The 142,458-nt window shown below is 53.3% G+C and overlaps 2 protein-coding genes across 2 annotated transcripts; both read right to left on the reverse strand.

Moving 5' to 3' along the window:
- Nucleotides 1–1,923: 1,923 nt before the first annotated feature.
- LOC107533854 (beta-crystallin B2) lies at nucleotides 1,924–9,814 on the reverse strand. Its single transcript, XM_016208710.2, has 6 exons — nucleotides 9,787–9,814; nucleotides 8,994–9,068; nucleotides 6,185–6,303; nucleotides 4,874–5,006; nucleotides 3,774–3,916; nucleotides 1,924–2,092 (listed from the first exon to the last, which is right to left on the reverse strand). Exons 2-6 carry the CDS (start codon nucleotides 9,045–9,047, stop codon nucleotides 1,924–1,926), a joined length of 618 nt encoding a protein of 205 aa, XP_016064196.1. The 5' UTR covers nucleotides 9,048–9,068; nucleotides 9,787–9,814.
- A 5,454-nt stretch (nucleotides 9,815–15,268) lies between these two features.
- On the reverse strand, nucleotides 15,269–102,200 carry KIAA1671 (KIAA1671 ortholog). Its single transcript, XM_016208706.2, has 11 exons — nucleotides 100,563–102,200; nucleotides 98,595–98,682; nucleotides 94,538–97,087; nucleotides 88,778–88,912; nucleotides 28,336–28,454; nucleotides 26,546–26,801; nucleotides 25,207–25,381; nucleotides 23,357–23,475; nucleotides 23,025–23,158; nucleotides 21,500–21,582; nucleotides 15,269–20,262 (listed from the first exon to the last, which is right to left on the reverse strand). The coding sequence occupies exons 1-10, from the start codon at nucleotides 102,149–102,151 to the stop codon at nucleotides 21,504–21,506; spliced, it is 5,244 nt and encodes a 1,747-aa protein (XP_016064192.2). The 5' UTR covers nucleotides 102,152–102,200; the 3' UTR covers nucleotides 15,269–20,262; nucleotides 21,500–21,503.
- Nucleotides 102,201–142,458: the final 40,258 nt, after the last annotated feature.

The raw sequence follows: 142,458 nt of genomic DNA on the forward strand, positions 1-142,458 counted from the left end.
GACCCTCCCACCCAGGCTCCCGACCGGGCCGCCTCGCCTCCTCCCATCCCGCAGACTCCCCGCGCTCCCCTCGCCTGCGACAGGTTCCTCACCTCACCCTCGGCCTCGCAGCTTGGGGGTGACGCTGACATCTAGTGGTCAGAGGCCGGGTGCTGCTCAGATTCTCGGCACTGCCTTAGAGCCAAGGTGGCTGCTAGATGCTTTTTATTTTATTTTTTTAACATGCTCTAGACCGAGGCGGCTGGAAGAGAGGAGGGAGCACCGCAGGTCGAAAAGAGAGGAGTTGCGTTTGTCCCGCGGCAGCCAGGCGCCTGGCTCTGGACCCCGCACTTCGCCTCCAGGTGGGCTCCTGCTCCACGCCCGGGTGCCCGGCGCTCCGAGAGCACCGCGGGCAGCTGGTGAAGGCGCCCCCCGGGAAGAGTTGGGGTTTCTGTCTCACCCTAAGGCGGGGTCCCGAGCCCGCCCCGGAGGGGCCCCACGGGGATGGCCACCTCCTCAAGGAGGCGGCACTTCTGCCAGGGCTGAGCCATGGGTGGACCTCAGAAGATGGAGAGGTCAGCACAGGATCACGGCCACGGCCACGAGGGCAGGTTGGGCTCAGCAGACGTCTCCTTCCCGAGCCAGGGGCTCCTGGGGCCTCGAGGACCACCTCGGAGGTGGAGGGGTTGGGGGGGACAGCTTCTGGGGGGGAAGGGCGGTGACTCGAGCATGCACACAGCTCGGGATGGCCTCGGGAAACAGGAACGGGAACTGGGTGGTGACTCGAGCAGACCCCAGCCCCGTCCTCGTGAAGTTTGTTGGGAAGGAGGGCGGACAGATTGTGACCTGTTACAATACATGTGCAAGGAAGGTGAGGGGTCCATGGGGGGCCTGATGGGGAGACGAACTCTACGAAGATGGACCGAGTCGATGGCAATAATGATGAATATAAAGTGGCTACTCATGGTCTAAAAGAAAAACACTGCTGGATGAGTGAAAACAGTTAAAGTAATTACTATGCGGGGCTCCCCCACGCGCCCCTGGGAGCAGCCGCGTGAGAGGGAGCCCGGGTGGTCAGCCAAACCAGCCACTCGGGGGAAAGGGGTTGTAATTCAGGCAAGAAACAGACTCAGAGAGGTTGGGCCGTCTGCCCAAGGTCACACAGCTAAGTAGCTGCAGAGCCCTTAACATTCAGTGAGGCCTCAGTTGTCCTACCCGTTGCCCATATCTTCTGGTTCTCTCTGTCTCTGTCTCTCTGTCTCTGTCTCTCTGTCTCTCTGTCTCTGTCTCTCTGTCTCTGTCTCTCTGTCTCTCTGTCTCTCTGTCTCTCTGTCTCTGTCTCTCTGTCTCTCTGTCTCTGTCTCTCTGTCTCTCTGTCTCTGTCTCTCTGTCTCTCTGTCTCTGTCTCTCTGTCTCTCTGTCTCTCTGTCTCTGTCTCTCTGTCTCTCTGTCTCTCTGTCTCTCTGTCTCTCTGTCTCTCTGTCTCTGTCTCTCTGTCTCTGTCTCTCTGTCTCTCTGTCTCTCTGTCTCTGTCTCTCTGTCTCTCTCTCTGTCTCTCTGTCTCTCTGTCTCTCTGTCTCTGTCTCTCTGTCTCTCTGTCTCTGTCTCTCTGTCTCTCTGTCTCTGTCTCTGTCTCTCTGTCTCTCTGTCTCTCTGTCTCTCTGTCTCTGTCTCTCTGTCTCTCTGTCTCTCTGTCTCTGTCTCTCTGTCTCTGTCTCTCTGTCTCTCTGTCTCTCTGTCTCTTTGTCTCTCTGTCTCTGTCTCTCTGTCTCTGTCTCTGTCTCTCTGTCTGTCTCTCTCACACACACAGGCAACACCCCAGCTCCCACTGGGGATAAAAGTTACTGCAGCGGACCAGTTGCAAGTCACACTTTATTCACTCGCCAAGAGGTCTGGGGGGAGCCTGGGCAGCAGACCAGGCCCCTAGGGAGGAAACGGGGGGCATTAGTTGGAGGGGTGGAAGGCGCCCCGTTGGTGCCACTGCATGTCACGGATGCGGCGCACAGACTGCACCTGGGGGTGGGGAGCCCCAAAGTCACTGCTTTCCTTATAATCTCCCTTCTCCAACAGGTACTGCAGCCCGCGGTAGCCAGGGTACTGGTAGCCGACCCACCTGCAGGGCCAGAGGGGGGGGCATGGGGAGACAGAAGGGGAAACAGATGAAAAGGGGGACAGAGGGAGAGAGGGGGAGAGAGAGAATATCCTTAAGCCACTAGGAAGGGTGGAGCCTCCCAGTCCTCACCCTTTAGAAACTAGCCTTTGCTTTCTTCCTTCTCCTGACGGGAAGCTCACTACCTCATGAAGCAACTTTTGACTGAAGGCCTCATACTGGGATCAGAGGAAGGGGTGATCTCAAGTTCACTTAATCTTAGAACAAGACAGGCCTCTTATCCCAATCCCAAGCCCAGCTGCAAGGCTGAGAGAGAACTAGATAGGTCTGGAAAGGTCCCAGGAGCCTTCTGTACTCCCTTTGCCCGCCACCTGAAGCTGTCACTGTTAAGGGGTCACTCACTCTCTTCAGTACCTGATGAAAGTCAGTCTTCTCCCCAGAAAATGCCACACAGCCCTGGCCCGCATGGACCTGCCTTGCTGGCCTCTGAGCTCTGCTGCTCAGCCTCAGGTCCCCACAAGCCTGCCCTCTTGCTGCTCTGGCCTCTGCAGAGCCCCTCGCACTCACCAGGGGTCCCTCTTGACCCCCACAATTCCTGTTCTTGTTTGAGGTTCTCAGCTCGAGTCCCTTCCTCAGGGAAGAAGTCTAGATGGGTGTGATTCTTAAACGATTTACAGTTGTCCCCAAGTAGACTGTCAGCTACACAAGGAGAAGCCAGGCCTCTAACACAGTAGGACGCTCGGCACATTGAATCAGTGAATGGATCCATGAGTGAGTGAAGGGGACCATGAACACAGAACTTTGCATGCTCTGTGTTGGTAAACTACCCCTCTTGGAGGAACAAAGTCTTGATTTGTAGCATTTTCCAATTTCCCTGGTGTAAATTCTCCCACAATGGCTGATTACAAGTACCAATGACTCAACCACCTGCTTATGAAAATTCTGAAAAGTTAAGAGTCAGCTCTTGCCAGCTGGCGCAAGCTGGCCACAGCACGCCACTGCCAGAAGCCCATCTGGGGACCCCCATGAAATCCAAACTTGTCACTGTGGAAAAACTCCCAAATGCTGATGACGAAGGTTTATGTGCCAAAGAAGTTTAACTTGGTGGGAAATGACATGTTTTACCCAACTCAGGAATTCATGCATTAAAAGGCCAGCACAGTCTGCCCTGGCCAGGTAGCTCAGTTGGTTAGAGCGTTGTCCCAATACACCAAGGTTGCAGGTTCAATCCCCAGTCTGGGCACATCTAAGAATCAACCAATGAATGCATAAATATGTGGAACGACAAATCGATGCCCCTCTCCCTCTCTAAAATAAGTTTTAAAAGGCCATCAAGGGCTGGACTTCCTGCCTCTCACAGCTTTGTAAGACCACTCAACTCACCCCAGCTCTTCTGCTCCCCCCGTCTCTGCCTCACCTGCCTCCCCACCAACAGGAACCTTGGGGCTGAGGTTAAGGCCAAGGCCTGTCCCTCCAAAGGTAGGTTACTGCCCCAAAGGCGGGTCTGGATGGAACTTCAGGGCCGGCAGCCACCACGCGTGGGCGGATGGCATCCACACCCAGTTCCCCGCGTGAAGACTGAGGTTGGGAGTTTGCGGGGCACCAGCGTTCAGGGCGGAGCGGGGCTTAGGACCCCAGGTCCAGGCTCCTGGGGCGGGCGAGCCAGGTACGGGTCTGTACTCACGTGCCACTCTGCACCCGCACGGAGGACACCTTTTCGTGGTAGCCGTGGGCGTGGAAGCTGGGTACATCGTCATCTATAACCTCCATCTTCCTCCCCGTGAAGTTGGGGTTCTCGTAGAGGGTGATCTTGTGCTCCTGGCTGTCCTGTTGGTGGGGAGTGGGGGCAATCAGTGCAGGAGGGGGGAACCAGGGTGAGCCCTCCCACCCATCCTCACACCTGGAGTTGGCATCAGCTGCTACGACCACAGGCCTCTGCCCGGTACCCCCCCACGTGAGTGTCTATGACAACTGCCATTGAACAGTAGCTGTTTGTTGAGATCCTATTGGGGCTAATAGCATGTAACGGACTCTGCAAATTCTCCACTTTGGGGAATATTTGATTCTGAAATGTCATTTTCCCTCCCACAGCCTCGACTTTCTTTTAAAAATAAATGACAGCCACAATCTACATACACACACGCAGCTTTATGGTGCTTCTAGGAGACATTGACATATTTTGCCTTTCCTTCATCTCCACGCCTCTCCCCAACCTTCTGTTTCCGGACATTTTTCTTAGTTATCCCCTTTAATCCTTTAAACCACTCTTATGCCATTTGGCCGATGAGGAAACTGAGGCTCAGAGAGGTAAAGTGACTTGCCCGAGGTCACACAGCGGGGAGTGCCAGAGCCAACATAGGAGCCCAGGTCTGTAGAAGGCGAAGGCCCCTCTCCACCACAACCCATCCCAGAAGTCCTTTTAATAGTTACAGTGGCCACAATGGATTGAGCAATTGCTCTGTGGCAAGAGCTGTACCACCCTGGAAATACTGTCCACACAGAATAGAACGTGAACAGCACCGCCCCGCCCAGACCATTTTGAAATCTTGTGAATGGAGCCCGGTGGGGTTGTGCAATGTGGCAGCTCTCAGGCCAAGCGTGGTGGGATCTCAGGACAGCAGATATCCATATTCCCATTTTACAGAGGAGAATGCTGAGGCCCAGGGAGGGAAGTCCCCTGCCAATCAGAAGGGGCACACTGCTGGAGGTGAAGGTTTCTTTCTGTTCCCCAGGCCCCCTAACTCCAAGGTGACAGAGAGGAAGGATGAGGGACCAGGGGCTCACCACTTTGACGGGCCTCAGGGAGCTGAGGGAGTCGGTCCTCCGGCTGCTGGTCCATGAGTCCCAGCGGGGGTACTCGCCCTTCTCGAACACAAACTGTTCACCCTTGCAGTTGGCTTGCTCATAGCCCACCCAGCTGCAGCGGAGACAGGGCGAGAGAGAAGCTCACGCTTGCTCAGCTCATCAAGAACAGCAGCCCCGCCTAAACCCAAGTAGAGCAAATCCAAGAGCAGGAACGTTCCTGCCGGGCAGAAATATCTAGACGTCTATCAAAATCTTAACAATGGTTACTTCTGAGTTGTAAGATTAGACTCATATGAGGTTTTTTTCCCCTAAGCCATTTCTTCTTAATTTTAAACAATAAACAAGAATTAATTTAAAAAAATTAAAAACTATGCTTTTAAAAAGAAAGCAGAGAAGCATAAAATCCCTTTGAGAAATTCTTCCATCCAAGTACCGAAAACATACAACTGCAGGTCATCGGATGCAGCACTTAAACGGCCAGGAGGCCGGCTCTCAGGCTCCCTAGACACCCTGAGCATGGCAGGGCCGCTTCTTGGCTGTGTCGTCCCCATCAGCAGACTCTGATTACAGTAGGGACGTTGGACCCTGCAAAAGTCCCTGAGAACCTGGAGGTGTGGGCAGGTCGCCCCAGACCTACCTCCAGCCACACAGACTCACTGATCTGTGGGGTGGGGGTCACAGGTGGCCCCTGAGGCTCTTTCAGAGAAAGAGTGGCCAGGGGACCACGAAGAGAGGCCCGGCAGGCTGGGCTCAGCTATATGACATGACAGAGCAGCCACATCCTACTAATCCCCCAGGCCTGCTGACCCCCGAATGTATCAGCAACTCTGCTAAGACCCAGTACGGCCAGGATTCGGGAAGGGGGTGGGTACAGAGCGGGAACAGCCAGCTTTAAGCCTCCCAGGAGAGAGGACATTCCTGGAGCCAGAGGTTGGCAGTTCTGAAAAGGCCCATGAGAGTCACCGTGACCATCTCCCTGCCTCCAGGAAGTGGCTGACCTCAGGGCCAGGCTTTCCCCACAAGCTGTCCCTTCATCCTCAGGAGGACATGGTTGTCCTGATCCTACAGAGAAGGAAACTGGGGCTCAGAGAGGGAAGCCACCCAGCCCAGAAGTGGTGGAGGTAGGATTCGAACCCAGCTCTAACTGGCTCCAAAGAACACATTCTCCCAGCAGGCTGCCGGGCCCTGAATCCTGGTCCCCCGATTGCACAGCCTAGGAGCACGGTGAGGGCAGATCCTTCCAGCTTCCCAGCCCGGCCCCCCACCAGGCAAGGCCTCCCCGGTACCTACGGTCCAGCCTGCACCAGGACGGAGCCGGTTTTCTCCACGCCCGCCTCCTTCAGGTTGGGGCAGGGCCCACTGAGCTCATGCGAGTGGCCTTGGAAGTTCTCCTGCTCGAAGATGATGATCTGTAAGAGCAGGAGAAAGTCAGGCCCCGTCAGGATGGGGAGGAGGGAGGGCCGGGCAGTGGGGAGGGCACTCAGGGAAACTTAAAGGACGCTGAGGGTTCCACCTGGGGAGTCACAAACCAAATATCAGGTCAGATAGTCCTGGCTTAGCCAGTTACCAGCTGTGAGACCTTCAGTCTCAGTTTTCCCATCTGTAGAATGGGAAGTAAAGACAGATGGAAGGATTCAGAGAAGTGTAATGTCGGCAATGCTGGCGGGGGGAGGGGGGCCTAATGACGTTAATTAAGGCACCGGAGTAGGTAAGTAGCAGAGCCGAACTTGGAGCCTGAGCCTGTCTGACACTGCGTCCACCAGAGCAGCACTTGGGGAGCTCTAACGCGTACAGAGAGCCCCTGGGATCTCGGTCAGAGGCAGTTTCCAAGTCAGCAGGCCTGGGATGCGGCCCCAGAGTCGCCTTTGCAGCGAGCTCCCAGGGGAGGCCGGGCCCGCCGGTCTGCAGCGCGCAGGAGGAACAGCGAGACGCCCGGCCACACTGCCAGGGTGTGTCCTCCCGCTGGAGCTGGCCCAGTGCCACCGCCAGGCACCCCCTTCACCCCCCATCACCGGTAAAACCACACATACCCGCGCCCTTTCTGTAAGCCTCAGAGCCGCGCAGGTCTCCCTCGGGCCTCCCCCGGGGGTGCTGCTTCAGGGGCCTGCGCTTCCCTGGCCTCACCTGGTCCTCATCAGCCCCAGGCCTCAAAGCCAAGCGCTAACAGCAGGCCAGCTGCCACCTTTATCATTCCAGAAGGCACGCGGGAGGGAGGGGCTGCCTCGGGGTGCAGCGGGCTCAGGGCCGCGGGCTCCCGGGAGGGCAGCCCTGCAATCCGCATGGTCAGCCGGCTGTGTAAACACGCCCCTCTCTCCCAGGCCAGGGGTTAGCCACATAAAGCCAGGAAGGGAGGCCCATCAGGGCTCAGAGACAAATTCCAGGGGCTCAGTTCAGCCTTTACGGTCACTGACTCGACAACAGATGGTCAGGAGACACGGGCACTGACGTCGCCTCTGCTGCATCCAGCTGTGCCACCCTAGGAAGCAGCTTGGCTCTCTGAGCCTCGGCTTTCCCATCTGTGAAATGGGGGATCTCACCTGTTCTGCAGGGTTACCAGGAAGAACCAAGAGCATGGAAGCGAGAGGCCGGTTTATTATCCCCTGGCCTGGGAGGCGAGGGCTTGCGGGGCCGAGGAGAGCGGGGGATGCCGGCCTTTCCTCTCACCTGAAAGTCCTCAGAGAGCCCGGGAGCTTGGTATTATTAGTATTGTGCTTGTTTATTGACAAATGGATGCAACATTTTACACGTTTCCAACCCTTTAAACCTGCTGTCCATTAGCTACATAGTCTATCGAACAGGGGCAACTAGTCTGAATTAAGATGTGTTATCAGTATAAAATACACATGAGTTTGAAGACTTAATAGGAATAAAATAATGTAATATAGCTCCCTAATAATTTTTCTATTGATCACACATCAGGACATATTGGGTTTAATAAAATATGGTATGAAAATTCCCCGCATCTGTTTCTTTGTACTTTCTGCAGGTGGCTGCTAGGAAATGTTCGATGATATATACGGGGCCCCAGTTTTATGGCCATTGGACAGAGCTGCTCTAAATCATATCACACTGGCCTTCTCCCGGTGCCTCAGTCACCCCGCTCCTTCCCACCCCTGCGCCTCTGCATTTGCTGTGCCCTCTGCCTGGAATGCTCCCCTGCCCCTGCTCCCTGATTTCTACATGGCTGCCCCTGACTTGACCCGGGCCTCTGCTCCAATGCCACCTCCTCAGGGAGGCCCTCCCTAATTCCTTTAGCTAACACACCATTCGCATCCACCCCAACTCTCAGGAACCCTCACTCTGTTTCTTTGCAACACTTCTCACTCCTTGAAGTCATATATTTATTGGCTTGTTTCTTGCCTGCCTTTCCTCCAGGAAGCAAGCCTCTCAAGGGACAAGTTGGGGTGACAAAGGGCAGTTCCAGGATGGACGCCCTGCCCAGGGCCCCAGATGCAGAGGAGCAGAGGGCAGCCTGGGGGTAGAGGTTTGGGGCAGATTGGGTGTGACGAGCTTACACTGGGATACGATCCCACCACCCTGGGGAGGGCGGGGAGGCAAAGGGGCACCATTAGTAGCTGGCATGGGGTGGACATGCCACAGCCAGGCGTCGGGCTGAGTCTGTGTTCTTTGCCTCTTCGCAATCACCCTATGTCATGAATTCGATTTTCTTCGTTTCATGAATGAGGGAACTGAGGCTCAGAGAGGTCAAGTGGCTGGCCCGGGTCACACAGCACTGTGGAGCCAGGACTCACACCCCATCTCCCCTGCACAGGGCCTTTCTTAGCCAGGACTGGGGATCCACCTCAGCCCTGGGGGAGCCCATGGACAATAGGATATGGGGAGAGGGGTGGTAAGGCCAAGAAACTTGTCTCCAAAGCCGGAAGCTGGTGCTGGGAATCCTGGCCTGCCAGTCGTGGGTCAGGGAGGAGCCTTGGAATCAGCCCCCAGGGTGCAAGTGGGGGACACTGAGGCCCAGGGTGGGGCAGGAGCAGAGAGAGGGGACCTAGAAAGGCGATGCCAACCCCACTCTACGGAAGGGAAACTGAGTCTGGTAGAGGAGCTCTGCTGCCCCCCTGCACCCCTCCGTCATGGTACCCACCTTGGGGTTGAGGGGCTGTGGCTTGCCCGCTTGGGTCTGGTGGTCCGAGGCCATGGTGTCCCCTGCAAGAATGACCTGGAAGACATGGGGAAGCGGCAGTGAGGGCCCTCTGGGCCCTGGGCTTTCTCATCGGGGGACCTCGGGGCCGCACCCCTGTAGGCCCACCCCCTGCCTCTGTCTCCCTGGCTGCAGGTGGCCCTAGAGCTGCGGGGTCAGCAGGCAGCTGCTTCATCCTCAGCTTCACTTTTTGCATCCAGACCAGCTCCAGGGGGAAAAACAAAATCTTCTAAAAATAACGTGGCAAGTTAGAGCTGAAGCGGGGTCTCCAGGGGGTCCCTGTCACTCAGCTCCGAACAGCTGATGCCACGCAGATTGCAGACGCATCGACACGATGCAGGGATTTCTGGACTAAAGGAGAGCAGCGTGGGGCAAAGCTGAACCTTCACTGGTTTGTCTTTGCTCCTGCAAACTCAGATTCCCTTCCCCGGCCGCTGGCAAACCGCGATGCTGATGGGTGTTTAATGTTAGCAAAGAGCGTTCCCCAAGCTCCCCCCCGAGCCAGGCAGTGCCGGACCATCCCCCTACCTTATCCAAGCCCGGCAACAAAGGGCGTCTAGGACCCCTCTCCCCATTTAACAGAAGAGAAAACCGAGGCTTAGAGAGTCCAAGGCTTTGCCCAAGGTCACCTTGTCAGAAAGTAGTGGCACCTGGATTCGAACCCAGGTCTCCCACACTTTCCCTCAGGGGTGAGCCTGAGAGAAAAAGGCAAGGTGAGCGAGAGAAGCATTCTTACCAGTGACACTGGCCCCCGAGAGTGCCTGTGAGGCCCGGCCGGCGGGAGGTGGCCTTTATACCTTCCCCAGGAGCGCCGTTGCCAAGACGGGTGACCGCTGCGGCCCCGGGGAAAGCAGGGCGAGAATGGAGGATTAAGCCCGCACCAAAGCCCAGGTCAGCAAATGTCCGCAGGCATTGTGTCCCCACACAATAATGTCATTAGCTTTCAGATTTGGCCGCGCCGGGGGGTCAGGCGGCCGGGCAAGGGGATGCTCGCGTTTGCATGCATCAGCCGTCCGGCTGCCAGGGCAGGGGGCAGGCTGGGTTCACCGGATGGTCAGTCGAGCCCTGGGGGTAGACAGACAGGGGCTAAACCCAGTGGCCCTGGTAAAAAAAGCAAGTAAAAGAGGGTGATCTGGCAGGATCCAGCATCACTCATCCATCCACCCAGTCAACAAATATTTACCAGACACCTACTTGGTGCCAAGCTCTGTCCTAGGGGGTGGTGTCAGGGAGGGGACCTGCCCCAGCCTGGACCATCCAGGACAGCTCACGGGAAGAGATGAAGTCCTCAGGGATCGGGAGAAATTAGCCTGGGAAACCAGGTTGGGACGACAGTTCCAACGAGGGCAGGGCCCGGGCCAGGCGGCCAAGGTGGGCAGGGGCAGGGCCTATAGGGTGAGGACAGTGAGCTGCATTCTGCAGGCCCCTGGGCTGTCGCAGCGCCTGCTCTTCTTAAGGGGGATGCTCTCAGGACCCCAGGGCCCTGAGGTTGGGAGAAACCTCTGGGATCCCTGCTGCCAGGCCCACCACGGCCCGGTGGGCGCTTGGCCTTAACTCATGTTCCCTCGTGGCGGCAGCCTGCGTCTGGTCTGCCCAAAGATCAGGCAGGAGAGGGGACGGTGCCAGGCTTCGGAAAACCGCTCGAAGGCTCTTTCTCTCTACACCGCTTCCCAGCACCTGACATTACATTTCTCATTTATTAGCTGGATTTCCAATTAGAAGGGCTCATGGCTGAATACCTGCCTAAACAAAATGTGCTCTATCCATACAATGAAATATTATTCAGCCTGAAAATGAAAGGAGGTCCTGACACGTGAAACTTGAAGACGTGATGCTAAATGAAATAAACCAGATACAAGAAGCCAAAGGCCATGTAATTCCCCTTACAGGAGGTTCCCAGAGTAGTTAGATTTACAGAGACAGAAAGTGGAACGGAGGGTGCCAGGGGCCGGGGGGAGGGAGGAGAGGGGAGCTAGTGTTGAATGGGTGCCGAGTTTCAGTTTTGCAAAATGAAAAAGGCCTGGAGATGGAGGGTCATGATGGTTGAACAATGCGCATGTGCTTAACGCCACCCGGCTGTACACTTAAAATGATTTAAATGGTCACTTGTATGTTATGAATATTTTACCACAGTGAAAATAGTGTCAGCTCCCACCCCCTGAAGTGTATGGTCTCCCTGCTCTGGAGGCTGGGCGTCTGGCATCAGGGTGCTGGCCGAGCCACACGCTGTCCCCGCAGCTCCAGGGGAACCTTCCTCGCCTCCTCTACCCCCTGGAGTTGCCTGCACCCCTCGGTTTGTAGAGTCTTTGCTTAGTCACCGGGCCGCCTTCTCCCTGCATCTTCTCCCTGCGTCTTCACATTGTCTTTCCTCCGCGCATGTCTGCTCTGTGTCCAAATTTCCCTGTTTTAAAATGCCCTCATTTTAACTTAAGTACCTCTGTAAAGACCCTATGTCCAAATACGGTCACATTCCAAGCACTGGGGGTTAGAGCTTCGACATAACGTTTTTGGTACCCAATTCACCTCCTAACAGATGCCAATTAATATTTGCCGAATAAATGGATGGATTCAGACCTGGCTGTGCCTCAATAAATAAGAAAGAATTGCTAACACTGAGATCTTATCATAAGACAGATGCTGTTCATACTTAGCTCTTTCAGTCCTACAAATCCAAGAGGTAAGTGTTGCATTTATCAGTCATTCCATTTTATAGAAGAGGAAGTCGAGGCTCAGAGAGGTTAAGCAACTTGCCCAAGGTTGCAGTCAGAGTAGCAGAGTTGGCCTTTGTGGATTGAGCTCTACTAAGCTTGCTGGAGGACCCTCTGTCTGCTGTCTCATTAAATAAATTCAATCCTCACGACCGTTTTTGAAATAGATATTATTTCTCTCTCCTATTACAGATAGGAAGCTGAGGCGTAGAGAGGTTGAGCAACCTGTCCAAGCTCACACAGCTCCTTGAGTCAAGTCTCGGTCACGTTTGCATTCCCACTGCCTTCTTGGGACCAGCACATTGTAGATGCTCAGAAAATGTTTGTTGACCGTCTAAATTAATGAATGGATACAAGAGGAAGAGATGAGTGAAGGGGTCTTGGTTTGGGCTTCCCCAGAAGCAGATTCTGTGATAAAAGCGTTCAGGTTCAGGGAGTTTGTTGGGAAGTGATCCCAGGAAGTTCTGCAGGGAGAGAGGCAGGGAGGCAAGAAGGGAAGGCAGCCGACAGGTGTATCAGCGAGCAGGTTACCGCTGGGTCTTCTTGATATGAAGGGGGGTCATGTGATTCCTCCTGGCCTGTGGGTTCTGAGCAGACTTGACAGATATAATTTCCAGGCCTAATCGTTTTATTGCAGGTGCCAGACTTCCCAGGGCTCTCTCTTCCATTGCCCTTCCATTGCAGTGCTGCAAGTGGCAGAGCCTCCGTCGGCCTGGTTCTGTGACTGACGATACGGACAAGAGCCCCCGCTGGCCAGCACTGGGCAAGTGCCTCGTTGGGACGCCCAGAGCCCCTGCGCACGGTGAATTGTAAAGCCATTTCCTTGTCCGTCTCCCTCAGACTGAAGGCAGAGGCTGTGTCATTCTTGTTATCCCCACAGAGTAGATGCTCAGTAAAAAGTGTTAAATTATTATCAGGGAGAGGTGGCACCTTTCAAGGCTCATCCCCCGGATGACAAGCCCACAAGTGAGCTACAGTCACCAACAAAAGGAAGGTGAACCTAAGATTGCATTAACAGAGATATAGAGCCTAGAAGGAGGGAGGTGATGAGCTGCTCCCCAAGTATTACTCAGGCCACACCTAGAGAACCACTATGTCACCTCTTCCCCAGGCAAGGACAGGATTGTGTGGAGGGGAAAAAGTCTGAGCATCAGTCCAAGGGCTTAGGGATGTTCAGAAAAGGAGTGATGGGGGCAGTAGGGGAAACAGACTTCACTTGGTGTTTTAAAAAGATAACACTGTCTATGAGTTAAGACTTCCTGGAAATCCAGTGGCCCGAGAGTGCAAGCAACTGGACACCCGCAGCATGAGGGCTGGAGCGAAGGGCCTCCAGACGGGGGAGCAGGAAACGTCGCTGCCCTGGAAACAGGGGACAGGGATCCGCCGGGGCCAGAGGCGCGACTGGTCTGAGGACAGGTGGGGCAGGGCGAGAGTGGGGCTGGTCCCTTACGTCCCGCTGATGGCCCGGACGCTGGCCACCCGGTCCTGGAAGCCGTGAGCCCAGAGGCTCGGCAAGTCGTCGCCCACTATCATCTCCATCCTGCGGCCACCGAAAGCCGGGCTCTCAAACAGGTGGAGCATGTGATCCGGCCCGTCTGGGGACAAGGCCGTGGCGTGAGCCGCTGCTCCCGGCCCGGGACAGGGGTCGGCAGGCCCCGGGGATGGGAGAGTGAAGTGCCGCCGATGGTGCCCGCCCCACGCCCCTGCCTGAGGGGGGTGCCGGGCATGCCTTCACCCCCGAACCCGCTGCCAGAGCCTGGACTTTCAATCCGAGGCGAGAACCTGCTTGCCGTGTGGACATGGACCTGCCGCTTAACCCCTGCGGCCTCAGTTTCTCCACCTGTCCAGTGGGGTTAGCATGGCACCAATCTCCTAGGGCAGTTGTAAGGATTCGGCGATAGAATGCATGTTAAATTTTAGGTGGTGTAATTATTATTGAAATTATACTGATTAAATCCCACCGCTCGGGCACTGCGCTGGGTGCTGGGCCGCGTCCTGCGTTCTCTTTCCACTGCACCCTGCTGTTTACCGCAGGGATGGAGGCCTAGAGGGTTCTAAGGGGGTCACAGGTCCACTCCCCCGCTTTACAGATGGGAAAACTGAGGCCAGGGAGCGGAAGGGAGTTGCCTGAGGCCGCACAGCGGGTCTAGAACTAGAACTCGAACCCCAGAAGGCCCAGGGCTGTGAGGAGGGGCTGGGGGTCCAGGTACTCACGGCCCCGACTCCACCTGGATGGAGCCCACCTTCTCCAGCAGGCGTCGGTCAGGTCGGGGCACTGGGCCCAGAGCTCGCACCGCTTGCCCTGGAAGTTCTCCATTTCGTACACGGTCACCTGGAAAGGGCAGCATCCCGAGCGTCACACGGGGGGGGGGGGGGTCCCGGGCCCAGCCCCTGTCCCGTGCTGTCCTCTATGGGGCCAGGGAGGGAGGTCCTGTCCTCAGCTCCAGCAGCTCTGCCTCCTACCAGCCTGGACCAGCACCGCGCGGGCTTGCGCTGCCCCCTGGCGGCCACGGAGGGCACCGCCCGCAGAAACCTCAGTTAAACCCGGACGGCTGCTCTGCAGGAGCCGCTGGGAGACCCGCCTGCTGGCAGGAAGCGCAGGGAAGCGAAGCCGCCGGCAGCCAGGAGGGAAGGTGGGCCGCGTCCTACCCTGCTCAGCTGGGGCCAGAAATCTGTATGTCCCTTCACGGGAAATATCCCCACTTTTAAAAGCCTGTGCAGGACAGACGCGTCGGCAGTTTGCGACCTTGGGTTGACCTTCGCCTGCCTGGGTCCAGAGAGGAGGGAGCTGTAAAGGCAAAGGAAGGTGCGGCCGCCTCCCCGCCGCCAGCCTAGAGGCACAAACCGTCTCTACAGGAGGTCCTTGGGGAACATCTGCTCTGGCTTTTTCACAGATATCTATACATGGAAAGCAGAGTTGGTTTCTACCCCTGAACTTGGGATGCAGTCACCATCTGCTAGGGATGTAAGGGGCAGACAGAGGTGGGGACATGACCCCCTCCCATCAGATCCTTCAGGATCCTGAGGACCTACTACGCGCCTGGAACTGTCACCTGCCACATTTCCTTAGCCTGGAGTTCTCAGCCTCAGCACTATTGACATTTGGGGCGGCATCATTCTTTGCGGGGGGGCTGTCCTGTGCACCGCAGCACACTGAGCAGCACCCCTGGCCTCCACCCACTAGGTGCCGGTAGCTTTCCCTCCCCTCCTTCTGATAACCAGAAATGTCTCCGTCAATGCTAGGTGTCGTCTGGCACCATGCCCCCCAGGAGAACCACTGCCTTAAACTCCGGCCCACTGATGTTGCCAACACCACCCCCAGTTTAGAGAGCCGAGGCTCAGGGTTGTCGCACAGCCAGGAGGTGGGAGGAAGATCAGCTCCGGGCTGAATGGAAAGCCCACTTTGTGTCCACAGGCCCCCTCTCCAGGACCCAGCCACCCCTCCCGCTCCTGGCCCCCAGCTCGGCAGTGCAAGGGAGAGGCCATTCATTCGCGCACCGACACACCAACTTCTCCAGTGCAACTTGCATCAAAGCTTTATTTGCTGTTTTCATAGTCTGAACGCAACATCTCTGTACATGCAAAGGTCATCCAGTTTTAGGGCAGTTGGCTAGATTCCCAACTGCTCCTGATGTGCGTAGGAAACCTCTTTACAGTTACAAAATATAAAAGCATTTGTCAACATCCAATACTCGGTGAGGTCCAGGGAGGCCCGCGGTTTCGACATTAAAAATATAGGCTTTTTTCTAGGTGAATTCTCAGTCACATGATCCGAGGTTCTCTCTGGGCTTGGGTAAAGTGCCTCTCGTCCGCCTTCGTGCAGAACTCCCAGGGCTTGTGAATTCTAAGGCAATTGCAAGAATGCCAGCAGGCAGGAGGCTTAACTTCCCTACACACCGGACCCAGGTTCCTTCTCTGTTGTGACTCAGCTCTCTGACGAAGGGACCCGGAAGAAAGGCTAGGAAAATATATAGTCTATGTATATATGTTTCCACTCCCCCATCTTACAAAGCATTTTGAGGGTCAACATCATGTGGGAAGTACGTGACCTCTAGAGGATTGGTAGGATTTAGGAAACAGCACAGTACAAAATATCTCCCGTAACACAATATATTACTTTTGTGAGCCCCTATTTACAGGATCCATAAGGCTATGTGGAATGAGATTGTTAAAAAGCTCCAATTCTTCTTTAGACAATGGCGTAATATTTCTGAGCGGGCGTGATGCCAGCAGAGATTGTCAGAAAAGTGCCCATCGGATTTGAGGAAGATGTTAGCGGCACCAGCTACAAGGGTAGCTATTTAAGGAGATTCTGGGAGGGCAGGGGACAGAGGTTCAGGGGTGACCTTGCCAGACACCTCAGGCTGACCTTCTGGACCTGGCTTTCTGCCCCACTCCCTGCAGGGACCAACCCAGGCAAAAGAAAGATATTTCTAGAGGGGTGATGGGGGCAAACGGAGATACAGACTGGCTAAGACTGGGCACACTCATCCCCACTGGCTCTCCATGTCCGGAGCCTCGGCCTGCCCACAGTTCCAACAAGCAGACTCCGAGCGGCTTCCCAACACGGAGCCTGAATGCATCACTCCCTGAGGGGATGGAGCCCAAGGTGGATCTTCTTCCCGGTGTCCAGCGAGCGGGTCCTGCCTGCTTCAAGTGGCTCCCTCTGCCTAGTTACTGATCGAGGTGCCCTGGGACTTCTGCTTTCTCATTTGAACACGTGGTGGGAGAGGAAAGGCACAGAGGGAGAGAGGTTCTCCATCACCAAAGCAACTGGCCACTGCGTCAATGTGGGGGGATGGTATTTCCCATTGGAGAGCTTTCCTCCTGCCTCCCCATCTCCCCTCAGGCTCACCCCAAAATGCTAGTTGACAGAAAGGCAACAGTCATCTAGCTTCCTGCATTAAGGGACAGGGCTTCGTGGGAGGGGCCACAGGGACTGAGGGGAAGACACAGACACTGGTGAGGGAGAGGCAGGCCTGAGCCCTCTCCTCGGGTGGACACCGTCTTCCACAGGGGCCCGAGTCGCTTTAGGAAAACGTTTAGTTCGGCAGGAGATCTGACCGCACACCTGTGGGGTTTAGCTTTGCAGTTAGGCCCAGCTCCGGGGGCAACCTGGGCGCCCTGGTGGAAAATGTAAAATCGCAAATGGGCCAGGCAGCTGTCAGCACCGGGTGGGCGCCGCTGGGGTCTCCTTTAGGAAACCACGCTGAGGCTTTTTCTAAATCCCTCGCACAGCCTCTAAGGTTTAGGATCTCAGGCCCGTGCCTATTTCGGTTCCCGCTTCTTCGAGATACCCGGAGTTGGCCTCAATTCCCGGGGTGCACAAAAGGAAACACATCTGTCCGAGAGCATATGACTTGGTTTGTTCCCTGGAAAACATCCCCATCTGACTGTCCTTTCCTCAAATCCTAGACAACCGGAGGCTGTCAGTGTCAGGTCAGCATGACTCAAAATTCCCAGCTTCGCAAACACCGAGGTCTCCCCCGCACCAGGATTTCTCTGGCGGCACCGAGTCATTTCTCCACAATGCTGACGTCTGAGGCTGCGCTGGGAAGTTCACAGGCCAGAGGCCTCTGCTTCCTTAGGCAAGAGACCGTGAGGCAGGGGCTCCACTGGAGGGGAAGCTACAGACTCATCAAGAGATCATGTCAAAACGCTGACGTGCACAGGGCGTGTGTGGAGAGAGGGAGGGAGGAAGGGGGGGACAGGAGGAGGGGGAAGGAGGGAGGGAAAAACATGGGGGGGATTGTGGATCCATTGCAATTTGCTTTCTGTGCGAGACTCATTTAAGGAGAGCCGAGGGCCAGGGGAGGAAGGTGAGAGGAGAGTAGGTGACTTGATTGCATACAGATGGTTAAGGCATATTCCGTTGGTCTAAAAGGAGACAGATTTCCAGAGAAACTCGCTCACTCGAGAAACTAGCATACAAACCCCTGCTTTCCCCCAAGGAGCAACCCTGGTTTAGAAAGAGCACATAACCCACAGGCCCAGCCACCTGCACAGGCTGAGCCCCAGTCTCTCTCCCCTCCCTGCACTGACCTCAGCAGGACCCAGGCTGGGGGCGGGAGGGGGAGCCTGCTCTGCGGGGGTCGCTCCTGACCGGCTGTGACTGTCTGCTCTGCGGTGGAGAGATGGGGCCGCAGGAAATAAAAGGCCAAGCAGGATGTGATGTGCGGGGCTTCCTCCAGGCCGTTTAAAGGGGTGGGCTTTGTATGTCTCAGTCACCAAGGAATTAACAGGACTTTTCTTTCCAATCGAGGTGGGGGAGGCGGGTTAGGTAAAAGGTCTCCAGGTCAATCTTGTTTTCAAGTGCTTTTCTCCCCTGTTGGGTAAACTTGGGCTAAGCCGGGACTAATTCAGAGCCGAGAGTTGTGCGTGGTGAGTCCCGATACACTCCCTCAACAGAATGGGTCATGTCCTACTGCCCGAGATGGTACCCAGGGGCCTTCCCACCTTCAGAAAGACAGAGAAAGCAGCAACCAAGAAAGGAAGTCGGGGCCCGAACACACAAGAAAGCCCCTACATCAACGTGGCTATGAAACGTGAGCAACAGAAGTCAACCGAAGCAGCTCCTGGAGGAATTAAATCTCCAAATGGGCCACTGAGAACTGATCAACCACTTTGCAGCTGTTATCAAGCAGAGCCCAACCTCCGGACGCAGTGCAGGAGGCTCCCAGAAGCGCAGGGGGGTGGGCCAAGGATCCTACAACCGCCCAGCAGTGGGCAGCCAACGCTCAGCCAGCGGGGCGCCAGGAGGGGGGCCCCAGTCACTGTCCAGGCTGCTGAAGGGAACCACTCCCCACCCCCGAGAGAGGGGGGCGGAGGGAAAAGGGAGACGATGGAAAAAGCATGACAGGTGGGCAAACAGAGACTCCTGGAGAGGTGGCCGGGCAGAAGGGAGGTATGTTTGACACCATTTGCAAGCAATGGATTTGTGAAGAAAGATTTTTCGCCTTTTGGGAAGTTGCTGAGGGGTGGGGCATGCAAGTGCCCCCCACTTCCGATCTGGCCAGCGCTGCGCATGGATCCACGAGGAAACTGAGCCCCTCGGCAACCACGGGTGCCCCATGAGCTTCCCACGCATCTCCCTCACCAAAGGGCATCTCCAGGTAAGGTTGGCACAAAGTTTATGGCAACTCCAGGCGTGGCAGGTGGCCAGCCAGGCATTTCTGGGGCCTTGGGCTTCACGGGGGGAGGAGGCTGGTGTTGAGAATCTCCAAAGAGAAGAAAAGAGTAGAAATGGCAAGAAAAAGGGAGGCAAGGGAAACCTACGCTCTGCCACCCGGCACCTCTGTCCAGAATCCCTGGCCCGGGGGGCTCCCCTCCAGAGCAGCGATTTCAGCAAGGCCCTCCTTCCCTTCATGTGGACCTGAAAAGAGCACTTGGTCGGATGGAGTTCAGGGGGAGGGTGGAAAGAAGAAACACAAGAGCCCCTCGGTCCTGCGTTTGTTCGGAGGCCAGTGGGCCCGGCTCCTCCCTGCCTGCAGCTCAGGCCGTGTTAGGAAACGACTCAGGAGAAAAAGATTCCCGGGGGGGTCTGATGTCTGGGTGGGAAAGGCACTGCCATGGGGGCTGCAGTTTGTGAACCCTGGAGGCCAAGGGACAAAGGTCACTCCGCAGAAATCAGAGCTCAGAATGAGAAGAGGCCAGGAAAATATATACAAGGGCGGCAATCAGAATTTTTAAAAAGCTCGGGTAGGGGTGAGATAACCTGAGATGATCAGATACTTCGGGCAACACAGTCACACCCCCCCCTCGGGGTCCTCAGTGGAGAAACATAGGTACGTGTCAAATTTCAGGGAAAAATTGGCTGAATTATTGCTTTATCACCTTCTAAAGCAAACAAAAATGACTCCCAAGAAGAGAGGTCAGCGATGCACACAGCCCCGCCGAAACGATAAATACCAGGACAGGGGCACTTAAGAATCGGAACTGCTGATCCTTCGAGAGGGAGACAGAACTGGCCGAATAGAGAATCCAGATCCCCAGCCCCGTGGTGCTGCCTGGGACGCGAAGAGAGCGGGACACAAACGGTTTCTTCCTCCCTGGAAATGTCCTCGTGAAGGAGGCCTGCCTGGGGTGGGCGGAGGAGGGACTTCCACAGCCCAGGCGTTTTCTAGAACCGGGGGAGGCAATCCAGCCTGGCCCCGTGTTCCCGGAGCTGCGGCTGAAGTGGGCAGAAATGCGCATTTTTACATTAAACAACAACAACAACAACAAAAAAACCACAACCAAACCGCCAGCATGGACATTTCTGGGCAGCCTGGCTTCTTTCCCAGCCTGAGCTGCTGTCGGGGGAGACGTGCAGGTGCTCGAGGAGGGGGCCCCTCTGCCCGATCCGATCCAGGGAGCGCCTGCGGGCGGGGCCGCGGGGAGCGCTCTGCACCGACCGGAGGGGCCCAGGCAGGTGCCGCTGTGCAGGAGGGACGGCAGCAGAGTGGCCTCGTCGTGGGGGTTCTGACAGTTAAGGCTTCTGATCATTGGACGTGGCAGTGTCCCGTCTGGAAAGGAAGGAGAGTCCTGTCAGCCGGGGAGCAGTGGCCTGATTTCTCTCCGCCATCCGGCCCTAGAACTCTTCCTGGCTTTCCCCCCCCCCCCCCCCCCGACGGCTCCGCGAGCCACAGGCCTGGAGAGATGAAGTGGCTGTTTCGTTGTTGTTGTTTGTTTGTTTTTAAGGGGTGGGATGGGGAAGGAGGAGGAAGGCCAGATACAGTGGGATGAATGTGACACCGAGAGTCAGGTCAGGGTTCCAGCCTCGGCAACCTCACCTGATCTCTGGAGGCTTAGCTACGGTATCACCTGGGCACCACTAACACAGGCTCAGTCCCTGATCCCGAACCCCGGAGCGCAGGCTTACTGCAGAATTTAGATTTTGGGGGGCAGTTTATGATTCACAAATATACACACATACATGCATATGGGCACATATATGAACATTATGTGACATATCGTGCAACACCCCATAACCAGGCACACAGTATGCCTGCAGTGTCCTGTCTGCATGTCCCTAGGAGGTGGGGACACGGAGCCTAACAGCACTAAATCCATGCAGGGCAGGTTTGTCTCTGGGGGAGCGACGGGACGCCTTGCTGTCCGAGCATCCTGGGTTTCAGTCTGTGGACAGGAGCAGGTTCCCGTGCTGCTCACATGGGAGCTGACTTTTACAGGACGTGGACCGTGCTCCCATCCCTGGGACATACGGGAAGCACTTGGGTGCATCCACAGCGAGCCCTTGGGACCACTCAGCCACGTGGATGCTGTCACCCCGTTTTACGGATGGGGAAACTGAAGTCCAAGATGTTTGGCTGCTTGGGACCTACACCAGGGAATTTCGAATCGTTTGGTTTTTTTTTAATCTCTTCTTTTTAATCAATTTTTAATTATACAGGGAGTATATAAATGTAAAGGTTGATAACTTTTCCAATTAAGCTGATCTTGACGTCCTGCCCTCTCATTTTATAAAATGGGACTGAGACGCAGGGAGAAGAGAGGCCAGAGCCCCTGTCATCTGACTCCCTGCCCCACCACCCCAGCTGGTCCAGCTGTGACTTTATCCCCAAGAGGAGACAGATGATTCCACGCCCTTTACAGGAACCCAGAACACCCACACCCACGGTGTTCCTTCTCTTTCTTAGGGTGCAACATCCCAAATCTCGGAACCTTTGCCTTCCCACCCAAGTTCCCTGACCCCTGGATTGCAGGCTCCGCCCAGGTCTCCCCACCAGAGCCCCTCCATACCTGGTCAAGCTTGGTTCTCATACAGGCTTTGCCTCTTCTTAGATTTTAGCTCCTTTAGCCACTGGGGTGAGGGCTCTTCTGATCTGAAACCACAGAGCCAGTGAGAGTCAAACACACGTACACGTAAGACCTGGCTGCAGCTGACAGAGAAAGCCCCTGACCCTGTGGATCCTGGAGGGCTCAGGGAAGCTGCTGACCTGGCTGGGAGTGGGGAGGGGGTCTGCAGGGAAGAAGAGGCTCCCTGCACAGATAGGGGAGCACCCCAAGCAAGCCTTGCCTGATGGTGGCGGCACAAGACCAGGTACCAACCAGGTCTCCAGTGGTACCTCGGAGCCCTGGTCTCCTCCAGCCGGGATGCTGATTCTGGAGCCAGGCCTGCAATTCTGGCGTCCCCAGAGCTAGAAGGGACTATCTCAGCGTGGTCTTGTCCCTCTCAGCCTCTGGTCCTTCTGTTTCCCACAGCCCACTCTGTGCTCTGTTAATACCCACTCCTTGCAGCTCCTGGCAATATCGGGTCTCCGGGCCTTTGCACATGCTGTGATTTCAACCTGGGACCCCTCACGCTGACCCTCTGTGTGCACCATGACTCAGCTCAGGGGTCTCCTCTTGGAAACCCTTTTCCACACCCTTTACGAATCCTCCCTCTATGACAGGAGTCAAAGAGCCAGACTGGAAGTCTCCTTGGAGGGTCATAAGGTGTCTGTTACAACCAGTCAGCTCTGCCAGTTGTATCAGGAAAGCAGCCGCAGACAACCCATAAATGAATGGGTGTGGCTGTGTGACAGTAAAACTTTATCTAAAAAAAAGATAATGGGCTGAATTTGGCCTGTGGGCCATAGTTTGACAACCGTTACTCTACCACGGCACTTATTATATGACAAGGCCAACATCATGAATAATCCCTAACTTTTACATGTTAACAGGACTCATAAGAATTCCACATTTTTAAAAAAAGAATTCTACTATCCTTTATTGAGTGTGTCTACAAGCCAGTGCAGAGGGCTTCACCTATTCTTTCTCTTTTCATCCTCATGACCACCCTGGAAGGCGGGGTGATTAGTCAACCCATTTTACAGATGAGGGAAGTGAGGCCCAGGGAGCAGAGTGACTTTTCCCAGGGGATGCAGCTCCTAAGCAACACAGCTGGGAGGAAGTCCTGACGGTGTCACTTAAACTGTGCTCTGCACCTCCACCCCCAGCTGCTGCAGTGCCCGACCTGGGAGCCCCAGGGGCAGGCGCTGTGCCAGGCCCACGTCTGTGGGGAGCAGGCCTGGCCCAGGAATGGGACAGTTGCTCCACGAAGGGCGGCTGAATGGAATTAAGTTTGTTTCATTCAACATGGCTGTGCCCTTTGCTCCATTTTCCCAGGTCTCCCCTATTCTGCTGAGACAAAGGCGCATCCTTGGAGGGCAAATGCCTCAGTTTCCCCATTAGTCTGAAGAGGTCTGGACCCCATCGGCAGTTTTGCAACCATGGGGCCCTGGATGTCCGTGCAGGATGTCACCTCATCCCCAAGACCCCTCACCTCTCGTCCTTCTCAATGCTCGTGGGCAGCACACGACTGCCCAGCTGGAAGGGGGACTTGGGGGTCTTGGGCTGGGGGGTCCAGCCAGCGGTCTCGCTGGGACTGTCCGCCTCTGGCCTCTTGTGCAGCTGAGCCTGGGGAGAGAGGAGCCAAGTCTGTAACCACCTGTGGTCTGGGGAAGGGTCCCATCCCAAGGCACTGTCATTGCACAGTGAGGACAGGGCCTCCACAAGCGGAAATGCGGGGGGGGGGGGGGGAGGAATCATGGGGCCTGTTCTTTCTGGGTCTTCTGCTGCCAGGTCAAGAGTGGCTCTGGACGTGAGGTTTGGTACCTTTAGCACAGCCGGGTCTACGCCTGGAAACACAGGCATCCTCTGGGGATGGCCAACGGGGGTCCTCTCGGTCCTCTTCTCCTCCTCATCTGACTCCTCTCTCCTGGGCGATTTCTCATCTGTTGCAAAGAAAAGGGAGCTGACGTCATCGGCAGCCCCCATGTACCGAGGCCTGTGCTCCAGAATCTTTGCGCATAGACCCTCATGCCATCTTCACACCAACCCTGACAGAAGGCGTTACTGGCCCATTTTACAGATGAGGACAGACTCAGGGGCTTGCTTTCATGATCTTTCTTCTCTACAACTCTTGCCAAAGGATGTTGACAGTAAGGCAGGACGGGTCTCCTCCTGGGACTGGGCATAGACAGGCTGGCTCCTGGCTCATTTCTAGTCGGGGAAATAGAAGGAACCCTTGGGCGGAGGCAGGAGAGGAGCCAGAAGTGCTTTCAGCTCATGATACACTGGGGTCATGCTCTCAGAAGAGAGGGGGAGAGACTCCTGTGTCTGTGGAAGGGCTGCCTGGAGCTGGACCAAGAAGCCACCCTCCTTTACCCCAAGCCCCCCTTTCTGGGACTTAATCCCATAATCGAGCTCCAGCCTCGTAGGTGGGACTTCTGGGAGATAGACTGCTTGTCCCCACTCTTCCAGGTGTGAGGGTCAGGAGTTTCAAACAGGGAGGAGTAGGGGCAGGAGGCAAGGCCTGGTCCTCTGTGGCCCTGGGCCAAGCAGGAAACTGGGGCATGTTCAGAAATTGTACTCCCAGGCCTTCCCCAACCCCTGGCTGGCTCCTCAAGGCTGCTAGGAATCAGGAGGCTGCTGCAGTGTTCCAACAGGGTGGGGGGGGGTGGAGGGATGGAGGGGGTAATTATGTGCTTTTAGGGGTAATTGCGTGCTTTTTGTCACCACTTTAGTCTTTACTTGCTCCAAACAGCTCTGTAAAATTTGGCTCAGAAAACCAGGAAAGTGTGCAGAGAGGAGTCTTATTCAAGGCACTTAAACATTTCTTTGAATAAAAGACATGAGATGGGAGAGGGAGAGAGAGCCCTCCAAGCACTTAAGGTATCCAGTCAGAAGCTGTGCCCCTCACTCAGCTCTGAGCCTGGCCTGCATCCTACTGTTTGCCTTGAGCAAGTCCAAAGTGAACAAAAGTGCCTACAGCATCTTCAGGGGGACTAAGACTGTTTATGTGTAGAGTAAGAGGGGTCACCTACTATGGTTTCCAAAACAAGAAAAGATTTTGCTTCTTAAAACTCTTCCATGTCTCTCTATCTACAGATAAAGCTTAACTCCTTGGCAAGGAATCAAGACTTTCCAAGACTTGACCCCTGCCTACTTTTCCAGTGTAATTCCTGCTACCCCCGGCTTGAACCACTTAGACCCTGCCACACATGCAGGATGTTCTTTCCACACCTCTGTTCCTTTGATCCTGTTAATATTCTGTCTGGAATATCCTTCCCTGGCTAATTCCTACCTGCCCTTTAAAATTTGGCTCAGGATTTGATATAAAATGCAGCCAAAGAAATTCTCAGAGGAAAATGCATAGCCTTAAAATAACTCATTAGAAACCAAATAAGACTGATAATAAACTGAAGAACCTAGAAAAAAGACCAGCAAACAAACCTGAAGAGAGTATACAATGAAGAGAGTCCCAATTAATATATCATCCTTCAAAAAGAATTTTTTTTTTAACTTAGTTTCTAATAAACTGTGAAGAATTTTTTTAAAAATCACAGTTTCCTATGTAATTATGTTCTAATATCCTACAGCCTTCAGTCAGGAAGTTCTTTCTAGTGTTTAACCTCCATCCTTCCTGCTGTTCAGTGAGGTATCTGTGGAGGCGAGGGGTGTACCCGTTGAGTCCTTGAACATCCATGTGCTGTCGTCTTCCTCCTCCAGGGGAGACCTGCTCTCTGACTCGCTGAGTCGACTGCGTCGGAGGGAGTGGGAGATGGGAGCCCGGCGGCGGCTTCTCTTGCTAAGCTGCACCCGGGTCTTGAGGGCACTTGAGTCGAGGACTGAGGTTTGCTTTGGGAGCAGCAGGGAAGAAAAGGGGGAAAAACAAAGGAACCATTCATTGAGGGCATCACCCAAGAGAGGTGTGTGTGTAATTTCACTGATGCACAAGATCCTATTTAGGTGGCAGCAATTCTATATTTTAATAATACCTTAACACCCGAAGTCAAAATTTCTCCATGAAACATACCACATACATTGATTATAAGAATCAAATGATGCTTGATTGCCCTGGCATTGTGCCTGGCACATAGTGGGCACACAATGGAAATGCCTTTCCCCTCCTGGTGACATCACATGAGCACACAAACTAGAGCAATGCTCAATACATAGCAGGAGCTGGACAAAGGTTTGTTGAATGAATGACTGAACACATCACCTAATTAAGTCCTTATAATCCACACCGTGTCCATGTTTATATAGTGGGTGCCCCCGTGGAAACTGAGCTTGTGTCTTTCCCTGTCTTTATCCAGAGGTGCCAGCTGACCATACTTAAGGAGGGGAATCCCCTTGGAGGCCCTAGAGGAAGCCCCGCTCCCAAAGCAGTGGTGCTCTTTTTCTGGGGGCAATCTGGGCAGCGTCCTGGAAGGGGCGGGAGCAGGAGGCAGTTGGACCTGGGCAGCCGGCATCCTGGAGGGCAACTCTGCTTGGCACCTGGAAAAGCTGAGTTCTCGGGGCTGCCCCTGGGGACCCATACAAGGGCTACCCATGCCTCAGGGGGTCTTACCTTCTTGGAACCACTACCACCCATTTACAGAGAGATTTGGATCCCCTGGTACTAGGGACACATCCCACTAAAGCAAGACCTTGGTGAGAACACCCGGCAGGGCTGTGAGGTCAGAGCTCACCTAACAGGTGTGGGCTGGGATCAGTGTTAATTTGAACACATGTAATTATATCTAAGGCTGCAGAGTCCATTACGCTGGTTACAAGTGGTAAGGAACCCGAGGCTCAGGGATGGGAAGGCATTTGCCCCAAGACACACAGCTGGTGGATGGCAGGTCCAAGCCACAGGCAGACATCAGTCCCATCTTAGATTGTGCCCGCTGCACCCACCAGAGGGGTGCCCGGCACACAGATTCTACCTCAGAAAGGGGCAACGTGCCAGGAGATGCTAGAGCGTCCCTTTACGAGGACATGACTGTTTCGGGCACACGCTCCCGGTTACCGACTTACATCGATGAAGGAGAAGTCGTCCACTTTCTTCGTAGAGCCAGTGTCCGGTGGGGGCAGCCCCTCCGTCCCATCGGTGGACTCTAGGTCGGTGCTGGAGCGGTCCACGCTGGTGCTCCGCTGGTCCCTGGAGCAGTCATGCTGGTCCCCGGCCGAGGTGGCCTCCGTTGGGGATGACAGCGAGGACAGACGACTGCTGGAGGGCTGTTTCCGGGCCGACGCCGCACTGCTGTCTGGGGAGGGGGACTCGGGGGCCAAGCTACGAGAAAGGAAGGAAGGGAGACACATCACGCAGGCCACTTCTGAGAACTGAACATCAAATAAAGGAGGCGGCAGAAAGTGGGGTGCGGGGGTGCTCCCTACACCAGGAACAGCAGACAGACGTCCCAGGAGGAGAGCCACTTTGGGCACACGGCCAGGTGCTGCTCCTGGTGCCGCTAGAACACCTGGACCGGTGCGGATGGGGGGGCTAACCTCATGAAATTAAATATCAGCCTCGCTAAGGGGAGGAAACTGAGGCACAGGGATGGGAGGTAGCTGCCCAAAGGGGCAGAACTGACTCCAGAATCCACGTCCTTGACTCTCTTCTACTTCTGGGATTTCTTCGCATGACAATATATTCAAGTACCACCTGGATCACAGGAATCGCATACAATAGACAATTTATAAATAAGTCAAGTCGTTACACTAAAAAGGCTCTCCCTGCCCATAAAAAAGACACCAAGGTCAAGAGCACAGGGAAGCCTCACCCCAAGGAAGGGTGTGGGCAGGCCAGGCCCCAGCGCCCTGACAGGGGGTCTATCCTGAAAGACAACCCCTCCCGGCTGCATCCTTACGCAAACCCTTCAACCCTGGGCGCACAGCCATGCTTTTTGTCAGCTCTGGGATGACTTTTTGCTTGAAATAGGCAGGACTTCGGGGTGTGGGGTGGGCTTGAGCCAAATCCACAAAAAATAAGGAGAAATAGCATCGAGGTGGCAGCAGAGGGCGCTGTTACCTAGGGCTGGGAGCACAGCTGCCCCTGGGGCCCTCCGGGAGGGGGCGCTGCAGTGCCTCCTGGAGACAGAAGGGGCTGCCCACCCACTGGAGACCCAGGGAGAGAACAGCCAGCTAGGGCGGAGCTGGGGTGCAGGCCTGCCGGCCCCCTGAATCCTGGCTGCACTGGATAACCTTCAGGCTTCTGCCGCAGTCCTAGTCTCCCCCCAGCCAGGCTGGCATCTGAGAGTCTTACAAGCCGTTAACAGTGGTCATATTAAATGCAGGCAGTTTATAAAGCAATATGTACAATATGTAAACACACACACAGATATACTGAAAAAAGTCTAGAAAGGAAAAAAACATTAATGAAGGTGATATCTATGTGCTGAGATTACTGTTGGTTTTCATTTTCTTTATAATTTTTTTTAATTGTGGTAAAATACAAATAACGTAAAATTTACCACTAGTGGGGTACAGTGCCTTTACAATGTGCAACCATCACCGCCACGTAGTTCTAGAACATTTTCCTCACCCCAAAAGGAAACTGGTGCCGGTTCAGCTGTCATTCCCCACTGCCCTCCCTTCCGGCCCCTGGCAACCACGAATCTGCTTTCTATCTCTACGGATTTGCCTATTCTGGACATTTTACATTTCATTTATTATTACCTCTTAATACTTTCTAAATTTTTATTTTACAAGAAGGGTTTACTCTTATCATTACAGACAAAGCATGTTCCAATAATACAGAGCGCTGATCCCCGCCCCGGAGTCCCACCCCGCAGCCAGGAGCCCGCACCCCCGCACGCCCCGCCTACCTCTCCCCGCTCTGGTGCTGGTCCGTCCAGGTCCCATACTGGCTGTCGGCTTCCTGTACGAGGGTGTCGGTGTCCTTGGCCTCGGGCGGCCGCCTGGAAAAACACTGTTTCAGCTGATCCTACAAAGGAAGGCCAGACAAGCGGTTACTATCCGGGAAAAATGCTCAGAACACGGTCCCAGGCGGCACGAATCGCCCCAGCTCCCTACTGCTCGCAGAGGTGGGCCCCGATGTCTCGGCCGGGCGCCAGCGTGGCCCACCGTCCGGGTTTGCCCAGGACACGGCCGGACGCAGGGCTGTTGGTGCTAAAGCCGGCAGACGTGCTGGGCCCTGCTGGGCCCTGCTGGGCACCCCCGACCCTCCTCAGTGCCATCTCCGCCGGCACTGCAGCCGGGCCAAACCTCTCTCCACCTTCAATGCTCCCAGGACGTATCAGTCTGGTTAGGGCACCCCCTCAGGGGCACCCCACCCCGTGTTCCCATGGCTGCCATGTTTCCCCCCACTTGGGCCCCGAGCTGGACTTTTTTGACATGCACTTCCGACGGCTATCAACCATCCCCAACCTATACGCCAGTTGTCACTGTCAAATGAGGGTCATCAAACCTTATCAGTTCGATCTACAAGGACCCTGGAGCCCTCCCTTTTCAGATGAGAAACTGAGGCACAGACAGCAAGTGCTGTGAGGCTTGGTTCTCGCAGTGAGTGAGACGGGGAGGAGGGGCTGGAACCCAGGTTTCTGGGCTCCTATCCCAGTGCTGCTCCCCGACTCCCAGCACCCACCTGCCCCCACCTTATTCAGGAAGCTGCAGGAGGCTCTGATGGGGAAATGCACATTAAAATGCTCTGCAGGGCCCCAAGAACTTGGCAGGTTTAAAACCCACTTGCTGGGACGTGCTCCCCAGACCGCACACGGGTGGAGGCAACTCTGGGCCCTCGTCTCGCAGGCAGACGCAGCCTCAGCCCGGGGCCCATAAGGGACAGTTTTGCAACACTCAGCTGGGAGCCAGGGGGACAGATGCCTTCAGGGGCTGAGTCCGAACAAGCCACGGCACATCCGAAATTTAAAACGCGCATCCCCTCGACTCAGCAATTTTACTTCCAGAAACTTATCTCAAGAAAATCAATAGACACCCTTGCCGAGATCCACGGACGTGGACACTCCCTCCAGGGTTGGTGATCACTGCAAAATACTGGCCGTGACCTCAATGTCCAGTAAGGCGGGAACTGGTGAGATGCAAGGTGGTGAACCCACGCGGTGGATCCACCACGGCCCAGCGAGGTGGCGTTCAGAAAGAATATTTACTGTCCCAGGAGGATGCCTGCCTTATACTAGCAAACGTCAAAAAAAAAAAAAAGGTACTAAAACATGTGTGCTATGTTATTCAATTTTGTAAAAATAAACACATATACGTACGTGAGTGTAAGCAAAGGAAAACCTCTGGAAGGCTCCACAACACACTGTTCCCATGGCGCTGCCTGGGGTGAGATAACAGGCTGTCTTTTGATTACTGACTCTGGTTTTATTTAGTATCCACCCCTGTAATTTTACATCTCAATATAACCTGACGATAAAATTAAATGAAATTAATGGCATCATACCTCCGATGCTGCTACACTGTACACGTTGTGAATTGAGAACAAACCAGAAGGGGCTCTTTATTTGCTCCTCTGTATCAGAGCCCAGTAAGCTTTTTCTGTAAAGGGCCAGACAGTAAGTACGTGGGGCTCTGTGGGCCGCCCGGTCTCCGTCCCAGCTGCTACACTCTGCCACTGTTACCGAGAAAGCAGCCCAGACAATATGTGTGTGTGGTTGTTCCAATAAAACTTTATTGACAAATAGGTGGCTGGCTGCATTTGGCCCATGGGCAGTTTGCTGATCCCTGACCTATAGCCTGTAGACCGTCGGCTGGCTCCTCCAGGGCTGCGTCCCCGCACCTAGAACCACGCCTGGCCCGGAGCAATTGCTGCATAAGTATTTGTTGGAAGAATATGTTTCTGAAAATAACTTTTTTTGTATGAGTAGGTGTGAGATTCTTAACCAGAAAAGAGAATGCAGTCAGCGAGGGGGCAGGGAAAGGAGAGAATATTATGTCTGCATGTATTTTGGGGTATCTGACACATCCGACTAAGAAAGTGCCCTGAGTCAGGGCCGAGCTTGGTGACCCGCAGCTGACAGCGCAATTCCGAGCAATTCAAGACGTGTGTCCCCTCCCCCTATGCAACTTTACACCCCCAGCTGGGCAGGGAGCTCTGCAGTTGTGGGGCCCAGGCTGGTGTGGTGGCCCAGCTCTGTCTCAGTGCCTCTGAGGCCCCGTTGCACCCTCCTGTCCTGTGTCCAGGTCAGACCCATTCGAGGACTGAGCGGTAATAGTAACGATAACATTGAAGGCTAACTAGTGGGCACTGATGATGTGCCATTCACTTTGCCATCTAATATTCTCAACAGCCCTATGCAGCAGAACTGTCATGGACCCATTTTACAGGGGAGGAGACTGAGGCCCCGTGAGGCAACCTGACATGCCCAAGGTTACACAGTTAGAAAGTGGGGGACCTGGGATTTGAACCCGGTTTGCCTGATGTCCAGGTCTGAGCTCCCCAAAGCCACTGCATTCTCCTGGCTCGGGCTTGACATGAAGAGCTTTGTTGGGTCCTCAATGGCCATTTTACAGACAGAAAATCAGAGGGCCAGGCAGGGGAACGGGTGCCTGCCCAGGCATAGAATCCAGGTGTCCTGACTCCTTGGCCTGTGCCACAGTCCATCCCTAGATGCGCCCACTGATGGGGTCTCAGACCCAGGAAGGGAAGAAGGGGAGGGGGGCAGGCCAAGGATGGGCTGACTCCCCCAGCTTATTACACCCACCCTAGACCTCTCAACCCAGGCTCTTATCTTCAGATAAGATACTGCAGCCTGCAGGGCCCCAGGTCCACACCCGCTCTCCGCCTGGCCAAGTGCCGCATCCTTCAGAGCCCACAGTGAGTGCAGCCCCTCCAAGGGGCTTCTCTACCCGAGTCTAGGCCAGAGTCCTGTTCCCAAGAGCCTTGACCTCAGGTGGTGGTTCTAAGTCACTTGTATGACTCATTGGGTGCCTGTCCCTCCCAGGACATATCAAGGTCCAAGAGGGGCGAGCTGAGCTCTGTCGCCACTGGATTCTCAGTGTGTACAGTACCTGGTGCTTAGTGAGTGCTTAGTAAATGGGAGGGAAGGGAAGGAAGAGGGGAGGGAGGGAAGGAATGAAAGAGGGGAGGGGAGGGAGGGAAGGAATGAAAGAGGGGAGGGGAGGGGGGGAAGGTGCCAGACCAGAAGGAAATGGACTTAGAGGGGAAGGGGACTGGGCAGAGCTCTCAGAACCCTCTCCCCAAGCTGCAGCAAACACTCCCCTAGGAGCCTTTCCTGGGAACTTGGGTCCCAGCTAGTAGCAGTCAGGGCTGTCGATGGACTTCTGGGTAGCCCATGATGTCCCCTCAGGCCATAGCACAAGCCAGGCCTTGCCCTGTCCTTGCCCAATGGCGGGGAGGAGGGGTTCCCAGGGAAAGTCCACGGGACAGCAGTTGCTGATCCCTCTTAACGGGATCTAAGAACAACAGTGCAGGAACAGTCAGATGTGGCCCAGGTGTGGCCCAGGTGTGGCCAGGTGTGGCTGGCTGTGGCTGGGTGTGCTGGCTTGGATGGGGAATAGCTCAGGGTCTAGGCTGGTCACCTGCCCATGGACTCAGGACACATCATGGGCATCAGTCAGTGGGGAAGGAAGGTCTTGGGGTCACCTCTGAGCTTGGTGGCAAACTTGGAGTGGAAGGAGGAGAGTAGAAAAGTGAAGGAGAGACAGAGGCAAATGGAGGCGGAGAGAAGCGGCAAGGAGAGAGCAAGACAGAAACTGAGAGAACACGACCACGACTGAGGAACACACAGCGAGAGCACAGAGAGACACACGGGCGACAGCGACGGAGAGGTGGGCCAGGAGGGACGCCTGGGCTCCAGGAGGGGCTGGACGGGACGGGACAGGACGGGCCCACCTGGACTGTGGCTCTGTCCACAGGAACACACCTGCTCCTGGACTCCATCCCCTGACCCACCTTGGCAAATCCAGCTCTACTTTTTGCTAACTGTGACCGAACCCTGCTAAACCTCAATTTCCCCATCTGTGAAACGGGGTGAGCAGGATGCAGACAGGTGGTGGAGGAATCTGTAAAGTGTCTGGTGAGAGCTGCAATGCAAGGCACCTGGTAAGTGCCCAGTAGATGCCCACTGACCTGACGATGATCATGTCTACTGTTTAGTTCCCAAAACACACGATTTTAACAAAACTCTAAACAATGCACTAACAGACCTGAATGAGCCTAACAGTCGCGCCTTTCAGCTGAGAACAAAGGGGCAACCTAACCTGATCCCCGAGTCTCTCCCTCAACCTGGACATTTGTCAGCTGCTCCCTCCAAAGGACACGCACGGGAAGGTCATGTCACAAAATGAACTGGACCCCAGCTCTGCCCCACAGTCCTGTCACCCTCCAGGGCGGAGCCATTGCCGGCACATACAGGCTGCAAAAGGACGGCTCTGGCAGTGACTCACTGTCTCCATGGGACAAGTGTGCCACCTAAAGTGACAGGGGCACTCGCTTGCAGCTGGCCCTGAGGAGGCATGTTTGGTTTTGGTTGGGAGTGCACGACAAGGCTTCAGAGCAAGGGTTTCCTTGCTATCCCGACAGCCTTGAGGCTATAAACAGAAATGACAGCTGGGCCAGGGGGGCCCGGCTCCCGCCAGCCTCCGACGCAGAGTCCCCCAGCCTCCAGAGCCCAGCAGCGGGCAGCCTGGGGCCTGAGCTCTGGATGTCAGAGGTGAGCGAGGAGGTGGCAAGAATAGCAAAAGCCCTGAACACTTAAGCAGCACAGACTGTGCCTGGCGCCACATCAAATTCCTTATGCGGACCATCTAGTTTAATTCCCATAGTAGATACTATTAATGTCCCCATTTCACAGATGAGGTAGCTGAGGCTCTGAGAAATGAAACAGCACCAACAACAGACACTCACATGCGCTTACTGTGTGCCAAGTTGCAGAGTATAGTCCACCCAGCAACCCTAAGTAGAGGCTACTGTTATTACCCATTTCCCAGATAAGAAGACTGAGACACAGAGGTGAAGGGACTTGCCAAGGACCTCACGAGCGAGTGAAAGAGCCCGATTCAAACCCAGGCACCTGGCGCTGGGTCTACAGCCTGTCACCACCCCCCCCCCCACTCTACCAACTCCCGTTAGCAATTTCACCCAGGAAATGCCCCTCTGGGAGACTTCCCGGTACAGTCTGTCAGCCACCGGCCAATGCTGGCCTCAGATCTGCTTGAAACGTGTCCCTAAAACACAGCTCAGGCATCCCCTAAATATCAGAACCTTCTTGCAGGGGAAGGAATGGGGTAAAGAACCTTCTAGAAGTACTGAGAGACTCTCGCATGAAAAGAGACAAATTCAATTTCCCTTTTAAGTCCAAAGTCCTATTAACTAAAGGCCTACAGTTCTAAGGTTAGGATGAGCCAAGGGAAGAGAGGATTGGGGGTTTTAAAAAATGCACCTAACCTAAATGACAGGACAGCCATAGTGTGGAATACTACTTACTCGTTAAAAAGAGCTGATAAAGGGATGCGCAGACGGGAGTGTACTGAGGAGGGCCTCCCAGATACACTGTCAAGTGTGTAAGGCAAGAGAAACCACAGGCGGCCTGTGCGGCCACGTGTCCGGGAGGAAGCAAAGCACGTAAACATCTGAAAAAGTACAGACCGTCAGAGGCCACGGCACACTGTGAGACACTTGTCTCTGGGAGGGGGACTGAGTGACGGCGGAAGGGAAAGAGGCAGACGCAGTCTTTATCCTACCTCTCTTTGTATTTTGTAATACGGTTGGTAATTTTTAAAAAATGTTAAAAGGTACAATTCTGCATAAACATATAATTCTTTTGTTTCCCAGCTTCTCCCGTTCATGGAATCGGCTCCCACCCAGCCTGACTTGGCTCCTCCTGGAGAGATTCTTAAAACAGCCTAAGCCAAATTTGGCTGCCTTTTTTAAAAACATCGCACGTCAAAACATCTCTCATGCTTATTTCAAGCAAGGGCTCAACTTATCAGGAGACAGAACTGCAGCCTCGAGCTGGGCGTCCCTCACTGCCTGAGGACCCCAACCCTCCAGGGTCTCCCCCCGGGGCAGGACGAAGCCGCCACCTCCACAGTGATCAGCGGCAGCGATCACACTCCAGTGTCACAACACTGCTCCTCCAGCCCCGCTTCTGGTGACTCATCTACCAGAGATAGGCACCCAAACACAGATGCACACACGCAAATACACACATGCAAACATATACACAAAAATACACAAACGCATGCACGCATACACACAATACGCACCAATACACATACACAAATGTATACAAAAATATAAAACACACAGACGTAGGCATAAATACAAACAAATAGCACCGGTTTGGGGTAACAGAGGCCCTGTTGTATGAACCCTGGTTTATCCCTTCGAGGGAACACGGCGCTGTTAGAAACAATGCAGGGGAGCTTCAGGCGCCGATATGGGGGGATGTCAAAGGCATTACAGAGAAGTTCACAAAAACTCTGCCTTAGAACTATCCCCCTGGCCGTCCTGGGCCCCGGGAGGAACAGAGGTTTCCAATCCCAGGTACCTCAGGTACTCCTGGGCCTCAGAGAGGGAGGGGCGCCGGCACAGGGGACGAGCGGTAGGTGACAGGCAGCTTCGTGAAGGGCATGTGGCACGTCCCAGGCCCTGGTAAGTGGGTCAGATCGGGACAGGTGTGGGAGAACAGAGGCGGCAAGGCAGTGCGGGTGAGTGGGAGGCTGGGAGGAGGCGGGCGGGGGAGGGGAAACGCTGTCTTTCTTGAGACCCTGCTATGTGGTGGGCTGGACAGCCCCGGTCCCATCCCCCTGAGAAGCAGCCCTGCAGGGCCCCGCCTTACAGATAAGGGGCTGGTGTGCAGAGCCGGGGCCTCCAGGCTGCCGGGCTGGGGGAGGAGAGGAGAGCCCAGAGCCCGCAGCATAAGTGGGGCATCTCTGCCCTTGGAGTGGGGGCCAGGCAGAGGCAGGGGCCGAGCCTGGGCGCTCGCTTCCCTCCACGGGCATGGTGGCAGCTTGGTAAGGAACACCCAGCCCCAGTGGAGGGACAGAACCAGTTGGGCTGACATTCCATCACCCGGGACAGAGCCAAGGGCTCCCTTTCATTCTGGTACCCAGCCCAGATTGTGGCTTTGTTCAAAGACCCTGCCCAGGGCCCAGGGCGCCGCCTGTTGTAACTCACAACCCAGCCCTCGGCAAGCCGGAGGCCCTGGAAAATGCCGCGTGGAGGCCATCTCTTTGGCGAACTTCCTGGTGCCCACGTTGGGGCAGAACTGTGCCTTACAGGGGTTCTGCCCGCTCATCACGGGGCCCATCGGGTCCCAGGTTGGTGAGAACGCTCTGGGAGCCTAGGCCGTGGGTCCAGGGCGCAGGGCCAGGGCTCCAGCACCATGCAGAGCCAGCTTATCAGCGCGCTGCAAAGTCTGGCACACAGGCAGAGCCCGGGACCTGTTCGGGCAGACACTGCGCTTTGGTGAAGCCCACAAACAAAGCAACAATGGCCCCATCTGGAAGGAGCTGGGGCCCGCGCAGGCTTCCAGGCAGCTGCAGAGGCCCGGGCATCCTGGGGGCCAGCACTCGCTTGGAAGGACTTGGAAGTCAGACCTAGTGAGTGTGACAGGCTCTCAAAGGCGGCTGCCGAAATGTGCAGCGAGATGTCAGCTACCCAAGGAAACGTTTCTCAGTTTGGGGACACCATCCAGGCACCGGGGGCATTTTGGTTTATCTTGGGTGAGCGCGCACCCTGGCCGGGTACCCAGCAACACGCTTGACTGTGCCAGCCCCCAAAGGGCCCTCTCAACAATCCGTGAAGTGGGTTCCAGTGTCACAGCTCCGCTAGTCCCAATCCCAGACCCAGGCGCAAGGTGCATGTTCAACTTGGGAACTTTCGGGTTTTGGAAGGCAGCGAGCAGGCACACTGTGGATTGGGAGATGCCCCCAGTGGGGTCTAGGCAGGGTCTCCCAACCTCGGCACAATGGCACCTGGTGGGGCTGTTCTGCAAAACGTAGGATGTTTAGCAGCATCCCCGTCTGTACCCACCAATGCCAGTAGCAACACCGTCCCCCAGTCCTGACAAAGAAAATGTCTCTATACATAGCGACCTGTCCCCTGGCGGGCAAAGTCCACTGTGGAGTGATACAGTCCCCAAGGGAGTAAAAATTGGCTCCTGGGAGGGGCTGAAAAATCTTATTTATTTTTCAATCCTCACCCAAGGATATGTTTTTATTGATTTTAGAGAGAGAGGAAGGGAAAGAGAGAGAGAGAGAAACATCAATCAGTTGCCTCCCGTACAAGCCCCAACCTGGGATGGAGCCCTGACCGGGGATCAAACCCGCAACTGTTTTGTGCACAGGAAAACACTCCAACCAACTGAGCCACCCAGGCAGGGAGAAAAAAAATCTAATTTTTAAAGCATACAGTTCATATACAGATATACAATGTAGCCATGATATTAAAACTTCATGGAAAGGCAATTAAGAAAAAAATATTTAAAAAGGCCCTTTAGGGGGCAATAATTTATAAAAACCCACAAAAAAGTGGGTAAGTATGGGCGTAGGGCAACATCCCACAGGCAGTCGTGTTAATATTTCTGTAGGAACATGTATGAACCGTCACACCATGTGGGATAAATAAATACTATTAATTACTTCACATTAGCGCAATTGGTACGGGGCAGTTTTGCCTCAAATGAGAGCTGAGTGGATTTTGGAATGGTGGATAAGGGATTGCAAAATGGTGTTCCATTTCATACAGAGAAAACAGACACTCAGAGGAATTATGCAACTTGCCCGTGTTTGCGTCTGTGTGTGCATGCACGTGTGTGTGCATGTGTGCGCACGCCGAGGTCTGCCTGACAGCAGGAGGGATTTAAGCACCGCACGCAGGGCCTCCAAGGTGCTGGGGGACGCAAGATGCTAAGGAAGGGCCCGGGCAGGGACAGGGTGAGAAGGGGAGTTTGGGAAGGAGGGGCAACAGGATTTTAGGCAGAGACGGTGACCAGCACCCCAGAAAATCAATGTGCAACTTGCTTCCTCCCTGATGCCTGTCTGCACCTCCAGGGAATTCCTAAGGGAGTGAAAAGGCAGAGGGTTTGGTGCCTCACCTCTAGGGGCTGGGATATTAGCCGCAGACCGTGCAGGTCACAGGGATTGAAGGAAAAGAGATGTCAGGTTGGCAAGCGCCTTGGGGTCAAAAGGACCCCAGCTCCAATCCTGGCTCCCTGTCACGTAGAAGCTGTGTGGCCTTGGGTAAGTCACTCCACCTCTCTGAGCCTCAGTGAGAACAGAGAACCACTCCGACCCCAGGGCTGATGCCAACACTGCACAGGCTGAGCGTGGTGCCTGGCACATCAGGGAATGAATGCCACAGCCGTGATACTCAGAAGTCAGAATGACCTCACTGCAGTGCCACCACCCTAGGCAACACTCCCTCGGAGGGTCTGGCAGCGCTTACAGGGACCGTAGGGACGCCTGCAGCAGTGACTGCCCTTGGCTTCCGAGTTTGAGACCGGGAGCGGCCGGCAGGCCCCGTGCAATGTCCAGGCGAGGGAGGCGTGAGAGCGCCTTGAATTTCACCCGCCTGGTTAAAGGGAGCCCAGATGGGTCGACAGCAACAATATCCCGCTCGCCTCGGCCCAAAACACCGTCTCAAAGCCAGGCCCACGGGCCAAGGTGGCAGCTGGTGCCGGGGTCAGTGGGGACAGGGCTGAAAATTCATGGGGATCACGCGCTCCCTGCGGTGAAAGAACCAGTTTCTCGACTCTTCCGCGGCCTCTAAAATCTCTCCGGTGGCGTGAGAAGGCTCTGGGAAGGGATCGGATTCTGCAGCTTGTGGACAGGCTTGTGCACACGGCTGATTTTTTTTCCTTCTCGGGTAACTGGATATCGGCACCATCTCGGCGGGTAAAACACGGTGACAAATTAGAATATCTACCTGGATGGGTTTCCCGTCGCTAGGCAACCAGAGGCTGCGGCTACGGAGCACATCCCGCCCCGGCCCCTTCCCGGGCCCGGGACTGCAATTAGGGGCACTGCAGACGTTAAAGGTCCCCCGCAGAAACGCTGATGACAATGACGTGCGGCTCATTAACTCCTAATCCTGAACAAAGGGCCATTTTTGTGGTGGTTCATAGATTGTGAGGTGCCTCCAAGGGATTCGCCCCGTTGCGTTTTCCTTCCATCCGTCCCTGTGAAGCAAGGGCTATGGTTGTCCCCACTTAAAGCCAGGGGGACTGAGGCTAGGAGATGGAGGAGGGGGCTTGTCCAAGGTCACAGAGCTCATACACAGCAGGGCCAGGGTTCAAATTCAAGCTCCCATCTGCAGACCTCCAGACTCTGGAAGATGCCAGGCACACCCACGAGCTCACGGTGTAAATCAAAGCCACGGGAGCTCAGCTTCAGAAGTTGAGAAATGCAAATCCACCTGGACGGGCCATCTTTTTAAATAAAATAAATATGGGGAGATGCGTGAACCCGATTGGCTGTACCCCTGTACAGAGCATGGTGGGGTGCGGGTGGGGTAAAAAAGGGATATGCCAACCCCGAAGCCCTGATGGTCAGTTTTTTCTGATTATAAAAGTTACACATTTTCCCTGTAAAATATAAATACAGACCTAGACATTAACATATATATTAACAATAAAATGTTATAAGAAAATAAAAACCATCCATAATCCCACCATTGAAGAGAATCACTGTTAAATGTGGGTAAATTTACTCCCTGTCAGATTTCTGATGAGTATTTTATTTTATTTATTGATTTTTAGAGAGAGCAAGGAAGAGGGGGAGAGAGAGAGAGAGAGACATCGATTTGTTGTTCCGCTTAGTTATGAATCCATTGGTTGATTCTTGTATGTGCCCTGACCGGGGATCGAAGCCAGCGTATCGGAGATGATGCTTTAATCGACTGACCTACCCGCCCAGAGCGTTCTGATCGTTATTTTATAAAGCTGGGATCAGGTTTTAGGGGCAATTTGCCAGTGTGATGATCTGTTTAACGTCTGATTTTCCTGGGTAAGCTGAGGAGCTACTACAACATTTTTGACAACTGGATAGTGTTCATGTCGTTTTTTAAGGAGAAGAGGAAACTAAGGCTCAGAGAGGCAATGTGACTGGCTCAAGATCACACAGCAAGGAGGTGGCAGTGTCAGGATCCAAGACCAAGTCTGTCAGGCCCCATCTATACACCAAACAGCTTCTCCTCCCATCTCTCATCTCCCAGCGCCTCCCTGTAAGCAGGGAGGCCTGCTTCTGTCAGGCTCCTCCTCACAGGAGCAGGGCTGGAGGCCACAGCCCGCCAAGCCTATAGCGTCCCACGGCCCTCCCAGGCGAGCCATCTCAAGGGGGCTTTGGTTCCCCCCCCTCTTACTATGTAATTGCCTCTCTGAGCATCCCAGGCAATAAGTGTTTCTTTTATAATTGTTTTCAGAGCAGCAACCCTAGAATTTCCAAACAAGAAGAGATGAGCACAAATGCTCAGGAGGCCCCTTAAGACTATGCCTAGACCCCTTATTAATTGTTCCTCCACTGCTTCTGTCAGGAACTGGTGCAGGGGTTGGGGAGGGGTGGCTGGCGCTTCTCTCTGCTCTAGTGCTGAAGCCGGGTTTTCCTTTCCCTCAGAGGGAAAACCGGGCAGGGGGTGGAATTCCCAAACCGCCGAGGGCAGAACATCCTCCCTGAGCTCTCTGGGACCCTCCTGGGGTGGCCTGTGACCACAGGCCATCCTGATCCTGGCACATAAGCATCTGGTTTGCAGCAGGTGCTTGACAAATGTGGCCCGCCTGGAGTAGCTCAGGCTCTGAGGTCCGCTCAGCAGCGCTTCAGTGGGCTGGAGAGACAGAGGCCTGCATTTCTCTAGGGAACTCTAAATTCCTTTGAAGAACTCTGCTATTTAAAGGTTTTGTTTCACCAATGCAGGTTGGCAGTCCACCTTGAGGATGAACCAACAGATGAATTAATAAATGGAAATGTCAGAATCAGAAATTGTGCTGTACTTCATAATGGGTATATGCTCAACTTGGGCTCTTTGATAAATCCAAGAACCAAGAACAGAGCTACTCCAAAGGTGGCTCATGCTATAGGGGATGTGCAAACTCATTTCTACAAATGAATCCACGAAGTTCATGCTGAGACTATGGCAGGCAGACTGTATTATGAGGCTTACGTATTTACTGCCTCTCCCTCTTAAATGCAGGTGGGGTCATGGGACTCACCCTAGTCAATGAAACGTGAGTGGAAGTGACATCATTTCTTTCCAGGCAAAAACTTTAAGAGCCAATGTAGGGCTGCCCACGTTCACTTTCTCTCAGCCACCTCACTGGCCATGCCCCAGGCAAGTTGCTCCATCTACCTGGGCCCCGGACTAACCATGACATGAAATAAGACATAGCTAATGTCAGTGGAGCGGTAGAGCACTCAAGAAAGAAACCTATTTTTCTGTTTTTAACCACTGAAGTTTGGGGGGTTGTTTGTTACTGCAGCATAGCTTAGTTTACCCTGACAGATACAAAGGCAAACGATCTTTGAGACAAGTAAAGAAAAATGAGCCGTTACGTATTGAAGATCTACTGCAGGACGGCCATTCACTTGACATAGTTAAGAACAGGAGCTTTGGGGGCAGACAGGCCCAGCTCTCTGCTTTTTGTCTGTGTGGCCTCAGGCATCAGTGGCTTAACCTCTCTGGGTCTCAGTATCCCCAACTGTAAACCTGCTGGAAACTTTCCCTGATATGTGCAGGTCCTGGCAGAAGGATGAACTCTCCCAGGAAGGGATAAGTGGCTTTTATTTTGCTTTGAAAGAACGTCTCTGATGAGACGATGATGCCTAGTAACTGTCAATGCACAGAAAGAGAAACATAGCCTTAGACAAGTTGGTAAACTACACCCATCTTGCTTTCTCCAGCACATGTCCAATTCACCTATTAATAAGCAGTAAGCTCTGAAACTTAGATAATACCATGGTGCCCCAGAAAAAAACAGAAGAGATTAATCTCAAATGTTCTTGTTTGTTACCTGCTTCTGTTAACCTCAATTACTGGCTGTTGCCAAATTCTGCCAGACTGCAGACAACCAAGGTGATTGACGACCAGTCCACAACCCCATAACACTTTCCCAAGTCCTGTGGCTTTTACAGACAGGCCGTGCGGGCCTGGTAATATTGGACAGAGAACTGCGGGTGTGGGAGTTGGTGGCTGCTGCTACTATGGCTGCTGACATCCAAGCCATCCTGTGCCCAGATTTTAAAAAGTACACTAATAATTTCACATTGGAAACACAATGCATTACTCTTTAGAAAACAGCAAAATGTAGAAAGTAACAACACTCCGTTGCTTGCCCATGGCAGACATCAATAATCAATCACAGAACTGAGCCCAACAACCCCAGGCAGCCACTGCCAGTCATTTAGAGTTAGCAGGTGGCTGGATCTATTTAGTGCCCTGCTGTTGGCTCACCAGCTGGTATCCCTTATCAGAATCATGGGATTATGGAGCTGAGAGGTATCTGAGAGGCCATTCTAGCTCTGCCTCGCATCCAGAGCATCCGGCCTCTGCTTGCTCTCCACCGGAGACAAGATGCTCCCCACTTCACATTCCCTAATGTCTGCAGGCCTTGGCCTATTTCCCTGATGCCAAGCTCCAGATTCACATCATCCCTCTCTTCTGTGGGGACAGGACCAGAAATGCCACCATCTGGCTCAGTGTGGAAAAAAAAACATGAGCTCAGAATCATCTAGACCTGGGTGTGAATTCTGATGTTTACTGGCCACACAACAGTAATGCTGTGTGTGATCGGGATAAGTTCCTTGATGTCTCTGAGGCTTGATTTCTTCACCCCAAAATTGAGGATCATAATGCTAATGGGGTGTGTGTGTGAGAGACAGAGAGAGAGGGAGAGAGAAAAAGAGAGGAGGGAGTATATACAAAAAGTGAAATGGGAGCTACATGTAAAGGGCTCATACCATCTGGCACATAAAGCCCAGAGTAGCTACAAAAGGAATACCAGCTCCGTCCCCCCTTCCTCCTCTAAATAGGGCCAGGGCAGTTTCCAACTCAGAGCGCCAGTTAGCGGCAGCGTTTGCAGCTCGGGGTGGCATTATGGTTGTGCTCACAGGCTCAAGTCCAAAGCCGTGTGTCAAATGCCAGCTCTGTAGCCTCCCGGGCACGTGACCTTGAGCAGGTCACTCCCCCTCCCTGAGCCCCAGTTCCCAAAACTGTAAAGGGAGATAATAATACCTCCCTCACAAGTTGTTCGCAAGGATTAAAGTCATCAAAGCATGAGAAGCACTTGGAGCGGCCAGGCATGCAGCAAGCACTCGATACATGTCCGTCGTCACCGTTACTGCTGTGTGGCCGCTGGGTAGCCCTCCCCAGGGACCTGGAAGATGTAGGTAGGACCCAAGGGGACAGCTAAGAAGAAAATGGTCTCACTGTCCATTTCCGGAGCTGACACCCACCAGACAGCCACGGAAGCACCTTCTTTTGGTGGCTGCCTCTTTAATGGCATCTAAAAGGTCCTATTTCCCCACTTAAGAGGTGTTAATTAGTCACACGTCTGGCTTCGATTCTTGAGACTTCGGGAGTGGGAAGGAAATTGCAAAAGTGTGAATGCAGAGGGAGAACCCAGCAGCCGCTGCTACTGGAAGCTGCACACAGACCCCATGCAACGAGAGGCAAGCGGATGAACAGCCCAAAGGGCCCAGGGTCCCCCGAGTCTGGGTCAGTATGAAGGAAACAGTGGGGGCCGGGGGATGGCCATAGACAAAGGTCTAACTGGAATGTTACGGCAACCCTTGGGCAAGTCGGCGAATGGCTTCCTGACGCAGTGTCACACCTATAGAATGGAATGTATATTATAATGATTACAACCGTTGCTAACACGCACAGGGAGTTTGCTATGAGACGTTCTGCTACGTGCTCCACCTGCATTAGCTCTTTGTAGATACAATGATGATCCCCGTCTTCCCTAAGAAGGAAATGAGGTTCAGCGGTGACAGGCGTTTGCCCAGGACACACAGCTGGCGAGCACCAGAGGTGGGATTTGAACCTGGGTCTGCCTGCCTCTGAGCCTCGGAACCACTACGCGGTCCTGCCTGGCAGAGCTGCGAAGCGCTCGCCTCGGCTCAGCCGCCTCCTTTCTCAGGGTGCAGCTCACCGAGGTGACCTCGGCTTTTCTGTGGCCTCAGGGCCCCAGCCTGGCTGACCGCTGCATGACGGACGGGACGACAGCACTTCCACTTAGGTCTGCCTGTGTCAGGGACACTTCCTTTCAACAAATTGATAAGGAATTCGAAAAACAAAACGCTAGCACTTTTCAAAATAATTAAGAAAGTCTCATGCAGCCGCAGGGCTGTAAAGGGGGTGGGGGAGATTCCAGGCTCTCTCTCTCTCTCTCTCACACACACACACACACACACACACACACCCCAGGAGGGCGGGGGGGGGGGAGATGGGCACCACCCTCCCCGCAGTTCCTGAACTGCATGCCAGCCAAGCCTGTGGTAAACACGGGAATCCAGCTGCCAAGCCCTCTGGGGCATTCATTAATTAAACTCTATGGATCTGCTCTGTTCCCGGAAACCTCCACTCATTTCAGTAATAACTGGAGGCCAACCAGGCTCAGGCTGTGAAAACAGCTTGCAAGCTACTCAGCCAAGGTGGACAACAGCAAAAAACCCAGGGCTGGGGCGAGGCTTGGATTCCAGGCCTGCCCCAAAGGGGGCTGCATGACCTCGGCCCAGCCTCTTCTATCTCTGAGCCTCAGCCCCCTCCTCTGAACAGGAGGGGGGCGCCTAGGCCCCATGGAGAGCTCCTCTTCTGGAATCTCGGGGCCCCGCGAGGCCCGGCCCGTCAGTGCCCGATGGGGAGATTTACACAGCTATGCAGGTACCTTCCTCTCCGCCCAATACAAATAGAGGAGGGAATAAACTAATGTTGACTTCATAAGGCAGCTTGGAGAACGGAGTCTTTTTCTGGAAGCCGATGTATATAATTAATTCTAAAGGGGAAAACATGACTGGGCCCATTTAAGAGTGTGTTATGCAGATACCAATTCTGTAGTCAATGACTGCTACTGAATTCCTCCCTTGGGAGGCACAGGTCCCACCCCCCGATTTAGCATCTGGCAGGTGCTTCGCTGCAATGAGACACCCCCATTCACATCCCCATTCAGGCCAGCGAATCTCCAGCACTTCTCTGGATTGAGATCTCAGACATCCAAGATGCCAAGGACCCTCTCTGGATGTTCCTAATGTATACTTGCATAACAAAAGGCTCTGAAAAGTCCTGCATTAAAAACATTGTTTAACCAAGTGATTTTTCACTGTATTGTCTGGTACTCTTTATTCAAGGAACACCTATCCACATATCGAGTGTAGCAAAAAAGAATTCGGGGGAACTCCCAGGCTAGAAAAGTGAGGGGGGAAAGCTGTAATCGGGATCCTCAGTGGATGCTGGGGAAGGCTGGCCGAACAAGTGTCTTAAGGTCCCTGCCCCACCCTGGTGTCCAGGGAGTACATCTGTGACACGTCCACCATCTAACTCATCAACTCATTCACGTCCCTCAGGTCCCTCCCAGGAGCCTCTTGAAACGCCTTACAGATGAGGAAACCGAGGGTCTGAGAGGTGGAGGACACTGCCCGGTCTGAGATCTGACCCTGGGTCTGCCTTACTCAAGCCGAGTTCTTTCTGTTCTGCCGCCTGACCCAGCGGTGCCCAGCCCCGGCGGCACCTTGGAGTCATCTGGGGAGCAGTGAAAACTCCAGTTTTCTGGACTACAGCCCAGACCAATGATGTCAGTGACTTGAGAAGTGGGGCCCAGGCACCTGCATTTTTTAGAAGCTCTGCTCCCTAACAATGGTTTGCAAAGGGAAAGGCTGAGAGCTTTGCCAGAGCGAAGGTTTTGGGCATGACCCAAGTCCTGCTTACAGATTCTGAGTCTGGTTAAATCGCATTGATTTAAAAACACATGGGGATCTGGGAGGGAGCAAGTGTGTTGTTCTGTGTGTTTTTTCCTAAGCTCGACAAATTCTGGGAATAATGCAGAAAAAAAATTAATAATGATAACAGTCACCATAATCACAACAGTGGCCACGGGCATTCCTGAGGGCAGTCGCTGCACCCAGCAGTTTTACCAGCATCACCTCAGTCCCCCTTAAACAACACTAGGGGGTGATGTCCTGTCGCCCCTTTTTGGAAAGGAAGAACCTGAGGCACAGAGGGGCACAGTGACCTGCCCACAGCCACCCAGCGCAGAGGTGGCAGAGGTGGGAACTGAACCCAGAGCCAGTCTGCCCCGCACCTGAGGTCCCTCAGTGAGAAAAGGGATGGTGTCACCATCACCCCGTTCTCAGAAGTCAGAGAGAAGACCTTGTCCCCGCAAACCTTGAGGCCCTCCCTTGAGCCCGCCCCACATAACAAAGGAAACAGGACACAGGCGACAGGCGGGCAGGCGGCCAGGGCTGAAGGAGGCCCCCACAGCCAAATGGTTTCCCGGGATGACATCAGCCTGAGCCAGTGCAAATGGCCCCTTCACCTGACCAGCCGCATGCCCAGTGGCCTGGAGGGTGACTTCACCAGCACCTCCAAGAGGGAACAGGCGCTCCCAGCGGCCTGCCAGGGCCTGGAAGGAAAGGAGCTGAGCCAAAGACCCAAACCACAGCAGGTCCCCTGAGAAGCAGCAGGGACCTGCTCAGGCCCAGGGATCGGGCACCACCTGTGGGCTGACAGGGTACCAGGTACATGCCAGGCACCCTGTGCATCTGAGGTCCCGAAATGGGCATCCCATGGTCTGAGCTGCAGGAAGGTCCCCTGGATTCACTCTCCAGGGCTGGATAACACTGGCTGGGACCCCAAAAAGACTCCAAACCAGTATCCAAGGTGCCCACCAAAGTTTGAGTTCAATCCTCAAGCTTTAAGCCCCCTTTTGTACCCAAGGACACAACAGCTCAAAGCAGTCAAGACCCTTGGCCGAGGTCCCAGACACAGGAAGGAGCAGTGCTGGAATTCAAACCCAGGACCCCCGGACTCTACAACTCCTGCTGTCCCCCCCACCACCTGGGAGATCAGAAAACACCGAAGTGGCATGACGCTTCCCCACAGCTCAGCTGGGACGCCTGGACGGGTGCCATCCCACCCACGGCACCGAGTTGTTGAAAATCCACAGGGCTCCACATTCTATGAGGCGATTAGGAAGCTCATTAGGCAGAGCCATGACAGCCTCCGTTCTTTTTTTATCCCTGCCCCCAAAGCGCCTGTATTCATGCACGAGAGCAGAAAACAAGCATCCAAGGCGGGCCACGGGCAACCTCCGCTGCTGTGGCCTCGGCGTGATCAGAACGCCCCTTCTTTACCTCTGCCTGCCCTCTGCCTCCCTCCTAATTAGCCGGGGTTGTTAATGACCCCAATATGTTTTCACATCAAGCGGCCACTGGGAGCAGGAGGGAGGAGAGAGGGCTCGGGGTGTCCTGCAAGGAGGGTGGGGAAGCCCGGTGGAGGCCCGGAGGCTGGGAGCCGCTGGCTCTGTCATGTAGGCCAGGCCCTAGGACAACTGACATACGTGCAGGTGGGGGTCATTCTGGCGACAAAACAGCACAGTGATAAGGAGAGGCGTAACCTTCCTAAAACTCTGAGGGGGCCTGTGTCCCTGTCCCATCGTTCCAGACGGCAGGAGCGGCGCATGCAAAGGCGGTGAGAACGGGCTGTCACCCCAGAGCTGCGAGCGGCCCGGCGGTGGGCAGGGAAGGCCACGCAGAGCGAAGCCGTCGTGATCATTAACTGCAGCTACGGCGCGCTCGGCACACGCCAGGCACTCCCCGTTACCATGCGGGGTTCTCGCCACCGTCAGTATCAGGATTCCCTATTTAAAGACGGGGAAACTGAGGCTTAAAGTCTTGCCGAAAGTCACACAGCTAACAGACAGGGGAGCAGGGATTTGAACGCAGGCTGGTTCCATTGGGAAGACCCTAAAAGGTCACACCAGAGCCTCCATCTACAGAGAGGGAAACTGAGGCCCACAGCCCGTGCTATAGAGAAGAGGGTGGCCCAAGGCTGCACAGCTGGGGTCATTTTTCTGAAAACTTCCCAAAGGAGGGAGCTCATCTCATTATTTTCAATGCCTCACACAGCTGACTGCAGAGGTTTGCAAACAGTAGGAGCTCAATGAATGTCTGACCTCCACCTCTCACCCTGACCCGGAGCAGAAGGCAAGGACCAAGAACTAGAGAAGAGACTCCCAGCTACTAGCTGAGGACTTACAGATGCTCAGTTACGGTGTGCCCGAGCAAGGGCCGTTTCTAGAAATCAAGGTGGCGGGTGACAGGAAGGTAGGCTGCCGGGCCATTTCTGGCTTATTTGGATGCAGAACCTGACACCACAGGATTTGGAATTTGAGGGAACATGCCCTGCCCCTCCCACCTGACAGATCACAACTAGAATGACCATCAAGCACTGCCCATGGGCTGCGCCAGGGCACCTCATGGGCATCATGTCACGCTCATAACTCAGGGGACATTATTTGCTCCATTTTATAGCTGAAAAAAAAATGCTTTATCAGAGTGGAAAGACTGGCCTAAAATGACACCAGGAATCACAGGTCATTTTATCTGAATGCTAGGGGCTCCCAAAGCCCTATGCTAATGTTCTGACTTCACTCTGGGTCTGCCAGCTAAGGCCACATGGTTTCCCAGGGCCGGGCAGGGCCTCAACTCACACCTCTTGGCTCCCTCGTCAGACTCTTGCCATCCACATCAGTGGTTCTCAATCGAGGGCAATTTTGCCTTGGGGGCATTTGGCAAATTCTGGAAACAATAGGAGCAAGGGGATGCTGCTGAACATCTTACAATGCACAGGACAGTCCCCACAACAAATAATAATGTGCCCCCAGTGACAATGTTGCCGTGGTGTGACACCCTCCTTTACACCGTGGTGCCTCTCAGGAAAGGCACACCAGGTCCCTTGGTCTATTGCCCTGATTGGAAGGGACGAGAAATGAGGCATCAGCAGACCTGGGCTGGAGTCCAGGTTATGAAGGAGGTGACACTGAGCAAGTCACAGCTTTTATCATTTGTAAACCAGGGGTGACAAAAATAATATTTATATCCCATGGGGTCCCTGCAAGGATGAAATGAGATGATGTATTTGGCTCAGTGGCTGGCACATGGCGAGTGCTCAAAACTTGTTACTCTTTAAGTCTTAGTGTCCCCACCTGTGAAATGGGACACTAGCCTCTGCCTTGGTGTGCCCTTCGAGCTTTCTCCCTCTGACACTGCTGTGCAGGAGCCACGTTCTCCCAGATGGTCTCGCTGGAAGGTGCAAACAGCCTGGAGAAGCAGAGGCTGCAGGCCACTGGGCTAGCGGCGGGCTTTTCGTGGGTGAGAAATAAAGTTTGGGGGGTGGAGGGTGGGGGCAATGGGCAAAGGCGGTGAAAAGGTACAAACTTCCAGTTATAAGGTAAATCCTGGGGATTTAATGTACTGCATGGTGACTATAGTTAACAATGCTGTATTGTATATTTGAAAGTTGCTAAGAGAGGAGATCCTAAAAGTTTTCATCTCAAGAAAAAAAAAGTGTGTAACTATGTGAGATGATAGATGTTAACTAGACTTACTGTGGTGGTCATTTCCCAGTTTATACATAAGTCAAATCATCATGTTGTATACTTTAAACTAATACAAGGTTATATGTAACTCATAGCTTAATAACACTGCAGAGGGGGCAATACTTCAAAAAATACAGATTGGAAAGAAAAAAATAGTTTGTGTTAAGCAGCTGAGAGCGGGCAATGCGCTACGGCAACCCAACATCCCCTAATCTGGCTAATAGATAAAGGTTACAGGGGAACCACTAGCAGCTAACATTTACTGCTATCTATGGCCCAGCCCTTACGATGAATGTTTGATGAGTTAAATGGGGTGATGAGTACTTAGGATCCAAGAAATGGATTCCAGCCCATGCCAGGAGATTCATGCCAACTCCTAAAAGGCTGAGTTGCTCAAAAACCCCCTGGGACCCTGAACCCAGGCTGGCCGAGCAGCCTCGTTTATGAGTAAGAACCCCCGAGACAGAAAAGCACCCACTGGGAGCACCAAGGGTTCCCACATTAGACACCTTGGGCAGGTCACCTGGGTTTGTCTCACCTCAATTTACTCACTTGTGAAATGCGGGACTAAGTAACACTCCCTGGCCATCCTGACTGTTGTGATAGGTAGAAACGAGAAGGGACTTGTATCAGTTATCTACTGCTGCATAACAAACAGCCCCCAAGCTCAGTGGCCCGAAACAACAAACATTATTTCTCATAGCGTCTGGAAGTCAGGGATCCAGGAGGGGCTTGGCTACGTGGTTCAGGCTCGCTTAATGGTTGTTGGCAGGTTTCACTTTCTGGCTGGCAACGGACTGGAGACTTCAGTTCCTCGCCATGTGGGCCTCTCTACAGGGCTGCCCAAGTGTCCTCAAGACATGGCAGCTGGTTTCCCCCATAGTAAGTGCTCCAAAAAAGGGAGTGGCCAGGAGGGAAGTCACAGTATCTTCTGTAACCTGATCTCATCACTCCTGCTGTATTCTATTGGTCAAACAGACCAACCTGGTACAGGAGAGGATTTCATAATGTTGTATCAAAAAGTGAGAATCCTTGGGTGCCAACCTGGAGGCTGCCTACCAGTGTTTGAATGCGCCTTGCCAATGATTAAGCGCTAAACAAATAATGATGATGATGATGATAGACACCATTTATTGAGATCCTACTATACGCCAAGCACCATGTGAAGTGTACCATGTGCATTACCTCAACATTATCTCCATCACAGCCATGGAGCAGTGTAATATGAATGGCTCCATTACAGAAGAAATGGACACATAAAGAGACCAAGTAGCCTACTCACAGTCACATAGCAAGTGAGAGGCGGAACCAGGACTCAAACCCACAGCTCTTGGACTTCACAACTCGCTTTCTCAAGCAACACTGGTGCGCCAGAGCGGGCCGGTCCTGGCTCCCCAGAGGCAATGGTAGAATTTTCAGGAACCAGTTGTGAGCTACTTGTTAGAAGCCATTACTAAAATTTAAACTGAAATAAATCATATTAAAAGCAAAGGTAAAAAAATATCCAGTGTACCACTTCCTAATTACATCTCACTATTATCTACGGCCTTGAGGTCATCTACGTATACTGAACCCGTATGGTGCAAATACTGTATAATAGTGACATAGCTCCGTGTGCTAATTGGTAGCTTAAAACTGGGGGGAGTATTTACACCACAGGAATAGACAAACACTATAAATCAGGGCATTTTGTTCCCCAAAACCCCGTTGTTAAGCATTTACCAGCAGACCACAGTAACTGACCCAGTCTATCATTTTCTCTAATAAGGAATTATCTTGATGACTCCTTGCTAAAGAGCTCATTCTTCATGAAATCCAAAAATATAGCATTCCCCGTGATATTGATCAATCCAGATTTCCTTCCTGAAGTTTTTGACTTCCTGGTGAGGAAGCAAGAGGCATTTGTCTGAACAAAACATCTGAGGTTTGAAAACACTGGAGGGAGGGAAAGTGAGAGTAACAGAGGGGCCTTGGGGCCTCAAAGACTGAAAGGAGTTTGTTTAAACCTCATGGACCTCTCAGAAACCCCGACAAAGGAGTGCACACCGAGCCCCCCCACCCACCGCCACAGGCATTCCTGAAAGCCCAAAATGGGACCAACCCCAACCCCAGCATCCAGCCAGAGGGGTTAATAAATGATGGGGCACGCACGTAGCACCATGTTGCATGGGCAATAAAAATGATCTTTACCCAAGACCTATAAAACTCACTTTTTTTTTTTAAAGGATGGAAAAAGACAGAAGGTTGGCGATTTTGTTCGAAAGAGGGAGGAAAAAAGACAGGAAGGAAATGAGTTGAATGCCAAGACTGGTTTTCACGGATGTCAGAATAATGGGTGGACTTTGTTTTTGTTCAGTTCTTCTATACTTTCCAAATATGAAATGAGCACACCCCATGTTTTTAGTCGGAGGGAGGGGAGAGTGATCTACGTTAGTTAATTTAGACAAGCAGAGCCCCGTGGGGCGGCCAAGCCCTTTGTCCTGCCCTGCCCCTCACTCCAGGTCTCTCCCAGAGGCACCAAGTCTGGGCCCAGTCTTTGGCCCTGGCTGGATTCATGAAGGGACCATTGTTTTAAGGGTGACATCATCCTGTTGCCTGGAGGGTGAAAAGGAGACCTGAAATTGGGTGCGGCAGCCCAAAAGAAAGCAGCCCATCCTGCCTGCCTGTCCACACCATAGTGTGGGCGCTGTCACCTCACACTGTCCTTGGGGACTGCAACCAGTTAAGTCCAGCACCCAGCTCCACACTCTAAGGGGCAGCCTGAGGCCAGAGCACCTGGCGGGGCTCTGGACGTACAGTGGCGGGGAGCTTTGGGCACAGAGAGCAAGAGATGAGGGAGGGGGTCACGGTGGCTGAACACTCCCGAAGCCCAGGTCTCCGGGAAAAGTATGACAACCCGTGCCTGGCACACAGAAGTGCTCAGTAAGTGGTAGCTGCAGTTGTTAATTCCACCCTTGATACCACTCCCGTGCTCAAAACCTTACAGCACTAAAAGCCCCAGGCCCTATACACCCTTGACCCCATTGGCCTCCCCAAACTCACCTTCTTCCCTCTCCCACTTGACTCACTTTGCTGCAGCCACCCTGGCCTCCCTGCTGTTCCTCAGACGTGCGGAGCAAAGTCTGCCTCAGGGCCTTTGCACTTGCTTTCCCGCTGCCAGGATGTTCTTCCTCCAAACCTCAAGGTTCATTCCCTCGTGTCATTCAGGTCTCTCCTGAGAAGACTTCCCTGCTGACTCTGGCTAAAGTGCACTCCCACCAGACCCTGTGCCGTGACATTTTCCTTCAGAGCCCTAACAATTCTCCAAGAATACCCTGTTCATTCATTCACTGTATTGGTCTACTGCGTCTCCCTCAGCTGTCAGGCAGCCTCTCTGTGCAGCTGGAGAGAGAGAGAACATTCCAGGCAGAGGTTCCGACCCTCTTTCCTAAGGCACAGACCCATCTGTCTGGCCATCCAGGCAGGTGGGACTCATCCACAGGGCCTGCACCCCATCCCCCCAACCCTGAAAGGGGTGCGAAAAGCATACTCATTAAGCACTTCCTGTATGTCAAGTGCTAAGCAGGTGCCAGGGCTGTGCTGGTTCTTACTCCAACCCACTGGACCCCCCACTGAAGTCCCAGGAGCATCCCCATTTCACAGATGAGGACACTGAGGCTGAAATGGGTGGTTTAACTTGCCCAGGGTCACTCGGCCAGCACACGGTGGAGCTGAAACCCAAGCCCAAGTCTGTCTGATTCCAAAGCCCTCTTTGTAGAACACCCCTCAGCCCTGGAAACCCCCCCTTCCCACTTTTATTCCAGCCACGGCCTCCGTGGCATTCCCATTGTTCCAGGGTTCTGGAATGTTCTGTCTGGCCTCTGCGTGGAGTCCACCTAGTCTGCTGGGCTTCGCAAAACGTGCCTCTTCCTGCCTTTGCAGCTCCGAGACAATGAGCTTGATTTCCTTTAACCCCCTTTTCTTTCTCTGCGGCAGAGGCAGGCCATTAGTAGATTATTTCAAGGCCGGCTTTGGAAAACATTTCAGGACACGCCTTTGAGGGTTACCTACCCTGATACGCCTGCCATAGATTCTTCTACACTGCTCGGAGTAAATACCAGCCTCCGGCAGGATTGGAACTGAACTGATTATTTAGATAAATCATGTACAAGTCGTCAAGAGTGAAACCCTGCCCCCCTCTTAACACCACCTGCGGATATTGCCGCTGTCCCTAAACTCTTAAGTAATTGTCTGTGGCTTTAAACATTTCCTCCCATAAAACAAATATTTAAGTGAAATCCCCAGGTAAAAAGGATGTGTATGGATTTTCCAGTTCACTGGGGATCTTTGAAAAAATGGTCTGGGAGAAAAGGTTTGGTTGTCGCAATAGCTGACTTTTAAGGCACACGTACCTATGTGGCATCCCACGGTTCCAGGCACAACACTGCCCCAAAATGATAACAACAGGAAATGTGAGCATGAAATGATGACAATCCCCATTTCACAGATAAGGAGGCTGAGGCACAGGAGGAGAGGAGTCCACCCAAGGTCACATAGCTGGGAAGTGGCAGAGCCGGGACTTGAACCTGGGCCTCTGCAACAGAGCATGTGGTTCCCGTCCAACTCTGCCCTCATGCTGCTGAGCCTGAACGTCGCGGCACCCAACACAGAAGGCATTTACGTGCGAGCTATGTGCTCAGCCTCGTGACGGGTGCTCATCTCAACCTCACAATGACCCTTAGTTCTCCCATTTGACAGAGGGAGAAACTGAGGCTTGAGAACAGATCAAGTTCCCTCAGCATGGATGCGGCGGAGTCTGTTTCAAGCTGCTCTCAACCCAGTGCCAGCTGGAGCCCACCACTCAGTAGATGCCAAACGCTAAACGGGCAGGACCCCGGAGCCCAGATTTATTTAGCATGTATCCACTTTGTTGGAGGCACTGTAAGAACAGTGAACAGAGGAGGCAGCGGCCTGCATGGCCTAACGCCATTCATTCCTATAGCAGTAGCCACATGTTAGGCCAGGCAAGAGACTCGGGGTCACACAGCTCCCAGGGTGGGAGAGCTGAACGTTACCAACCCGCACCCCCTTAACCGCATCGCCAAAGAGGAACCAAGAGTGAAAGAGAGAGACAGAGACCTGCACATAGAGACAGAAAAGAGACAAGAGACAGAGGGCAGAAAGAATGACCAAGAGGTCTTCTCTGCTTTCCAGAGGTTGGGTTGGGGGATGTGTCTCATAAATTGAGGCCCCACTGATTTGTCCAGGGCCACAAAGCAGCACAGACCCACTACAGATGTCATATTCATGAGACACCTGTTTGTACCTGACTGCTCTGGTTGCTGTGTGGCCCCCAAAAAGTCGCTGCACCTCTCTGGACCAGCCAAGGGAATGACGGGTCAGTCCCTGCACATTGGGGGCAGGTGTGAGTGTTTGCGACCTCAATTGTGCAGATGGCTGGCTTGACACCTGGTGCACCCCAGTGCTCTGTCCCTAAATGTTGGGTCCCATAATGACCATCAGGACTCATTGCAAGGCAGGACCCAGGGAAGGAGATGACTTAGCCCTTTGCCCGTCTTCAGCCTCCTGCGAACCGGGTCAAAACAGTCAGGTGTGAAAATGCCAGGCCTTTGAGTTCAGTCCTGGTCACTGAAGTGGGCTGCCCTGAAGTTTTCAGGAAGTCCTGGAGAAATCCTTATGCCAGAAGCTTGGCTAGAGAGAGCCCCAAGTTGGGGGTCAGAGTCTGGGGTTCGAGCTCTAGCTCTGCCATTCACTCACGTGCTACCCCAGGCAGGTGTCTTTCCCTCTCTGGGCCCACCTCTCCAAATCATCAGTAAGGTCCTTGAGACTGATTCTGCACCATTCCCTAGCAGGCCAAGTTTTTAATCATTAGCTGACATTCCAGCCTGTCTTCCAAGCCCCATCAAGCTTGTCTGAGTGAGACATGGTGGAGCCCCGGGACCCAGCCTGGCCCACTGGCACCAAGCCCCAAGTTCCCGGGCCTGTGGGCAAACCCACGCACCCACCCCCTGGGGTCTCCTTAGGTAATCACAGGCCATCTCCAGACTTGGCTTCATGACAAGACATAAAAGCCACAACTCAACATGCACAGGACATGGACACTCAGTCTTCCTGGGAGGGTGAGAGGAGACAGAGCAGGTGCCAACTAATCCTCCCTAAAAATAGGGGAGGCCGAGCATTTGTGTCAGGGGCTGGAGTGTGGGCACTTACAAGATAAATCAACTGGAAAGCTAGCCCGGCTCCCGAGCTGGCCGGGCCACACACAGGCTGGATCCAGGATAAATTCCCCACCACTTCGGGGCGGGGAGCAGCTCCACAATCAGGGGGATCACCGCCACCTGCGTCCCCCAGGCGGGGGGACAGGAAGCGGTGGGGCCTCAGGGACAATTATTCTGGAAGAGGCAGCTTCCCTGGTTGGATCTATGGGACCCCCCCCCCCCACCACCACGGGGGGGGGGGGGTGCGTGGGAGGGGAGGAGTTTTGACTGCTATTTTAATATATATTTTTAAAAAACAACATAATCAGCTTACAAAATCTGGCGGCTCCGAATCCGGGTGCCTTTTTCTCAGGGAGGAAAACCTCTGCTGGCTGCGCGCGGAGAAGCGGCGGAACGATTCCCGGCTGCGGGAGGCGAGGTGGCGGAAGGACGAGGTGCGCTTGAAGGGGGGCCGGCCGGCGGGCTCCGCGCCCGCGCGCTCGTGGCTCACCGTGGTGGTCACCAAGTTGAGGGCATCCTGGAAGGACCTCCTCACGGTGCCCATCCACTGGGTCATGTGGGTCTGCGCCACGCTGAGCTTGTCTCCCAGGTAATCCATGGGGCCGGGAGACAGCGATCAGAGCGCCAGGGTCGTCTCCCCAGTTCCTGCTCCTGGAAGTTCGGGGCTCGCTCGGAGACAAACGCCGGCGGCCCGGCTCAGGCGCACCAAGGGCGCAGCGGCATCGCCGAGCCCGCAGCCGGCTGCGCCCGCGGGTCTCGCTCGGGAACAGGAGAGGGTTCAGGGTCGGGCAGGGAGTCCACCCACTGGCCACGGAAAGTCAACACGCTGGGAGGTCCTACAGCAGCCCGTCCCTGGCGAGCGCCCCGCTGAGCTGGCTGCGCCCCGGCGCGCCAAGGAACCCGCGGCGGCACTGGCTCCGGGCGTGACAGTCCCTCGAGGTGGGGGAGGACGGAGGCAGTGGCCCTGGGCACCGTCGTCCTCACTTTCCCCCAGGTAGGCGGCCCCTCCCCGGAACACGCGGGAAGGACGCGGCGCGCAGGCTGCCGCCGGCCACTGCCCCCTGCCCAGCTGCCCACAACTGGGCCCCGCTCACCTGACCCATGCAGGTTGTCTGTCCTCCGGCCAGAGGCTGCAAACCTGTCTGCCGGCAGGCGGCTAGCTCGCTTCCGGGGAGGCGGCCACCAGGGCCCCCGGGTCCCCTGGCACAGCAGCCCGGGATGACATCAGTCCCTGTCTTAGCGAGGGGCTTCGCTGCCCAGGAATGCAGGAGGGGCCTCAGGGAGGCAGACGCCCAGGGAGCTGACGTCCGCCCCCATTTTTTTTTTTATTTTTTTTTTTCCCCAAGTCTCAACTCGCTCCCGGTCCGGCGGGGTGGCCGGGGACTTGGCGCGCCCGGCTGCCTGCGGGCCCCCAGCCCTCGCCGCAGGCGCAGCGGGAGATGCAGCTGCGGGCGCCGCGCGCGGCCAGTGCGCTCCTAGGTGGGAGGCCTGGCAGCCCCCCAAGGCTGGAACAGTTGAGAAACTGCCTCTAGGGTGACAGGCCGGCTTCTCCGGAACTCTGGCCGGCTGTCTGTCTCCCTCTGGCGGTCTGTTTCTCTATCAGGTCTCTCTCCTCCCTCTCCCTGAGTCTCAATTTCCATATCTATCTATCTATCCAACTATCTATCTACCCATCTATCTATCTGCATCATCTACCAGTCATCTATCGCTTTCCAGCCCTCTCACCCCCGCCTCCCTAGAAGGTGTGAAACAGCCCCGGAGGTCCCCGAGGAAGGAACTGGGCTGGGCTGTATTTCAGTCCAGGCAGGGTTGCCATGGCAACCCGGGGGCACAGCATCTGCCCCATCCTGGGGGGCAGGCTCTCAGCACCCGGAGCACCGGGAATGATTCACAGTTTACACTGGGTCACATGAGCTCCTGGGTTTTAACCCTTGTGGAGCTGGAGGAGTTGGAATGGGGTGCGGGGGACAGGCCAGCAGCATCTGAGAGCGGAGAGGGTTGTCGGGAGGGTCGGCAGCAGCTGGAGCCCAGAGGGCAGGCACACCTGTTGCTTTCTCCGGATGCCCCATGTTACAGGGGAGGAAATGCAGACTCAGACATAGATTCGCATGCCCAAGGGCACACAGCAAGGGTACCACCAGGGCATGGACAGAGGCTGTTCCCTCCCCGCCGTTTTCCAGGTTCAGAGGGCGCCTGGGCCAGAGCTGCAGCTCAGTAAATATTGTTCGAACAACAAGTCCAACACTGATACTTTGACCAGGCTGGCTGCATCTGGGTGCTTCCTCCCACCTGAGTCACCTCGGTTTTAAACAAATGTTTGCTCCCTAGACACTGATCAAAGGGCCTCGCTGGAGAGAGTTTTTCACGGTGGCATCAGATGACAGAGTTCTTCCCTCTCTAGACTCTGTGTCCTTATGGCTGTTCATTCAATCATTCACTCTTACACTCACCCACCTAAACACCCAGAGTGCCTACTCAGGGCCAAGTACTGGTACAGAAACTAAGAATGGTCCCTGCCACCAAGGGCTTGCAGTCCAGCAGGACACTACAGTGGTGGCAAATATTTATGGGGGTGTAACTCCCCGATGCCATTCCAAGTGCTCCCAGGAATTAATTCATGAATCGTCGCATGAACCCACTTGACAGAGGAAGACACTGAGACCCCAAGAGCTGAAGTCATCTGCCAAGGTCACACAAGGCAGCAGGCAGCCTCCGAGACGCACCCCCACCCGCAGTGACCGTTGCCCCGTATCCGCACCCCAGGGTGGTCCCCTGCAACAACAGGGTTAGTCTGTGTGCCCAAAAGAAGGCAGAGTGACAGTGTGTGGCGTCCATAGCTAAGTCATAAAAGGCATCAGAGTTTCCACCTGGCTCTCTGAGATCACACTGGGGGCAGCCAGTCACCATGTTGTGAGGATGCTCAACGGCCTTATAGACAGACCCACATGGAGAGAATCGGAGGTCCCCAGCGAACACACAGCACTAACGGGCCGGCCAGGTGAGTGAACCACTCCAAAAGTAAACCCTGCACCCCAGCTCAAACTCTCAGGTGACTGTTGCCCTGGCAGACACCTTGCCTGCAACTTCATGAGAGACCCTGAGCCAAAGCCACCCAGCCAAGCTGCTCCCAAATTCCTGACCCACAGGAGACACAAATGCCCAGAAGCAAGACAGTGCCTGGCCCATCAGAAAACCAAGGGCTGGAGCAGGATGGGGAGAAACGGGAGGGAGGGAGGGCGACAAGGGGCTCTGCCATCAGCCAGCAGGTCTTTTATGCTGGGACATCACCCATCAGCAGATGAGGAAACATGCACAGGGTCCCGCCCACCACCTCTAGAGCCTCCAGGCCCCAGGCCTCCTGGGCTCCAAGGTTTGTTCATTTTGCTCACAGAGTGTGCACAGCCAGCCTCCTGCAGCAGGCAGGCAGCTTCATGGCCCTGCTCCCTCACCCCGTGGGCAGGAACTTCCAGATAGAGGCAGACATGAGAAAGAGCTGATCCTTCCCACACCAGAAACAACTAAAGGGCTGGATAGGATCGTAGCTTTTGAACAGATAGTCTCGACACACAGGTGGGTAATCTACTGGGAACCTTCAGAATTCGGAAAAACATTAAATCAAAGCAGTAAGTAAAATACCTTTAAAATGATAATACTCAGTGTTGGCCAGGCTGTGGGAGAGACCCATATGTCCACAGCAGATGGAAAATCAGTATATACTCCTGAAGGGAATTTAACACCCCATATCAAAAGTCTTAAAAATAATGGCCTGCCAGTTAATGACATACAGGCTGAAGTGTAGGGCTGAAGTGTACTAATGATGTCTGTAACTTCTTTAGAAATGCAGGAAAAAAAGACATACTAAGGAATGGATGGATGGCTAGATTTCTATAAAGCAAATATAGCAAATGTTGGCAATTACAGAATCTAGCTGGTGGGTGTATGTATGTTCCCTGTACAATTTTTCTGTATTTTGAAAATTTTCATAATAAAAGGCAGGAGGTGGGGGGATGTGCCTGCCTATCAACCCTGAAGTTCAAGATCCAGTTCCACATCCCGTAATCTGCCTTTGGAAATGAAAATGATCTATTCAAACATTTCGCTACAAGGATATTTATCTTACTCATATGTATAAAAATGTTTGTGGAAAATTAGTCAGAACCTAATTGTCCAAGAAAGAGAGACTTGCTCAGCACAGCACTGAGCCATAATGACATCAGAGTCAAAAGGAAACCAATCAGTAATACTGATCCTGTTGTTATAATGTTGATAGTTTGTTCATCATGGAGTTTTGCATTAATTTTGATTTTTTGAAATGCTGCATTATAATATTATTTACCTTCATTATTAACTTTTTGGGGGTACCCCTTTAAATTCTGCATCCTAGGTGAATGCCTCGGTCACCTCATTTTAGTCCCAGCCCTGGGTTTGCTAAATCAATACAGTATCATGATCCAGGGGCTGGAGGCCTGCCTCTTTCTCTTAGTAACTATGTGACCCTGAGTGAGTTACTTAACCTCTCTGATTTTCAGAGATGAAATCATCCAACTCATCACTGTCCTGGATGCTGTCAGTAGCACTTACTGTCTGCCAGGCATTGTTATTACATCAACATTATACCATCTGCTCATCTCAACAATGAAATGAAGTTTGTGCTGTGATTATTACCCCCATTTTATAGATGGAAAAACTGATGCAAAGGGGAGTTCAGTGACCAGTCCAAGGCACGCAGCAATTATGTGGCAGAGTTTGCTACCCCCAGCCTCACACCTTGGACAAGACAGAGCATGTCCTGGCCCTTGCCAGATCAGTGTGGATGGAAGGTGAGTGTGGGGAAAAGCAGGAGGAGACCACGTGTTGGGCAGGATCACACAGCTCCGCCTCCTTCCACAAGCAGGGAGAGGGTGCAGAAGGGAGCTGAAAAGCCAGCTTGCCTGTTTGTTCCCTCCAGCCTCCCTTTAGGTACAATGTGCTCTGGGAGTGTGACTATAAAAAGTATCCCTCTGAAAACTGGGGCAGTGCAAGCACTTTCTCCTCCAGGGGACTTTTTCTGCAGACTCTTCTGTTCTCTCCAGGAAACTCTTAGGATGTTGCTGGGCACCAAAAAGGAAAGAAAGCCATCTCCTTACATAATTAATCCAAAAAATGCTGGAGGGGCTGCTGAGATCCAGGAAACAAATGGGAATTTGATCCACAATGTGAGGCGGGGCCCAGACAACACCATTTCCAGACAAGCATTCGCAATTACAAAAATCAGAACATTGGTCACTCATTCATTCAACAAACATTCCCAGTGCATTACTTTGTGTGCTAGCCCTGAGGGGATCTGTAGTCCCTGAAGAGCTCAGAGAGGCTCTCTGATCCTCAGTCATTAAGTAGGAAGGGTGTCCCAATGGACCACTTCGGACCCAAGGTTACCACTTTCTCCAAAAAATCCGATAAAAACATGCACACTCTAGAGAATTCCTGGTCAAATGGAGGAAAAAGCCAGAAGAGAATGAACAACTGTAATGCATGTGCGAAGGGCTATGATGGACAAGTGAATAACATGCTATGAGGATATATGGGAGGTGAAACCCAACCAAGAAAGTGGGAAGTTGAGGAAAGAAGAACAAAGGGAAGATAATCATTTATTGAAGATATGCAATTGGAAGAGAAGTATCTGGATGGCGTTTTGAAGGATGATTAGGAGTACTCCAAGAAGGATGAACAAGAATAGCATGTGCAAAGGCCAGGGGGCATGGCCAAGTTCAGTCTTGCCTTTTGGCTTCTGCACATAATCTATCCCTACCTGAGGCTGCCTTTCCCTATTTTCCCATCTCTCCTGGACCTCCCATCACCCCAAGACTACCTTCAGCAACTTTCCTAAATCTCTCCCATGAGGTCTCACTTATATGACCCTCTTCACATCCTTCTTCCCCAAATATTCGACATTCCAGGAGTGTGCATCCTGGGCCTAGAAATATACTAATATTACATTATAAGGAAGGTGCTGCCATAAAAATAATATCAACCATTAACTGAAGATTTACTGTGTGCCAGGAACTGGTTACCCACACATCTCTCCTCATTTAACCCTCTCCACAACCCTATAGGGCGAGTCCTATTAACAATCATCCCCATTATACACAGAAGAGAAGTGAGGTTTAAAGAGCTGAAGGGACTTGTTCAAGGTCACCGAGCTAGCAAGTGGGGCTCCAGGACTTGAACCCAGGCCTATCTGATTCCAAGCCCTCCCCTTTCCAGGGCAGAACCCAGACTCTACCCACACCTTTAAGACCCCTTAGAATGGCCAATTCTGCCCCACACCCCCTGCATAGGGGGTGACTATTCTACAAACTCCTCTGGGTGGTCCCCAGAGCTCCTGGGGTCGGGAAATGCCTGCAGAAGGACTTGTCTGGATGTAAACCAGTTTCCTTTCTTGCCAGCTGGCCTGAAGACTAATTCCTGGGACCCTGTGTGGGAAGGGCTGACTCGTGGACTCAGCTTAAACCTGTTCTCTCTCCCCCTTGCATGGAGAGCAACGCTTTCAGAGGGCCGGTTGATGGCTCAGGGTGTCCCTGCAAGGCCAGCATCCTTTAGACCCTGAGTCATGGTTTTCTTATCATAAATAGGAGATCAGAAAGCCCACCCACTTCAAAAGGTGTGGTAAAGAAATAACTAAGATCATCCTTTCCCAGAAGGCAGTAAACGCTCAATAAATGGCAGCCACAAGGGATGATAATTATTCTGTTCTAACTCATATCATCTCATTGTTCAAATCTTAGGATCCTACATCGTCCGAACTGGAAGAGCCAGCGGAGAGGCTTGGCCACCCTTGTCATTTCACTGAGGAAACAGGGCCAGGTGGATGACTGGCTGGGGGCCGGTGGAAAATCTGTGGCAGGCACCCTCTGATTTCCCACAGGAGTCACTCATGATCTGGACTTTGTAGGGTCCCTGACATCATGTCTCACCTATTCCGTCATCTTCTCTCCACCCCAGCCAAACTGGACAAATTGCCACCCTGAGATACACCAGGGTGCCTCTTGTTCAGCCCTTTGTACACGCTGTTCCCTCTGGCCAGGACACAGTTCCACCCTTCCTTACCTGGTTGTTATCTATTGTCCTTCATAGCTCAGCTTGGGTACACCCTCCTCCAAGAAGCCCACCCTGATTCTTAATGCCCATGGAGGGTCGCCTCTGGGCTCCCACCCTGCCATGTTACCCCCACAGCATCATTAGCACACCGGGCTAAAACGTGATTTACCCATCAGTCTCCCCACTGGACTCTGGGCCCCTGGGTGGCAGGAACGTGACTTGTTCCCCCTTCAGTCTCAGACGCAGCGTTCACCAGGCGCCCGCCATGCCTACTGGGTAAAATGAAGGAACCACTGAGGCTTGAACCTGAGTCACGCAACTCCCAACATTCCTCTCGCTAGGCTTGTTTCCAAGACAACAGAGAAAAGAATTCTGATATGGAAAAGTATATACATATAAAAAACAGAAATGGCTTGATCTTACAAATCAATCCCAGATTATTCATAAACCAAGCCCAAGACTATTTCCTTGTACTCACTTATCACATTCTCATTCAAATGGTCATTTTAATGGCCCAAGGTGCCCTTAATTAACCTTGGGAGGGGAGGAAAAAAATCATCTGGAAAAGAAATCTTTCTAGAAACAGCCAGGAACTCATCTCTCTTCTTCATCAGGCCCCACCCTGAGTTCAAGTGGAAAGTGACATTTTCCACGCCGGGGAGAGCAGGCTGGTGACCCCGCTTGGCATGGCGAGGCCAGTCTGTAATTACAGCCCCTCTCCACAGAGCTGGGTACCCAACAAAGCTGGGCACCCGAGGCTGGGCTGACAGCACTGCCTAATTCATCCCACTCGGCTGTCCACCGGCCCTGGGGACAGTGAGCCAAGGGACGCTGCCACCCTCTGCTCGAGCATCCAGGGAAGGAAAGGGGGACCACTGGGATCTCTGTTATTTGGGTTTTGCAATAATTCTCACTTGCCTGCCCTCCAGGTCAAGTGTAAGTGGTGTGCACACAGCAGGCCCCTGGTAAAGGTAGGTGAGATGGTGTCAGATTCTGACAGGCGATACCCAGGTGTGGAGTGCTCACATTTTGAAAACGAATGTACGAAGAAAAAGTGCCTTCCCAAAGGCGAAATCGACATCTAATCAAATGCAGCTAGGACAGGGTTAATATTTCCTAAGCACCGATGATGTCCCAGGTCCTACACTGTCTCACGTAGGGAAAAACACAGTTAAGGGCAAGGCTCTCAAGACTGATTCCTCGCTGTGTGACCCTGGGCAAGTGGCTTGCCTTCTCTGAGCCTCTCCTTCCTGGGGTCTTCAAAATGGAATGAAAATGGAACCCTCCTTCCCAGGTGCTCCTGAAGGTTACACCATGTATGTTCTGACCATCTCATAAGGGCAGAGCAACTATCGCCATTATACAGGTGAGGAAACTGAGGCAGGGCGAGTAAAGACTGAAGGATGCACAGTGACTCAATGGCAAAGTCTGGCTTGGAGGCCTGTGTTCCCGGCAGCTCTCTCAGCAGCTACGGCTCAGCAGGCAAGGGGACAGTGGGCACTTGGGAGCCAGTGCCTCTGGCCTCCCACACCCGCCCTGTCATTCCCATCCCTCATCTCATCAGCCCTCAGACATCCTCTCATCTCAAAGCTGCTGTGAGCAAAAGTCCCCTCGCCAATGCCTCCACGCAGGAGCGCTTTCTCCCGACCCCACTGGAGGTCTATTGTCTTGAGCCTCGCTTCTCGGCGCGCAGAGAGCCCTCCTCTGTGCCACCCACGCTGTGTGGGCTCCATGCTGCGCTGGGCAGGGAGGGCAGGGAGGCGGGCAGCCAGGCAGCCTTGGCACAAAAGTGCGTCTCTGCACAGGTCCCCCAAAAGCTCAGCTTGTGGGCACCTCGGGGTCCTGGGGCCTGCGCTGGCCTGGACTCGAAGGCATCCAGAGGCCCATCCTCACTTTTCACCTCCCACCTCTGTGCTTAAGGCAGGAGGGCAGGGCTGGCCCGGCTCCACCACCAACCTGTGGCCTTGGGCATGCCCAGGTCGTGCTGGCCTCTGGCCTCCCAGCCCAGGGGATGCCAATGCCAACCTGTAAGAGCCCTCAGGTCAAAAAACCCCGCATTTACGCCATAAAACCATCCTCGGGGTCTGCCAGCCCACACCTTCGTTTCAGCGGTGGACACTTCTGGTCCATTTATAACCAGCTCCATCTGTCACCCCCCGGGGGCAACATAAACCATCCATTCATGTGTTTTGACAGAACCACTCCTTTCTCGAGAAGGTCTGAGCTGACAGTTTGCTTTCCTCAAAAATGGGACGGAGGTTATACAAGGAAGCGGCCACCACGCTCCACTGTAAAAGCCCACTTGGGTCCTCGGGGTGGCCCAAAGTGAAGACTACTGGGGGGGACGAGGCAGGGGCCAGTGAGGTGCCTGCAGGCCAGCGTCCCTGCGGAAGCAGAAAGGGGCGGCGACAGCGGGAGTGTGCGTGGGTGTGTGGGGAGGTGAGAGTGTCAGGAAAGATCCCCGAGCCTCTCCCTTCTTACCCAAACAAGTCATTTGCAGAGTATAAATATAACTACGCAACTGCCTCCCCTCCCCCGCCAAGCGCTCCCATTTCCAATGGACTTAATGAGCTCCCTCGGAGGGAGAACTTCCCGAAGCAATTGAAGACTGTGCAGTAATGAGATGCCACAGCAAGTGTCACTCAGGGAAACCAAGTGAGGAGCGGAAACAGGTCAGGGGAGGAGACGGCTGTCACTCAGGCGCCCACCGCGGGCTGAGCGCGTCAGATACACCTCAGGTGCCACCGTACCTTTTGTGTCACTGATGTTCCACCAAAGAAACCCCACCCGCACCCCGAGGTCCCATCTCTGGAAAGCTGAGCAATCTGGGCCCCGAATCTGCTTCCTCCACTCTCTTCTCTGTTCCAGTAAAAGTACCACCACCCGCCCCGCCGTCCTGGCCAGCAGCCTGGACCCTCCCTCAGCTCCTTGTCTCCCCTCACCCCCCGCAACACTACAGCCTAAACCACATAGTCTCTTCCCTCATTTTAAAAAAATGTTAGTCTAATTCTGAGAATGGGAACCACATCATAAATCATCACAAATACTATTAGAAGCAAACGAAGTTTTGTTTGTGACGGAAGGGACCAGTCCTTTTACCTTCACTGCTTCACTGAGCACCACTCAGCACCAGATCCAAGCCCCCATCACCTCTGGCCTCCCCACTTTACCTCCTGGCCCTCTGGTCCACCCCCTACTCCCCACCCCCGCACAGCAGCAGAGATGAGCTTTATGATCCCCCCTCCCACCCTGTTAGCCTCCACCAAAAGTGCTCTCCCCACTCTCTACTGCAACCAAAATAAACCCCAAATGCTTTGCCCTGGTGCTCAAGGCCCTCGCCTTCTACCCCTGCCTTGCTCACTATTGGGCCAATCATATTGGCTTTACCCCCTCCAAGCTGGTTCCCACCTCAGGGCCTTTGCACATGCGGTTCCCATTGCTTGAAACATTCTTCCCCCAGATCCCCACAGGGTGGGCTCTTTTTCAGATCTCTGCTCAAATGCCACATCCTCTCAGAGGCCTTTCAGGTCACACCCCCTCCAGGTCTCTCTCTGCCACACCATTCTGTTTCAGTGCCGTCAGTCATGCATTTATCAGTATGTATTGCTCATATATATTATGTCTCTCCCACTGGAATGCCCACTCTGCCAGGGCAGAGACTGTACTTTTCTAATTCTGCATGAATGCCCAGTGCCTAGGACAGTGTCTGGCATAGAGAAGGGGCTCAGTAAATACTTGTTGAGTAGGTAAACAAAGAAATAAATGAGTGAACAAATAAAAAAGAGTGAAATGAATACACAAATGCACAACTCAAACTCAACGGGGCTTAGTTTGCTCATCTCTAAAATGGGGGTGACGGGATGGTGATGGAGGTGAACCCTGATGGACCTGGGCCCAGGAGATGCTTAACAAATATTTGCTGCTTAAAGCACCTCAGCCAGCAGAGATGGAAGAAGGAATCTCTTCTCAACCCTTCACTGCATAAAACACTCAGAAGCAAAAACTCTGTAACTGAGCCACGCGCAGCAGTTGAAGTAGAGTGGAGACCATATGTAAGGACATGATTCCGTATTACCCAGTAGCCATGGCAACTGAAATTTTCAAGCACAGTTTCGTCTCGCTTTCACTTCTGACGCAGAGATTTCTAAAGAAAATGTTCAGATTTCTTTCTCCGGTAATATTCTACAGAATGAATATCTTCGTTTGCTTCCCAGAGGGGGGAAAAAGGCAAAACGTCAGATTCCTATGAGATAAACTGGTTTGCAAATGAGTTTCACTTTTAGAAATGTGAGTCTAATTCTGCGTAGAAACCAAATCATCGTAACAATAAATACTATTAAAAGCAAACACAAGTTTTGTTTGTAATGAAAGGAACCATTGCTTTAACCTTCACTAGTTCACTTAGTCATTCAACAAACATTCACTGAATGCCTACTGTGTGCCAGGCCATCTTCTGAGTAAGTGCTAGAGGAACAAATGACACCTTTAACACCCATATATCTACTTCCATCTTCTTAAGAGCATTCCATTTTTACCAAGTTACTATTTATTAACCGCCGATGCTCCATGCCAGACAGTTTACACCCTGGCTGACCATAGTAGAGGCTACTGGTGCCCTGCCCAGGTCCCCTGCCCTGGCTGGGGCACCCTCCCCTGGGTTCTGGGGTGCTGGTTGCTATGGCTCACAGCCCCTTCATCTCCAATAACAGACCCTGGCCAGTGGAGGGAAAGCTGCCCAGGGGCTCCACGGTGGATTTATTTTGTGGTTTACCCTCCGAACTTTTCCAGGATCCGGCTGATTCAAGTTCTCTGTCACTAACTCAGGTGCATATGTCTCAGGCTCTGCGTCTAGGGGCTCTGGCTCGGGACACTGCCTCTCAAATTAACTGGTGCGTACATCTCTGTAAACAAAGTGGCTGAGACTCTCCTGAAATCACACCTCTGAGAGTGGGCGGCGCGAGCAGGGGCGTTTGCAAAAGTAACAGACGTGCAGCCAAGATTGGGAAATAGGATCCAGGAAAAAAAAAAAAAAAAGGTTTGTTATACCCATTTTACAGGTGAGAGACATTGAGGCTCCACTTAAAGTCATCCAGGGAGATTTGAACCCTGCTCTCTCCGACCCCAAAGCCTTGACTCTGCTCTGGGCCTGCCGTTCAGCTGTTAGGGGGTTAGCAGGCCTGGCCGGTCTCAGAGCAGGTGACTTCAGGAGCTGGCTTTGAGTAGAGCGTTCACCCAGGCTTCCCCCGCAGGCCGCTCAGCCCATTCTAAAATAGAACCGCTAACATGGTCAGGAAGAGGGGTCCCTGGGGGGTACCGCTCCATGGCCGGACAGCGCTGGGGCTCGGTGTGGCGCCTTGATCCCACTCAAGGCCAGCCCAGCATGAAAGAAACATGGGAAGCAGCTCTGGGCAGTTCTTTGGGGGTTTCCTGTCCACCTGTGCAGACTGAACAACAGGAAAAGTCTGCAGTGGGGCCCAGCAGGCAGGGAGCAAATCAAGATGGGCGAGGCCCTCCCAGCCCGGCTTCCCCCCTCAGTCCATTCTCAGGCAGTGCAAGAAGCAAGTGCTAAGTACCAGCTGTATGCCTGGCCCTGTATTAGAACCCGAGTAAAGAAATAAGCAAGATACAGGCCCTACCTTTGAAAAGTTTCATTCGTTCATTCATTCATGTATTCAGTTCAATATACATTTATTGAGCACCTACTATACGCCAAGCCCTGTTCGAGGAAATGTGGACACAAATAAGACATGTATCTACCCTCAAAAAATTTCACCTTTCATTCACTCATTCATTCATTCAATGTAACATTTAATGAGCACTTAATGTGCGCAAGACTTTCTCCGAGGAACTGGAGAGACGGGTGAACAGAGCAAGGTCCCTGATGGTGAGGAGTTTCATTTACTCAGTCGTTCTTTCCATTCACTCTCTCATTCAGTTCTATGGACAATTATTGAGCGCTTGCTGTGTGCCGGGGCCTCTGCTAAGCACTGTGGGCCCAGACGCGAAGTAAGATGCAGCTGGTCGGGAGCTGATTTTAGTGGCTCCTCCACTCATTCAGCATGACATCCACTGATGGAACAAATGGGTGTCAGGCACCGTGTTATGTGACAAAGATGCAAATATATGGCACAGTTGCTGCTCTCAGTCTCACCCATCCATTCGTTTGGTACAATGAACACTTATTGAGTACCTACTGTATGTCAAGGACACAGATGTGCATAAGAGAGAATCTCTGCCCTTGAATAGCCAGCCTTCCTTCATCATTTATGGGCTCAGCTCACCAAACATATATGAGGCACCTACTGTATGGCAGCCTCTGGGGAAACAGAGGAGTAAACCCCAAACCTGGCCCTGGAGGAACAGAAAACCCAGCACACCCAGGGGTGAGTGATGGCTCGGTTCCTCTGGCAGGACCGTGAGGCCCGACCGATGGTGTCTCAAAAGCTGGGAGAGAGGCAGGCGGTTGGGAAATTTGCAACGGGCCCTTCCCAGGAAACTGCAGCATTGTGAGGGTGGGGAGGACCCCCGCCGCACAGGGAGAGAGACTGCTCAGCATAAACACCGAGGGAAGAACCGGGGGTGAGGAGGAGAGGAATCGGGCATCCAAGTGAGAGTGTTCAAGATCTCAAGGAACAGTCTAAGTTTAGCAGAGGAAGGGGGAAAAAAATCAGCCCACAACTTCCGACTATGGCACGTTCAACACCAAACTACCAGCAGCCTAGTGGATTTTGCTAGGTTCCTCCAGTCTTTTGGGCCAAAATGCTTGTCAGAAAAAAAACAGGCTTTGAATCCATCATCTCATGGGGCTGTGGGGAGGGTTGCATAGGTTCATCCACGTGAAGCCCTTGGCACAGTGCCTGGCACATAGTAGGTACTCAATAAATGGTACCTAGTATCATTTTCTTTTACTTCTGGCTGTAGTGGTTTTCAAATACGGTTGCATATTTTTTGACACTATTTCCACTGAGAGATGGGACCCCATGTCCCCTCCCCTTGAATCTGGGTGGCTTGTGGCTGCATCGATCAACAGACGACAGCGGAAGTGACACTGTGACTTCCAAGGCCGCGTCCATCATAAAGGGAGACGCAGCGTCTGCCATCTCCAGCACAACACTTGCTCTGGGAGCCCTGAGCCACCATGATGTGGGGAAGCCCAAGCGACAGAGTGGCCACAGGTAAGTGCAAGGTCAACAGTCCCAGAGAAGCCTGGCCCCCGAGTCATTACAGGCGCCCGACAGGTGAGTAAAGAAGCCTCCAGATAATTCCAGCCCCCAGTCATTCAGGGCTCCCAGCTGACACCCCAAATACCAGGGAGCAGCGTCCCCACTGAGCCCTGCCTGATTTCCTGACCCACTGAATATTATAGCGTAATAAAAGTGGTTGGGCCCGGCTGGTATGGGTCAGTGGTTGAGCTCTGAGCCATGAACCAGGAGATCACGGTTTGATTCCTGGTCAGGGCACATGCCCGGGTTGTGGGCTCCATCCCCGGTAGAGGCCGTGCAGGAGGCAGCAAATCAATGACCCTCTCATCACTGATGTTTCTATCTCTCCCTCTCCCTTCCTCACATTCAATTAAAAAAATCAATTAAAAAAAAAAAAAAAAGAAAAGTGATTGGTTTACACCCATATGTTTTGGAGTGGTTCCTTGTGACAACTGACACCTGCCTCCCTGCGTCCTTGGCCTACATACCCTGTAAAATCTGGGAGGATCTGCTCAACTGGAAAGCATGGGACAATTTTATAAACTGTAAAGTCTGTGCACACAGGAGCCCCAGGCATCATCACGCAGGACACAGGATCCCACCTAACTCTGCAGTCCTGTAACCAAGGCCGTCCCCCTCCCTCCTTAGCCTGGGAGACTGCCAGATCCTGGGGCTGACCTGGACTCACGTGGCAGGTCGCCCCTTTGTTCCCAAGACAGGACTTAGGTCATCCCTCTGGAGAATGGACTGCAGGACAAAGGCTGCTTTCACTGGGCTGCTCTGGGCAAACACTGGCAGGCGGTCTGGGGCAGAGCCGGCAGCAGGCGGCCCCCAGCACTACCCTCCCCCAGAAGGTGGCCAACAGGCAGGGTGGGGCCAGGCAGGCTGGGCGGCACTGAGGTCTAGCAAGGGCCTTCCCTCTCCGCTCCACGCCTTTTCCAGTCACACCTAAAGCAAGGACAGGGCAGAGTCCAGGGAGGAAATGGGGAAATAATCAATTCGATCGAACGTGAAAGGTTTAAAAAAAGGCATCCCCAGGATTAAAGTCAAATGGTAAACGTAAGTCAGCACAGAGTGGGCTCCAAGGCGAGACAGCATGGGAGCAAACCCCAGCTCCACCGCTGACCAGCTAGCTGTGTGATCTTCCGCAAGCAAGTCAACCTCTCTGAGCCTCAGTTTCACCATCTGTAAAATGGGGGTAATGACAGCACCTCTCCCCTAGGACCTCGGTAAGGATAAAATGAAGCAATAGAGGCGCTTGGCCCAGGGCCTGGCTGCTGTGGGACGAACTGTGTTTCCCCAAAATATGCATCTTGAAGCCCTACCCCGGGCACCGCAGAATGAGACTGTATTTGGAGAGAGGCCCTTTAAAGAGACGGTGAAGGTAAAATGAGGCCATTAGGGTGGGCCCTTATCCAGTCTGCCTGGTGTCCTTACACGAAGAGGAAATTTGGGCACGGAGACACTGGGTGCGCGCGCAGAGGCGTGGCCGTGTGAGGACGCAGCGAGAAGGCGGCCTCTGCAAGCCAAGGAGAGGCTCAGGAGAAACCAAGCCCGCCGACACCTTGATCTTGGACCTCAAGCTTCCAGAACTGCAAGCAAACGACTTTCTGCTGTTTAAACCACTCCATCTGTGGTATTTTGCTATGGCAGCCCTAGCAAATGCGTACACTAGCACGTAGGGAGAGGCAAATAAATAGCGTATTACTAGACTACCCTTCACATTTATAACCGTGAAATAATATTATGCTAACATGAATGTGCTTATATTTTATTAATATACATATGTTGAATACGAAATATCAATATAGCACTAAACAGAATACACCTACTAGCAATTGTCCCTCTTTACCTAGGAATTTCTACATAAAACATCACCTGTTCTTAAAAAGAAAGTAAAGAGGGTTTTTTTCAATTTTTTAAAATTTACTTTTCAATTACAGTTGACACGGTAAAGAGTTTTCTTAAACAATTCAGCTCAAATTCCTTGACAACTTTCTCATCCGTGTATTACTTCACATTCATGGAGGAAATATTTATACTGTGCCTTTGGGGTCCAAACAAAGACACTCTCAATTCTCCCACCTCCTGCAGAACTGCCAGGCCTCTGCCCATGTTGGTCCTGCCACCTGAATGCCCGCCTCCCCTGCCCTGGCTCAGCCCCAGCCCCAGCCCCAGCCCAGAGCAGGCACTCAATATACATGCACAGCAAGCCAACTCTGGGACAAGCCAACGGGTGCATTTCAAAACTGAAGATGCTGGGCCCACAGAGGGGCAGTCACAGGCCCAAGGTCACACAGCCAAGACCAGACGCCGGTATCCTGGCTCCCAATTCAGTAACACTCTCCTGCTATCCCAGGGGGCCTCCCTGCTCATCAGTTCTGCCTCAAACATGAAAACCATGTGTTCAATCAGCTTGAAACTCCCAAATCCAAGTCCCTGTTCAGCTCTGGAAAATCCCTTTGGCCACCAGTAACAAAACTAAGTGGCAGAACAGGCATTGGCCTACATCAAACTTTTCATTCATCCTTTGAGAATGGTCTGAAGCCAGATTTGCTGCCAAAAAAAAAAAGGGGGGGGGGTGCAGCTTCTCTCCAAGCACAAACATCCTAGGATTTAGCAAAACTCCCTCCCCATCATTTACCCCCACGACATACCCCTTCTGATTTTGGATTTCCAGCAGAAATAACCAGAGGCCAGAAGCGGGCCTGGCTTTGCCCACCAAGACTAATCTTGGTGGCGACACAGCCTTCACTGGCCTTTACAGGCGGCAGGAAACCTGGGTGACAGGGAGACCATGGGCTCCAGCATAAAAGCTCCGCCCCACAGACCCAGTTCTGATACCTCCCGGCTGTGCGACCTTGGGCAAGTCAGGTTTCCCTCAGTGTTCCCATCTGTAAAATAGGGGTAACCAGAGCGCCTGCCTCGAGGGAGAGGGTTACACACACAAGCTCAAGTGTGTAAGGGGTGTAGCCTTGCTCCTGCTTTGAAAAGGGAGCCTCTGATCAAGTCCATTTGTTAGGACAGGAGCGCCCTCTAGCGCCTGGATCTGGAAGTCACTCTGCCCGTGAGGCACCCAGCCAACACCTAGTACCAAGATAACAAATACCCTTGGGAAGAAATGTAAAAAGATAACAGCTCCCATTTATTTAGTGCCTACTGTGTGCCCTGAACTCGCCCTACTGTTCTCCACAATAGGATGTCCACATAATCCCCATTCGAAAAGAAAGGGGAATTTCTCATCCCCAGATGAGAAAACCGAGGCTCAGAGACATGAAGCCACTTGCTCAAGGTCACACAGCACGGAAGGCTGGATTTGAACCCAGGTCTGTATGACCCTAAAGCTCCATTCTTTACTGGAGCCTTAGAATTGGGAGATTGTGCACCGTAAAAACATTAAGGAGAATCCAGTCCAGTATGTCATTGTGCCAACAGAGAGACTGAGGCACAGAGAAAACAAGCAACTGCCTTGGTCACATAGCAATTACACCCCAGACTCCTGGCTCCCAGAAGTGTTTTGCCCACATGCCCACCCCTCTGGAGCCTCCACCCTGCGTTGACCATTCCTTTCCGTGGTCACAGGATTGGCATGTCCCTTCTCTCTTCTCTAAGCCCCAGAATGTCTGAAACTCAGCAACGGTTCCTCTGGGACAGCAAGGGCTACCAGCCTGAAAGATTCCATCCACAAGCGGGGTTCATTTCAGCCCATCAGCATGAAGTTCCCAACGGCATGGAGGGTGGCCAAGGCCCACTGAGGACCGGGGAGGGGCCTCTCCAGCCTGGGAGCCATCAGCATCACAGGGTTCTCTTTTCCTTTTCTGTCAAGGATCCTGCGGACTCACAGGGGCAGTGGTCCTGCTGGAAGGGGCCCTAACAGGTGGAAAAAGAGTTGGAAATGGTCACAGTGAAGGACATGCCAAGGGGAGCTGGCCTGGGTGCAGGTGAATTCTCATAAACCCCACAGTGGGAGTGAGTGGGGCCTGCCCAGGCGTAAAAGACTCTGCGCGCCTCTCCCCGGTGGCTCAGAAAAGCCAGGAAATATCTAAAGGGGTAAAGAGTCTCATGACGTGGGCTTTTACGTTTTAATCCTCATGGGAGGTCGATTGAAATCCCTGCCCAAGCATCTCAACAACCTCTAGATATGGGCAGGGCAGGGATTCCCTTCCCCAGCCTCCTGACACACTAGACAGTATTCGTATGTACCAAGTCCATCCTTGACTGCCGAACCCCCCAGAAGGTCAGTCCCTGAGGCAGAGATCTTTCACCGCCCTGTTGACTGCTGTGTCCTAAGCACTTAGAATAGCGCCTGGCACACCTGTTTCACTGAACCACATCAGGGGCCATTACATGTCCACACTGGCATCAACTCTAACACTTACTTGGGACCTACTATGTGTCGGCTTTGTTTGCACTGCCTCGTTGAGTTCTCAGGACGCCCCGCGATGGAGAAGCTGCCTTTGTGCCCATTCTACAGATGGCAAACTGACTTTCTGAGAGGTTGAGAGCTCTGCCTGAGGCACCAGCTCCATGGGGATTAGAAACCAGGGAGCCTGGCTTCCAGAGCCTGTCCTCCACTCTGCGACCAGGTTTAAAAGGCACCCACAACTTGAGTCAGATGAGAAAGTCTCATGACGCAAGCTGTCCTGTGACCCAAACCTCAGGCCCAACGAAACAGCACAAAAATAGCCAGTTTTTCTATTCTAACCACACGCTGCAAAGCCAAAGTAGGCCCTCAGCACAAACCAAAGGCACCGAGCCCAGGGATTCAGGACCTAGAGATAAAAATAACAACAATAGCATCGAGTCGTGATCAAGTTCACAGCCATTCTAACCCCCACAACACCTTCCACAGGCTGGGTCCTTTGGGCGTTCCATCGGCCCACGTCTACTGAGCACCTACTATGTGCCAGGCACTGCGGCCGGGGCTGGGGACTCGGCAGTAAACGGGACAGACAACCTTGCTGTAACCAAGCACATTAGCTTCGGTGCCCGATTCCCAAGTTCAACCCCCAGCCCCACCCCTTGTGGCTGTTAAATATCGGGGTGCTCATCCTCTCGGAGGTTTGGTTTTCTCACCTGTGAAATAGTAACACTGCCCACCTCTCGGGGGAGCCGTGAGGATTCATCGGGATGCCACACGCGGACGTGCTCGGAGGGAAAGGGAACCAGACATGCTGTTGCCTCAGGACTATTATTATTATTGTTGTTCCTGGAGGTGATGACAGCCGGGAGAGGGGGGAAGGGATAAAGCTAAGTAAACAAATAGCAAGAAAGCCTGGGGCCCAGAACAGCCAACTTAACCATATTTAGGCATGTGGACATTTTTCCATGGAAAACAATCTGGTCCTGGAGCCGAGCACGGGAGACGGGCTCACCAAGCTCAGTGGAGAGCGCAGCGGTTCTCCCGCATCCGTGGGGGCGGGCTGGTGAGCCACGGGCCCTGGCAAAGGGGCGTCGGAGAGGGGCGGGCGAGGGACCCACCGCCAACAGCACAGGGGACCGTCCGTGGCCTCGGTCTCCAGGGCACATGGCGTCCTTCTGAAGACGCTGCCGGAAGGGACACTGGTGGTGACGCGGAGTAGAGGGAGGTGGCCAGCCACAAGCCGGCCTCCAGGCTCACCGCACCTGGGAGTCTGGGGAGAAAGGGGCCTCTGCCTTTATCCTGCCACCCACATAAAAAGAACACCCACATCTAGATACTGAGCAGCCACTGAGTCCAGCCTGCGTCCGGATATAACGCCCTTGTCTAAACTAATCCCCAGCACAGTCCTGCGAGGTGGGGCTGACCACCCCACTCCCAGACGGGAAACTAAGGCTCAGAGCGGCGATGTGACTGGCTTTCCACGACGCTGGGGTTCTCGGCCAGGGCTCTCTCCCTCTGTAACCCTGCCCCCCGCAAAGCTGGCCATGACCAAAGAGCTTTCCTGCGGGCTGGCCAGCTGCCTCGGCCCCGTGGGCCTCGGGGACCCCACCTGAGAAACCTGATCAGACTCAATGACAGAGTTAAAACGACGCAGAGGGAGACCCGTGTCCAATCAGCCTCCGACACTTCCTGGCTGGGGATCTTAGGTGAGCTGTTTAACCTCTCTGGTTCCCTGAATGCAACAGGGGGGTAATCAGGGGGTCACCCCGGAGGGTCCTCGTGAGGATGGGATGACGCAGCCAGGAGAGGGCCCAGGACGTTGCATGTGCTCAGTGGGAACGGCGGTGGCGACAGTGGCCGTTGTTATTATTTCTACCACTACTGCCGTAATTGACAACCACACGCAGCCAGCTCGATGCCAGTGTCCCAACAAGGCCACCGGGCGTTGGGACCGCCTGGCTAGGTTATCTCAGCAACAGAGGAGATTAAGTGACTCAAAACAGCCGTGGCAGCGGTCGCCACCAGCTACAATTACTAATGATTTAAAAAAGAAACTTAATCTCCCTCCCCCACTTCCCAGCTGATGCGAGGCCAGTGACAGGGCCTGACAGCGGGGGCAGGCGCTTCCCCCCCAGAGCAGAGCTGCAGCCACAGGGCCGACTCGAGCCGCCCACAGGAAGCCGCTGACATCCCACCGAGAAGTGACAGGTTGGCAGGAACCCGCTGCAGCCCACGCCTGGCCCACTTCTGAGGAGGGGACTTGGGGAGTGACGTGAACGGTGAACAGAGACCCGAGGCTGAGCAGAGTCATCACTATGCAGGGATGGCCTGGGAGCAGCCCGGGCGCCACCCCAGGGGACGGCTCACACATCCAGGCCGACATCAGACGGCTCGTTCACAAAGCGGTTTTTAAACAGCGTGGACGCCGGTCCTGCTCTCCGTGGGCACAGGGACGGGGTGCCCGGCACGGTTCATTCACTCGCCAGCAGCTTGGGAGCCGGTCCTGTGGGTGAAACTCGGAGGCAAACATAACGTGGGATCCACGCTGGATCCCGAATCAGAAAAGGACACTGGCAGAAATCTGGTGGAGTGGGGATCGCACAGCGTCTCTCAGCCTCGGTGCTCTGACATTTGGTGCCAGGTCATTCTTTGGGGTGGTGCTGGGGAGCGGGGGGCTGCCCTGTGCATTGTAAGATGTTCAGCGGCATCCCCAGCCTCCAGCCGCTAGATGCCAGTGGCATTCCCCCCAGCCCGGTTGTGACAATTAAAATGTCACCAGACACTGCCAACTGTCCCCTGAAAGTCGCCCCTAGATGAGAGCCACCAGAATAAAGTCGGGAATTTGGCTCATTGTATCGCGCCCACGGTGACACCTTGGTCACAAGATGCCCTTTCTCACACCCGCGCCGGCCCTTTGCCGCTCCCTCTGCCCACCGCGCCCTTCCCCTGCCCAGCCATAGCATCACTTCCCGCTCCCATGTACCTTCCAGTGCTCGGCTTCGGGGAGGCTCTCCTCGAACCCCACCACGGATGAGACCACGTCCCCACAGCTCTGGGCATGACCCCATCCTCACATACTCATGGCCTTTGTTCCAAGGTCTTGTGTAGGGTCTGTGTCAACACCAGATTGTAAGATCCACGGGTCGGGGACCATGTCTGTCTTGCTCACCGCCGCGTTCCAAGCAAGTGACCCTGGCTCCAAACTGCTGCTGCTAAGTGTGTGTTGAATGACTACGTGATGGTAGTCATCTGTTGAAGCTCCCAGCGCCCACACCGAGCTCCCCATTCCTGGGGATGGCAGCCTGCACCTCGGTGATCTCCGGATCCCCAAATCTCACACCAATTCCGATGTGCGTGTGTTTTTTCCACCACCACCAAGCAACTCTCAGACACCAGCAGGGTGTCCTATGATTTAACTCGATTTTAACACTCTCCATGTGAAGTCAGCACCAGGTCCCACAGGTTAAGGGCTCAGTCCTAAAAGGCTGCCTCCCCCACACACACACACTCAGACACCAGTGGCAACTCCGGCTTGTCACCTGTATTTCTGACCAATAGGCTATAAAATCGGAGGTTCCCATGACCCCTCCGTGCTTGGGTTCAATTAATTTGCTAGAGTGGCTCACAGAACTCAGAGAAACATGTTCCTTACTAGACGATGGGTTTATAATAAACGTGTATAACTCAGGAGCAGCCAGATGGAAGAGGTGCCCAGGGCAGGGTATGTGGGAAAGGGTGGACCTTCCATGCTCTCTGAGTGCCTACCTCTCCATGAACCTCTAGGTGTTCACCAACCCAGAAGCTCCCAGGACCCCATTCTTTTGGGGTTTTAAGGGGGCTTCATTTTATAGGCATGATTGATTAAATCACTGACCATTGGCGACTGATTCAACCTCCAGCCCCTCTCCACTCCCTGCGGGGCAGGGGTGGGACTAAAAGTTCCCACCCTCTAATCACTGGTTGGTTTCCCTGGCAACGAGCACCCACCCTTAGATGCTCCCATCCTTAACTCAAGTGTGGCTGAAAGGGGGTTGTTATGTATGTCACAACATAGTTATTGCTCCGATCACTTAGGAAATGCCAAGGGTTTTAGTGGCTCCCACTTTGATGTCAGGTACAAAGAGGTCTGTGCCTGAAAGGGAGCAAATACCAAATATATATTTCTTTTTTTTTTTTTTAAATAGTTTATTGCCTGGCCGGGCGTGGCTCAGCGGTTGAGCATCGAACTAGGATCCAGGAGATTGCGGTTCGATTCCTGGTCAGGGCACATGCCCGGGTTGCGGGCTCCATCCCCAGTTGGGGACGTGCAGGAGGCAGCCCATCAATGACAACTCTCTCGTCACTGATGTTCCTATCTCCCTCTCTCCCTCTCCTTTCCGCTCTCTGAAATCAATAAAGATATATTTAAAAATAAAAGGAATAGTTTATTGATTTTTTTTTGAGAGAGAGAGAAACACTGATGTGAGAGTGAAACAACAATCGGCTGCCTCCTGCACACCCCTACCGGGGATCGAGCATGAAACCTGGGCATGTGCCCTGACCGGGAATCGAACTCAAAACCCCACAGGATGCAGCCCAACCAACTGAGCCACACCAGCCAGGGCTATATTTCTTATTATATATCACAATATCGCAGCCTCCCTAACACCGAGCCCAGAGCCTGACACATGGCGGGGTCCATCAAGGCCACGAGGACCTGTGGATGGCAGAATCTGAAAACACAGATGGTTACGGGCAACTTATATTCTTCCTCATGCTCTGTGGGGTTTTCCAAGTTTTCTACCGTGTCCAAAGGTTGTTTTTATAATAAGAAACAAAACTAAGTCAACATAGGTCACCCTACAGGTATAATATGACAATGTCCAAAGGTCAATAATCCAAGGACACAGACCAGGAGGGGTTCCTGGTTTTCTGACTGCTACAGGGGGTCCGGCAGGGAGGGTCAACTCCAGGACCGTTGTCTCCTAAAATTGCATCTTTAGGGGAAATTCCTCGGGGAAATTCCCTGGGTGAGAAGGCATCTGAAGTATTTGCAAACATTCGGCAGGAGGAAAAACAATATTTTGCAAGTTTTTCCCCTTTGGGGCGCTCTCAACCCAGTGGAGAATGTTCTAGAAAACTCTGAGACACACTCCCCCCCCCCCGGACGGTTCCTCGTTAAGCCCCTCTGCTCACGGAGCCCCGGTGAACGTCATCTAAACCACCATCGCCTACTGCCCACCCTGTAGTTTCGCAGATCAGGAAACGGCGGCCCAGAGAGGGGGAGCGACTTGCCCAGGGACACAGAGCAGGTCAGTCCGAGAGTCAAAACAAGATCGGAAAAGCACTTCATACCCCAAAAAGCACTTCCGCGCGGGCTGCCTGCCTTGGGCGTTGCGCCAGAGAAAGTTTCAGGTTTTTTCCTGTTATACGGAGGACAGAACACACCGGGGGGGCTTCAACTTCCTACTTTTGCTTATGAAGTTCATTGGGGGGGGGGGAAAAACAACGAAATCTCTTCTTTTTACCTCATAAAAGACCGGGCGTTTTCACACGCACACAGGAGGAGGAGGGATATCATTTCAGAATAAAGAATAGCCCTTTAAATCAAAGAAATGTCGCTCTCGGGAAAACTCACTAACGCCGTCCTCGTGTTTCTTGTCGTCCCCCCCCCCCGGCCCCCAGGCCATTTGAGACGGGCTCTGATCCCAGGACGGTCAGGACTCCCTGCTCTTCCACAAGCCCCCTCCCTTCCCCCAACACCCCTCCTGCTTGAAACAACCACCGTTTGTTAAAGAAAACAGAGCCGCTGCTGGCAGGCAGGGCCCAGAAGCGAACTTGGCAGGAGGCAGGAGGGAAGAGAGACAGCAGCCTGGCGGGCCACTCACCCAGAGGCAGCGCAGGAGCTTCAGGACGCCGGGGCAGTAGTAGTACTCCATCTCCGTGCCCCGGGCTATGGCAGAGCATCCCCAGCTTCCAGTTCTTCTCGGGAGGGGGAGGCTCTTCCCGCTGGGCTTGTCACGCAGGAATCAAGTTCAAGGCGGCATGAATCATTCAGAGGCGGGCTGGCAGCCAGGGGACCAGCCGGACACCCTGCGCCCTGCTAATGGCCACGGCCGCCTCCGGGGCTGGGAAGCCGCTGCTCAGGTCCCGTGAGCCCCGCCTGCAGCATCTCTGGGGGCCTGTCCAGCGGGGCGGGTCCAGGGCCGGCTCCTCCTAAAGCCAGGGGAGTAGCCTGGACCTTCCGCCCTCCTGGAGGTGCTGGGGCTGGGGCTGGGCTTCCAGCTCTGTAGCAGCAAGGGCTAAGATGTGTGTGTGTCCGTGGGATTGTGTGTGTGTGTCAGTGTGTGAATGTGTGTTTTATGCAAGGGTGCGTTTGCGCTGGTGTGTGTTTGTGGGTGCTGGTATAAGTGTGCAACATAGTGTGAGTGAGTGATCGCATGGTTCCTCCCCCAAAACCACATGTGGAAGGGGAGGGCCCCCAGCTTCTTACACAGAAAGGAAATAAATCAACTCGGGATCTTGTTGGGTCACACAATCCCTTCTGGCCTCACCCAGGTTCCTGCTCAGCTGCTGAGCAGCCCTGGCGGGAGGACCTGGTTGTCCCCATTACACAGAAGGGGAAAACCGAGGCCCAGAGAGGCCTAGGCTGGTCACGGCCACACAGTGAGTTTGAAACTGAGCCAAGGCTGGAATGCAGGCCTCCCGACCCTAAGTCCTGGCCTCTGTCCACTCCTGTGGGGTTGGGGGGGCTGAGGAAGGGAGACACCAGCTCTGGGTCTCCAGCTGCCCGCTGCACGATGCTGGGGGGAGCATCCATTTTCAGGGACTAAGGATGCAAATTATGCTCCCAAGGCCGACCCAAGACGACCCTTCGTGGATGCTTCCTTCGTAAGAGCGTGACCTTGCCAAGTCACCCCACCGCTCTGAGCCTCAGCGGCCTCTTCTGCACAGCAGAAGGGCGCACCCCTGTGGCTCAGGCTTTGCGGACCGGACAGGGGACAATAACACACCTAGTCTAGTCCCCACAGCACTCCCACCGGCAGGCGTTACCCTGCTTAGGGCGGGCGAGGCAGCTGCAGCTCAGAACGGCAGGGGGGGTGTGGGGACTAGGCGGTGGGGCGGCCCCAGAGCCCCGTCAGAGCCCCCTTTCCGGGAGGAAGAAGAGGGAGGGGTGTAGGCATGGGCAGAGGGGCCAGCTCCGGCCCAGCAACCGCCTCGGCCCTTTGGGCCGCACACTGCAGCGCCACAGCCCAGCCCCGCAGCCCAGCTGGCAGGAAAGCCCCGGAGCGGAGGGAAAAGCTGAGCTCAGCAGCGAGGAAACCACGGGCGAACCGCAAAGCTCGTCCCAAGGAGGCCTGGGCTTCCTCCCTTCCCAGCGCCCGCATCCGGCAGGCCACGGGCCCGGGGCTCACTGCCTGCGGGCACCACCGTCGGGAGGCCCAGCCCTGCTTGCGGACTGGCTGGGGGCACCGTCGGAAGGCTGGGCCTGCTCACTGCCCCACTGGCTGACTCCTGCCGTGCAGTCAGAGGGCAGTCTCGGCTGTGGCACAGCCAGAGGGCCCGGCCCTGTTTGCTGAGGGACTGGCTGATCCCCGCAGGCTGGCTGTGTAGCTGGGGTGTTTGAGTGTGTGTGTGTGGGGGGGGGGTATTCACTAAATAACAGTAAATCTGAGAGTTGGGCCCTATTAACTGAGGGGCTAACGGGATAGCGACAAAGGTGGCCCTCACTGGCTGACAGACGGAATAGCTGTCCACTGCCACGCGAGTTGTCCCAGCATCTGACACGGAGGACTGGGAGGGAGATGGGCTGGCGGGGGCAGAGACCGGGGACAGGCGAGAGGGGAGCATGGTCCCTGAGAGTGAAACCTACCTGGTGGAAAAGCCAAGAAGGAGAGAGACAGAGGCAGGGAGACAGACAGAGGAGGAAGCAAGGAGACAGATGGCCTGGGAAGCAGTCAGGGTCCGAGAGGGCACAGAGCGGGAGAGCAGGGAAGAGGGCTGCGGAGGTGGAGAGGCACCCTGGCACCTACAGGATGGAGACAGAGCCAGCCCAGGATGAGGCCACCGGGTGAGGGTGGGCAGGCATCGAACCCCACTCTCCCATGCCCCCTGGGGCGGAGGCCCCCCTACCACACCCCCCACCCCAGGCCAGAGGTGACCCCTGCCTAGTCTGGGTTATCTCACTCTGGCTGCCTGGCCCCACCCTGACCCGTGGGGCCCTCCTCCACCTGGCCAGGGGAACCACAGCACACAAATGCGACAAAGGTTCCCCCACACACATTGGAAGCCTTCCCTGGCTCCCCAGCAAACTGCTCCCTCCCCCCACAAACCTTGCCCACCTTCACCACGGACCCCACTCCAGCCCTACCCCCACCCCCACCCTGTGAGCCAGGTGCCCACCCTCGGGGCTCTTGCTCAGGCGCTTCCTTGAATGCCGGCCCAGAAGGAATGTCACTGCTGGCCCAGGAGGTATGTCCACCCAGCACCTACAAAGGTCACGCCTTATTTGGAAAGAGGTCTTTGCAGATGTAACTGAGTTAAGGATCTTGAAATGAGATCATCCAGGATTTCCTGGCATGGGCCCTAAATCCAGTAAGCATCCTTGTCAGAGGCCGAAGGGAAGGCTTAAACACAGAGAATGCCACCTGAGGACAGGCGGGCGCTGGAGCACGCCGGGACAGGAGCCGAAGAGCGCCTGGAGCCCCCAGAAGGGGCGGGAAGGGTCGTCCCCTAGAGTCCCTGGGGGGGCACAGCTCTTGCCAACACCTCAATTTCAGACTTCCGGCTCCAGAACTGTGACAGAACAAATTCTATTGTGCTAAGCTGACGGGGGTGTGGTCATTTGTTATGGCAGCCCCTAAACAAGGCGCAGCCCCCTCCTCTTCACCCCGCCCTTCATTCCTGTTCCTGTCGGGGTCTCCAGCTTAAGATCTAACCGTCCTGCCTCCAGCCCCGGCTACAGGCAGCCCCAGCCGTGGGGCCCCACGCCACCTCTTCTAGGGGAGCGGTCTTCCTCTCTGTAATCTCCCCTCGCAGGACAGCTCCCCCCATCCTAACACAACACCTGGCCACAGCAGGTCCTGGACAATTCTTATTAACATCACTCACTCATTCATTCATTCATTCCAAAAAAGACGGACGGTCCAAAGAATCGTGTAAGTCCACTCAGCGTGCTCAGCCTTGAGCAGAAACTGCCATCCGTAAAAAAGATGGGAGGTCATTAAAATGGACATCAGCATTCACAAAACAAAAACAGATAGAAAACTGGCACCCCCTTCCCAGGAGTGATTTTGTTTGGGTGTTGGTTTGAGGGGGGGAGGGGAGGGAAGGAGGGTGCACTGCCTTGCTTTTTTAATTAGTTGCCAACATTTAAGCATCAGAAGAATTGCATGTAGCAATGCAGACCCTTGGCTTCTCTAGGAAGGCGGTTGGATGGCCTGTCTGTGGTCTGCATTCCGGTGTGGGGACAAGGCAGGAACTGCACTGAGCTGTCTGGGGACTGGATCTGTCACATTCCTCCCCACAGCACTGGCCCAGACCACGTGCCGGCCCTCCCAGGCATCTGAATTTAGGACCCTGTAGGAACCCAGGCAGCCCCCTCATTGGTCACACACTCCAGGGCCCAGGCCCTGCACCAGGAGCTGGACAGAGATGGTGCTGACGTAGCCCCCACCCAAGAACACTAGAGGGGTCTGCCCCACCCCAAGTGCCCATCTTCCATCAGGGGGCACTTTGCCTCCTGGCTCGGCATTCAATGCCCTTTGTCATATAGCCTCCATATAAGGTTCCTGCCACATCCATTCCTCAGCCATATGTGGACCCTCAGGCTCCCAGCCTTTTCTCGGGCAGGGCCCTCTGCCAGGAATGCCCTTTCCATCTGTGGAAATTCAACCATCGTTCAGGCCCAACGCAAACAGCACGTTCCCAGAAAGCCCTCTGAACGAGCATGAGTCACGGAGCCCGTCTTCCCCACAAGGCTGTGAGCTCCGCTCAGGCAGGGCCTGGATCACCTTGGAGGTCCCAGGCCCTGGCACAAGGCCCAGCGCTTAGTAGGTGCTCTGTGACAGTTTCCTGAGGGACAGAGAGCTCCCAGTCCTCCCAGCAGCAGTCCTGCCGACAAGGAAACCACATTTGAATCTGTGCATCCATAACACACTGAGGACAGACCTACTGTGTGCATGGTACACCGAGCCTCGGCCACCAAAAGGGGCCCAAAGAAGCCACTCACATGACCCTGTCCTCTAGCAGTTGACAATCCCCCAAGGAATCAGGACACGGACAGAGCAGAAGGCTGTCCAAGGGGGAAACTGAGACCTAGGGAGAGGATAGCATGTCTCATAGAGGCAGCTCAGGGCACTAGAGAGGGTGTGGACGCCGAAGGCAGGCTGCCTGGGTTCAAACCCTTCCCCCGGCACTGGCTGGCTGCATGATATTGGATTGGTTAACCTCTCTGTGCCCCAGTTCCCTCAAGAAATTAGGGGTGACGATAGTGCCTGCAGGGTCACTGGGAGGGGAAATGAGGTCATTCGCATTAAGTGCTCAGAGCCCAGATCTTGATAAGCACTCAACACATCTCAGCCACAGCTTCCTGCTGTCCTGTCAGCTCAGCCACGCTGGCTGGGCTGGGTAATAGGGAGGGTCCCAAGCTGGGGTCAGCCCATCAGGACCGGGGGTTATCTACCCAAACAAGGCACCTCTGAGCTCATCCCGGGGGGGCAGAGCCAACCCAGGCTGCAGGATGTTAGAAATCACTTAAAACACGCAACTGGGGGAAAAAGGGGGCAAACATTCTTCATCCCCTCTTGCCCAGCCGGGCTGGTTCTCTGGACCCTGCAGAGGGGCACACAAGGGAGGCCGGGCAGGAAAGTGACCCAAGGACAAGAAGGAGCCAGCCCAGCCCAGGGGACTAACAAGCTACAACTTGGTGGCACCAAAAGCATGTGCTCAGGGAAAGAAGCCAGAAGTGAAGACCACGTGCCTTGCGATTCCAGTGACAGGAAACATCCAGAAAAGGCAAATCGTTAGAGATGGCAAGTAGATCAGAGGTGAACAGGGGCTGGGGGCAGGGGGAGTGCGGAGCCACTGCTGATGGAGTGATGAAACGTTTCTGGAATTAGATAGGGGTGATGGTTGTGCAAATTTGCAAATTTACTGGAAATTATTAAATTGTACACCTAAAGTGAGTGAATATTATAGTATGTACGTTATACCTCTACAAGCTTTTGGAGGGGAGCAGAAAGAAGAAAGAGAGGGAATTGGAGGGGGAGGAGAGAGAGACATCAGTGAAGACAAACGGGGGAGGGTGGTCAGGGCTGTGCAGGCTGCAGGCGATGTCCCCACCTCGGCCCAGCAGCTCTGATGTCCGCTTGTAAATGGAAACTGCCAGGACACCAGATGGGTAACAGAGCTGACTGACACGTGTACCTAAATCAGGGGCGTGCATTTTTTTAAAAAATTCTAAATGGTCATGAAAAACGTGGCTTTTTCACATTTAGGGCGAAGGCCCTAAGGCGGAGGGGTTAAAGACGAATAATAAAATGCCAAGTTGAAGCTAGATCGCCTCCACCCTGCCCCCTGGTGGTCACTTTGAACACTGAGCCTTCTTGAATTTGGAAGGTAGGATGGAGAAACTGCAGCGAAAGCGCCCCCTGGTGGGCGCTCGGGTCATTTCTGATGTCTCCGGAATGTGGAGGCTTCCCCTGTATGAGCTTAAGCCAAGTTACTTCACTTCCCCAAGCCTCAGTTTCCCCATAACTTGTGGCAAGGATTCAGAGAGATAACGTGTGTGACAAAAAGCTGCCAATACCCTATGTGTTAGTTGAAGACAGCTGGGTGTGTCTAAATATATATATATATATATATATATATATATATATATATACACACACACACACACATATATATATATGCTCCTACATATACAAATGGTGAGATTTCACATTAAGATCAAGGCCCTCAGTTTTGCTTGAAATGCTGGATGGTCCAGCCCCTCCCCATCTGCCACAAAGTCCCATCCCTGCCTGGCCTGGCTTCTGCGTGGAGTTCCTGACACAGGACCTCCAAGGAAAGCACCTGCAAATGTGGGTTCACACCCATTAGGATGGCTGTTATGTTTTTTTTTTAAAAAAGCAGAGAATAACAAGTATTGGCCAGGATATGGAGAAATTAGAACACTGATGCATTGCTGGTGAAAATATAAAATAGTGAAGCGACTGTGGAAAACAACGTGATGGTCCCTCGAAAAGTTAAACATAGAATCACCATATGTCTTTTGAGCATTTCCACTCCCTGGTATATACTCAAAATAACTGACAGCAGGAACTCAAACAGATACTTGTACACTGAAGTTCCTAGTAGCACTAGTCACAAAAATCAAAAGGTGGAACAACCCAAGTGTCCATTGACAAATGACCAGATAAACGAAATATGGTGTCTACGTACAATGGAATATTATTCAGCCTCGAGAAGGAATGGAGTGCTGACACAGGCTACAATGCGGATGGGCCTTGAAGACATTATTTAAGGAAGCAAGCCAGAAACAGAAGAACAAGTAATGTATGATTCCACTGATATGAAGTATCTAGAACAGGAAAATTCACAAAGACAGAAAGTAGAATAGGAATTATCAGGGAGGGGACAGGGAGCTAGTGTTTAATGAGCACAGTTTCTGTTTGGGACGACGGAGTTCTGGAGTTGGATGGAGCTTATGGCTGCACAAAGAGAATATACTTAGTGACTATATTTTTTAAGCATGCTAAAGAGTATGCTTAAAAATTGTAAAAATGGTAAGTTTTATGTTGTGTATATTTAACTACAATATATGTATATATTTTAATGATACTGCCCAGATTACTGCAACAGCCTCCTGCTTCCAGCTTATGGTCCTCGACACTTCTCTACACTGTCCACCAGAGGGCGGGCCGAGTCACACCTCTGACAGTGTCCCTGTCATACCTTTCCTGGCTCCTAGGTGCCCCTTATTCTGACCCTGAGGGCCCCTCTCATCGGGTCTCCCTTCTCCTGCCTCACCTCCATCACTGCCCAGGTAACCCCCTGGAGCTCCTGGAAACCCACATCCTCTGCTTCTTTAAGTATGTGCATGCCATTCCCCCCACATGGGCCAATGCCTTCTTCCACTGAGTCTAGCTCTGATGTTGCTCTGGACTCCTCCAGATGCCACAATACCTCCCTCCTCCTTTGACATCCTCATTTTAGAGAAGAAAAACCAAGGTTCAAGTAGGCCCATCGGAGTCACTTGCCCAAGGTCACACAGTGACAGAACTGGAACGTGAACCCACTTCTTTCAGCCTCCAGAGCCCAAAGCTAAGGTCCGAGTCAGGCTTTGAAGCCATTAGGAAGTGAGCCGAACGTCAGCACCTCCTGGTGGCCACTCCCCAGAATTGCAGACATGAGTCCTGAAAGCAGAGAAGTTAGGTCTCCCCCCCAGCCCCTTGGGGTTCAGGCCCCACCCATCCACCTCTGGAGGAGAGGAAATCAAGCAGGCAGGGGCCTCGGGGCCTGAAGGAGGGAGCCTACACAAGCCATGCGAGGACTCCAAGGACAAAGGCTCCTCAATGACAGCCAGCGAGTGGAAGAGGAGGAGCCCGGCGACCAGGGAGGGTGCCAGCGAGCAGAGACTATAAAAAGACTGGTTTTAAGTGCTTTTCTCTCTGTAACCTTTGTCTTCACACACACACACACAAAAGTTCAAGTACAATCAGATAAGCTGAGTTGGTGCCACCTGAGTGAATGGAGGAAAGGTAAGAAAGAAATCAATGGAAGGGAGCATTCAATGAAAAAACCTGGCAGGTTTCAAATGTGTGCAAGTCTGTAAGCCTGGGGCCGAGATTCCCAACGCTTGGGCAAACTTTCCGGGGCTGCTCAGCAGACATCTCCCGTCTCCCAGAGCTCTGTGTTCCTCTGGCTCTGCAGCCCCAGCCCCACAGTCAGGCTTTTCACTCTGTTGGAGCTATTAGCCCATCAGATCCCTGCACAAACCCTGCCAGGGGCGTCCCCTTCACCCCCATTTTACAGAGGAGGAAGCTGAGGTTCCAGGGAGTGAAGTTTCTTGCTCACAGTCACAAAACTGGAAGGAATGAACCTAGGATTTAAATGCTGGGGGATCCCATGTGTCAGAGACATGAGACCAGGCACAGATATTACTGACACGCAGGACACTATGCGAGCCAAAAGGGCCTGTGAGCAGCCCGGCCTGTGGCTCAGTGGTTGAGTGTCGACCCATGAACCATACCATCAATCACGGTTCGATTCCTGGTCCGGGCACATGCCCAGGCTGCAGGCATGATCTCCAGGAGGGGGCATGCAAGAGGCAGTCAATTGATGTTTCTCTTTCATCAATGTTTCCATCTCTCTCTCTCTCCCTCTCTCTCTCTAAAATCAATAAAAACACTGCCTCCCGTGGTGACCACCACTATCAGGGATTGTGCTGTGTGCTGGGCGCTACACACAGTCTTACTCCGCCCTCCCAGTGGCGCAGGAGAATTAAGAATCACGATCCTATTTTCCAGGTGAAGAAACCGAAGTGCAGAGAAATTAAGTAAATTGTTCCAACAGGCTAAGAGGAGATGGTGTTGGGATTCAAACCCAGGACTTTCAGACCCGGGCATATGTTCCCTTAACGGCCGCATGCCAGGCAGCTGGGGTTACCCTCTGCGTTGGGCCTGAAACCTGAGAGGGAGGAAGGCTTTCTCAGCAGAGCCACCAAATCCCCTCCACGTTGAGAAGCGCAGCAGAGCCAGTCAGACAACACCAGATTCCCCGACAGGTGCCTGCCTGGCCCTGACCCTCTCAGGGTCCACACAGCCACATTCCTGGTGGCGTCCGGCGACTGACACCACCTGAAATTTCACTCCGGCCACGCCAGTGTCACTCACCACGAAGGCCCCGCTCCTCTTGTCCTTGCAGAAGCTGTGGCTTCTCCGGGGGCCCAAGGCCACAGGGGACACCTGCCGGAGTGGCGGCTCACTGTCCTCGAGGGCATCCTCCCTCCCCAGGTCTCGTGATGGCACCTGAGACGACACACGAAAAGGACTTCACTAGGGTTTTGTCATATACGGGAAGAATATGCCACACCATGAGAGTCCACTCTGTACCTAAAAGGGCAAAAAGAAAATTAAAGCTCCAGAAACTCTCCCCCTCCACCCCACCCCACAGCCTCAATGACGAGAGGTAATATGCAGGATCAGCAATCTGGGTTCAGTTCGGCCCCAGCCATTTAATAACTGTGTGAGCTCACGTGAGTGCCTTAACCTCTCTGATCCTTGACCATGTGGGAAAAGACCAATATAATAACAGCGCTCAGCTTCTAGGTTCCTGGGAGAGCCAAGCGGGGAACGGCACACAGAAAGTATATGACATTAGTGTCGCCCCAGGGGGCGGACATGCACGGGTCCCGGGCACCTGGCTTGCCTCACACTAGTCACCCCCTCCCGCCTGTCAGCAGGGAGCCCAGAAATGTTAGCCAGCTCTCTTACTGCCACTGGTAACTTCTGGTGACCTCATTTTAGACATCTCTCCATATACAGAACACATGCGCACATATACAGAAACGGTATATAGATAGCACAATACTGCATATGCTAGTCTGAATCCTGTCATTTTTTTCCACGCGGTTATCTACAGGGGATACATCCACAGGCCAGTAAATACAAGGCTCCAGAATGTATTTTACGTGTCTCACACTCTCCCCACACAGATAAGGAAAGGAAAGCCCAGAGAGGGGCGGCGCCTGCTTAAGGACACACAGCACCAGTAGAGAGCAAGGCTGGATTCCCGAGCTCTTGCCTCACAGTGTTTCTCTTTGATGAGACCCTCTGGGTCACCTCTTCCCTCCCTGGCTGGTCCTTCTCAGCCTCCTCGCATCTCAGCAGAAGGTTTAAAGGCAGGTGCATCCCGAGCCAGCCACAGAACAGGGCCTGGCCTGGGGTTAGTGCCCAATTTGCAGTCCAGGGAGAAATCAAATCAGAAAAGTACAAAGGGTTCATCTTCCTAATAAAAAAAACTCCAAGAGCTCCAGGAGAAAGGGACCGATGCTCCAGGTAAGCAAGCGGGTTACAGGAGGGAAACACAAACGGCCTCAGCCTTGGGGACGAGACGAGGGACACTCATCAGAGATACGAGCTCCAGGGTCTGGGACACACCTGGCTGGCAGGGCCGAGGGAAACGGGCCCTGTCTGTCGTTGCCGGTGAGGATGTGCACTGGGACAGCCCCGCCACAGGGCAAACCAGCAGGTCCTGCAAAATGACAGCCTTGTTCACCCCTGGACAGGCGATCGCCATCCTGAGCCCACGGATATGCACTAAGTCCTCAGTGAAAGTCGTCCACAGGGCCTTGGAAACTGTGACTTTGAGCAAAACGACAGATAGCAAAACCACCTGGACCTCAGGCTCACTGACAGAAACAACAGTCCCTACGCCATATATCTGGTTACAAAACCATCACCAAACTTCTAAGTCAAGACCCCGAACACATCTAATGTTCAACACAGACACAAATGTGAGCTACGTTTAAGAAAGACAAATAAACACAAGTAAGATGATGATTTTCTAACCCATTATTCCAGTTTGTGGGTGGCCAAAGCCTCTCCCCACAGCAAAAGGCACAGGGCGGGCACCCACCCGGGACAGGACACCGGGTCCATCGCAGGGCCGCTCCAACTTAAGACGGGACAATGTGGACACACCAGTAACCAAGTGCACACCTCTGTAGTGGGGAGGAAACCAGGGTCCCCGGAGAAAACCCTCGCAGACACGGGGAGAGCGTGCAACCTCCACACAGACAGTGGCCCGGCAGCAAAGCCATTTCTCTCTCGTTAACATCATCACAAAACAACGTTGAATGAAATCACATCTTTCCAGGACCTGCCAGACCTGTGCATGTGCAAAATGACACAGGTACACACAAGGTACGTACGTACTAGCTGTGTGACTCAGGGCGCCTCGCCAGACCTCTCTGAGCCTCCATTTCCCCATCCGTGCAGCAGTCAGAAAGAATGAGCCCTCTCCCTCTGTGGGCTGAATCCCAAAACTCTCCACGATGCATTTATGAAAAGAAAAAAGGCAAGCGGCAGATCTGTGGGTTCAGCAGAAAACCTCAACCCAAGAATCCCTGGGGAGCTTTTAAAACTAACCAAGGCGGACCCCACCCAGGAGATCCCTATGGAACTGGCCTGGGGCGAGGCCCCTGCGTTGCTTTCTTTTAGGATTCCCGGGGTTACTCCCATAGGCAAACAAAGTTCCAACCAGTTGCACAGAATTCTCTTTTGGTGAAAAAAAAAAGCAAAAATAAGAATATGCATTCCTACTTGCTTGTATTTTCAGAAACTCTAAAGGAATTTGGACCAAGGAGAATGGAAGTGATTACTGGGTGGGGGGGAATGGAAGGAAGTAGAACTAGAGGTATGGGGCAATTTTTACTCCATATCTTTAAATATTTTTAGAGCTGTGTGAAAATATTCCCTCTTTTGAAACAAAAATAAGTAATTTAATCACATGAAATACAATAATCTGGTGTGGGGCAAAGTTTCGATAAATGTTTAAGTGGAAAAAAAAAGAGAAAGGAAGGGTAGGAGGGAGGGAGGGAGCGAGCACTTTAATTACAGTCACACCCATGTAGAGTTGAGCAGAACTGGCTGTGAATCAAGAAACCCTCACCCGAGGAAGCAAAAATGTGCATCAAAATGCTCAATGAGCCCTGGCCGGTGTGGCTCAGTGGGTTGAGCATTGAGAGGTCACCAGTTCGATTCCTGGTCAGGGCACAAGCCGGTGTTTCGGGCTCGATCCCCAGCAGGTGGCGTGCAAGAGGCAGGCAACTGATATTTCTCATCCGTGTTTCTCTCTCTCTCTCTCTCTCTCTCTCTCTCTCTCTCTCTCTCTCTCGCTCCCTCTCCCTTCCTTTCTCTCTAAAATCAATAAAAACACTGACATTCTGCTTCTAACTCCCAAACTGAAACCAACCCAAATGTCCATCAACAAGAGTCTGGATAAAAAAGTTGAGGCTCGACCAATAAAATAAAGTACTTTGCAACCATTCAAAATAACGAGGTGATTCACTGTTTTTTTACTGTTAAGGTTAAAAAAGCAAGTGGTAAGGTTTTCTGAAGGATGTCGCCGTGTTTCAGAAGGCAGTATGTATGTCACTACACCTCGATCTGTCTCTACCTGGGTCTAGACCAGGGATCCCCAGCCTTGGGGCTGTATCCACGGGAGGCTGGATGACTGTCTGTGGTGGGCCTGTCCTGGGCACTGGGGGGGGTTGAGCAGCAGATCCCTGGTCTCCAGCCAGTCGACGCCAGGAGAAAAATCCTCCCCAGTTGTCACAATAAAAAAGGTCTCAAACTTAGCGAAACGGGCCCTGGGGGCAAACTGTGCAAGACTGAGAAGGAGAACAGTAAATGGGCCTGGAGGGGTGTGTCCCAGTTCCTGGGCCAGACTCCTCCTTTGGGGGGAGATTTTCTTTCTAAACCATGTTTCTATAACATTTTAAATTTTACGCCAGCATGCACTACCTTCTGCAATAAGGAAAATACAACAATTATAAATAAACATATATATGATTGATAAGCAACTCTGAAGTACAGTAGAGTCCCAGAGGACATCAAAAACTGTCCCAGGGGCTGGCTGCATCTGGGAGACAGAAAAGGGAAGGGGCCCCAGGGGGACACTTTTTTAGGCACCCTTGTAAGGTTTGAATTTTCAACCATCATTTCGCACTTCTGTATGGCTTGTATCGATTTTTATTTTTTAAAGAGGGAGAACAAAACATCTTTGGGCAGGAGAGAAGAGAAACAGGGAGCTGGTCCAAGGCCTCCCAGTCCTTAGTGAGGAAACGGATCCCCTGACAACAGCGTTGCTGGGGCCCCGCACACCGCGGGCGGGCGTCCAAGGCCAGGCTGGGCCCTCCACAGCTCGCTGACTCCCCGCTGCCAGCAGGGCCCCTGAGGAGGCACCGCAAACAGCCTCAGTGTCGCATTTCCCCGGTCTCCTCCGTCTCCCAGAGTTCCCACAATAACAGCCTGGAGGAGGGGACAGGTGGGTCCCTTCTGGAGAAGCACCTGTACAGAGGCCAGAGCCAGAGGCCAGGCCCGGGGCTCATGCCCACTGCGTGCCCAGTCGTCTGAATGTGGTCATTGGAAGAGATGTGGGTTCAAAGCCAGAGTCCAGCCCTCACCTTTGGCGAACCTTCCTCTCATGATCTCTATTGATATAATTCTATTGTCTCATTTCCACAACATCCCTTTCCAGGTTGGACCCCTCTCTTTTTACAGATGAGGAAACTGAGGTTGTGGGCACTAAATTGGTTTCCACACTGCCCCCAGAGCACGCCGTGTTTTTTTCCCACCTCCAAGCCTTTGCACACACTGTGCTCCTGCCAAGAATGCCCTCACCTCCCCTAATCAGCTCATCCAAATTCATATACAGCCCTCAGGCATATGGGCTCAAGCCAGCACCTCCTCCAGGATGCCTTCCTGGGTCTCTTCTCCAGTGCCTCACTCTGAGCCGTATCATTTCCTGGCTGTGGATCACTGTGTCCCTTCTCCCCACCAAGATTAAAAGCTTCCTGAAGATACTAGCTTTGCCACTCGGTGCTGTGTGACCTGGGACAAGTTACTTAACCTCTCTGAACCTCAGTTTTTTTCCCATCTGTACAAGACAACCATACCAGCCCCACACTCAAGTACGCAGCAGTGGCAGTGGTGTCCTGCTGCGTGAAAGTTTTTCCTTCCACCCCTAAGCGTGGTGCCAGGCAGGATGGAAGAGTCTAAATGTTAACAGCCCCAGAGACAGCCTCAGGCAAAGACAGAAGCGAACCGGAAAATAAATACTCCAGGTTCCTTGCCCCTGGGACCAGGCAACTCACAAGTGACCTGTGCTGCTCCACAGAGGTCTCCAGTGAGAATGAGGCTTAGCTGCCCAGAGTGGAGCCTTGATGACCTGCCTTCCCTTCTCCACCTCAGTCGACCCCCCTCCAACAGCTCCTCCGGGCACCACCTCCTAAAACAACTACTTGCAAGAACCTGCTCTGTGGAAACCCAGACCACAAAGGAGGGATGGCCATAAGGCTCCCATAAGATGGCTCATTCACACATTCGACAAATATTTCTTGAATGTTCACAAAATGTCAAGCAGGGTGCTGACTACTGGGGTACAGTAATGAACTGGATACAACACACTGGAATACAGCAGGTGCTCAATAAATGTTACCTATTATAATCATCATTCTAGGCCGAGGTTTCAAACTGGTGGCTAAATGGAACCAGCAGACACAGTTTTTGGGGGGTATAGGGGGAGCTGAACAGAATTTTTTAATAAGCTGTCCTCATTTCACAATGGGGAAATTACATATAAAAACCTGGATTTTTTTTTTTTTTTAGATTCTCTTGGTAAATCAGATCTACCATCTCGGGACCACCATTCTCACTCGTCAAGAACCAGAAGGAACTGAGCAGCAATTACCCCTTGAGATAAGGCATGAGCTTTCCATTTGCCACAATTCCCGCCACTCCCTAGGGTCTCACACCCAGCCTGACTCCTCATTTACTTACCCACCTGGCCCACATAGGTTCTGAGTTTGATACCCCCAGGCAACATGTTTAACTAATATTTGACAACACAGAAACAGCCTTCCTACTCACCTTCTGACTGTCTCGAGTCCCCGAGTCCCGCCAACAGGGCCCCATTTTGGTCTCCTTGGCCTCGGAACTCTCCCCAGGCAGGCTGGGCCTCCCTTTGGGCTGCTCTCGCCTCCTCTCTCTGGCTTCCTGCATGATGCACAGGCCCTCTCGGATCTTGGCAGGGGCGCCCTTCTCCGAATAGGCCCTTTTGACGTCCAGGGGTGACCTTCCATAGTATTGTGGGTGGTCGCCCCACTGGGCCACGTGGCTCTCCTCTCCCCTCCCAGAGGATCTCCTCGGGGTCCCTTTCTTCTGGTCAGCTGGGGACGATTTAGGCAACACACCGGCTCCCCCGCCAGGGTCCTCCCAGGCGGCGGGGTGATCCTGACGCTTTGCACCGTGATGTTTGTTAGCAAAGGCCTTTCTTTCATCCTCGGGGATTCCCAAGATCTTCCCGGGGCCCGCGGGGCCAGGAGAGGCCCCCGGCTGTTTTTCAGGAGCCGTGTGCGGCAGAGCCCACAGAGGAGAGCTGAGCTTGGTGTTTGCGGGGGCCCCCGGGCTCTCGGCCAGCTGCTTGCCAGGGCCAGGACTAGAAGGGTGGTTTGTTTCAGCCAAAGTGGCCTGTTTCCCGGGACCCTCAGCTTCGGGCCATTCCTTCAGGCTCCTCCGCCTCCGGTCCACCCCGCCTCGCTGGCCAGGCCGCTCCTGGGGCCCGCCGCTGGGCTCCGCGGGCGGCCCCTCCACCTGCTCCTGAGCCTCCTTCCTCCTGTACTCGGCCATCAGGGCGTCGATGTCAAGGACGCTGGATCTGTAGCCGCCTTTGATTTTGCCCGGGGACGTCTCGGTGACCGCCTCAGTCCTTCTGACAAGGAGATCGCCGGCTTTCGGGCGACTTTTGAAAGCCGGGGTCGTTTGGGGAGCGCTACTGGGGGACGCCTTGTTCCCACTGTCCCTCTGGTCTTCTGGTCGCCGATGAACACACACAGTGTCGGCGTTGATGATTCTTTCAGTAGAAAGATCCAGAATCCTGTCCCCAAGAGGCGATGAAACGATTGTTGGCTTTGGAGTTTTTGAAAAGCTCGTATTGTCACGTTCTCTGCCCTGAGCCCAGTTTTTACTGCCCCTGGTCTCCGGGGGCTCTTCAGGGTTGAGAGAAACCAAGGTAGAAGTTAAAGATTGAGGTGATGGAGGTGGAGCCGTTTTTCTAGAATGTTCCGTCAACTTTTCAGGCGCTGACTTAACAATGCTCTTTGTCTTTTGAGTATCGGGTATCTGATAGGTCACTGCAAAAAATGTCGCCTTGGGTTCCCCAGAGGACCCCTGCTTCACTGGGAGAGCTGGGTCCCGTGAAATACCTGGGTCCCCGTCCTGGGCCTCCACCCTACTGTGGGATGGTTGAGGTTTCCTTAAGGCACCGGCGGTGGGGCTCAGATAATCTGGGCGTCTCTGCTCCACCTCCGAAGGGCGTTCTGGGGGCAGGAAGCTGAACTCATCAAACTTCACGTCGTGGGGTAACGTCCGCCGTCTCCACCTCTCGAATCTCTGGTCCGTGGGGCTCCCCCTCCGCATCCTGACTTCAGGCTCCTGGGCCGGCCTCCGGTCGCCCTCGCCGGCAGCCACCACGAGGGACCCCTTCGGCACACTCCCTTCCGAGCCTTTCTCATCACTGACCACCAGAGTGGCTTTATGCCAGTTCCCGGCCACCCCACCTTTCCACTTGGGCGACAGGCAATTGCCCCCGAACGTGTCCTTTGGCTCTCGGGAGTCAGGGTTGGGCCCGCTGGCCTCCTGTGTCCCTCGAGCTTCCCAAATCAGACTGGCCCTTTGGACGGACCCCGTCTGACTGTCCAGCCGGCACTCTGGGTCAGCAGAGGTGACCTCAGAGGACAGCTGCCTCCCCTTTAGCGAGAGCCGGGACCTGCCACTCCGGAGCGTCACAGCTTTTTCCTCGGGCGCCGAGGGGACAGCCTCACTGTGCGCCTGCTCCCTCACCGCGTGCAGGACATCATACTTGGGCTCAACCCTCTGTGACCTGGGAGGGTTTTCCAAGCCCTTAAGTAAAGGGTTATTACTGTGTTTTTCGCCCAGAGGGTGCTTTTCCAGGAGAGGCACATGATACTGTTTGGGGTCACCATTCAAGAGGGGAGTCCGTCCCAATTTGTCTATGTCGGGGTTTTCAAACCACCTGGAGTTCTCTTTCCTGAGGATCGGCTTTTCTGGAGGGTCCTTCCCCAGCCATGAGCCTCTCTCGGGCCTGGATCTGGGCTCCAAGACGTGGGTCACAGCCCCAGGGGGTGCAGCTGAGGGACAGCGTCCCGACTGGTCAGCCACAGTGTGTCTCTCCACATGATGCTCAAACACTGTGGCCCTCACAGTCTGGAAGCTTCCGTCATCTTCTGGAGTGCTGTCTGAAGAGCTCAGGGCCCCAGCCGAGCCTGCACCGTGACAGCTGTTGGGGACTTGGTTAGAACTGTCCTTCTGCGATGCCTGCCTGGACTTCTCCCGGGGCATCCCAGGCTTCCAGGAGCTTCTCGGAGCAGACGGTCCATCCAAACCAGACCCTTCCTTTTGCTGAAAAAAAGAAAAAAGAAACAGTCCACCTTAAGTTAAAGGATTCAAAATGGGAAGGAAGAAGTTAAAACCCCAACAGTGAGATACTATAACAATTTAGAGATGGAACCCATCCAGGGGGACATGGACACCCTCGGACATTGTTGGAGAGAACGTAAATGGGTACGACTTTTGGACAGTATCTGTTATGATTTTACAATTCTCATCTCCTTTAATCCAGCCAGTTTCCTCTCAGGATTCCTTCTTTGCTCCTGAGCACAAGTCTACGTGAGCACTGACATTCAGAGCTGGCTCACCTTTGTTGAGGATTTAGGATGGGATGGGGTACAGATGGGCTTGGAGCCAAGCTCTGGTGTTTAAAGCTCTGCATAAGTGTCTTTAAACAATGAAACCTACACCTACCATGTGATCCAGCCACTTCCACACTTAGGGATTTACCCAACAGAAAAAAAAATAGATGTCCCTACAAAGCCTTGCCCACAAATGCTCATAGAAGTTTTATTTACAATGAGCCCAAACAAAGGGTGAATGGACACACTGTGGTAGACCCATGCAACGGAATACTACTCAGCAATGAAAAGGAATGAATTATTAATACATGCTACAATGTGATGAATCTTGAAATAATTATTGTGTGTGAAAGAAAGAAGACTACAAAAAAAAACAAAACAACCCCGGTTCCATTTATAGAACAATCTAGAAAAATGCAAACTAATCTACTGTAACAGAAAGCAGGTCAGTGGTTGTTCCGAGGAGGAGAGGGGAGGGATCACGAAGAGGAAACATGCATGCGCTGGATGTTCATTATCTTGAGTGTGATGATAGTTTCACAGGCACATACATACATATGTCAAACTAATCAACCTGTATACACTTTAAATCTGTGCAGTTCACTGTATGTCAATTATACCTCAATAAAGCTGCTTTTAAAAATTACAACTCTGCCCGAAGCACTAACCACAAACCAGTTACACCTAGGAGTTATTTTATGAGCTTTTTCTTATGAAATGAACTAAATAAAGGTACTTTTTGAGCAATTTAATTGCTGGTAATTTTCCTCCTGAGGCTGCTTAGGTGAAAGTCAGAGTTAGGAAGGGAGCAGGGAAATCGAAGGGGTTTCTTTACTATTAACATTCTTTAATCTTTATTAATTTCTTCATAAAGCAGGCATTCCTACAAAGGAAAGCCATGTCTCTTTTCCTCTTTGCACGGAAAAAATAAATACCTGGCGAATGAATTTGTAAAAAGCACTTAACACAAAGGAACAGGGAATCACACCCAGCAGGCCAGAAGGGACTTTAAAAGTCCCGGCATTAAAGGGAAAACTGTCTTATTGCTCATGAGAGGCCTCTGATTCTTTCTGGGTCTTGTAGATCATAAAAGCTCTTCTAATAAGAAGAGCTACCCATAGCCAAACTACCCATAGCCAAACCACCCACAGCCAAACCACCCATAGCCAAACTACCCATAGCCAAACCACCCATAGCCAAACACAACAGCTCCTTACCTTTTCTCTCGGCTTCTTAGCAAGCTCGCCACTCGGCTCCGAGCACCTCTCATACTTGACTTCATTGCTTGATGCTGAACTTGAAAACCTGGTATAGAGATCCAGGTTACTTGGCTGGACCAGCAGCTGCGGCTCCCTCCGTCCCACACCCCATAACTAGCTCAGGGACCCAAGGGTGAGATCGGCGTCGAGATCATGAAAGCAACAGAGCCTGATTTGCTTTGAGAAAAGACATGTCCTTTCTGGTTGCCAAACCAAGAGAGAAGGGCCCAGAGGGGACGGCCTACCTTAAACACAGCATTGCGGGGGGAGCAGGAGCCCCAGGCTTGGGGGAGGAGACCTGGATGCTAGTGCCAGCTCTACCAGGTGGCCTGGAGCTTGGGCCAGGCTTGTGACCTCCTCACCTGAGCCTCTGTCTCTTCATCTATAAAATGGAGATAATTAATACCTCCCTATCGCCTTTTGTAGGGCGGATAAGAGGCTCCTCAAAGCCCTAACAGCCGCGTGAGGGCGTTCAGGGAAGACCGAGGGTGCCCCAGGAGGGATAATTAATGGTTCTTGTTGGCAACCACAGGCACAACAGCAGCCGCACCGCAGACGAGCCATGGGACTCTGGGCAGTGGGCTGTCGTCGAATGTGTGGGGGCAGGAGGAGCCTGTCTCTGCCTCTCCAGGTGACTTTGGCCAAGTCATTGTCCCCTTTCTGGGTCTGTGTCCCCACTTGCAAGGGGGAAGAGGGAGGAAGGGGAGTTGTGAGCCAGAATGTTTCCTTCTCCGGAAAGTTCCTAGAGTGGATGCCTAAAGATTAGTTCGGGGCTGGGGGCAACAGAGAAAAAAAAAGGAGAGAGAAATCAAACCTCTTCAACTTGACCCACACTTGGAGCCTCAGTTTACCCATCTGTCTGATGGGAATAATCCAAGGCACTGCAGGGAGAGGAGGCTTGTGAGGTTCCTGACATTGATGCCCCTTTTTCTGTTGCTCTATTAACTCAGGGGCTCTCAGGCCTACACATGAGAATCCCCTGGGAAGCTTTAAAAAAAAACAAGATAGGAGCCCTTCTCCCCAGACCCACTAATTTGGAATCTCTGGAGGTGGGACCCAGACAGTGGAATTTTTTCCAGGTGATTCTAAATGCTGAGAGTCACTGGTCTAATTCTGGCCCGGCTGGCTGCCCTAGTTCCCAGGGCTGGGGGTGGGGGGAGTTTGCCCAGAGGTCCTGCCCCCTGGATGTTCCATCCCCAACAAGGTATGTCAGTGGCATGCATGTCATTACTGAGCTAGTGGACACGCCCAGTGGCATCTCCCTGTTGTAACCAAGAAGCCACTTGTGGGAAAACAAAGGAACACGAGGTGTCAGAGGCCAGGCAAGCTTAGAGAATGATTATTAACTATCAGGGCTATTAATATCATTTAAAGCTATAGTGCATTGAAGGCTTCCCATGGGCAGAGAATAGATTCCCAGGATTCTGTCTCTGAGTCTTTACCTTTAAGAAAGGTCTTAGTATCGTGAGATGAAGAAACGGAGGCTCAAGAGGGGAGGCGACTTGCCCAAGTTATCTTGACCCATCTAGTTTTATTTTGCAGGCCCCTCGTGGAGGTTTCAGCCATATATTAAGTGTCCATAGACTTTAGGAAAGGAAAGCTTAGCTATGGAATACATCAGACTCCCCCCAACTTCCTCATGGTGCTTCACCTTTCCTATCCCAGTCTGTGAAATGGGCACAGTATCTCCCAAGTACAAAAATGAGAAGGGGCGAGAAAGCCGAGCTCCTGGCCTCACTGCTGGCACACAGCTCATCTGAGAAATGGAAGCTAAGGCCGCTTCCTCTTAAGGCTGTGAGTGAACCCAGAGAGGAGGGGTAAGGTGTCCAGCCTGGAGCCTGGTGCCCGCAGTACCCGGGGGTCCTCTGGTGGGCGGTTTGAGGCAGCTCAGGGACAGAGTGAACCCCATGGGACATTCCCACTTACAGTTTGGTCATATCCGCCGACAGTGGCCGCGCCTGGAAAGCCTTCCTCCTGACCTCCGGCTTGGCCTTGGAGCTCTCGGAGGCCCAGCCTTTGATCCGCTCCTGGACGCTCACCCCTGCTTTCTCCGGCTCTGGAGCAGTCAATGGGGACTCGGGGGTGGCCAGTGGGGCTTCAGACCCCACTGCCAAGGCCAAGGAGCAGGTGCTGTCCTCCCCAAACAGGCTGAGGCGCTTCTTGACGCTGCCCCTCGAGGCCCACTCTCCCCTGGTCCGGATTTCCCCATCGGACACTCTGCTCTTGACCTCGGCGATTTCTTGGCCTTTGTCTGGCCTGGGCGAAGGGGACTCGGGAGCCTTCTGTGGCTCCCCGTCCAGCTGGGCTTTCTCCTGCCCGGGCTTCTGGTCGTCTGTGGAGGTGGCCCTGGCCGAGCCCCCCGCAGTTCTGAGGCTGCCCAGATCCGCCTTGGACATCGCCTTCTCCTTCCGTTCTCGGATCCTCTTGGTCACCTCGAGGAAGTCGGAATCTGCCTCAGAAAGCGGAGCCTCTGCTTTGACCAAACGCTCCCCATCCACTCTGGGCTCCGGGTTGGGCCTCTCGGGCCCCCGACGCTGGGCCGTGGGACCTGCCGCGGCCTGGTCGGCCGCCTTCCTCAGCAAGGCCTCCCTGCTCTCAAATGGGGCCGTGAGGTCCATGGACAGAGGCCGGGGCCTCCTCACCCACGTCTTCTCCGGAGGGGTGGGGGGCGCCTTCCCCATCGCAGCCACCCCGCCTGGGCCTGGCTTCTGGGGCTGAATGGATTCCGTGAAAATAGCCGACACGGGCCTTCTCCTCGGGCGAGGCCTGGGCTCCACGGCGGGGCCACCCGCGTCCTCCACGCCGCTGGCCTTTGACAGACGTTCCTTTAGGCCTGTCTCCTCTTGGGTGGCAGCTGGCCTTGTGTCCTGAGACAGGGAGTCCGGCCAGGGAAGGGTGCCCCCAGGCTTCCGAGAGGGCAGAGCGGGCTTGGCGGCCACTTCAGGCCGTGAGCCCGGAGGGGACTCCTGAGACGCGCCTGCCTTGGCCTCCAGGGACACCCCTGCCTTGGCCTCCGGAGCCCCCTCACTGAGCCCCTTCCCCAGGGCAGGGCCGGCCTTGGTGGTTTCAAAGAGAATCAGGGAGCTGGGGCTGGGCCGCAGGGCCGCGGGCTTGTGGAACAGGGACGAGCTTCTCCTCAGCCCCTCCCCGCCGCCCGCCTCCTGCCCCACCAAGCTGGGCATCCTGTCGCCCAGGTCCTTTGCCGCCCCGTCCTGGGGCGACCCACAGGAAGGCGAAGGCCTGGAGGGGCTGGGCCGCAAGGACTCCCCGGGGGGCTTCACGTCCGGGGCCTTCCCCTTGAAGAAGGGCTTGGGGGCGAGTCTGGGCAGAGGCAGCAGGCGAGCGGGGCTCCCGAGGGGGCTCTTTCCTTCCAGGAGCCGCGCTGAGGGCGCCCCGGAGGCGTCGCCGGCCTGGCAGAAGTAGGTCCGCTTCAGGGTCTCCTCCTTGGCGATCTCCCCGAGGCCTGGCACTCCTGTCAGGGACGCTATGGAGCCGACTTCGACCCGCGTCGCCATGGTTACGGTTGAGGATCCATGGGGATTCAAAACATCCGAAATGCAGAAGCCACTGCTAAAAAAAATAAAAAGGAAATTTAAAATTCAGTCAGCGTCCTGGTGGAAGCTGACCAGAGCCCCGAGTTCTGGACAACAGCTCCCCACCGACGTGGCCGGGCGAGCCCGGGCCAGCCTGTCCACCCCTCTCACCCTGGGCAGGGGAGCGGGCTAAATGGCTGTTTCCCAAGTTCCTTCCAGATCAAAGGGTGGGGGGAAGGCGCCAACATCCACCAGGACCTTCCCGACCCAGCTCATCACAGGCCAGCTCCTAGGGTAAACAGTGACCCTCTCTGCTGGACGGACCAGGAAATCAGCTCAGAGACGCCAAGTGACTGGCCTGAAGTCACTCAGGACCTAAGACGCAAAGTCGGGATTCGAACCCAGTCGCACTCCACACTCACACTGCACGGTCCCAACACAAGCCCCAGTGACAGCTCCCTCGAGTTCCTTCACTCCTGCCACCAACTGTTTTCCCATTTCAGAGCCTGCCCGCCAGGCCTCAGGCATCCCAGGGGATCCTTGGCAGGACCCTGTGCTGAGCACCAAGCACAGAGAGGGTAAGTGACCAGCCCCAGCTCACACAGAGACCCTGAGGTCACAGAGTTGCTGAATGGCCACAGAACCCAAGCCTCAGCCCCCACCCCCAGCAGACTGTCCCTTATGTTCCCCTCCCCCACCTTTCCCGATGCCTGAGGAAAAGCCATCCTGATTTTCACTGACCTACGGTCACTTGCCTTTGGGTTTTTTCTCTTGAACGCCTGCTTTACGCTGGCTGCCTTCACAGTCTCAGTAAGAGTAACAGCTAACGGTGAGGGCACACCCGGACTGAGGCCTCGAGGTAAGCCAACGCTTCCCGTGTTTCACGAATCACACCTTCCTCACACCCTGTGAGGTGGGTATGGCGCCCATCAGACCTCATTTTGTGGCTCGGGCAGAGCCCCTTGTTCATCCAGCTGTGTATGACCTGCTCTCTCAACGCAGGAGCCTTCCTTTCTCATTAATCCTCCAACAACCCCAAGGGGCAGGTATTATCGGTGTCTCCATGATAGAGATAAAGGGAAAGGGCCCAGAGAGGTCGTCTCGCTTGCCCACATCACACAGCCGAAACTGGACCTCAACCCATTCAACTCTGCCTTTTTAAAAATTATGTTTCACCCCCTTCTGGTCTTAAAAAGTGCCAGACAAGTCACTGTTCTTGATTCCTCCCACACCTGCCCCACCTACACACCCGTGTTCCCCAGCCTGCCCCCACCTAGACGGACTAACAGCAGGAGGCATTTTAGTTCAATGGAAGCTTCCCGCTTCCCTCCCCAGGGCCCGCACTGCTGCTCCCGGCTCTGACTCACCCAGCAGCCTGCAGGAAAGAAAGGCAGACAGATTTTGATATTTTTTTCTTCCTTACACGCTTGATGGTGCTAACAGATTCCTTCTCCCCAAACCCGAGAACACTGTCTAGACATGTCAGACGCAGAAAAGAGGGACAGATACGGAGAATCGGGGAATCTGAGAAAGGCAGAATTCTCTCTGCAGTGGCACCGGGGGTCCTGCCCAAAATCAGGACTGTTCCCCTTTAGAGCCAGCCCCCGTGACCTCTGGAAACCCTGCTCAGGGACACAGACGTAGCCCGAACATGAGACACAGGGCAATAACAGGACTCAAAGGACAGAGAACATTCCCCGGCAGAACTCACAGGCGCCCTCCACCCCCGGCCACTCCAGCCCCACTCACCCGAGCTGGCAGGCCCTGGCTGGGGATGTGTGACTGCCAGAGAAAGCCACGGGTGTCACATCTCATCGAGAACAGGGCTGTCCCCACACTCCCATGGCAGAAGCCAGCGGGGGAGGGAAGGCTCACCCCTGCAGACTGAGTTTCAGCAGGTCTGGGAAGAAACGGACGACAGCCTCGGTTCCGGAGTCCCAGCGATATGGGCACAGACGGTGCCAAAGCTCGGAGCTCCAACTGTGTCCGCCGGCATCTCCTCCAGCCTGTCAAACTCACGCTCCTTTCGGCTTTTCAACACTGCAGCCTAATACATACATGCGCGTAAGGAGTGCTGAGTCCACAGTAGGTGCTCGATAAAAATCCCCCCCAACCCTCTGATGCATGTTTACTGAGCACCTACTATGTGCACAGAAATGAACAAGAAATATCCCCTGCTTTGGGGGAAACTAGCACATACACAAACAATTACAACACTGGGCAATAAACATCAGTTTATAAAGGGGTACATGGGAACACAGGACTAGGATTAACTGCCTAGAACTGAGAATGGTGGTCCCAGAAGGCTCCCTCAGCTTAGAGGAGGTGACTCCTGAACACTCGAGGTGCTGACTGAGTGGGAGCTGCTTCTCCTGGTTCTCCTGCTCAGAAGTGTTTGTGCATTGCATCTCTCAAATGCCTCCTCAGGGCCTTTGCACGTGCTGTGCCTGCTCTCTAAGATACCCCTCTCGCTCAGAAACAGGCCCACCTCTGAGATCACAGCTCAGACATCCCTGCCCCCTCCTACCTAGTACAATCTCCCTCTTACATGTCCAAGGAGCCCCACAGATACTCCGCAGGCCTCATCATAGCTACAGTTACATTTCACAGTGCATGATACTTCTGTTCACATCAGTACCATTCCAGGGTAAGCCCCCAGGGGGCACCCTGAATCCCCAGCAGTCAGCACAGGGGCCTGGCATATAATAGCACCAGCTGCATAATTACTGAGTGAATGAAGAAATGAAGAAAGATTTCCCTGGCCCTGCTCCCTACTCTTCTAAGGTTCTGAATATGTGTAGATGTCATGAATTTCATGACACTAAACATTCTAGGACATATGATGAGTTTCTCTGGCTCTGGAACCAAAGAGCTGTGGAGAGTTCGCTGGAAGCTCAGCCTCACCAAGAGGAGCCTCCAGTCTCACCGGACCCCAGGAAGGAGACCCACTGTCTGACACCTGCTGCGACCCCATTAACTGCACACTGTCACACCAGCTCATCTGCCCTGCCGGAATGTGGAATGAACGCTTCTCTGCGTCGCTCTTCCTCGGAAGGGAGTCACCAGGAGCAACCTCTGCCGACCTAGTGGATCAATGGTGCACAAATGTCCACCCCACTTTGGGGTCAAGGAACCCATCTCAGTATTGCAAGGAAGGAAAAAGAGAGTCAACCTGTCTGGGTAGCTCAGTTGGGTCCTGACACACTGAGGTTGTGGGTTCAATCCCTGGTCGGCACACATACAAAAAGCAACTAATGAATGCATATATAAGTGGAACAGCAAATCAATTTCTGTCTCTCAAATCAATCAATAAAAAAATTTTTAGAAAACAGAAAAAGGGAAAGACAAGAAAAAGCCTCTTGGTGCACACCCCTCTTAACCAGAGCAGTGTCTCTGTTATCTGGAATCTGCTTAACATTTTGGGGTTTCCTCTCAGGTTTCCATTTAAAATGCCTGGCAAGTTCCTGGTCTACAAATATGGTTGCATGAATGAACCCATGAGTTAATTAATAAATCAATGAGCAAAGGGGGAAAAAGGTTTTCAACCGCCAGAGTGAACGGCTAAATAATATTTTGAAGTCTTTCCCAAACCTAGAGAAGCCCATGATTCTCAGGCTTTCACTTAACCTGTGATAAAATACAAAGAAACTTAGTGAAATACGCGCTTTAAAACCCTACTTTATATGCATCACATATGTTCTGCTTAATTTAGTCTCTTCTAAAACATTCTGGAAGCCCACTTGCACAGTGGCCACATGCTATGCATTCCTGGAATGGCCTTGCCTGCTTTTTAAAATGTTATCAGTGCTACGGCCAAAGCCAGGTACACAGGAGCTCCCTGAAGAAAGATGGAACGCTGAGTATGAGCCATCTCTTTTTTAAAAAAAAAAAAAAGATTTTTTTAATTGATTTTTGAGAGGGAGAGGGAGAGAAACATCCGTGTGAGAGTGAAACATGGAACAGCTGCCTCCAGCACGCCCCCTACTGGGGATCAAGCCTGCAACCCGGGCATGTGCCCTGACCGGGTACTGAACTGGCAACCCTTTGGTGCACGGATAACAACTAACCAACTGAGCCACACCGGCCAGGGCGAGCCATCTCTCTTTTAATCCTCATGGAGGTCACCCTGGGGGAGAGGCGGGGAGCAAGGCTGACCCGGGATGCCAGGAGGCTGCACTAGACCAGGAGACACAGGATGTCAGTCAGACCTCAAGCACCTGGAAGCAGGGGGTGGCGATGGGTATGTCTCTGCTTTTGCTAAACCTGCCAAGTCCACAGGCTTGATTTCCCTGAATTGATTTGCAAAATTAAAATTCCACTTCCTGTAATTTTATGCAGAGAAAAATAATTTTTCCTGGGAATTGAGTCACCACGACCAATAGTTGCTGAAATCAGACAGGCATCATTCAAGAGCATTAATTTTTTTCATCCATCCTTCTGACCTTCCTTCCACACCCCGGGCCCTGGGCTGGGTGGGGGCTGGGGGCTGGGGGTGCAGCCACGGAGCTCAAAGTCTCCCGGGAGATCCCAGAGAACCGCACGGGGAGGAGGCCAGGGGAGCGCGTCCATTCAAAACCAAACAGTTTGGCAGCTTTTTGCTGGGATTCGGAGGCGTTCATTCACTCCAACAGCTGTTGCCGGTTCTTCACTATGACACCCTCAAATGCGCTCCGGGAGCTCACCAGCCACTCACTCGGCCACCCCTGGGTGCCGTGTCCTGGGAATGCCACCATCTGGCGAGGGGCACGGGCCAGTCCCGACACCCTCCAGCACCTTCCGGAGTGTGACCTGGGCTCCCAGGTCTGCATCTGTGGGGGGCACTGTGCAAGGGCCACGTGCACGCCCGTGTCCTCCCAGAGGAGCCGGGACGCAGAAAATGAGGCTGGTTTGTTCACCCGCAGACTCCAGATGGAAGGGGCCCAGTGTCTCCTGTCGCCGGAACGCAGGCATCCTCTCTCCTCCGTCCCCAAGGCTGTGTCCTTAGCTCATTCATTCACTCACTCATTCCAATACGCAACTGCTGGGGACCCACTATGCCAGGTGCTGGGGACAAGACGTCCAGAAAGTCCTGTTCCCGTGGAGCTGACAGTCAAGAGGAGAGGAATGTACAATGGTCATAAATAAGCAAGAGGTACAGAATGTTAGATAAATGACAATAAAGGAGAGAGTGGCCAGGGAAATCATCACTGAGAAGGGACATTTACAACCCGCCTCCTCACTGACATTCCTCCGATCTATTCTCCCAGGAGCCAGAGTGATTCTCTGATATGCAAGCACCACGTCACCCACCCCCCTGCAGAGCCCATCAGTGTCCCCACCAACCGCTGGAGAAAGATCGACACCTCCCCATCCGTCTGTCTGTCTGTCTCTCACATGCACTCACATACTTACTTCAGAACCCCAGGCAGGCCACAGGACACACTGTGCCTTTCTTCACCTTTGAGTCTCTACACTGCCATTTCCTACTACCTGGCTGATGTCTATCCATCCCTCAATTCTCAGCTCCAAGCGCCACCTCCTCCAGGAAGCCCTCCCTGATGCCCCAGGGCGGGTTCAGTTGTCTCTTGAGAGCCTGGTATCTAACTCCCCGTGCTTCCCCCTAGCCCAACACTGATCTTACACCTGACAACTGCCTCTGTTTCCTCCACTAGACTGGGAGCTCCTGGCCAGGAGAGACCTGGGTCCAGTTCATAGCTGTATTCCCAGGGGGCTGACCATCATACAGGACATAAAATCAGTGTGCAAAAAAATATTTGAAGGGAGAGCATCCCTGAGAGAAGAAAATAATAACATCCAAGGCAGGCGTGGGTGTGGAGAAACTGATATGCTCATCTGCTCCCAGGGCCAATGTAAGTCATAAAAGCAATTTGGCAATATTCACTTTCAACTAATATTTTTTGAAACGCCACCAAGAGTCAGGCACCGTACCAAGGGACTCTGTGCACTCTCTGCTTTCTCCCGCTTAATACCCTCAAAAACCTCGTGCTTTTCAAATTATTACCTTACTACAGATGAGGAAAACGCAGTTCTGAAAATGAGCCAGCTTGCACGCCAGTGCAGAGCAGAGCGAGGGCTCAACGCTCCTGACTACAAATCACCTGCTTTCCCCCAATATACCCCGCCCCCAAACCATGCATTAATTTTTGATTTACTAATCCCGCTTCTAAAAACTTATCCTATGGAAGGAATCAAGGAAGAGAAAGCCAGGTACACAAAGATGTGCACTGCAGCGTTCTCTACCCAAGTGCAGCAAGGACACAGCCTGGATTTGGGGTGATAACCTTATTTGTAAACACCCGGGACTCCTGAAACATCACGTTGCCTGGCAACGTTGGCAGGCAGACAGACCTCCGGTTCCCAGGCCGTCCAGAACGTCACAGGGGACACGAAATCCCATCACAAAACATTGGCCCGAGAGAAAGAGCTGCATGGTTTTAGTCCAGGTGACCATACGCTTGGTTTCCCTGGGACGGGCCCCTTTCACTCTTAAGACTGTCCAAATTTGGCCAATGAATTATTCCACCATGCTACTATTTTTTTTATTGTGGTAGAAATCCCATTAACATAAAATTCATCATTTCAACCATTTCAAAGCATTTAGTAAAAACCACAATTTTGTGCAGTCATCACCACCATCTAGTTCCAAAACATTTCAACACCCTGAAGGAAATCCTGTACCCATGAAGCAGTCACTCCCCCGTTCCCTAACCCCACCCCCACCCCAGCCTTTGGCAACCACGAATCTGCTTTTTGTCTCCAGGGATTTGCCATTCTGGATATTTAATAAAAATGCATTCATATAATATGTCTCTCACCCTAGGTTTGGTCTCAATTCCTCCACTAACTTGCAATGAGAGCCTGGATAAGTCCCTCCCTTGCTCTGGGCCTCAGTTTCCCGACTGGTGAAACAAGAGGTTGAACCAAGGGGTCACTAAATTCCCTGCGGTTTTAAAGATTCTGCGATTCTGATCTGGCTCAACCCCAGACTCATCGGGCCTTGTGTCACCCACGGCTCTCTGCGTCCCCACAGAGCCCAGCTTTCTGGATTCTGAGACGCGTGTTCTAAATCTCCTGGTCCCCCATGATCCCTTCTAAACAACTGGTGCTCAATAAAGGTTTATGGAGGGACCACATAAAATTCTTACTGAGCGTGCCCGATTTCTGTAAGAACTGCCTTAATTAGCATAGTCTTGGCTTCTGTGTCAATTTGGAGCTGAAACAAATTCAGGTTCAGCTCATGGGACACTCTGGACTCTGGAATCCCGAGGAGCAGTTTGAGGGGCCTTCCCCCCAACTTTCCCTGGACCACCAGGTGTAGGTAGGACACACTCACGCCCACAAAGGGTTCTGTGGGTTTAATATTAAAAGGGTTTGGGGAAGTCTGGCTTCAACAGTGGTAACAGTGTCCTTCCAGCAAGAGGCTGCAGAGCCTTTGATGTGCTGATTTGCATTTTAGATTCTGCAAAGCATCGTCCAAACGGCTTCCACCCCTCCCCCTGCCAGGTCTGCAGGAAGAAGGTTACAACTGATCTTTCCGCCTCTACTTAAACATCCGCCTTTTCAATTTTCCTGGGCCTGTTCCTTCCTGCTATTTGCCATTGGTGCTATTTCTGAACCGGCTGAAGCACTCCCCGAAGCCATTCATCAAGCTGTGGTGTGTGTGTTTGTTTTTACCGAGATCAGGGAGGGGAAACTAGTCAGCTGGCCACATCCACCCACTGCCTGTTTTTGTAAATAAAGTTTTATTGGAGCAGAGTCCATCTATTTACATATATGATTTATGGCTTCTTGCAAGGTACAAAGACAGAGTTGAGTAGTTGCCACAGATGCTGTTTAGCCCAGAAAGCCTACGATATTTATTTACTAGTGAGCGTGTTAAAGAAGGAGTTTGGAGACACCTGCTCTAGACTGTGGAAAACTCAGTCCCCCGAGAAACTGGACTCGGGCAAGGATGTGACAGTCCCCTCTTTAAAACATCCAAAGCTCTAACAGTGCTCTGGCTGTGGCCACCCCTCCACTAGATCTCTTCAGGTGCTGCACGTGAAAACTACAGAAAATTCAAAGATACAGATGAGCAAAAATGTTCTTCACAAGCCAACATCTGGCATTCTGATGTACATCATGGTGTGCATTTCCACTGCAAATGGGAATTTTTTATACTCCGTTCCAGGGAGCGCTCATCATGAGATAATCCATCTCCCACTCCTCGATCCTTAGGTTGTCTCCAATCATTAAGCATTAAATCCTGCAATGGACACCCACATGCAATGACTTTCCCTGGAAACATTTTGCCTAGAAGTGGGCTGGCTGGTTCAAAGGGTATACACCCTTTTTTTAGAGCTTTTGATGGATGCAGAATGGACTTCAGGCCTACGGGAAACACCTCCCCTGCTGACTTAATTCAAAGCTTGGAGGTCAAGGTTCTCAACCTCTCCCTCAGGGCAGACCCAATAAAGATGTCTAATGAGCCATAAACCAGGGCCCCTGGCTGGCCCGGGCCCTCACTGGGAACTTGAGGGGTTCTTGTTTATGGGAGAATCATCACAAACTTGACTGCCGGGTTTGCAGGGGCGGTGAGAACAGCTCTGCAGAGAGCCCAGAGGCCAAGTCGGGCCTGGTCTCGCCTCGGAGGAGCGGGCAGGAAGGAAGCCCGGCCCGGGACTCATGTTCACAGCAGAGGAAACTCAACTTCAAAGCTCAATTCAACACAGCACAATGCTGGACTCAGAAAAAGGGGAGCACAACACACTCCCTCTTTAGGGAGGCTGAGGAGTGCATATTGCATTTCAGAAAGAAAAATTCATCCACTCCAAGTACAAATAGGTTGCTGAAGGAATTTGGCCCAAGGGCTGCCTATGGGTAAAGCTCAAACTCAGGGAAGATCTGGTCATGATGCTCCCCGGCTCCCACTGTCTGTTGCCTTGGACAAGGTCAAGATCACCCTCAAACCAAGTAACCTGGTCTACGCTGCAGGCCTTGCCTACACTCCCAGATTCCTGAAGGGTCCCATGACTCGAGTGTCTTTTTGACTTATTGCTTCTCCATGGAGAGCCCTTTATCCACAGTACAATTTCTACTTAGAGCACTTTTAAGGGACACCTCTTCCAGGAAGCCTATCCTGATTTCTCGGACAAAGTGACTTCCAACCTTCCTTGACAATTTACCTGATTATAATGCCTTGTACAGAGATAAACCTGAGGTTCTCCCCTTTGCAAGATTTATAGGCTCCCTCCCCAGCCAACCCAGGGCACAGACCCCATCATTCAGAGTTCCCCTTCCTAGAATCTACTTAATGCCTGGCACATGGAAGGCAGAAAGGACAGTGCTGGGTTCCCCAGAGGCAGGAGGCAGCCCCTCTGGGACACAAGGTGGTTTTAGGTAACACTTAGAATCTTTGATGTCCAGGGACAGCATTAGGCTTCTGTGAATGACATTCTGTGAAAGCGGTTTCCTTCCTGATTCCCCTGGGAGCCTTCCCATGAAGTCCCTGAGATGGTCTCGGCTTGGTACCACTTCATTACCTGCGAGCCTCCCAATTTAACAATGCACAAAGAATCCCAAGCTCAGGCCATCGGCTGTAGCAGTAGGTTTTAAAACATAATTTTCATTTCATTGCATTTAAATTTTTACTGTTTTTATTTTTTTGTTAATCTTCACCCGAGGATATTTTTTCCCATTGATTTTTAGAGAATGGAAGGGAGGAGAGAGGGGAGAGAGAGAGAGAGAGAAACATCGATGTGAGAGACACATCAATTGGTTGCCTCTGGCATGTGCCCCGACTGGGGCCAGGGATGGAGCCTGCAACTGAGACAGGCGCCCAGGAATCGAACCCGAGACCCTTCGGTGCATAGGCCAACCACCGAACCACAACGGCCAGGGCAGGATCCAAATTCTTTAAGACCTAAAGGAATAGCTCTCTGGTGAAGGAATTTGGGAGAGACAGTGATTCAGGGGAGGCCACCCTTACCTACGCTCAAATTGTACCCATTTCACAGCTGGGGAGAGGGGAAGGAAAGGCAACTGGCTAAGTGGAACCTGCCTGCAAGGCTGCCTAAGATCCAATACCAGCAGCCTGTCATCTATACAAGTCTTGGAAGAAAATCGGGGTGAAGTGCAAAGAATGTAAACACCTAACAGCACCCCCCAAACCAGGATGATGGAAACTCAAGGATGATGGAAACTGAACCCACGTCCCAGAGATTGTGAAGGTCCATCCCCGCTGCTGCACAGTACCCACCCCGCCCCCCACCAGCCAACCTCGTTTGCAGGCTGTCCTTGGCAATCAACCTGCAGGGACAGCTGACATGTCCTCTCCTGGTGTTCCCAGGAGGATAACTGTGCCTCCCACACCCTCCAGGCAACCAGTTCCTCCTGGACCAGCTCCTAGCACCCCATAAATCTGTCAGGGCCTGGTGCTGCCAGCCTCGGGGCACAACAGACGGGCCCCACTCCTGGCACAGAACCCAGGCCTCGCCTGAAGATACATACCCTGCCCCACTACCAGAAGGAGACCCCAGGGAGCCGTTCCAAGTTTATTCAGTTGCTTTGCGGGGCCCTGGGAAAGCCTGGTATTAATAATTACCATCATCAAATCACTAATTGAGCACCAATTTTGTGCCAAATGGCACATTAAATGGAGGTGGGTCGTAGGATTAGACCCACTTGATGGATGCAGATAAAGCCTGGTGAGGTTTACAATTTGCCCAAGGAGTGGAGCCTAGACTTGAACTCATGTGGCCACACTCTCCATCCCATCCTATTAATTCCAGCAGCATCGACCATTGCTGTGTCATTCGTTGCTACCCATGGCCTGGGCACTGTGCCGAGGGCTCTACATTTAATTAAGTAAATTACATCAATTTAATTTAATTCATTGAAGGGATTAGTTTCTTTTAAATACATTTAAAAATTAATTTCTTTTACTCTGTTCAACGAATGACCTTCTGGGGTTGATAATATTATTATTCCATTTTAGAGGTAGGTAAACTGAGGTTTCAAAAGTCAAAGAGATTTGCTGAGGTCAAGGGCTTAGAAAGTTAGCAGACAGGGGATTCCGCTCAAGCTGTCTCCTGAGTAGGGGGGCTTTGCCATTTTGTCATCACCCCCACTGCCTGGCACAGGGCTGGGTGCTCAAGCATCTCTGCCTGTGCCCGGTGGTTGCCAATAGTAACCAGGAGCAGCCCCCCTCCCTCAAGTCACGGTGCCAAGCATGCCCGCCCCAGGTGTTGGGGAAAAGACTCCAAGTGGTTTTCTTCCTGGATCATTAAACTAGGGCACCTCTGTGACAAACGCTGACTCTAGAAATGGGACCATCCTGCCTGGTTTTCAGAGCAGGACACTGGGAAGGAGGAGATCCTGAGAGGGTCCGCGTCGGAGGAAAGAATGTTTCCTAATGCAGAGGCTGAGGCGAGCCAGTCAGGATCACAACTAGACCTCGGGGTCCCGACTCATGATGCCATGTTTTATATATAACATTCAGTGTATTACTAAATGCACCGTAGTAGTTATAGGTATTATTAAATATTTCTTATGTTTGTATGTATTGTATATTTTATATAATCTATATGACATAATGCTTGCTATTAAATACTGATCATATGTACTTATTTATATGATATAAATATAGCATATATTTATTTATGTGAAATCAAGATTGCTTCTGCCCAAGACTTCCATAAATACAGGTTCTCCCAGCTACAGGAATCCCGAGTGAGCTGCCAACATGACCACACAGCAGGCGTCATTGGAAAACTATCAGCCACCCTCCGTGCCCAGCTCCAGAAAGGCCTGACCAGCCTGGCAAGTTGGGCCAGTCCTGGGACTCTCGGGTCAGCACTTTTTAAAACAGAAAGTGCCCTAAAGAATGCTGAGAGATCATGACCCATATCCAAACCTATTCAATCTGCCTCTCATATCTCCCCCCAGACCCCCGCTCCCCTCATCCTTTCCCTGGGGCCAGTCTCTCTCTCCCGGGCCAGACCACCCTGCTGCTCTCGTGCCTGGAGGACCCCCGCAGCCTCCTTCCTGATTCCCTCCAAATGGAGCGGGCACGGCTTGTCCAAAGGCCAACTGGAACATTTCATCCCCTACACAAGAACCTTTCAGTGAGGCCAAACAATAAAACTTCTAAAAGAAAACATGGGATAAATTAAAGAAAGTGAAGCCAAAACTTCTGTTCATCAGCAGATACAATTAAGCAATGAAAAGGCAGGACATGGGCTGAGATAACAGTTACATATAAATTATACAATGCCTAGTGTACACGGATATTACATTTATAAACATAATTTATAACATTATATAAAGTAGCGTATTTTATATATACACACATGTGCACACACATAGTTCACAAAGGACTCGATCCCGAATACATGAAGAACTCTAAACCAATAAGAAAAAGACAACCTGGTTTATTGTGGAGGTTTTTTGGTGTGCTTTTTAAGGACAAAAGACTTGAACGGGCACTTTACACACACAAAATAAAATCTCCAAATGATCAATAAGCACATGAAAAGCTGCCCAACTTCACTGGTCATTAGGAAAACACAAATTAAAGTCACAATGAGATACTACCCCACATTTGCCACAGCGGCTAAAATGAGAGACTGATATTAGCAAGTGGTGACAGGGACGTGGAGATGGAGCTGGTGTGAAATTCGCACAAACACTTTGAAAGCTGTTGGGCAGAACCCTCTACAGTGGACCTGTAGCTATGAGTATTTCCCTGACAGAAATGAGTACGTGTACACGAGTGTTCATCACAGCCTCACTCACAATAGCCGAAACCTGGGAAGCACCCAGCTGCCCACCAGCGGTGAGCTGGATAAATGTGGCATATTCACACGGTGGAATATTAAGACAGCAATGAAAAAAAAACAAACTACTGCAACACACACAAACATAGCCAAGCATCACAGACATTACGCTGAGCAAAACAAGGAGGGCCCCAAAGGGCATGTATGTAAAATTTCACTTACAGGAAGTTCAGGAGATAGGCAAAGCTACTCTGTGGTGATATAGACCAGATCAATTTGGGGATTACCGACAGGAGGGGTACAAGGAAGCTTTCTGGGGGCCTAGAAATGTTCTGTATGTTGATCTGGGTGGTGGTTCCATGCCGTGTACATACGTAAACATGGATAAAGTTTACACTTAAGGTTTGCGTACCTTATTATGTCAGTTATATCTAAGAAAACAAAACCTAAAATTTCCAGTGGCCTCCGGGTGCTTATGAAATAAAGTAACACCCCTCACCACGACCCTGCATAATCCATTCCTGCCCACCCCCAGGACCTCTTCTCTTGCCAAATCCTCCGCCCTGCCCCCTTTCCCCTGGCTCCACTCACCCTGGAGATCTCAGTTTTGCTTCAACATGAGGGAGTCAGGATCTGTACAATTCCACCCTCAGACGGGAAAGAGACCTACAGGAAACTGCCAGTCACCTTCCCTTTTCCCTGGGTGATGTCAGTACCCACCCGTGCTAGTGCAGCAACAGCGCCCTGATGAGATGCCTCTTCTTCCAGGAAGTCTTCCTAGAATCCCCGCCCCACCCTAGGTAGGCTCTGGTTCCCACAACTCTCAGCTTCTTTGTGACATTGGCCTCACTGTTTGAAGCCTGTTTACTTGTCTGCCTTGTGCTGTGAGGGCTGAGACCCTCTCTGTCCTGTTCCCTGCCTTCTCACCAGAGCCTGGCACACAGCAGGTACACAGTAAACATTCACTGAAACACATGAATGTTTGAATGAGAAAATGAGTCATTTAAAGGAGGCTAAAAATGGGATGGTGCCAACAGATGCCACTCCCTTGGTATACAGAAGGTGAAATTTCCATCCAGAGAGGGCAAGTGACTTGCCTAAGGTCACACAGTCAATTAGGCATAAATGCAGCAGACCCCCCACTCCAGACCCCTTGTCCTGGAGCTGCACCCTTCCCCCAGCTGCTGTGAGGCCTGTCTGCTAACAGTTCACAGGTTCACCCTTTTCCAGGACAGCCGTCCTCCAATAGGCCGGCCCAGATCCCCATCCCTCTCTGTAAACCCCCCCAAACTATGACATCCATTGCCATGATGCCATCGGCAGGATTTACTCTGAGGCTCCTGAGCCCCTCCTCCTCCCCCCATCAGATCAGGCTGAAGCTAAACTCAGCGAGATCACATCTCCTCCCCGCCCCCCACTCCTGGGAGCGCGCCCCAGTCGACTGCCTCCATTGAACACCCATCTCAAGCTCCACTCCTGGGGGACCCTGCCTAAGGCAGAATCCAAGGCCCTCGCCCACCTGCCTGGACACCAGGTGGATGCACTGCCTCTGGAATGAAAGTCTAAAATAAATGACAATATGCTCCTGAAACGAACACAAAATGATATTGAATGTAAACTGTAATTGAAAATAAAATTTAAAAATAAATAAAGCAACTTGGTGAACACACACAAAAAAGATAATTTCCATTAAAAAAATAAAGTGAATGACAATGATAGTGATGAACTTGGGGTGTGCCAGAAGCCCAGCCCGAAGGGGAGGTGAGGTCCATAAAGTGTGTGTGGGTGTTGGGGGAGAACCGACCCAGCTTCAAGTCATTTTACTTTTATCTCTAAAAGACACGCGGAAGGATCCATTGAAACATCTTTGAGTTCAGCCACCAGCACAGAAGCTCTAAAATGTCCCTCTGAGTCCAGAGAGAGGACCCTCCACAGAGACATCCTGCCCCACCATCGGCTCTCAGAGTTGCCACCTGAGCAGACAAGGGTCAGTTCCCCATGAGTCACTGTGAGCCCCTCCCCTGAAGCCAACTTACCCGGCCAGGTCCCAGAAAACACTATACAATCTCCTAAATTCAGATAAACACCGTCTGCTCTCAGGTCTGCAGACCTTAATTTTGCCCGGCATAATCACCAGTTATTAAGAGCTCAGAGGACACAGTGTTTGGGGAGAGCATGCAGGACTGGCAGCCAGGACCCCCCGGTCCCTTGCCCTCTCTGTGCCCCTCTGTATGACTGTGCAGAGCATGGGCTTCCAGAGTCAACCAGCGGGGCGTCCAATCCCATCTAGACCTCTACCAGCTGTGTGACTTTGGGCAAGTCACTCCACCTCTCTGAGCCATGGCTTCCTCCTCTGCAAGGGTATACAGGCATGTGCTTTTGTGAGGATTAACGATTACATATGTGAAGTGCCTGGCACAATGCCTGTGGTTGCCATGTGCATCGATTGCTGTCCTCACTGACAGTATTATTATTAATAATTTAGACTGGGATGAGGTGGGACCCTGTGGAATTGGACTGCTGGTCAGCATCTGCCCAAGTGCAGGGAAAAGGAGTGAAATAGAAGGCGGGACAGGCGACGTCTGGCATCCCAAAGAACACGTGTATACAGCAGGCACTCAGTATACAGGAGCTCTGCTTATAATAAAATTCCTCTTCAGAGAGGGAACCCAAGAGGACGACCCCTCTGGTCTCAGAGATCCTTCTATATCCAATGCTGCAATTTCATGCAAACGGCCCCAGATCTTGGACAAGAGCAGGAACAGGTAGCCTCTCCCTGGTCACAGCCTCTGACCCCTGGTTCACCTGAGCCACAGTCGCCCTCTGCCTGTGGGAGGCCGCAGAGCTCACCGCCTGCCAGCCACGGGGGAAGAGCCTGCCCAGCCACAGCGGATGCTGGCAGAGCCCCACCCAAACCCTCCTGGCACAGGTGACGCCTTTCTCCTACCGGTGGGACAATTTGGAGGCCTGTTCCACAGTCCCCTCAGGCTCCGCCCCCAGAGGAACCTGCTCATCAGCACCCCCCAATGGTGTACCATCACCCAAATAAACCGACTGCCCTGGCACCCTTGGCTCAGCCTCTGCCTCTGGGAGAGCCCAGCCTAAGACACCCCCCTTTCCTAGAACTACAGACTCATAAGAGATGGACTGGATCAGAACATCTGTTCTCCCCTAGGGTGTCCTGACACAACCATGAGACATACCCCGTTGTGAAATGGGTCCACAACACGCTGACTACCAAGTCAATGTGAGGTTCCAACATTTGTGCTGGCTGCAATTTTCAAGTTGCCCTTTTACCAAGTTATTCAAAAGATTTAGTGACCCTCTATGTGTCTGACCCTGTGTTTTGTGATGGGGAGATACTGATAACCTCAAAAGTCTGGGTCCCTATTTACATAGAGCTCAGTCGGGGAGTGGAAAAGACAGGGGATGGGTAAGGCAGCCAGGATAAGACGGTAGCCTGTGACAAGGCAGGTGAAGGGAACTGGTCTGTGATGTGAGTCACAGTTGAGCCCTGTGTATTGGGTGATCACGGAAGGCTTCCTGGAGGAGGTGACATTTCAACTGCATGACCTAAAGGATCAGAGGGAGCCAGCCAAGGGGAGACCATGAGGTCTAGAGTTTTAAAAAAAAAAAAAAGAGCTCAGAGGATTGATGGAGTGGAAATTTCTGTTAGCCTGGCTGGAATGGGGAGCAGGAAAGTGGTGGCTGAGTCTGGGGAGGGGGTGCTGAGCAGATCTCACAGGGCTCTGAGGCCACCTGTGAGAGTGCACCGGGGGCTCTCCCAGAATCACCTTCTTCTCCCTGTCTCCCTTGCGTTCTGATCCACTTTTCTGAGTGGGAGAGGGTGGAGTTACCACCCGCCTGCCAGGAGCCTCACCGAGTCCCCCAGTCCCAGGGGAGGGCGTCTCACATGTCAGCATCCTCCATCCGGTGTGTCCAGGTGAGAATTGCTGGCTTCCAGGCAGGTGGAGGGAGAGAAGGAGGGAGGTGCTTGGAGATCAGCACCTGGCCAGTGGGCGTCTGGGTTGGAAGAGAGCTTTGGGTAGCGGTTCATCACACTTAGACTCGAATTCCTCTCCTGCCTTTACGAGCTTAGGAAGTTTATCTTCCTCAGCCTCCGTATGCTCACCTGTCAAGTGGGTTAATAATCGTTTCTATTTCCAAAAGCGGCTGAGAGATTTGCTAAGAGCATATGGTACATGGAAAAGCGCCTGGCACTGGTTATTAATTGATTCCATTTTACTGGTCTCCTGCTATGCACCGGGCACTGTCCTGGGAGCCAGGGTGCAGCTGTGAAAAAGACAGGGCCAGCGCTGGGTGTGGCAGGGGAGACATACGATGCTACCCCAAGTCAGCAATCCCAAACCCAAGATTTTACGAGCATTCGGTAGGTGTGTTCCCTCAGGCTGAGACCCTGTCCCTGACAAAAGGCCAGAGCCTACAGCTGTAACATAAACCCTGCAGATTAAGACTTTGGTCTCTTAGAGACCCAAGCATGGCATCCTTAGAGAATTCAGCTCTTTAGGGGGCGACTCAGCTCTAGCAGGGTCCAAGCCCCACCCCTACCCTCACCCCCACTGGCAACATCTCTAAACCTGAGCAGCCTCTCCGGAGATTAGCTGCAGGCCCGGTCACTTATGCCAAGGGCGGCATCCGCCAGCCCAGGTATAAATCATGTCCTGCCGCTCTGTAGAGTACGGGGAGGGGACCACCAGACCCACGTCCGAAAACGCTGATGTGATGTGGCCACGCCAAGAAGGGGACAGGCGGAGAACGGGGCAAGCCCAGGTCCTGACCTCCCCCACCGGTGGAAACAACCCCAAACGCAAAGCTTCAACTCATGTCGCCAGCTCGAAAATAAACTCTGGGCAGAGATGATCTCCCTGATGCTTCAGTGACCCTGTCACACCAGGTATTATTATTGTTTCCAGGCGAGAAGGGAGGAAACTGAGGCTTAAGGAGATTAGCTGCCTTGGCCAAGGTCACTCATCTTGTCAAAGTCCAGAGGCCAACAGGCTGAACCACTGCTGGGCTGGCAGGAATGACGAGAGGGGACAATCTGAAAAACACAAGAGGCGAGTCCCCAAAGCAGACCTGAGTGACAGGTGCTGCCCGCTGGTCCTGCTGCAAGGCGGTATATGGTGGAGCGGACAAGGGGAGGCTGCGGCCCTGGCTGTGACTTCAGCTGTGTTTCCTGAGCTTCAGTTTCCCCAGCTGGGCAAAAAGGGCCTAGCACAGTGCCTGGCACACCCACCAACCCCAGGCCTGTCCCACTGATGATGAGGAAAGACCAGGCATCCAGGCTACCGCTGGAGTCCAGGGCCAGCACTCGTGAATCTGTCCACCCTCAAGGCCGGGGACCATCGGGCCCGCGACTCCTCCCTTGGAGGAAGGGCAAGGCCAGGGTGCAGGCTGGCATCTGCTGTGTCATGCCTGTTGACACCCAGAGGTGGCCTGTTCACACTGCGGCTGGGTTGGAGGCAAAATGTTCTAGAGCCCAAACCCAATATCTCAATCCAGGGCTGCAGCTGGTATATGCAAATGGCTGGCACATGTGTGTGTGCAACGGAGGCTTGTACATATATGCTCAGGTCCAGGGAACACGTTTCCAGGTGCTTGGGTGGATAGGAGATGTGCGTGTAGATGTGGGGGTGCTGGTGGTGGGCGTGGATGCCTGGGGACAAGCACAGGGACACTGTTAACATGGAGAGAGTCAGGATCTGTAAGAATTCCACCCTCAGATGGGAAAGAGACCTGCTGGGACCTGCCAACGACCTTCTCTTTTTCCTGAGTGATGTCAGTACCCGCGTGTGCTGATGCAGCAACAGTGTCCTGCTTAGATGCCTCTTCCTCCAGGAAGTCTTCCCAGACTCCCCACCTCCACTTCAGCAGGCAGGCTGGTGGCAGTGAAAGGCGGTCATGTAACTGTGAGGGACAGGCAGTGGGTGGGAGGATTTGGGGCTGTGGGGGGGGCTTGTCAGCAGGTGTGCAGCTGTGGATCTGAGCAGTTATGTGCAGAGAGGCGTGTGTGTGTGTGTGTGTGTGTGTGTGTGTGTGTGTGTGTGCGCGTGCTGGGGCAGGACTGCAGTTAAAAGCTTGAACTCTGGAACCTCCCTGTCTGGGTTTACATCCTGCCTCAGCCACTTAAAGTCTGTGATTCTCTCCGAGCCTCAGTTTTCTCACAGGGACAATAACAGCTTCTCTCAGGGGCTGGCTGTGAGGATTAAATAAGTAAATGCATGAGAGGCACCAGCGCAGTGCCTGGCATATAGTAACTGTTCAGTAAGGAGCAGCTCTCATCAGTACCATGGTGACAGAGACATCTGTGGGTCGCCATGGTAACTGCACCATTATGGGGGTCCACACGTGTGTGGCACGGCAATGGAGGAACTGGATGGGATGCTGTGTGTCTGTAGGGGTCATCTGTCATTTCCTTATGTTTTGGGAACTACAATAAAAATTTATTTCCCACCCCAGCATAAAATGTATTCACTGTCCATTCAACCAGTTAGAGCACAGAGGAAACCGAGGCCCCATATTCACAACACAAGAATGAACGGCTATGAGGCATGAAATTTAACAGTCCCCTGACACCCTCCAGACACCTCAAAATAGACCCTAGGTTACAGCAATGAATGGCAGTTAGGTGACACCCCTGTCCTCAGGGAGCTCACAGTCTAGACTAAGGACAGATGGGGCAGAACTCAGAGAGAGACCCAAGAAAGGTTTCAAAACAAACTGTGATAAGAGTAAAGGGGGCACATCAAGAAGGTACCACAGAGAGAGAGAGGCAGTAGAACAGCCTGTGCAAATGTCCTGGGGCAGGAGACCCGCAGGAGAACTGAAAGTGCACAGCATCCCAGGGGCCGAGGACACCAGGCAGCAAGGCTGGAGAGATGGGCCCAGAAATGTGAAACAATGCAAATGTCCAATGACTGGGGATTGGGTACCCAGACTGCGGGATTCTACTCTGGCAATTTTATGCTCTTGTCCCAAATGAAGTTTACAAACACTGGGGATGGGAATAACAGTTAATGGCATGATGTTAAGAGAAAACAGGAAACTGCAAAGCTGCCTACATCTGGGGCTTTGTAGGTAAATTTTGTACAAAATCCCCGCCAACATTTCACCGTGCTTGTCCAGCGGCGCTGGGCTTCGGGTTGGTATTTCTTCTTCCCACATTCGGGCATTTATAATGTTCGATCAAGAATTTTTATTTTATTTTTTTAGCTTAACAAAGGGCAAAGCTCCGTGCCATCTTCTGTCCAGATCCCCACACCCTAATGAGGTTTCTGGAGCTGTATTTTTAAGAAGACAGGCTTTTTTTTGTTCAAATCTCAAATAAACAAAAGCCCATTTGGCAGAGGTCCCAGGTGGGGGGGGGGGGGGATGTTCACCCTACGCGCCCTCCCGGTACCGACACTGTAGCTAAGACAACAGCAAGTGTTTTCTCGGGGGGCCATGGGGAGGGGGCTCTGGAGCTCTTGCTAAGCCTCAGGAACTCATCCCAAATAGTTTCTTCCCCACCCAGAGACCCTCCCTTTCCTGTGGCTCAGGGTCAGCCCTCCTCCTACACTCTTACTCTGAGCCAGCGCGTTCCCCCCAGAGCCCTGACCAGCCCTGAATTCCTGGGGCTTGGAAGCCCAGAATCTTCCATCTTAAAAACCATGCGGCCCAAACTCCCTAGTTACACCAGCGAGAAAACTGGGCCCTGAGAGGCGATGTGAGTTGCCCAGGGACGTCCAGGAAGCAGGGGCAAGGTCCACACTTGAACCTGGACCTCCTCACCAGGACCATTCACTCAACAAATGTGCATTAATTAAGCAACTACTATGTGCACTGCCCTAAGCATTGGGGACGCAGCCACAAAGCACACTGATGGGGTCTCTGCTCTGGAAGGCAGAGCTTTCAGCAAATGAAAGGACAAGGCCGTTTCTGAGCCAACCAGGTCTATGAAGGCAACAGCGCAGTGTCCACAAACAAAGTGTGATGGGAGCACAGCCACGCCCACTCGGTTCCCCAGTCTCTGGCTGCCAGTGCGGTGAAAGGAGGTCACCAGTGGTGAGGGGTCATATGGTCAGAAAATCCAAAAATATTTACTATGGGGCCCTTTATGGCTGACCCTACCCTACCCTACCCTACCCTACCCTACCCTACCCTAGGGCACAGGACCTTGTCCGTCACTTCATGGGTGAGTCCCGCCAATGTAGGCGCTTGAACAACAACGGCGGTAGGTGATTAACTCAGGGACCCGCACCCAGCAGGGGCTGAGCATCACCTGGGCTTGCGATGGGTGAATGAATGAGTGACTATCCAAACCTCAAAGGGAAGCCACAGGCATCACCCCTTAGGGTCCCTCCAGGGTCCTCCACGGAGTAAGGGTCTGGCATCCCCTGGGCAGGCGTCTCTCCAATAGCACCAGCCCGCCCTTGACGTTCAGTCTGTGAGCCCAGAACTCTAAAGAGAGGACGTGATTCATTCCACAGGGCCTTTCACCAGGAGAGGAAGGAAACCAGCCCCAGATCCGGAGACAAATTTAACTCCTCTCCTCCATGCAAGCACCTCCGCCCCAAACGCATGTGCATGCACACACACACACACACACACACACACACACACACACAGCATCTCTCTACTTCGCTGGGTACAGGGTCCAGCCCCGCAGCCGGGCGGCGGGGGGCATTGGCAGTTACTGGCTCAGCTTTGTCCAGAAGCAGCACCCACAACTCTCTCAAAACACAGCAAATCCTCAGAAAGGCAGGATTTCAGCAAACTCCTCCCTCCCCCTCTCCCTCTTTCCCTTTCTCTCCCCCCTCTCTGCACTGAGACAAAGAGGGAACTAAAGAAACAAGAGCCTGAGCAGGAAATAAGGACCTCGCGCCACGCTGGGAACCTCAGATCCAGCTAATAAGCTGGTCTCTTAGGAGGGTATTAGCGTCTACAATACCTGGGAGACTCACCTAATTTAGGTTTAATTCCCTGGGGGGGGAGGAGGCCTTCCTCAGTGTAGTGGGCAATTAATTCCCCACTCGCCAGGTTGCTGAAGCTCCCTTGTGCCTGTCCCGTAATAACACGGCAGGGGCAGGTGCAAAAGCAATGCTCCCTGCTCAGCTATATTTGAAGATGGATCTTAAAGGCCCAAGGACCTTCACCTCCAGGTGCATCAAGTGTTCACAAGACAGAAGACACTAGTAAGGGCCCCGAGTGCTCTTCATCGTAGCTGTGTGATCCTGGAAAAACTGCTTAACCTCTCTGGGCCTCCATTTCCTCAGGGGATATCAGTACTGCCCTACCCACCTGCCAGAGCCATGAAGATTAAAACACTCCAGGGAAGTAAATGTGTTTGGAGGTAAACCTCTTAAGAGCACATGCACTGTTAGTCACTGCCATGCCTCCTTCCAGTCTATAGTTAAAATGACCTTTTGGCAAAAGGGACTCTGATCACATTGTGCTCCTGCTTAAATCCTCCAGAGGTGCTTAGAATTAAATCCATCCCCTCCCCCTGGCTCTGTGCCCCAGGCCCCATCCTCTCTGCCCTCAGCCCCCACTGCTTACCTTGCTTAGCCTGCTCGGGTCACACTAGTCTCTGCTGCACTCCCACCAGAGAGCCTTTGCAAATGCTGTTCCCTCTGCCTGGAATGAGCATCCCCCTTCCCCCCCACCACACACACACACACACACACACACACACACACACACACTTTAGGTCTCCGCTTTAACGGCCTTCCTCAGGGTAGTGGGTTGTATAATGTCCCCCTAAAAGTCACATCCACCTGGACTCTTGGAATGTGACCTTATTTGGTCTTTGCAGATGTAATTAATTAGGTCTCGGTGAGGTCATACTGGATCAGGGTGGGCCCTAATCCAATGACTGGTGTCCTTACAAGAAAAGGAGAAGACACAGATACACAGATTCAAGCCAAGAAACCCCGAGGACTGCCAGGTGCAACCAGAAGCTGGAAGAAAGACAGGAAGGGCTCTCCCCTGCAACCTTCAAGGGTACGTGGCCTGCCGACACCTCGATTGTGGACTTCTAGCCTCTAGACAGCGAGAGAATAAACTGTTTTGCGCCACCCAGATTCTGGTTACTTGTTACAGCACACTCAGAAAAGCCGGGCCCACCCGTCAGCTAAAGTGCGTCCTCTGTCCTCTGGGCTTCCTGCAAAGCCCCCTGCCCCTCTTCCCCCCCTGAAATGTCACATCCCCTCCAGGCACAAATGACCAGAGAGAAGGGGTCCCCCGCTATGGGCTCCCTGCAGCAACCAGCTTAGAGCCCGCTCACAGCAGGCATCCAATAGAAGTTTCCAAATGAATTAATTTGACAGATGCGCCAAAGGAAGCTCAGAGGGGTTGAGAGACTCCTGGAAGGTCACACAGCCAGGAGAGGCAGGTTCCAGCCTCCAGACCACTGGCTTCCACAGGGGTGATCTGGGGAGCCAAGATGCTGACCCTGCCCGTGCCCTCTGGACTCTACGCCAGACCAAGAGCCTGACCTTGGCACAGACCGATTTCAGCTCAATGAACCCAGAGATAAAGTCTCCCCATCCTCTGAGATCCCGGGGCCGCTGTGGGACGAGGGATGCGCTGGATTGGGGTTACCCTGACACCCGCAGGGCCGATCCAGCCATGGCTGTGCAAGAGGGAGAACCCTCCCCACGGACCCACTGTCCCTCTCACACCCCTCCCCCGGCTCCTCCCTCACACCCTCGTTGCCTAACTCTGCGTTTATGAAGCATTTATGGAGGCACACAGTCCAAGGGCTGGGCATTAATCGCACTGACTCATGAGAGACAAGCGACTCCAGGCAGGAGAAATAGTCTCCACTGGGTGCCAGCCTGCCCTTAACACCTCTGCAAGGCTCGCTAATCACCCCGTTTTAACAAAGTGAGAGCGAGGCCTCGGGCTCAAAACCATAGGGAATGGCAGCATTTATTTGGTTGGAACCTGATGACAAGGTTGGGTTTCCCTGGTTTGTATTTTTCAAGGAAATTCTACTTATGGCCAGAGATGCTGGTTTTTCAGTTTATAGTAATGATACATAGATTTATATTAAAATATTAGGTGAGTCTACAGACCCGGCAAAAATCAGAAAGATGTGTGAATGACAAAGCTTGGGGAGCTCTGCACTCATTCACTCACTCACTCACTCACTACTCTAGCTAAGAGGCAGTCATACACCACGTCCCTCGGGTAGTTCTGTGATAAGTTCCTCAGTTTTTGCCAGAATTGAGTAATACGTTATATGGCCTAATATGTTATATGGCCGGGCCTCTTGGTCCAGGTGCCCCTCAGAATAACCTGGGGAGATTTCTTTTTTTAAGGGCTTTTTATGTTTATTTTTTATGTGAGTGAGAAACGTGGATCGGTCGCCTCCTGTATACACCCAGACCAGGGACTGAACCCCCAACCTGGGTAAGTGCCCTGACAAGGAATCAAACTGGAGACCTTTCAGTGCACAGGATGGCATTCGACCAACTGAGCCACACTGGCCGTGGCTCAGTTTTGCAAGATGAAAAAACTTCTGGAGATGGACGGTGGTGATGGTAGCCCAACAATGTGAATGGACTTAGTGACACTTTTACACTTAAAAATAGTTAAGAAGATAAATGCATATTATGATCACATTTTAAAAATAAATAATTTTTTTAAAAAAATAGGGCTTGGACCCAGCTGCCTGGGTTCAAATCCCAATTCTCCCATGTGCTAGCTAGGTGGCCTTGGGCAAGTTACTCTGCTTCTCTGCACCTCAGTTTCCTCATCTGCAAAATGGATATAAAATTAATAATACCTGCCTCCTGGGGCCATTAAGAGGATGAAGGGAGTTAAAGGAGCGAAATAACGGGCTTATTTACCAGGGTGCCTGGTTCGCACATGTGTTCAGCATGTTAACAGCTGTGTTACTGTGTGGTCATTACCATTCCCTCCACACCCCGCTGGAACGCTGAGGTTCTGAACGACACCCACACCAATAAGTGGGCCCATGAGGATAGATTTTGGCCTTGTGGTTTGTTTAATATCAGGTGCCACCGATGAGTAAGGAATGAAGACTTCCCACATGTAGGAAAGTGGAGAAATCAAACCCATTAAGGACAGAGGCAGATTCAGCAATAACTAGATGTCCCTGCTCAGAGCCAGGGCCAAGAGCCCTCTGCCCTCGGCTGGCTGGTTGGTGCAGGCCAAGACCCTGCCCTCTCTGGGCTCCAGCAACCCCCACTCTCCCTCCCCACCCCCCAATGAATCTAAGGGTGAGCACAGTCCACGGTCCCAACTATCAGCACATTAGGCTCCGGGGCCCCACCGGAACCCCAGGGGTGGGGTGAGGGGAGGCAGGTGTCCCCAGGGGGCCACGAGGTCAGAGGGTCTCAGACACACTCAGGCCTTTCTGCTCCTGACCCACTGGCTCCCCAAGGCCAGACCTGGGAAATGCTCCCCAGGGAAGTTGGGGGTGGAACCTGCCTACCATTCAACTGGCCTCACCCAGGCCACCAGCCCCATTCATTAAGTGCCCCGAGGGGACAGAACACAGAGTCCCTGGCCCTGGACCAAACATTTCATCCAGAATCCCAGGACAGGAAGGGCTGGCTCCTAAGGAGTCACATTGTTCATCCCCCTACCTTCAGTGCCCTGTTCGTTTCCCATTTTTTAAAGAAACACATCCCCACCCTGGCCGGGTAGCTCAGTTGGTTAGAGCATCATCCCGATACGCCAAGGTTTGGGTTCAGTCCCCGGTCAGGGCACATACAAGAATCAACCAGTGAATGCGTAAATGAGTGGAACAACAAATCGATGTTTCTCTCTCGCGCCCCTTCCTCTCTCTCTCAAATCAATTTAAAAAATTAAAAATAAATAAACACATCCCCAATGTTGCAAGGTCATCCAATAAACACACATGGATGTGCTTGAAGCTGATACTGTGGAAATATTATTATTTCATTAATAGCAATCATAATAACAGCTGCCAAAGACAAGCCCAGCCTGAGCTAGTAAGAACTCGGGTCTGTCTCTCTGTGGAGCCCTGGTCATCCTCTCTGGGCTGCAACTTCAGAGAATCCAGCTGGCCCACTTCGGCCATCCCCACCTCGGAGTGACAGGTCCCCACAAGGCTTTGTCCATCCAGGGAGGGGAAGGCTGGGGTGGCATTTCTCCTGCAAAACCCAGAAGATCCAGGCCCAACCAGAGGCAGGGGGCCCAGGGGCAGAGTGGCAGTGGGCTCCAGCAGGCTGTGGGGACAAGCGGAAAAAGGGCCCAGACCTGTTCCTCCACCCACCAGGGTGCTGGGTGCTGAAGTATATTCATGTCACAACCTGCCCTGTGGGCCCTGTGTCACTCGTGGGAGTGCCTGAGCCTGGAAGGCAGCCAGAGGGTACTGGAGCTCCACCCAGACCGCTCCGGAGCTCCTGCACCCCTAGCCGGCTCACATCTGCTGGGGGGGGGGGGGTGTGCAGCAAGGACAGGTCCCTCCAACAAGGGGGGAAGGGGGGAGGAGCATGGAAGGGGAGCGGGGAGCCTGTCCAGTAGGAAGAAGCATGAATTAGGAGCAGGGATCCTGAGGTCTTGTCCCAGCTCAGGCTCAGCTATGACCTTGCACAAAACACTCGACCTCCCCAAGCCTTTTGTTCCCTCCCCTGGAAAGGAAAGCTTCCAAAGGATAGGCACAAAAATCCAGACAGCCTCGTTAGGGCCGGGATCCAATGCCTGCCCCTGGGGATTCTGCGCCCTGCTCCCTAGACTGGGAACTGCCGAGCGTGAAGCAATCCTCCCCAGGGGCGCACCCGGCTCAGCATCCCCGGCCGCAGCAGCGCCAAGAACCTCGAGTCGCTGGCTCGGGAGACGGAGCAGCGGGCTATCAGGGGCCCTAGAGACCGGGGATTAGTGAACTTGCTCAGGCCCCAGCCAGCTGCTCACCAATGCTGGCCGCTTCCCACAGGGCAGGCCATGCAGCGCGCCCACTCTGACTTCAGGCGAGTGTGGATGTTGCAGAGAAACCATCCCCGCTGCTGAATAAGCCAGAGCTCCCACCCTGCGCCAGTGAGTCAGCAGTGTCATTGCCAAGAGCCAAGGGGCAGCGGAGGCCAGATAAAATGAGCAGGGACTTTGGATCCCAGCTCTGCCCATCCTACCTGCCTTTCCTGACTCACTGCCCTCTCTGAAGCTGTGTTCTCATCTGGAAAAAAGGACTGATGCTGCCTACTTGGCGGGTCATCCAGAGGTGGTACCACATGAAAGTACAATGTTTCACCATTGCTGACCTACAAAGACAGGACTTTCCCATGTCTCAACCCCCTAGGTAAATGGGTGCGGCATCCAGTGTGAGGGCAATGAATGCTGGTCAAAACTGAGTGAAATTACTGCTCGGAGGAGGAGGCAGTGGGAGCAGAACCAAAGAGGATTGAAATCCCACCTTTGTTCTGGCAGAAGAATGTGTTTCTCGTTCACAGGACAAAAATGTGACGCATCTTGTTGCACATGCCCAAATATAACAACCACACAACGAAACAGTTCGCCTGTGGGTGGCCTGTTACTTTCCAAGGTAAGGTTCTCAGTACACCAGAGCACCGGGGTATGTAAGTACTGGTGATACACTAATAAATATGCTGTATTTTAAGTATATCCATATGTACTAGATCAAATATAATCTGTCCATTGAACACATGTTGTAAGATTTTTTTTTAAAGTTTTAAAAGATGAGTCAAAGTGGTATATCCATACAATGGAATATTATTCAGCCATGGAAAGGAATGAAGTCCTGATACATATTACAACAAGAATGAACCTTGAAAACATCATGCTAAGTAAAAAAGTCAGTCACAAAAGACCACATACTGTATGATTCCATTTACATAAAATGCCCAGAAAAATCCACAGAGACAGAACGTAGATTAGTGGTTACCAAGGATGGGCATAATTAGAGGAAATGCGAATGACTGCTAATGGGTAAAAGGATTTCCTTTTGTGGTCATAAAAATATTCTGAAACTGATTCTGGTGAAAGTTGTAGGACTCTGAATACACTAAAAACCACTAAATTGTACACTTTCCTAAAAATGTATAACTTTTTTATTGAACACATTTTTTATTGTACATTTCTAAAAATGTACAAAATTTTTATTGAAGTGTAGCTGACATATAACATTATGTCAGTTTCAGGTGTATAACATAATGACTCAATATTTGTAAACATTGCAAAATGATCACCACAGTTTGTCTGGTTAATATTAGTCACCATACATAATTCAAAACAATTATTTTCTTGAAGTACTTTTAAGATTTACTGTCTTAGCAACTTTCAAATATGCAATAAAGTATTATTATCATCACCATGCTGTACATTATATCTGAAGGTATTTATTTTATAACTAAAATCTTGTGCCCCCTTCACCCACTTCTCCCACCCCCCCAATTCCTTGCCCACAAGCCAAACTCCTTCCTCTATGATCCACTCCCCAAAATACAGTTTCGTACCACATCCCACAACATCAGCCAGACTGATCACCCCCACATTTGGGAGAGACATTTGGGATGTCCCCATGTTGTGGGTACAACATTCTATCTGGAGGACCCCAGGAGTAACCCCAAGATTCAGCAGCCACCCTTCAGAGCATCTGAAACAGATGACCAGGGCCCTGGGGACCCCTCCTGGGGGACAACCTGGCATGGCATCAGGTGTGATGGGCAAGACGTGGTCTTCAAGGTCAGCCCCAGAAGAAGACTCACAGGGGCAGACGCTCCAAACTACAGATGTTGGGTGGGCGAGGGGGCTGCTTCTTGTACGAACAGCTCTGTGTAGCGCCAGCAAAACTAAGCCTACTGAGCACTGCGGCTGCCTTTTCTTGATCACCTACTGTGTGCTGAGCGTTTCATCACACACTCAAGTGTGAAGTCCTGGTTAAACATACTCAAGAGCAACGTGAAATAAGAAGTCAGACAGGCGTATTAATAATGGCAACTATGACGCATTACAAGTGTTCAACATGATGATGCATAGAAAGGAGTTAGCATAGGATCAGTCTGTCAGTCAGCGGTATTCGTATAAATGAGTGGCGGAGGAGGGGGAGGAGAGAGGGGCGTGGGAGGGGGAGGGGAGGGGAGGGGAGGGGAGGGGAGGGGAGGGGAGGGGAGGGGAGGGGAGGGGAGGGGAGGGGAGGGGAGGGGAGGGGAGGGGAGGGGAGGGGAGGGGAGGGGAGGGGCACTGTGTGCTAGGAGCCTTTATATGTTGTGGCACAACCACCTTATAAGGTGAAACCTATCACCTGCCCATTTTACAGACGAGGGAACTGAGGACGGATGAAGTTGTATAAGTACTCATGGTCACAGAGCTAGTGAAGGGCAGCATCCCTTCCCCCCTGACGGATGTCACCAACCCCCCACTCACTTCTGAAAACCAGGCTCCATGAACCCCGCCCTCTCTCTGGCAAGTCCGGGTGCCCCGGGGGGGCCGGGGGCTTCCTAGCTTACGGCCGCTCTTCCCAGGTGCGGCTGAGCCTCCTGCAGCCGCTGCCGCGGCCCGGGGAGGAAGAGGAAGGGTTCCCAGTGAGCTCATCTTACAGGGGCCACCTCCAGCCCGCTGGGACCTCCAGCGGCTTGAACTTGGACGACACCCAGGCCTGGGCAGGGACAGGAAGCATCCCTGAGCGATAAAGATCGGGACCGGCTTGTGGGCGCCCAGAGTGCCTGGTGTGAGCTGAACGGCCCGATAACGCCCCATCCCAGCAGCTCCCCAATTCTGAAATAAAAGCGAGCAGCCGGGGGCCCTGCTGGAGAAGGTGGCCCCGGCCCGCCCAGCCTGAAGCCCAGCTCCTCCAGCTGGGAACCGCAGCGCTCCCAGGACGGGCTCCTGGCTCCAAACAAGAGAAGACGCACCCATGTAAAACGCTGGAGAGGACTCGGGCTCTGCTGCCTCCCAGGCATCTGTCGGAGCACTTTACAGAGAGTAACCCGTCCAGCCCTCACAGCAACATCATTTGACAGAGGAGAAACTGAGGCTCAGAGAGGGGAAGTGACCTGCCCAAGGTCACATGGCGAGGCAGAGACAGAGCCAGGATCTGAATCCAAGCACCTGAGAATAGAGCCCACACCCCGAGATGCAGTTAGGACACCCCTCCATCAGACGCACAGTGTGACTGACGGGTCCAAAAATCATACTGCATCACTCAGCACCAGGCTTCTTTAAATAGGGGATCCTCAGAGTTTAGCTCCCTTCGTTCACCTGTATTTCTAAACGCTCGACAGTGAAAATGTATCATCATGCGAATGTGTCATAATAGGGTAAAAAGAAAATAAAATTATTAAGAAAATGAAATGAGCCACCACGTGCCAGGCGTGGAGGTGACAGCCGAGTAAAGCAGAAGGGCCCACCAAGTGACGCAATAAGGTACGAGACCCTCACTGTGTTCCAGAGATGCGTGCACACAGTGGGGGCTTTACCCGATATCGCCTTGCCATTCACCCTAACATTCACCCACGTAACCTCGCCGAGGGCTCCTGGCCAGGCTGAAAGGCAGGCATCAGCACCCCCATTCTATGGACGTGGACCCCAGGCAGAGGGGAAGTGGCTCCCACAGCTGGTGAGGAAACAGAGGCAGGGAGCGGCCCCAGGGCTGCGCGGCTTCCAACCCAGGCAGCGACTTCAGTGGCGGGCAGCTGCCGCGGTCCACAGAAGAGCCACCTTCCTGGGGGTGACTCAGGCCTCAGAACAGGAACTGGGTGACACCCAGAGAGCCCCTGGGGACACCCAGCTGACCCCAACTAAAGCCGGGGCAGATGGCTCACACTTGCTCTGCTGGGCCGGCCAGCATGCTGGGCATTCCAGAAATTCCTCCAAAGCTTTTTGCTTCCTCCACAGCCCCCCTTCCTTTTAATGAACTAAAGGAAAGAAAGGCAGGAGGGGCTGTGATTGGGCATCTGGATGAAGGCCACGCTTGGAAGCATTATCACTTCCATTCCAGGGATCCAGCTGACGGGGGAAGGTGGTCTGCTGGGTGCGGCAGGGAAGCGGGTGTGCCTCCAGACTGGCAGGGGCGGGGACAGGGGAACACGGGCCCCACCCCAGCGCCCCCCGCCCCCCCATCACTGCCCTGGGCACGCTGCTCTGTAACCCCCCATCTCTGTCTCCATGAGGGCTGGAGCTGTGTCCCAGGTAGCTCTGACACCCAGGGCCTGGCTCAGGCCCTGGTACACAGTAGGTACTTAATAAATGACAAAAATGAAAATGATCCACGAACCCAAGAGAGGAAAGGACACGCTGCACTGGAAGTTCCAAAGGGAGAGAGGATTTCAGGGCGAGCTGGGGAGAAGGGAACTGACTGTGATGTTATTACAGGGAGGCCTACGTTTGCAGGAGTAGTTCTTAGTTCGAATCCAGCCTCTGCAACTTCTTACCTCAAGCTGAGTGACATGAGGAGGGCTGTCCTATCTCTGAGGCTCAGTTTGCTTGTCTGTAAAGGGGGCTAGTAATATCAACTGTCTGAGTGATTCTGAGGATTGACAAGATATATACACAGTACCTCCCTAGCAAAGGACTTGGCACACAGTAGGCCCTTGGAGAGTGGTGGATTTCTAGGCCCTAACTTTTAAAGGGCTGACTTTGATTCTCCCCAGAAGGGTAGCAGGAATAAGAGGCCTTGGGATCTATTCATCCAGTTCTTCCTCCTCCTGTGAAAAGGGCCCAGAGAGGGGAAAGGGCTTACCCACGGACACACAGCAGAGAAGCTGGCACTAGCACTCAGGAGTTAGGACTTCTGGCCCAGACCGTTCTAATACTCTCTACATTCTCTCCTGTGACCTAGGACCCTTCACATGCCAAGCACAGTCCCTGGCATGTAGGTATCAGTTCTAGGATCAAAGACAAGAGGTTTCCAGTGCTAGGGCCTAAAATGAAAGGGAGAGACAAACTTGGCCAGCTTCCTAGGCCAAAGGGCCCTGGGAGTTCCCCAACCAAGTTACTCCCCGGCCCAGCCCAGGGCACTGGGCAGGGCTGGGCGGGCACAGTGCCCACCGAGGCTCAGGCTCCATGTCCGGGCAGGCGGGGCTGCGTGAGTTCACAGAGCGACCTTGGTGTACCCAACGCGCCCACTGGCCTCCCCTTCTGCTGGGAGGCCCCGCACACTCCGAGTTTCCTCCCCACCAGCAGGGCCTCACCACACCACAGGGAAACAGGACAGTCCCCAGAAAGGGCTTTCGTCATTGAGGAAGCAAAACAAAAATAGAAAAGAATACCAACAGAGTCAGCTGGGAGCCGCAGCCCTGACCTGGAGCCTTTGAAAATACAGCTGCGTCTCCAGCAGGCAGGACTCACGCCCAAGGGCCCCAGGGCTCCCTGCCAGCCACTAGCTGGGCAATGCCTTTCACCTCTGCAGGCCTCAGTTTCCTCATCTGTAAAATGGGGACATGGGGATCAAGCAAAACTACTATGAACATGGTACCTAGGGCAGAAGGAATGCTCTCTACTTACTATTTTTATTCTACTATGAAGAATGTTTACTGTTCTCAAAAGCAGGGTCTCAGTAGATGGAGGAAAGACCTCCCTGTCTTCTCCCTCAAGTTTCTGAAGGTGCAGGGGCCGGGACAGAGGCCACCAGCTCCACACAGGTCAAAGGCTGCCCCCTCTCGCCTCCTAGGACTCCTGGGCCCGTCTGAGACTCACTTCACAGATGAGGAAACGCTCAGGTAGGTGAAGCGATGTGCCCAGGGTCACACAGGAATGCCACGCCTGTGCCACTCCAAGCTCTCAATCTCCCCACCCAGCTTCCTTCAGAAACCACCCTGACATCCAGCAGAATCCCATTTTCCCCATAACCGCACAGGATTCGTCACATAACTGACACGGGATAAAGTGCTATCGAATGAATGAAGGAAGGAATGAATAAGTGGTGACTTCCAACCCTGAACCTGGGTCAGCTGGCCTTCTGCAGAGTCTCATAATCTTGGGCTCCCTGAAGCCTGCTGGGTACTTCCACCTGGGAACAGTGTGACTGTCCCTTACAGGCAGAGCTCCCAGGACTCTTCCTGGCTGGACTGCAGCTCCTTCAGGTTCAAGGGTGCTGAGTGGTTGGTCGAGGCCCTTTGCCCCTCCCTGGCTAGAAAGGTTTGCTCTGGGGAGAGAAGCAGGTAAACAGTGACCCATTAACAGAGGCCCTCCAGCTGCAGCAGGAGGGAAAAGGCACCTGCTCTGAAAGCATCCGCCTCCCGGCCCTGGCCCTGGCCGGGTAGCTCAGTGGGTTGGAGCATCACCCTGATACACCAAGGTTGTGGGTTCGATCTCCAGTCAGGGCACATACAAGAACCAACCAATGCATAAATAAGTGGAACACAAATCAATGTTTCTCTCTCTCTTTCTCTATCTCCCTCTCTCCCTCGAAAATCAATCAATAAATAAAAGCATCTGCCTTCTCACTCCTTCCCCCAAGGTCCCCACAGGCCTGGTGATTCCCAGGACCAGAAGCAACTTCCCTGGGCCTTCACAGACTAAGAATAGTACTAGTAATGACACAAATAGCTAACACACATCCATTCATTAGCAGGCACCATGTATTAACTCATTTAATTCACATCAACCTCGTGAGGCAGGCACTATTATTACTCTTATTTTGCAGATGAGGAAACTAAGGCACAGAGAGGTTCGCTGCCCAGCCCGAAGTCACACAGCTAGAAAAAAGTGGAGCTGGGATTTGAACCCAGGCAGTCTGGATCCGGATTCCCTGTAATATTCCCAATGGTTCTCGGTGATAGCTAATTCTGCAACCAATTCTGCAGAAGTAATATCCAATTTTTGTAGAAACCTTCATTCCACCCCAACCAGGACCCACTTAGCTCCGTGGTCACAGGCATCATTTATAATCCAGTTCATGCCAAGTGTTTCACAGTCCTTTCTGTTAATGGTCACAAGCCCCCTGTGTCCACTTTATAAACAGGCGAACTCACTGAGGCTGAGAGAGGTTATGAGACTGGTTGAAGGTCACATGACCCATAGGGGCAGAGCTGGGATTTGAACCCAGATCTGTCTCCTCTACAGTCTCCCTTGTCCTCACCGTGTTCTCCCACTCCACCGGCTACAGGTACCAGGAATTGTAAACCATGTCCAGAGCCAAAATCACCATCGAGACAATCATCCCTTCCCTCACATCTCACATCACAGGCACAAAGCACCTGTTTGTCCAATAACAGCGGTTCTGCCAGAGAGGATGCATTATTCCCATTTTCCAGATGAGGAAACTGAGCCTCAGAGAGGCGAACCACCTATTCCAGGCCATAAACTCAAACCAGGTCTTCTTACCCAGAGCCCTGCTATGATGTATTGCACACAAATTACGAGCTACGATTCTCTCCACCACTGGGCTCCCTGGCCAGCTGCTGCCTGTCAGCCTGGGTATCAAGATGAAGCTACATGGGGCAGACATGAATCCAACCCAAAGTCTGGAGTCCAGCCTGCAGGCCAAGCCCAGCCACAATCAGCTGAGCCATCTGCAGACCCACATGAATGCAATGTTTGCTCTTGAAGGCCACTGCGATTTGGGGGATGTTTGTTACACACTATTACCATAGGAAACCCTGACTAATACAAGGACCACGTATCTCCAGAAGGAAGCATGTGGACTTGTGTATACATGGGCAAATATCTTCCAAGACACAGTCCCCAGCCGGTTGGATTAAAAACCAAGAGCCACAAAATGTGCCGCCTGGAGGAACTATTCTCTTCCCCACTGCTCCACCAGAGGCTATATCCCATGGCCACTGGTGAGACAGCCATCCACTGTCCCTCTCTCTGAAATGCACAAACGGGCTCTCGCTCTCTCTCTGCCTTGGTGGCAGTGTAAAAGGTCCAGCCACTCTGGAGGGAAACTGGGCAGACCAGACCAACATTCTAAACAGGCTTTATCCCAACTGGGGATCAAGTTCCCCATCCTGAAATCTGTCTTCCAATCCACAGCAATGTGTGTGCAAAGACGCGGATGGGGGTGTTCATTGCAGAACTGTGTGTCACAGCAAAAAAACAAGTCAATGTCAGCCAAGGGGATCTGTTCAATAACTAACCTCATGCTTTGGAGTGTTGTTCCGCCTTTGAAAAGGGTGGGCTAAATCAACACACTCTGAAATGGGAAGGTGTCCAGCTCCACTTTTAACTTATGTGTCAAATTTATTGTTTTACGATTGCTGTTCAAAGGCTATGTCTGCATATGTTGATTCATTTGTTTACTCCACGACTGTCTACTAAAAAAACAGCAGTGAAGACAGACAGGGTTTCTGCCTTCTTGGAGTGTCAAGTCTAGAGGGGAGAGAGGCAACAAGAACTCCACTTAAGACCACCACAAGTAACAAGGGTAATAACAGCAGTGCGCATGGACTGAGCACTGACCATGTACCGGGCCTTTCTCATTTACTCCTCACAGCATCCCTCAGAGGTGGGATCCCTTATTAACTCCATTTACTACCAAGGAGACTTCAGAGAGGTTAAGCCACCTGCACAAAGTCACACAGCCGGTAAGTGGTAGAACCAAGATTCATTTCCTTCTGGCTCCAGAGTGGACACAAAAATAATTTAGATAATCAGCAGAGTGTGGTAAGGGCTGGGGTGGGAAACTCATGTTTCACTTAATACAATATCACTTTGCCATCTTTGAAGTGTTTAGTGTGTTAGTTGTTATTTTCACAGTGTGTGTGTCTATCACTTCTGACTCGGTGATGTTAACATCCAAATTTCACGCTTTGGGGACATATTACATCTTATTTTCATAATACTGATAGATAGGTGATAGATAAATGATAGAGATGATAGATAGATATTGTGTGTATCACATCTGACTCAGTCATGTAAATACCCACAGATCACACTTTGGGGATGTATTTCATATTCTTTTTTTTCTTTTTTTTTTTAAATATATCTTTATTGATTTCAGAGAGAGGAAAGGAGAGGGAGAGAGAGAGATAGAAACATCAATTATGAGAGAGTCATTGATCGAGCCCACAACCCGGGCATGTGCCCTGACCGGGAATCGAACCCTGATCGCCTGGATCCTAGGTCGACGTTCAACCGCTGAGCCACGCCTGGCCGGGCTGTATTTCATATTCTTAATGGAGATAAGGCCATAGATCATTTCACAGGTTGTTTAGCCGAGCAATTAACAAAGGTAGACATGATAACTACCTCCCAGAATTCACGTGTAATCATTTGCATACCTGTCTCACTTTGCCTCCCCCCTCCCTCCCTCCTATCCAACTGAACAGATTCCAGAGGAGTGGATTCCTGAGGACAGGGGCTCTTTGGAATTACCCAGGAAAGATCCTCAATCAACTATTCATCACGCTGAAGGAAAAAGGGCACGTGTATGTGTGTATCCCTCAATTCAAAGGCTGCCAGCTCCCTTATAAATGACAGCAGCGGGAGCAGTGGGAGGGGCAGGAGGACCACCTGACGCCTGTTTCATAAGCCACAAAACCAAGGGTGCCAAAAGCAGGCACCACCTGGGTTTGTTGGGAGGAATTCTTTAAAGAAGCCTTCCTGTTTGGGTATTTAGGGAGGGGCAGGGACGTAGAAAGAGAAGTTTTGTTGCAGATAGTCTAACTTATATTCATTCAACACATCCTGCATCCTGGGTGCAGCAAATAACACGGAATTCTCCAAAGGAGCTATCTCTCTGCCTGTGCTGCTCTGCCTGGGCTGTTCAGTCTCCCCTCCTTGCCTCCTCCTTGAACACTCAGCTCAGGTGTCACCTGTTGTCACCCCCTCAACCCCCCCCACACCAGGCTGGGAGAGCACCACCTGCCTGAAACACATCCTGATGACAGGCTGTAAGGATAATCGTACCCACCACTTGGTGAGCACAGGCCGGGCAGACACTGCCTGGCACTTCCACGCACTGGTTCACTGAACTCACATAACACACAACGAGCCTTTGAGGGAGGGGAATAGCCTATCATGAGCCCATTTTACAGATGAGAATGCCGAGTCTCAACACTAGTACCATGCCCAAGACCACAGCCAGGAAGGGGCAGGGCCAGAGTTTGGCCCAAAATCTCCCTGGCTGGCTCCCTCCTTTCCATCGTTGCTTTCTCCTGGAAGCCTCCTGGGGTTTATCCCTGCAGCTCCCGGACTCAACCTCCCCACCCTTTGTGGCTTCTCGACTCAACCTCGCTGACTCCAAATATCCACAAGTTGCATATTGGCAGGGAGTTCAGACCCCTTCTCTGCCACTGCTGGCTGGCAAAGAAGTCCCACACCACTGAGCCCCAATCTGTGAACCGGGCCGAGCCCCACCCCCTCACACAGGAAAGGGGTGAGGGTTAGGGTGTGAAGTCCTTGAGGACCTGGAGGTTTAGACCTAGGAAAGTTTGTGAAGAGAAAATACTGACACAATAATTAAGCTGCCTCCCCCGGGGAGGTTTCCTTCCCCAGATAAAAGGCTAGGCCTCCAAGGGCTCTTCAAGTGAGTGGCTCTCTAACCATAACACTGACCTGGGTCTCTATCCAAATTCAGGCCACCATCACCTCTCACCCGGATTTTTCTAGCAGTCTCCTCACTGGCCTCTGGTATTCCGTGCAAATCCGATCCCATCCAGCCTCCCACGAGCGCAGGGCAAGGTTCCCCAAATACAAATCTGACCCCATTCCCCGCCTGCAGAGAAACTTCTACAACACCCACCCACTGCCCTGGATCAAAGTCCAAACCCGAGAATGGTTGACCTGGCCCCCGTCAGCATCTCCTGCCAACGCTCCACGCCCCTTCCCACGTCCAGGCCGTTGTGTTTCTCTTCCCAGCCCCTACCACCAACCTCTTCCCTGCAAGCTCTCCAAGATCCTAAACCCCAGACCTCTCCCCTCCCTGAGTCTAAAGGCATCAGCCCATTCTCCCGTTAGCACAGCTCTCCCCTTCTAGACAACTGCCTCTTTTCACAAAGGCTTTACCCCTCCCTTAAGGATGTGATTGTCAGAGCCTTGAAATATTTGTTGAATGAATGAATGAATGAATGAATGAATGAATGAATGAATATTTAAAATATTCTTCTGGGGCTCTTTTCCTGTCGGTAAGAGATGTATTCAGGTGATGCTGACAGGGGAGAAATGCTCAGGGCCAGACAGTGGGCTGCTCCATTCTCCTGCCAAGGTCAGCCTTGAACAAAAGCAGGCCCCCAGGACCTCCAAGGGGAACGAGGCCTCTACAGCCTCAGAATCTGGGGTGAGGGCTGCACCCCCAACATCAAGAGCCAGCACAGCTGCCTCCCTGGACTGTAAGGCACACTGATTGCTCCACAGCAAGAATGTAATGACAGGAGGGCAGATCCTACATTGCCATTTCTACAGTGTTTGCCACATAGTAGGTGCTACACACGCACACACACACACACATCGGGGTAACTAAATGAGCCAGCTCAGCTCACGTGCCCAGCTGAAACATGTGCCCAGAAACCGTACTGAAACCCGGCACTTCTCTCGGGTAATTGCACCCTTGTCAAACATGCAAATCCTTTAAAAAGGATTCCCCTGAAAACCACCAAGACCAGAGCCAGTGTCTGCACAGCTCCCTCAGGAACTGTCCCAGGGCTGAGGTGCCAGTGTCTGGGGGTGAACGCAGGTCTGTCCAGGAGCCTTGATGGATCAGCAAAGGGAAAGCTGGGCCAAGGGAGAAGCCTTGTCCAAACGCCCTGGTTACTGATTAGCCAAACCCCAGAGCTTCTCTGGGCAAGGGGGGGGGGGGGGGAGGGAAAGAAGCGCAATTTAACCCCTTTGGAAGAAAGACCAAGTTAGACACCTCTCTAATCCTGCAGTTTAAAACCGCAACGAGTTGGGTTCCTGGAGTCTTCCCTCAGATATTGTAGAGGATGCACAGGGGATGGGATGTGAGAAAGGAGGGGCCACAAATGAGGGCCCACTGGTCTCTGCAGAGCCCCTACCTGTTCCAGACCTATCCTGCCCACCAATCCTGCCAGCCAAACAGGGAGGGCTGTGACCCCCACCCTCACCCGATTTTGCTCAGAGGGGAGACCTGAGCTCAGAGAGGTTAAGTGCTTTGCCCAAGGTCACAAAGAAGCTGCAGAGAGAAAGCTCTTTCTTTGTGCAACAGGTACAGCCCTTTCCTTTCCAAAAGGTAATGGCCGCTCCCGGCGAGAAAGTTCAGTCCTGCGGCAGGAAGCCTGGGCCACCAAGGCGGGTCGCGGAGGTCACACGCTCCGCTACGGGCTCGGAGCGGCGTCTCAGGGCGCGGCGCCCCGGCTCCGGGCGGGTGTGTGCCAGGAGGGTGTGGAAAGGTCAGGCCTGGGTGGGGGTCAATAAGCCGCTTCCCTCCCCAAGGGCCCCTCCTGTAGCCTCTGGCGGCGCCACCAGACGGGTGGGGACGAACGGAGCCCGCCGGGGAGCCGGGGCGCCGGGGCTCGGGACCCGTCAGGCTGCCTCTGCCCGGCGAAGGCGCCCGGAGCGCGCGCAGGCCGGGCGGGGAGGGCGCGTCCGGAGCGCCGGCCCCCGGGCCAGGCGCGCGGTTCCCTCCACAGCCCGGCCGCCCACGGAATCCCTGCACCCGGGCTCCGCTTCGCTGGGCACCCCGCTCCCCGGTGTCCACCTCCGGGGCCTCCAGCCCGCAGCGAGGTCCAGATCCTAGCAGCTCCAGGCTGGGTACCCCGGACCTCCAGCGAGCCCCCCAGCTCCCGACCACCAGATTCCTGTGAGACCAGCGTGGGGACAGAGAAGGAGACTAGCTCCTCGTCTCCAATCACCGGCCACCGTCACCCCCAGGCTGGGACCGAGTGGGACCCCCAGGCCGCCGGCGCCCGATCCCCTCCTGGGATCTTCAGCCGAGTGGCGCGGGATCTTTCCGCGGGATCCACTCCACAGTCTCGGGAAACAGCTCTCCTAGCTCCCAAATCGGGATTCCCCCCCCTCCCCGCAGACCCCGAGCCCGGGGAGATCCGCTGGGTCTCCGCCTCGCCAACTTTGCCAACTTTTCTCCCGGGGCCTCAGCCGAGCAGAAACTTGGCGGCCATCGCCGGCCGCCGCACCCCCAGCCCCCCGGAGGGCCGAAGCCTGGGGGCCTGAGGCGGGTTCCCACCCCCGCGGCCGCCGCGCAACCTACCCCGGAGCCGCAGTCCGCGCCGGCCCGCGCCGCGCCGCCACCTGCGCGCCGCCCGCAGCACCTGCCTCGCCGCCGCGGCCCGCGCAGCCTAGCCTGCTGGGGGCGGGGCCTCGGGGGGGACGCGCCCCCGTCGCCATGGGAACCGCTGCCCACGGCGCCTGCGCGGAGGGTCCCGGGGCGGAGCGCGGCTGGTCCGACCCGCGCGCTCCGGGAGCAGGGGCCTTAGGACGGTCCGGGGGGTCAGAGGTCGCGAGTGCGCCCAGGACACTCCTCCCGGAAGCGCCGGGACCGCAGAACCCCGAACTTGCGGTGCGCGACTTGGGATATTGTTCATGGTCCCCACCCGCATTCCCTGGGCGATGCCCAGACTCCGGCCCGGATTCCCCGACAACAGACACCGCCCCGCCGCCGAGCCTGCGCCCCCGAGAGCCTAATGCAGCCGGGGACCGCGCGAGGCGCCCCGTAAGGGCTCACCC

Source organism: Miniopterus natalensis, chromosome 20 (assembly GCF_054644295.1).
Source record: "Miniopterus natalensis isolate mMinNat1 chromosome 20, mMinNat1.hap1, whole genome shotgun sequence".
In the NCBI taxonomy this organism is placed as follows: domain Eukaryota; kingdom Metazoa; phylum Chordata; class Mammalia; order Chiroptera; family Miniopteridae; genus Miniopterus; species Miniopterus natalensis.

Bases quoted from the DNA above. Each gene is read 5' to 3' on its own strand.
- LOC107533854 (XM_016208710.2), bottom strand. From the start codon at position 9,047: ATGGCCTCGGACCACCAGACCCAAGCGGGCAAGCCACAGCCCCTCAAC. The intron at 3,917-4,873 runs GTGAGCCCCTGG...CCCCACCAACAG, and splicing joins CCCTGAGGCCCGTCAAAGTG to GACAGCCAGGAGCACAAGAT. The intron at 2,093-3,773 runs GTGAGTACAGAC...CTGGCCCTGCAG, and splicing joins GTGCGGGTGCAGAGTGGCAC to GTGGGTCGGCTACCAGTACC.
- KIAA1671 (XM_016208706.2), bottom strand. From the start codon at position 102,151: ATGGCGACGCGGGTCGAAGTCGGCTCCATAGCGTCCCTGACAGGAGTG. The intron at 88,913-94,537 runs GTGAGTAGGAAG...GTGTCGTCTCAG, and splicing joins GGACTCGAGACAGTCAGAAG to GTGCCATCACGAGACCTGGG. The intron at 23,476-25,206 runs GTACACCCCTCG...TCTTTGCAACAG, and splicing joins GATGTTCAAGGACTCAACGG to ATGAGAAATCGCCCAGGAGA.